Here is a 137,755-nt window from a genome sequence, read left to right on the forward strand (position 1 = left end):
TTGTTCCAAGACATGATGCTGTATTTAGAGCACTTATATATGACTATTTTTATGCAATTTTGTCTCCCCAAAATGAAAATCAGAGTTATTTGAATTTCAAATAGTATGAAAATCTAAGAAAAATTTAAATGGAGAACTGGAGATACTTTAAATGGAGCCAGCGTGGTGTAGTGGTTAGAGTGCTGGACTAGGACCGGGGAGACCCCAGTTCAAATCCCCATTCAGCCATGAAACTAGCTGGGTGACTCTGGGCCAGTCAATTCTCTCTCAGCCTAACCTACTTCACAGGGTTGTTGTGAAAGAGAAACTCAAGTATGTAGTACACCGTTCTGGGCTCCTTGGGGGAAGAGCGGGATATAAATGTAATAATAATAATTACTCATGGCTTGACTGATACTTTAAATTTGCAAACTCAGTTTTTAGGGCAATGAATGTTGTTCTGTTATACAGTCTGGCATTGCAGAAGTAACAACTAAGAATACAATGATTATGTTCATTTAGTTCAGCATCATGTTTCCTACAGCACAGGGGTTCTTAAACTTGAGTCCCCAGATGTTGTTGGACTACAACTCCCATAATTCCCAAAGGGCACTAAGCTCAGGGATGTTGGAAATTGTTGTCCAACAATCTGTCCCAAGCCTTTGAGGACCTGTAGGCAGGTTCACTTTTAACATGAACGCAGGTACAATAATGCACACAATCACGTGCATGAGCCTACAGACATCTGTTCATTTGTACCACATAATATCTGAACAGGGCTGCTTTGTGAGATGCAAAAATCTACATTCTTACTCGCGGGATTTCAGGTGACATCACCAACACAACCACCTCATGTGGATTTGCACATGTTTATACTTTCCTTTTTAAAAGCTTTTCCTTAAATTTTTTTTGTTTATACTTTCCTTTCATACAAGCTGGCCAAACTGTATTCTGCACAGTGGGTGGGTGGCACTAAAATAAAATATGAGGGAAGCTCAGAAGGGGCAAACACACATGTATGGCTTGGCGAGTTATGTCCTAGTCCCACATATTATTATTTTTATTTATTTATTCATTCATTCATTTGATTTCTATACCGCCCTTCCAAAAATGGCTCTGGGCTGTTTACACAGAGAAATAACAAATAAATAAGATAAGATGGATCCCTGTCCCCAAAGGGCTCACAATCTAAAAAGAAACACAAGAGAGACACCAGCCACAGTCACTGGAGGTACGGTGCTGGGGGTGGATCGGGCCAGTTACTCTCCCCCTGCTAAAATAAAGAGAATCACCATGTTAAAAGGTGCCTCTTTGCCAAGTTAACAAGGATTAGATTTCTGAAACAGAAAAAGGGGGCAGTTGGAGAGCAAGCTGCATGCCTCCCCGCCAGCCGCCCCTCGAAAAATTTCTCCACCCCACTTCCTTCCTTCCTAAACCACCATCTCCCCCATTCTCCATCCAAACGTTCCAGCACCCCACGGCTGTGCTTCAAAATTGCGCAACCACACGCGCTTCCTTACGAGAGCCCGTCGATTGGCTGCTCCCGTCCGCCGATTAGCATATCCAGTCGTTTCCCGTCTTCCTTTCACATCTATCGCCGCTCGCAAGAATTGCAAAGCCGAGCTGGGAAGCACCATTGGCTGAAGGCCGCTATCGGTCGACTTCCTCGCTCTGCTCTTTATTGGCCAAGAGCGCTTGTCAGTCAACTGCGAAAGCCCGCCTCTAGGAGTGTGCCTCTCCGGCTCCGCTTGGTGGGCTGCATTGACTGCGGGGCTTTGAAGGGGAAGGAGGGCTGTGGTGCTCCTCGGGCTGGAGCGGCTCGGGTCCTGAAATAGCATCACATAGTTACCCGCAGGGTCACAACAGAACAGGCAGAGGCTGGAGGTAATATTTTCAAACCTACATTCGAATTATAAACCGCGTTTCTTCTTATTGCCCTTTATAACATTCTTGTATTTATGTTCTTTTTTCTTCCTGGTTATCTGCCTCTTCAGCATCTCTTTTTAACCTCTAAGGCCTTTCTTCTGGTCCCAAATATATATGCGGAGTCTGGTGGAGAGAGGGTAGACTCTTTGTTCCATGCTCTTGGCAAATATGTAATTTAACTATGAACCAAGCTGTATATTGATAATTATTGTTGTAGCTGTAAGCACTGACTGTCACCTGTTTAAGTGACACTCGGATTATATGAAACCTGCTTTATCTTTATGAATCCTGTGATTCTTTCTCTGTAGGCCTTCCTTCATTGCAACAGTATGATTCTAGCGAGGTTTTTGTGTCTTAGATAAATATTGTCACCATGCTTAAGAATGATTAGATTTCTCTTGCCTTACAAATAAGTCTTTACAAAATAATCGGTTCTAAAATTAGACTGGAGTGAAGCTGAAGTACTCTTTAAGAATCTTTCCTCCTGCTCAGACTTCTATGCATTTCTCTTTCTGCCCTCTAATTAAAATTATTGCTTCATGGATGGAAACAATTTTCATTGTTGAAAGTTATTGTTGGGTATCTGATGTACTTATGTGGCAAAACAGGAAGTGCTTTCAAAAGTCTCTAATTTTTTGTTTTGCATGCCAAGCTCTGTGTGTGTAGAGAGAGTACTATTAAGTTTAGGTGAGATTATATTTGTGATTATTGTTCTCATGTAGGACTGTAAATAAAAAGGTAGGGTTGTGAGCAGCACGTAATATTGCAGATGCTCAACCATCAGGCAAAACTAGTTGATTTCTTAAATTTATATAGTGGTGTTGTATGAAGCTGATTCTTTATTTCTGTACATCTTGTGCCAGCTCTTGACCTGAAGTGAACTTTTGTCTTTAGCCATAAAAGGCAAGACGTGAATGTTTCAAACTAGTAAACCAGCGTTTTGACTTGTCAGTGCTGGGCTTGTCAAGAATTTTCTTTTGCAGTAACTTTATTGACAATTTGTAGAGTCATGATATCAAAGTCTTGCTTGTAACAGCAAAAAATCGCATGGGACTAATTCATGAACTCTCTCGTAAATGTTTCTAAATCCTACAGAAATGTATGAGTGATCATGACTTTCATTCTAGTTCTTTCCTTGAGGCCCATTAGGATCTGGTTTTGTTTTTCCTAATTGCTGCATACACAGACAGATTGTTGGCTGGGGATGATTTGCTTGTGTGTCTGCCGATAACAATATCTGTACATCTGGGATGGGTTTTGTATCTTGCTCAAGGTTGCTTTTTTAAGGGCAAGAAGAATTTTATCCCCAGATCAGGTAGAGAATTACCAAAAATGGTGTCAAGTCTTTATATGTTGTTTGGCTGACTTGCTGAAGCAATCTACCATACTTTGCAAAAAAAAACAAAAAAAAAACTTTTTTGGGGGGGGGGCATGGCTGTTCTTTGGGTTTGCAACCCATTTGTCAGGGTTGGCCTGTGTGGAAGATCCTGCAGTGTATTTAGAACCTGTCAACCTTGATGCAATGCTGAACACTTTGTGATTTATCTGCTGAGCAAAGAAGCACCTTTTTTAAAGTGGTGATGCTCTTATATTTAGTAGGGGAAAGCAAAGCTACTGTCCCTATCCAGTTTGCACACAATGTCCCTCCAGTGGCTGTTGCTGGTGTTTATCTCATGGGTTTTTGTTTTTTAAATTGTGAGTCCTTTGGACAAAGGGTACCATTTTATTTTTGTATTTTCTGTATGAGCTGCTTTGAGCACTTTTGTTAAAAAGTGGTATATGATAATTGTAGAGTGTGTGTGTATTTATTTTGGTTATATCTGGTAGGTTCTCTAACTTTTTATAATTTTCAGTTTTAATTTGAACCTAATAACTGTGGTTTTTAATCTGACAACTTTTGTGTTTGTTTTTGTTTAATTTAGTTAATTTTATTACTCTTATTGTATCTTGTGTCTGTCTTATTGTTGTGAGCCTCCCTGAGCAATAGTGCACTGGAGGGGCAGGGTACAAATATTTTAAATAAATAAATATAGGAAGCTGCTTTATACTTCTGTTGAAAAGTGGTACATAAATATTTATTGTTGTTGCTGGCAGTGGCTCTCCACTATTTCAGGCAGGAGTCGCTCTCAGCCCTTCCTGAAGATGCCAGGGAGTGAGCCTGGGACCTTCTGCACGCAAAGCAGATGCTCTAACACTGAGCTGCAGCCCTACTCGAGGTAATAGTGGATCATTGCCCATGTTTGGTGGTTCACCAGGCTTGATAAAGCACCTGGTTTTGCTGCTTGCTTGGGACCATCAAAAGAGGAGAGTTGTCAAGAATTTGGCAAGCCATAGTTACAGGACCAGTGGGCTACATTCGTCATTGTGAGTCCCAAGTTGTACAGGTCTGCCTTATGGTCTTTGTGAGCCCTGAGAGAGACTTAGTGTACCTGTGTGTTTGTGGGAGGCATGAAATGCAGCTCTCTCATGCACCCAGATGCTGATTTCCAAAGCTGATTACATATGGTATGAAATTGTGAACCCTAAAGGGCTCACAATCATAGAAGAAAAGCATATACAAACAAAACACTTGCAATAGCCCCTAGGGTCAGTTGCTCTCCTGAAAAGTGCCTTTTTGCCCAGTTAAGTAAGGTCAAGTGTGCCGTTGAGTCGATTTTGACTCCTGGAGCCCACAGAGCCCTGTGGTTTTCTTTGGTAGAATACAGGAGGGTTTTACCATTGCCTTCTCCCATGTAGTCTGAGATGATGCCTTTCAGCATCTTCCTATATTGCTGCTGCCCGATTATAGTACCACTGGGGATTTGAACCGGCAACTTTCTGCTTGTTAGTCAAGCATTTCCCTGCTGCATCACTTAAGGTCTTTGTCCAGTTAGCAGGGGTGAAAGTCAGGGGCAGGCATTTGCAACTGTCCCATGTGGTATGGCCCTTAAATTCCCCTATGTTGGGGATGGGATGTTATTCTCCTTTTTCCTTTGCACCATGAAATCCTAAGACTAGAGAACAGAATAAGCTACTAGGCCACATGTGGGAGTTCCTGGGTGATTGCACCAGTGAGAGGAGAAAGGTGTTGGGATGGGAAAGACATGGGAAAGGACTTCCTTGGTTATAGTACTATGCTAGAGTGTATTGAGCCCAATTATTAACCAAGTCCCAAATTGTATGTTAAATAATCAAAATGATGAAAACAAAATAATAGCTCCCTGACCTGCTAATTTGTGTGTTTCAAGGACTTAAAAACATGTTGGAGATGGTGATTTAATAAATTTCTATCCTAATTTTTTTTAACAGTGTTTTTAATAGTCTCACCCACCTTCTTACAAATACTTGTGGTAGTCATTTGTGATACGTTGCAACCTGAAAAGGGGAGAAGAATCCAGCTTCCTTCCAATTCACACAAGCTTTGCTCCCTGGTCACCTGTAGATTTTGCTCATCACTGGTGATGAGACAAGTGTTTGACAAGCCAGAACTAAAGATGGTTTCTTTGCATGTGCACCTGGGTTTCTTTGTGTGTGTGTGTGTACTTTGCTGCACATGCAAGCAAAGCAGTTAATCCTGACTGCTCTTTCAAACAGACAGTATCCAATATTCAACCAGTGCAGTATCCAGAGATACAAAAGATGGGCTTAACTCTTTTCAGGCTTGCATGTCAGTGTGGTAGAGAGCACTGCATGCACAGGGAGCCTGAACTAGATCATGTAGCACTAGTGTTCCCTCTAGCAAAAGCCACTGCAGCTGGGGGTTCTGGGAGTTGTAGTCAACAACATCTGGGAATCCCTGTTAGAGGGAACACTTTGTGGCACCTCTCAAAATATGTAGCTGCTTATTGTGCTCTGGGTTATGAGATATTTCTGATGTGGTCATTCCTGCACTGTTGTATTGTATTAAAATCGCATTGAAATGTCTTCATCCCTCTTCTGCTGTGGAATTTGAAGTATTAGCTGAGTTGAAATCTAACATGCAGAGGAAAACTGTGTGTTTTGAAACAGAGCCATAATGCACCAATCCATTTATAACTGGCACTTGCCCAGTTCAATAAATTATGGCCTTTGTTATCTCTGCTGAAGTGATGAACCAATCTTAAGCGTGTCTGTTATGTTTCAAGTTTATGAAGGGTGCTTGGTGCTGTGATTCAGGTTGATGGTTGCAAGGAGCTTAAAATTGTTCCTGCCTGTTGCTGAAGTCTTTGGTTTATGGAACACACAAATGCAGTGGAAAAATAAATACTAAATAAATGGTATAATCAATCCATAGAGTCATATATTCATATATTGCTGTCAAACATAATGTGCACAAAGGAGGAGCCAAGCTCCTATATGGACCCAGAGAGTATAGTTTCTAATGTTTCTTTAATGTATCCTTAATGTCTTTGATAATAAACCTCATGGGTCACTGGACCCATGGACCCTCATGGACCCATGAGGGTTAATTATCAAAGACATTAAGGATACATTAAAGAAACATTAGAAACTATACTCTCTGGGTCCATATAGGAGCTTGGCTCCTCCTTTGTGCACATTATGTTTGACAGCAATATATGAATATATGGATTGATTATACCATTTATTTAGTATTTATTTTTCCACTGCATTTGTGTGTTCCATTAACACGGTATTCTGACTGAGATTTCTTGATTTCACATGTTCTCCCTTTTGTATTGTGAAGTCTTTGGTTTAGGCATCATCCTCTCTACCTCTTCAGATTGAGGTGGAGATTCATGTGGAGAAGAGCTGAGCATGAATCGTCCCCTTTTGCTTAACAGGGTCCACCTTGGTTTGCATGTGGTTGGGTGACTTACTTGTGAACAAAGGAAGATAGGGCCATAGCTCAGTGGAAGAGCACCCGCAGGCTTGCATTCAGAAGGTCCCAGGTTCAATTCCCTGGCATCTCTAGGTAGGACTGGGAGAGGCCCCTGTCTGTAACCTTGGAGAGCCATTGCCAGTCAGTGTAGACCAGGGCTGCCCAACTTTGGCCCTCCTGCAGATGTTGGACTACAATTCCCATCTTCCCTGACTATTGGCCATGGTGACTGGGGATCATGGGAGTTGTAGCCCCAAAATATCTGGAGGGCCGAAGTTGTGCAGGCCTAGTGTAGACAATACTCAGCTAGGTGCACCCGTCTTCTGACTCCGTATATGACAGCTTTCTGTGATCCTCCATACAAAAAAAATTATTCCTCTTGCATAGAAAACTAGTGAGGCTGAGAACACCTTTCCCACCAACCTGCTAGCTTTCTATATGCAGAGAAGTTTCAGTTTTTCAGGGAAAGGCGTTTGCCTTCTCCCTGACAACTTATTTTCTCCATGCAGGGAATTATTTGTGTGGGAAAGCAACCAGTCATATGAGCTGTTACAGTCTGAAATGGTACAGCTTTGGGCACAAGTTTATCCCTTGAATGAGGTCACGTGTATTTATTTACACGCCTTTCTCATTTACCTAGAAACTGTGTGCATCTTTTTTTTACACAGGAGTATGGCGTGAGGAGGAGCTGAAGTCTCCCCTCTTCTGGCAGCTTACCTCACTGAACTCCATTGATTGAAGCAATGGAGCAGGAAAGAGTTTAGATCCTCTCACCCATGTGCTTCTTGTCATGCCCATCCAGCCAGCCAAGGATGTTTTTATACATGAATGGGGCTGCCCTTCTCATGTCTAGTTTGGCTGAGAGAACTTCCTAGTCTGGTGGGAGAAGTAACCTACAAAGCCCTTGCGCTTTCAGCCTCAGCATGCTCCGATGGGCAACCTTCCCTCTATCTCTTTGGGGTACCATAGCTGACCTGGGCTCCAGCCACATGGCACAGCAGGTTGAGGTGTATGGTGAGAATGCGGGTGGGAATTAGCTGCTTTCCTATACAGTACAAATAAATCCCTGCATATAGAAAACTAGCATGTTGGCGGGAGGGAGAGGTGTTTCCTGGCATGCTAGTTTTCTATATTTAGGGAATGGTGTTATGCATTTGTGAAGGATCCTATGAGCCCTGACCTCAGTTTGAAGTGGTAGAGAGAACTAGGCCGTGGTCATTGATAACACCAGTGGGGATAAGAAGGCCTCATATTTCACATGCCTTGGGCAGAGTGTGTCTCCTACCTTTCTCTGTGCAGTCTGCACTTTCAAGCAGTATCCAGCCCAGCCAATCGGAAATAGTGTCCACCCCTGACTCTTCCACATCCTGCCCAAGAATATTATCAGGGTTCAAGAGATCTTGGCTCAGTTCAGCAGCCAGACAAAATGTTTTTACTCATCGGATGGTTCCTCAAGCTTTGTTTGTATATTTTTATACTAGACAGAAGATATTTTAATACTAGGCAGTATATAAATTCAATAATTGATGGTGATAATGATAATGATAATAATAATAATAATAATATCTCATCCCAGGTCCTTGGGAAGGACTCGATGTCTGGATAAAACAAACCAGTCAATAACACCTGTCTGACTGTGTAAACAAGATGATAATCTCTCATCACAGCCTTTTTCACTCATCAGTCATCATTTTTCACTTGTCACAGACTAGTAGACTAGTGGATTTGTTGAGCCCTGGATATTATAATCCCAAGTTGCTCTCTGGGGGTTTGTTTGTACATGGATCAGAATCGGATATGTCTGATTTACCCTGCCCACTGCCTGACAAGGGGCATGAACATATTTGTTCTGCTCCTCTCATGGCACACTCCCACAGACGCATAATGATATGAGGTGGGCAGTTCATCTAAATAGCTTCTCCCATGTGACTTTAACTACATTAGTATTCACATGAGACTGCCCCCTGCCCCGACCTGCGATTATGAGGCTGCAGAATGGCAGGCCAGGAGCGGGCAGGATCTTTACAGTTGTATCCTGAATTACATGATGTAGAGGCCATTTTGTTGTCCAAAACAGCCTGTTCAGAAGTGCCCCTGAATGCTAGAATTCCCTCCCGCTCTCAGTATTTCAGATTTGCATCCGTAGTATTCATTGATGATCAGTGTTCCCTCTAAGGCATGCACATGTGCCTGCGCTCACAAGTGTTTTTTTTAATGTCCGCTCAGTTGATTGTAGATCCTCTCAGGTTGAATCAGGAAGGCCCCATTCTGAATGCTTATGCGCACACACTGCCTTGATATTCCTGGCCAGAACAAAACTCATTTCGCACACAGATGAAAATGAGAGAGAACACTTTTGATGATGTAAGACAGGGATGGCTGAGGCTCTCCAACTGAAGTTAGACTGTCCCCAGCAGCGATAAATTGCAGATGAGGTTGGTGACAATTGTCATACAGCAACAGCTGGTGAACTTCAGGTTGGCTCCCCAGTGTAGGCATTGCTATAATTCATATGGTTCAGAATCCCAAATGTTCTGTATAATTCACTTAACATTTGCGTTCCTAAGGAAGGTTTGTTCCTAGCTGCAGCTCCTAAAGTGCAGTATGCACAGAGTCCCGCTCATGGAAAATGTTTGCTGCTTGATAAGTGCCTGTGTACAGTGCTAGTGATTAGTTTGAACTGGCCAGATGCCCTGCCTGATAAGAGGTTTTGCCTCAGAAAAAACCCCACAGCTCTCATCTGTGTTCCAAGAGTCAGACAGACACAATCTTGCAGGTTGCAAAAGAATTACTGGCTGCAGGAAGTCAAGATGGGCTGTCTAGGGTGCCTGGCAGAGAGAAGTTGCTTATACAGTACCTCTGATCTAATTGAAACTAAGTGATGTTCGGGGAGCCAGAAATGAGTGTAATAACTGTTCCCAGTATGAATGACACTTCAGAGCAGAGGTGGCCAACCTGAGGCTCTCCAGCTGTTGTTGGACTGCAACTCCGATCATCTCCTGCAGCGGTGTATGATGGGAGTTGTAGTCAAACGACATCTGGAGAGCCTCAGGTTGGCCACCCTTACTTTAGAGGTCTTGTTTTTATACCTGTTTCATATGTTTTTAGCTTGATGTTTTTATTGCTTTTATTGTATGTTTTAATTTTTGTAAACCGCTTTGGGGTTTTCTTTTAACGAAAGGCGGTATAGAAATGTAAAAATAAATAAATAAATAAATAAATTTAGAGCCAGTTTGCACTTGAATATTTGTTTTTTCTTAAACAATTCCAAACGTTTTGATTAAGTGCTGTCAAGTCAGTGTCAACTCTTCATGACCACATAGATAGATTCTCTCCAAGATGATCTGTCTTCAACTAGGCCTTTAAGGTCTCTCAGTGATGCATTCATTGCTGTTGTAATTGAGTCCATCCACCTTGCTGCTGGTCATCCTCTTCTTCTTTCCTTCAACTTTTCCCAGCATTATTGACTTCTCAAGGGAGCTGGGTTTTCGCATAATGTGTCCCAAGTATGATAGTTTGAGCCTGCTAATCTGGGCTTCGAGTGAAAATCCTGAATTGATTTGTTCTATGATCCATTTGTTTTTTTTCCTGGCTGTTCATGGTATCCTCAAAAGTCTTCTCCAGCACCAAATTCAAAAGCGTCAATACCTTTTCTATCTTGCTTCTTCAAAGTCCAGCTTTCACATCCTTAGAGTGTCATGGGAGAAACCATTGTCTGAACAATTCTAATCTTTGTAGGTATAGACACGGGTCAGCATCTAAATATCCTTTCACCTTCATTGCAACACTACTAAGTGCTAGTCTGCAGTGTATTTCTTGACTGCTGGATGCTTTACAGTTGATGGTCAATCCTAAAAGGCAGAAACTATCCACCACTTCAATGTCTTCATTATCAATTCTGAGGCTGCTTGCTGTACCTGTTGTCATTAGTTTAGTCTTCTTTACATTTAGTCGTAGTCCTATTTTTTCACTGTGCTCCTTGACTTTCATTACTAGAGCTTGCAGATCATCTGCATTCTCAGCTGTCAGAGTGGTGTCATCAGCGTAGCGCAATTTATTGATGTTTCTTTCAACTTTAAAACCACGCTCATCTTCTTCCAATCCAGCTTCTCTCAATATATGTTCAGTTGAATAATATAAGTTGAATAAACAAGGAGAAAGTATACAGCCTTGTCTTACTCCTTTGCCGATCTGGAACCAGTTTGTTTCACCTGGACTGTGGCTTCCCGTCCTGTGTATAGGTTTCTCATGAGAACAATGAGATTTTCTGGGACACCCATTTTCCTAAGGATATTCCACAACTTGACATGGTCAATGTAATCGAAGGCTTTTCTGTAGTCAATAAAGCACATATTGACTTCCTTTTGGTATTCTTTGGCTTTCTCAATCAATTTCTCATCCAGCGTGCATCAGCAATGATGTCTCAAATGTTTGGGGTGACTTAAACTTGACCTCTGCATGTTGCTGGCTGGCTACAGACTACTTTTGCTTTGCTCTCCTTGTGCCTTGTCCCTCTCTAAACAAGAATTGGGTCTGGCACCAGCAGCAGTCAGGCCATGGCATAGTAACTGACGCATGCCTGGTTTAAGTGGTTGGCTCTTCCCACAAGAAGCACGGAAATGAGGGCAGGATCCTGATCACTGTTGTTCCTGTGTTTACTGCAGGGAAACTAGACCAGTCTGAGCTCTGTGCACGTTTCACAATTAACAAATATGTGCATGTCTTTCCACTTTCTCTCAGAAGGGGTTTTTGTACCCAAGGTCAAAAAGTATAAATTGACTTTTGGGTAGAATGCTCTTTCTACCATGTTCTTTCTCTCTTGATGCATCTTGGGCCAACTCCAGCCATGCTTTCACCTCTGTTTTCTCTTCCTCACATGCTTTCCTGTTGTGGGTGAGGGGATATGCTTCTTTTGAGGTCTAATGCCTTTGCTACCCTCTTAGATAATACTTCTATTAGTCTATATTTAAAAAACATATAGTGATCAGTCATGAGTAGAAATTGCTGTCCCAGAACCTTTTCCTACCTTGCTGGAGATTGCATTTCCAAGAAAGCTGTGTTCTGTACAGGAGTAGACTCATTGGTCATAGCCATGCCTGGAATTCATTAGAAGATAATCCTCCTTGGCCTAACTGCTGTGGTAGAAGTTAAGCTGGTATTGGGCGGGGGGAAGGAAAGATCGTGCTGTCAAGTCGATGTCAATTCCTGGCAACCACAGAGTCATGTGGTTTTCTTGGTGGAATACAGGACGGGTTTACCATTGCCATCTCCCACTCAGTAACAGATTATGCCTTTCAGCACCTTCCTATATTGCTGCTGCCCGATATAGGAGTTTCGCATATTCTGGGAAACACAGCAGCGGGGATTCGAACCAGCAGCCTCCTGCTCTCTAGGCAGCTGCTTCCTGCTGCACAGTTAGGTGGAAGCTGGTATTGGGGAGGCTTTAATCAGTCATGCCAGATGCTGTTCTCCTGGGGTGAATATCTGTAAGCTGATAGATGAATAGCAGCGTGGCAAATATACCCACTTGCCCATGCCTCTATCAGTTGCTTACAATTTACATCATCGTCCAGGCCTTGATAAATTTTCTTTGACTCTAAGAGACAGCCCAAAGACTTAAGAGCCAGACAAGGGACACATGACAAAATTACCAAACTTAGTGATGGACACTGTGGAGGGGAAGGGGAAATGGGGTTCCTTCTATCCCCCTTCTAAGCACCATACTTAGAACAGAAACAGGGTTGCCAGGGACAAATTTTTATTAAACTACTGTATATAGACACTATGGCTCCTGGCACCTGGGATTTGTCAATTCTAGGTTGTCATAGTTTAAAACAGGGCTGCGGAACGTCTACCCTCCTGCAGGTGTTGGACTACAACTCCCATAAGTCCTGACTATTGGCCACTGTGGCCGGGGATGATGGGAGCTGTGTTCCAAAAACAGCTGAACATCCAAAGTTGTGCAGCCCTGGTCTAAAGTGGAACATAGTAAGCTGCCATATACTGAGTTGGACCCTTGGTCTGTCTAGCTCAGTATTGTCTACACAGATTGGCAGCAGCTTCTCCAAAGTTGCAGGCAGGAATCTCTCTCGGCCCTACCTTGGAGAAACCAGAGAGGGAACTTGAAACCTTCTGCTCTTCCCTAAGGGGAATATCTTAGTGATCACACAGTGTAGTATCCTGTTCAAATGCAACCAGGGCGGACCCTGCTTAGCTAGAGGGACAAGTCATGCTTGCTACCACAAGAGCAGCTCTTTTCAAGTGAAAGCGGAAATTAACATTCTCTGACATGCAGTGGGTTTTTTTTTTAAAGTAGTATAATGCAATTGTTTTCCATGAACGTGTTGGAAGAACAAAATTAAAAATGAAACTGGAGGACACGTTTAAAAAAAAACACAAGTCCAGGTTCATTATTGTGTGTAAGAAGCATCATTTAAATCACAAGTTCAAAGGTTGGGGGGGGGGATATAACTAATTAGATCATACTTGGGCTGTTAATTGCTTGGATCACATACCCTTTTTTCCTTCCTCCAAGGAATAGGAGAGCGATCCTGTTTCACAGGTTTACTCGTTAACTAGAGATAGGTAAATTAATTATTTGCTGGGTGGTAATGAAAGGAGTGCTTTCTTGCCATGTCTTCATTTTATATCTTTGCTAAATCTATCTTAAGGTGTTTAGCCTCCACTAATTGAAGCTGGCCAACAGTCAAACAAGGATATATCAATAACAGCTTTCAAATTGGGATAGAAAAATCAGCATTCCTTGGACTGTGATCTCAACTCCCTGGGTGTTTAGGGAGGTATCTCCCCCCTCCCAGTTCTATTGTAACACCATTAGCAATCTCTGAATCCCTGCAGGCTTGCTTTTCAGCTTGTATCCAGGGAAACACATCTCAGAAGGCCCTGTTGGTGAACCCCTGCTGATCCACAGCATCCTTATTGAGACTTTTTGCAACACGGGCATCTTAATCTCTAGACAAGTTCTAAAAAACTTAAACCTTGGTCAGGTTCCCCTGTTCTAAATTTTCATCTACAGCTAGCATATCTTTTAAGATGGATCTACCATTTTTTGTAAGATCCTTCCTGTGCAATAGCTCGTTCTTTCTGAACCACTTAATTCTGACAGGCCAGCTGCATTCTGTCCACAGGGACCTACTTTAGCAGAGAATCATTCTGTGAAAAGCAGCTTGTGTTTCTAATACCAACAAAGTTTCCATTGCCTCTGTTACCGAGTAGTTAACGAGTAAACTTGGCCACAGGGCAAGCCACTCTAACGAATGTGATTAAAATAACTTTCTTTCTTTGGTTGTATTTTATTTAGGAGTGCATACAGAACAGTTTGCAATCATGAGTCAAATCCAGAATTCAGGAAACAAGATTATGTCTCCCCCACTTTCATGATAAAGTGGGCAGCCTCCAGATCAGGACTCGGGGAGGACTAAAAATAAAAAGATAGCCACAATAACTTCCCACATTCTTGTCACAACTTTCCAAAGGACCTTTGGAGGTTTCTAAATTGCTGGCAACGGTTGGAAAAAATAATTTATGTCAATCTCCTTGTCATGTATCACACGGACCTGAATTTGATTCCAAAGCAATGCCTTACAACCACTACCCCAGCTCTTTAGTTTGTAATGCATAATATCACTTCTAGAATGTTCATTCTGTCATCCGCAAGTTAATTAATAACCCAAACCGTGGAACATTGCGGTATTCAAAAGCAGCCTGTATACCAGTTAATTTCAGTTAATCTGTTTTCAAGTGTTTGGGTGATAGGTCTTTGCATTTCATCCCAGAGTTTTTGCAGGAAACATTTAATATGTTGTTGGAAAGCATCAGGGAACACCACTTGAGACTGGGTGCCATTGAACTGGAGAGTGCAAATCTGGCCTATGGAAAGCCATAGGAACATACGAAGCAGCCTTATATGAAGTCAGACCGTTGATTCATCTAACTCGGTATTATCTACGCAGACTGGCAGAGGCTTTTCCAATGTTTCAGGCAGGAATCTCTCCCAAACATACCTGGAGATGCCAGGAAGTGACCTGAGACCTTCTGCATGCAAATGTGCAGATGCTCTTCCATTGACCTATAGCCCTATCCCCTAAGGGGAATATCTTGCAGCACTCACATGTAGTCAACCATTTAAATGCAAACCAAGGCAGACCCTGCTTAGCAAAGGGGAGAAATCATGCTTGCTACTGCAAGACTAGCACTCTTCCCCAATTGGCTATTGCTGATGTATTAATCAAAGATTTGATCTTGTCTTCAGTAAACTAGTCTAGCATTCGTTGGTACTGCCTCTACTTCAGACACAAAGCAAGTTAAGTAACTGGGCCATTCCAAATGATAATTGTGGACATTTTCCCATTAACTTTATAAATGGTAACTAGGGATGTGCATGAACTGGTTTGTGCACTCCTGGGAAGCAGGGTGGTTCCTTTAAGGGCAGGAAGGGTGCCCTTACCTGTCCTGCTGTCCCACCCACCGCCGACTCTCCCCAAAACCACTGGTTCGGGGCTGCAGCATATCTCCTTGCAGCCCCAGTCATTGTTGTACCAGAAGTGGTTGACTCGTGTGCCGACCCACTTCCAGTACAATGCTGACTGGGGCAGCCACCCTGCCCTTAAAGGAAACCCCTGCCTCTGAACTGGCTCATTCGATGGACTTTCGAACTGGTTTGGCGCTCCATAAATGGAGCGCCAAACCGGTTTGTGCACATTTCTAATGGTAGCCTGGTTCACCCAGTCATTCAAATCTACGTTTAATGTAGATTAATATTAAATACTAATATTAGTGTGACTGTGTGAATCCATGCTAAGGTGGGAATTTTTTATTCATCTTGGACTACAAACCGCCTTGACACAATCAAACTTATGTCAGTAATCCACATTAAAGCTAGATTTGATTGATTGTGTGAACTGGGCCATTGAATATCAAAATATGTCTAAACCCACACCAGGCAATAAACTGTGGTTTATTTCAGGTAGTTAAGCCACAATCTGAACCCAAGATTTGAAGTTGATTTGTTTGTGCTAACCATGGTCTTGCATGATGTCTGAACCTACAATGATGGTTTAAGCTTGGTTTGTTTTGGTAGCTTTTCCCTTACAAGGCTCTTGTATAAAGGCAAGTCTAGATCATGGGAGGTTAGGAGAATTGCTGGGACCTGAGCAAATTATGATATTGGAAAACAAACCAAAGTTTGATGATTGTCTGTAATGCCAACCCTGGTTTGTTAAATAAGCCTTAGTTAAAATAAATGGCGCTCCTGTGACTCCCCCCCATTATATGTGGTTGCCCCAATCACATCCCTCTTCCTAGACTCATGGGAGGGGAAATAGCAAACTATTGCTCCATGTTGAACTTTACAGATGCCTGGAACAGTATTCTCTCTATTTCAGTTCATCTGTGTGAGGAATGAGTTTTGTTCTGGGCAGCCGTATCAAGGCAGTGTGTGTACACACGTGCATTCAGAGTGGGGCCTTCCTGATTCAACCTGAGAGGGATTTAAAATTAACCGAGTGGACATTTAGAAATGTGCGAGTGCACACACACATGTACGCCTTAGAGGGAACACCGTCCTAAAAGTAGGAAGAGAGATTCTTGCTGCTTCTGAGTATCTGAATGGGCTGGTGTGAAGAGAGTAGATGAAGCCATGCCTTCCCTGAGTTTTAGGGAGTAGTGAGACAATTCCCTCCACTTTTTCCAGCATTTGGGCGGCCAGAAAAAGTAATTTCTATCTTGCCACTTTATGCCTGGCACAAATGAGAAAGTCAGGCACTAGGGAAGGTTAGAATTGGTGTGAGAGAGACTTTCGTTCTGCTTCTCACAACCACCGAAGCCCCACACAAAGTGAAAGAACAACCATCCCTCCCTTGAATTATCTCAGACTCCTACTCAGGGAAGGGAAAATTTCATTTCCTCACTTTGCACTGGGCCGTACAGTCAAACTTGAATCTGCTCATATCTCTGTGTGCTATCAGCGTGAAACAAGTATGTCTGCATATTAGCATGTAATACAGTTCTCTCTCTCTCTTTCCCCCCTTTTCTTAGACAAACTTTAAGAAATGTTCTCCCGATTAAGAATAGCTACTGCATCCTGCATGCTGGCATGCCGTGGTATGCATACAAAAGAAAAAGGCAAGCTATTGATGCTGAACCCCAGAACAAATAAGGTTAGTTGCTTGGATGTATTGTATGCTTTATCTTATTAATAATGGTGCCTTAGGCCTTTAACACAGGGCTGATGACTGCATACTGCCCCAGTTCAGGCCTGTTCATGTTCCGACTCAAAGCAATGCCGAAAAAGATGATGTGAGGTTGATGTCTTTACACTGTGTAAGGTCAGAATGAAAAACATTATGTTGTACGAGTGTACACGTGTTTGTACTTGTGAATGACCTTATCTGCATTCATGTTAAAAGTGAACCTGGGTACAGGCCCCTCTAAAGCATGGTACAGACAGGAAGTGAACTGCTGTACCTGTGTTAACGTGAATAACGGTAACTGTATACAGATCTATATCTGTGCACATTGTACTCTCACTGTACAAGTGTTCAACATAATGTCTGAATAGGGCTTTTGTCATGGAGGATCATTAAATTGTGGGTATCTCTATTAGTTTAATTTGAAGTACGAAATGTAGAGAATTGATACCAATCCCCCATTGTCATATGAATATATCAGCTTGTTAGTAGGGGTAGTAATCTGTGTTGTGTTGTGGTAGTGAAGCCTCTGACACTGGCTAAGCTGGTATGGTGTCATGGAATGTTTAGCTTTTCAGACAACAAAGTGGTTCTCAGTCCAGCCTCTGTGGGGAAAGGGAAAGTTCGCAGTTTGGCTGGGATTAAAATTTCACACTGGGATGGGCTAAGGACCAGGAAAAAGTCGCAGCATGTAGGAAAGCTAACGAACAGGGAGCCCCAAGGTGGGGAGACTAAAGGAATGGATCAACATAGGCAATGGATTGAGAAAGAAGAACCTATAGGAGGGGTGAGTGGAGAATGAGGCATGAGGGGAAGGGTGAAGGAGGCAGGAACATTTATGTATTTATGCAGTTGGCCCTCGTCACTGTGGTTTTGCCTTTCCACAGATGGGTCTTAGAGACCTGGTTCATTTATCCACTGTGTGAAAATAGGCTAAATTTGCCTGCTTGCCGTTGCAGAATGGCTGGTAATGACTTCTGGTGTCACTTCTGGCCACCGTTTTAGAGCACAGAGCCATTTTGAGGCTTTCTTTTTCTTTTTTTCTTTTAAAAAAAATTATTATTATTTTGCTGAAAATTCAGCTGGTTTGGGAGGGCATTTCTGGAGAGCAAGGTACACTGTATTTCTACTCTTATTTCTCCCTGCTTTTTAGGCATTTTTTTCCTGTTTGAAACCTAACCCCTCAATTCTCATAGAGCTAAGGTTTTGTTGTTCAGTTTCCATATTTGTGCCTATATGCAAGAACAGAATCCCCGTGAATAATGAGGGCCATGTGTAGTTCAATTTCTGTACTGCCTTTCATAAAACTTATCCCAAGGTAGTTTTAAAAATTACAGTGCTATAGAACTCCATAAAAATCACATGTAAAACATTAAAATCCCTAAAAACAATAAAAACCGTAAAACCCTTTTTTTTTTTTTAACCACCATAAAAAGATAAATAGAAGCAGCAGAGCTGAGAAACCAGGCATCCCTAAGGGGTAAAAACAAAATAAAAAGGTCCTTAGTTACTTTAAAGCAAACAGATTTCAAAGAGTGGCTACTCTTTGGGATTGTCATTCACTGGGAGAGCATTCCAGAGCCTGGGAGCAACAACAGAGAAGGCCTTGCCATGTGTGCATGAATTAAAGTGAGAAGAGATGCTGAAAAAACATCATAGTATTTAAGATCAGGGTGAGCTATGGTGAGGGGATGAAGTGAAGTGCTTGGGTGGTAGCTCCAGAAATGGGATGTGTAATTTGTTTAAACTAGTAACTAGGCTGCTAGTTAGCTTTGTATTTTCTTGTTTGCAAGCTCTTTCAGAGTTGTTACTTCATTCATCATTACAACGACTGGAGCACAAGTGGAGGAAGACCCTACTCGAATCCGACAGTTTACAACATAGAGCACATTTGAGGATCTATTATTTGGCAATACGGGCAGCAAAGAAGAGATTCTTTTCAGCCCGAATTGTGTCTACAAGTTCACGTCCAGCAGAGTTGTTCAGGGTTGTGAGAGGGCTAGTAAGTGCCCCTCCTCCCTTGAATCAGAACTTGGAACCATCTGTTATCCGCTGTGACCAGTTTAATGAGTTTTTGTGTGGATGTAATCTCTTGTATTCAAGCTGAGTTGGATTTAGACCCCACAATTACTGCAGTATCTGAATCAGAGGTGTCCGGCGACTCCTCTTATGTGGTCAGGCTGGATCAGTTCCAGTTAGTGATTCATGAGGATGTGGACAAGCTGGCTGGAGCGGTGCGGCCTACCACCTTTTCTCTTGACCCTTGCCTGACATGGCTTATACTGTCTGGCAGGGAAGTTGTAGAAGGCCTAGTTGAGATCATAAATGCTTCTCTGAGGGAGGGCAGGATGCCTCCTTGCCTTAAGGAGGCAATTATTAGACCTCTTTGAAGACTCCTGCATTGGATCCCTCAGAGTTAAGCAACTATAGGCCTGTCTCCAACCTTCCGTGGTTGGGCAAGGTAATTGAGAGGGTGGTAGCTTCCCAACAGGCAGTCTTGAATGAAACTGATTATCTAGACCCATTTCAGACTGGCTTTCGGGTGGGCTATGTGGTGGAGACTGCCTAGGTTGGCCTGATGGATGATCTCCAATTGGGAATTGACAGAGAAAGTATGACTATGTTGGTCTTTTTGTACCTCTCAGCGGCTTTGGATACTATGGACAATAGTATTCTTCCGGAGCGTCTGAGGGGGTTGGGGGTGGGAGGAACTGCTTTGCAGTGGTTCCACTACTACCACACAGGCAGATTCCAGATGGTGTCCCTCGGTGACTGTTGTTCTTCAAAATCTGAACTTTAGAGCCCTCAGGGGTCTAAAGTTTAGAGCCCGTATTGTCTCCGATGTTTAATATCTACATGAAACCTCTGGAAGAGATCATCAGGAGATTTGGTGCAGGGTGTTATAAGTATGCAGATGACCCCCAAATCTGTTTCTTCATGTCAACATCCTCAGGAGAAGGCATAACCTCCCTAAAATGCTTGCCTGGAGGTGGTTATGGGCTGGATGAGAAATAGCAAACTGAGACTGAATCCAGATAAGAAGGAGGTACTCATTGTGCAGGGTTGGAACTTGGGAGATGATTTTGATCTGCCTGTTCTGGATGGGGTCACACTTCCCCAGAAGGAACAGGTATGCAGTCTAGGGGTGCTTCTGGACACAAGCCTCTCCCTGGTGTCCCAGGTTGAGGCAGTGGCCAGAAGTGCCTTCTATCAGCTTTGGTTGATATGCTAGCTGTGTTCATTTTTTGAGATAAATGACATCAGAACAGTAGTACATCTGCTGGTCACCTCCAGACTTGACTACTGCAATGCACTTTATGTGGGGCTGCCTTTGTATGTAGTCCAGAAACTGCAGTTGGTCCAGAATGCAGCAGCTGGGTTGATCTCTGGGTCATCATGGAGAGATCATATCACTCCTATCTTAAAAGGTCTACACTGGTTGCTGTTATAACCAGTGTAGGTCTTGATTATAACCTGTAAAGCCCTAAACAGCTTGGGCCCTGGGTATATAAGAGAACATCTTCGCTATGAACCACACCACCCATTGAGATCATCAGGAGAGGTTCGTCCGCAGTTGCCACCGGCTCGTCTGGTGGCTACTCGGGGATGTGCCTTCTCCGTTGCTGCCCTGAGGCTTTGGAATACGCTCCCTGCTGAAATAAGAGCCTCGCCATCTCTTAAAACTTTTAAAAAGGCAGTCAAGACACATTTGTTCACCCAGGCTTTTAAATAGATATTGTTTTAATGGTTTGATGGTTTTTAATAGTGTTAATGTTTTACATTTTAAATTATGTTTTAACCTTTTTGTTTGATTTGTTGTGTTGTTGTAAATCACCCAGAGGCTTGCGTTTTGGGTGGTATAAAAAGTTTGTATAAATAAATAAAATAAAATAAAATATATAGAATAAAATAAAATAAACAGTACAATGAGTTGGTCATTTCAGTTTTCTCTTCCGTTTGGAGAGTGTGGCTAAGAGACCAGCACAAAGCCATGTAGCAGGGACCATTTCACGTGTTACAAAATTACAATGCAAAAGGCACTCTGGTGCAAGAAGTCACTTGCGACCCTCTTGTCTTTGATCTTGCATGTAAATGCTTTGAAAAACTGGGCTGGCAATGTTGTCCCAGAGAATGTATATGCACAAAAGCTGGTATGGGTGGTTGTGAGAGATGACAGACTAAGTGTAGTTTTCTTGTCATTGCTGTTTACATGTAAGGGCCATTCAGCGTAAGAATTTTGTACTCTGTGAAACGGACTCAAGGCTATGCCTGATCAAGAATCTGCAGCCAGGAGATCTTAAAGTTCAACTCCAATATCTTATCAGTTTTGGATCACATTATTGCTGCAGTGTTGCTTCTAAGGTTACTATTCCTCTGTAAGTCCTCTGCCAGGGGAGAAAGGTCCTAGGAGTCAGACTTGGTTGGGTGTGGTGAGGTAGAGGCAAAGGAGAAGCAAGGCACGTTTGGGGCAAGGTACAAGAGCCATAAGGTCCTCCTGTTCCTCAGATCAAAATCAGCCTGACCTTAGTGGTTTTATGACAGACAGGCATTACCCCTGTGTCCTGTTGCTCTACAAGGGCCTTCTTTGTTGGTCTGGGTGCTTATTATGTAGTTCCATTCTTTGACGTTGACCCTTGCAGTTCCTTGAGTTGTGCTAATTCCAGAGAAAGGGAAGAAAGCATAATGAAGTTTCCTTACTGTTGGACAGCTCAGGAGGGGGAATTTCTTTATCAGCTACAGCAGAAGTGCACAGGTAAGGAAGTGCACTGCTAATTAATATTGTCTGGAGATGGGGAGTTAGAGTTCCAAATAAAGTAGTTTGTTTAGGAAATCCATCAGGGAGATAGATTAAGACCTACATGTCTCATTGCTAGCTACATATAGGAGGAAGGGAAGGGAGAAGGAAGTCTGTGTCTCCAGGTGAGAGAATGAAATGTGAGATTATCACTCTGACAAAAGGGAATCAGAGTAGAAAAAGCATGGCCAGAAGGGGAAGGCCCTTACTGGCCATCTCTACCCCTAATGCCCGTAGTGGTCAGTAGGGTTGCTGGTGCTAAAAGTCGATGCCATCGGGTTGCATCTCCAACACTCATAATTGCAGGATACATTTTGAAACGTTAAAAACTATAATTATGATTGTGGTTTTTAGCTTAGATTTTTAATTTGTTTAACTTAATTTGGTTGATTTTATAAGACTTATTTTACATTGTATCTATTTTATAAATATTGTGAGCTGCCCCGAGCGATAGGATTGTCATCTCCTTCAGGAGAGCCTTAAAAGATTCATCTTTTTAGCCTGGCTTTTAATGATAAAAACCACCTAATGGCGCAGCGGATAATCAACCTGCCTAGAGAGCAGAAGGCTGTTGTTTGAATCCTTGCTAGTGTATTTCCCAGAATATGGGAATCTCCTGTATCAGGCAGCAGTGATATAGGAAGATGCTGAAAGGCATCATCTCATACTGTATGGGAGGAGGCAATGGTAAACCCCTCCTGTATTCTACCAAGAAAACCACATGGCTCTGTGGTCGCCAGGAGTCGACACCTGCAACAGCACATCCTTTCCTCCCCCACCTTTTAATGATATTTAGTGTTAATTGTAATTTTAATCTCTTTTAATTGGTTTTTTATTTTAATGTAAATCTCCCTGAGCCACCTTTGGAAGGGAGGTGCAAACAAACAAACAAACAGATAGATAGATAGATAGATAGATAGATAGATAGTGTGCTGGTGGGGCGGGGTATGAATATTTCACACAAATAAATAAACTCACCTCACAGTTTTGGACTACTGGTTAAAGTAGGCCAGTAATTGCAGCAGGGGCGGAGCCACCATTGGGCGAAAGCGTTCAAAGAGCCCAGGCCGCCAATGGCGAAAAGCTGCCGAGAGAGCCCCGCCCAGTGGCTTGGGCTCCATAGGAGCCCAGAGCGAACTCCCTCCTCCCACGCCCAGGCCGCTGAGAGCCTGGGCAAACTCTCTGCCAATTAGTTCAAGCAGCTCCGACTGCCCTATAGAACGTTTTTCCCTTCCTCTCTCTCTCTGGAGGGAGAGAAAGGGGAAAATGTCCTATTAGGCAGCTGACCCTGCCTGAAATGACGAGCTGAGAGCTCGTTCGCGCTCTCGGCAGCCCAGGCCACACCCCCTAGTCATGTGCCTTGGCCGATTATCTCCTAAAATTGGCAATATTTATGGCTGGTGAATGGAATATAAGGATTAGATGGTGGAGGGAACCTGGCAGTACAGGTGAAACTCGGAAAATTAGTTTATCGTGCAAAAGTCCATTAATTTCAGCAATGCAAATTAAAAGGTGAAACTGATATATGAGACAGACGCATTACATGCAAAACGAGATAAGTCCAGCCTTAATTTGTTATAATTGTGATGATCATGGCGTACAGCTCATGAAAACCCCAAATCCACAATCTCAGAAAATTAGAATATTACATGGAACCAAGAAGACAAGGATTGTAGAATAGAACAATATCAGGAAAAGAGCTTGTAATTCGGTGAAAGAGCACATGTGTTGCATGCTGAAGGTTCAGCTCCTAACACATTCTGCTAGGATTAGGAAAGGCCCCTGCCTGAAACCAGGTGAGCCCCTGCCACTCAGCATAGACAGTATTGAGCAAGATGGACCAATGGTGTGACTTGGTATAAGGCAGCTTCCTGTGTTCATTCTTGGTGACAAAAGGATTGTGGCTATGAACCATAAGGTCACTGTCGGGTTCATTGTACAATCAGGCACTTTTTTTTATTGGAGCTGAGTCATAAGAGGATTAAGGACGCTAAGTGAAAGTCGGGGCAGAGAGATGTAAGAGAAGGCAGCTGGAGACTCGAGAGGCTGGTGTCTGATGAATCTGATCTATAGGGCAATGTAATAATATTTGAATATTTATTGCTAAGTGTATGTACAACACTGATCATTCGGATGAGCCCTAGGTCAGCCGTTTTGAAGGTTAAATCTTCTAAAAAAGAGGAGACTTGAATCTCTGAAGAAACTGAAAGAGATAAGAGCTGGGATTAGCGCAACCGATCCCCTTATTCCTTCAGAAGCCTAGTATACTTCATGAAGGCTCAAGCATTACTTTCGCTCTCCCCTCCCATCCTCACCAACGTCTTGGACTGTGCTGCAATTGAGGAGATTAAGGGTTCTGTTTTGTTAACTAAAAAGATGCCAGGCTCACAGACTTCTAATTCTGGGGCTGGTGGGCGGGGGTAGTTATATGAGAATTTTAGGGTATTAAAACATCTGAGTATCGGGAAGCAACAAGGGAACATTTTGAGCATTATGAAGGGTGAACCTTCTGAGCTGGTTTGAATGAGATATTTGCACCAGCACGACCCAAGTGGAATTTGGGATGTAAATGAGCACATCCCATTACCCCTTCTGGCATTCCATTCCCCTCTCCTAATCTCACATGGGAGTGTGATTAGTCCAAGCTTCCTTGGTCATGTGTGGAGGAGTGGTCGTCATAAAATGTGAGTGAAGCTTGCTGCCCAAGCTGGGTATGGCCAAGTTAAAAGGAATCATGCTCCTCCTCTTTGTAGGAAGCTCCTCCAACTTAACCGCTCATGAAATATGGGTGGGGTGGGGTGCTTGCTTGCTATGCAAAGTATGGGATGGTTCCTTTTAACGTAGTCATGCCCAGTTTGGGCAGCAAGCTCTACTCTCATTGTGTGATGCAAACTGCCTGTGAGCCTGTGGCATACGCACGAATCGCGTGGCCTTGGCTAAGAGACTTCTTCTCTGGAGTGGTTCATAGCCCTTGTACGTGTGATTTGAGGACCAGAAGCATCTCCGTCCGATTTCAGTCAGAATGTTCCACTCAAATCTTAAAACATTTTTAAAAATATCTGTGCACCCTTTTTCCAACCCTCAAAAGTTCTCAATTTACTCAGCTAAATAAATAAATAAATAAATGGTTCTCTGTTCTGAATGGGCTCATAATCTACTGCTGCCTTTATTGCCCACTAGATTCTGTAAGCTCCCCAAGAAATATTTATATGGAAGCGTGGCATGAAAATGAACGAATCAAATTTATTTTATAAATGCCCAGGCACAGTGTGTTTCCAGTGGCTGTCGCTGGAGACTACTTTGTAGGGTAGTTTTTTGTGGGTTTTTTTTTTTTTTAAGGATTGTGAGCCCTTTTGGGACAGGCAGTCATCTTACTCTTATTTCTTTTTGTACGTTAAGTATTTTGTGGACTTTTTGTTGAAAAGTGGGAAATAATAATTAATTTTTCCTCTTCCACCTGAACTGCAAGGGAGGTATAGCCTATCTACATCATGCTCTGCACCCCCGCAGCGATGTAGATAGACTATACCTTCTTCACAGGTGGAAGAGGAATGTTGCAAGTCCATCAAACAGTAGAGGAAGAGAAAAGAGGCCTTGCAGAATATATAAAGGACAGTGAAGAAGATGCACTTAAAATGGTCAGTAATGAGAAACTATTCAACACCAATGAAAGAAAGCAGTCCTACAAGAAAGAACAAGTCAAGAACCGAGCAGAAAAATAAGCCACAGCATGGACAATATTTGCACAACATAAGTGGAAAATCAAACATCACCAAGACCAGGCAATGGCTTAAGAATGGTAACTTGAAGAAAGAAACAGAGGGTTTAATACTGGCTGCACAAGAACAGGCACTAAGAACAAATGCAATAAGAGCAAAAGTAGAAAAGTCAACAACAAACAGCAAGTGCCGTCTTTGTAGAGAAGCAGATGAAACAGTGGACCATCTAATCAGCTGTTGTAAAAAGATCGCACAGACTGACTACAAACAAAGGCATGACAAGGTAGCAGGGATGATACACTGGAACATCTGCAAAAAATACAAGCTACCTGTAGCCAAAAATTGGTGGGACCATAAAACTGAAAAAGTTGTAGAAAATGAAGATGCAAAAATATTATGGGACTTCCGACTACAAACAGACAAACATCTGCCACACAATACACCAGATATAACTGCAGTCAAGAAGAAAGAAAAACAAGTTAAAATAATTGACATAGCAATACCAGGGGATAGCAGAATAGAAGAAAAAGAAATAGAAAAAATCACCAAATACAAAGATCTACAAATTGAAATTGAAAGGCTGTGGCAGAAAAAGACCAAAATAATCCCAGTGGTAATTGGCGCTGTAGGTGCAATTCTAAAAGACCTTGAAGAGCACCTCAACACCATAGGGGCCACAGAAATCACCACCAGCCAATTACAAAAAGCAACTTTACCGGGAACAGCCTATATTCTGTGACGATATCTATAATAATAACAGCAACAACATTGATAATAAAATTATGGCATCCCAGGTCCTTGGGAAGGACTCGATGTCTGGATTAAACAAACCAGTCAATAACACCTGTCTGACTGTGTAAACAAGAAATAATAATAATAAAATTGTATACCAGTGTGGCCATGGCAAGAAAACTGTAGTACTTGGCAACAACTTAGTTCCTTGCTAACTGAGTAAAGAGGCACCTTTTTAAAAGTGGTGATTCCCTTTTTGAGCAGGGGGAGAGCAACTGGCCCTATCCAACCCCAGCACAGCATCCCTCCTGTGGCTGTTGCTCGTGTCTATCTTATGTATGTTTGGTTTTTTTTACATTGTGAGCCCTTTGGGGACAGGGAACAATCTTTATTTATTTATATCTATGTAAACCGCTCTGGGATTTCTTGTTGAAAAGCGGTATATAAATATTAGTCATCGTAGTAAAGTCTTGCTTATGAGATATATAGTGAGTAATGCAATCTTTTGCTGTCTCCCCAACACCCCCAAATTTATTGATTTTGGGTGTCATTCTCTGTAATCAACATTTTTAAAAAAATTTACATTTATATCCTGCTCTTCCTCCAAGGAGCCCAGAGCGGTGTACTACATACTTGAGTTTCTCCTCACAACAACCCTGTGAAGTAGGTTAGGCTGAGAGAGAAGTGACTGGCCCAGAGTCACCCAGCTAGTATCATGGCTGAAGGGGGATTTGAACTCGGGTCTCCCCGGTCCTAGTCCAGCACTCTAACCACTATACCATGCTGGCTGCACTACACCACACATGGTAACAGCTTTTCCTAAAATAATTTTTTATTTTTATTTTTATTTTTATTTTTAATCCCACCCAAACATACGTCTCTGGGTGGCTAACAATTAAAACAAATATAAAAATTAAAACAATGCAACATAAAACACATATATAAAAGTTAAAACTATACAATAATTTAAAAACCATAAAATTAACAAACAATATTTTTTAATTAAAAACCTCAGGCGGCTTGGGTAAAAAAAAAAAAAGTCTTCAAATGTTTTTTAAAAATAGCCAGAGATGGGGACAATCATAACTCAGCAGGGAGCGCATTCCACAATCTTGGGGCAGCAGCCGAGAAGGCCCGTCTCTGTGTAACCACCAAACGAGTTGGCGGGAACTGGTGTCGGACCTCCTCAGATGACCTCAATGGGCGGTGGGGTTCGTAGCGAAGAAGACGCTCTCTTAAATACCCAGGACCAAACCGTTTAGGGCTTTATAAGTTATGACTAGCACTTTGTATTTTGCCCGGAAACCTATTGGCAGCCAGTGTAACTCCATCAGCAAAGGAGTAACATGATCTCTCTGAGATGACCCAGAGACCAACCTGGCTGCCGCATTCTGAACCAACTGAAGTTTCTGGACTACATACAAAGGCAGCCCCACATAGAGCACATTACAGAAGTCAAGTCTGGAGGTTACCAACAAATGTACCACTGTTATTTATTATTTAACCACTGTTAAATAATAATAATTATTATTATTATTATAAAGATCCATGATACTCACTGGGTGACTCTGGACCAGTCACATAACTCTCAGCCTAATCTACTTCACAGGGTTGTTGTGAGGATAAAAAATAACCATGTACTCTGGGCTCCTTGGAGAAAGAGCAGGATATAAATGTAAAAATATAAAGTAGTATATTGTTGGCTAAATTAAGATACAGAAATGTCAATTTTACAGCTTCCTTGGTCTAACATTTGGCTTTCCTGTCTGTTTCCAGGGCATGGCCTTTACGTTAAGAGAGCGGCAGATGCTTGGGCTCCAAGGACTTCTACCTCCAAAGATAGAAACACAAGACATCCAAGCCTTACGTTTCCATAAGAACCTGGCAAAAATGACTGACCCTTTGGAAAAGTAAGAGTCTATTGGCATGCCTTGCGGTGTGTGTTGTTCAGTCTCAAGATTTTGACAACATTATAGTCATATTCAGTTATACGTGTACTCAAATCTTTTTGAATGACTGTACCTGTGTTCATTTTCAAAGTGAACCTGTGTACAGGTCCCAGGTAAGCAGTGTCCTGCTGTATATGTGTGCAAGATAATGTAAATAAACATACGTGTGTGCAAATCTGTAACTGTATACAATTATTAAAGAGTTCAACATAATGTTTGAACAGGGCTTACAGTATATCTCGATTGTGATTTGCATATAGGACAATCACAAGACCGGTTCAAGATGCCCCAAATCTACTGGAAAAAGTCAGTTTTTGTTAAATTGGTTGAGTCTATGCTTTAAAAAGCAGCTGAAAAGAGAATAATACACAACATAATAATGCAGTCTGGGGCATGCTGGTACCACTGGAGCACCGTTTGCTGAATATAATTCCTCTGCTTGCTGTTCGGTTCAAATACTATGCATGCACTGCTAACTATATACTATGCATTCAATACCTCTCTGAACTAATTCACATTTTCCAGATATTCTCAACATTATTTCTTGCTCTGATAACTGGGAAAACTTTGTACCACTCAGAGCAACCTGATGACTGATTGTTTGTTTCCTTTTCTCATTAACTGGGTGGAATATGATAATTAGCATTGCATATTAATAAACAGTCATTTTGGATCTAGGCTCTACAGAAAGATAGATAACATGCTCATAAACCACCATTCTACGCTAGAAAGAAATTCCTATTAAGGGAGTGATGTATCTGATGGGCAACATGTGACTAACCAGAATCTCATTGACTTTTTCCTGCGAAAAGATTTGTGCAGCCCAATCCAATACATGTTCTTGGAAGCAAGTTCCATGGAGTTCATAGGGCTTACACCCAAGTCATGGTGTGCAGGACTGAAGCTGCAGACTGGAGTTGTTTTTGCAACTGTATTGTATTGATCAGAGTGGAATGGGCAGACTTCAGACTTATGGAATTTCCTTTGTTCTTTGCTAGAACCTCAAGAGGACCATCAACCAGAGTCGGATGCAAAATAGTGGTTGGGGTCAGATGCAAAAATGGTGGTTCAGTCGGGAAAAGCCATTTACCCATTGTATCCATGAGCCATAACTGAGATGACCTTGTAGATACAAGTACAAATCTACATCTGAGTTGCTGTAGATCAGGAGATCTATTAACTCTGACACTGGCCAGCACAGTAGTACAAAGACCTATCAAAACTATGGAACCCAGAGTCCCACAATGGGGAATGGAGCAGAGAGTTTGGGAGAGGAGTCAGATTGGGAAGCACCATCAACGCAGACACCTAGTGCCCTCATGCCATTAGGAACCCCTGTGCAGTGTTCCCTGTAACGGGTTCCCAGATGTTGACTACAACTCACATAATCCCCAGCTGCAAAGACCTTTGGCTGGGGATGTTGGGAGTTGAAGTGAACAACATCTGGGATTCCCTGTTACAGGGTACACTGCCCCCACACCAGATGATCTGGGGTGGGGGCATCGGTACACCCTCAGAGATTTGAGGACATAACTCTGTCAATGTACTCGGACTTGGAGGCCCTGCAGTGCCGTCAGAGGAGGCACCTGCAAAATCTGGCAATGCTCCTTTAAAAAGCAAAGGCTGCTCCTGGAAGGGGTAGGGCAGCTACAACAGTTCTCCAGCCGGAGCAACTTGCTCTTTGGTTGCAGTATTAGGTAGGGATTGCAATTCGATTCACCGTTGATTCGGGTCGAATTGGAGGCAATTTGGTGATCCGGCCTCAAATATAATTGTCCTCATAATAAAGAGTCCAGTTGGGAGTCCAAGAGAATAATCTCTGATTTGACCTGAATCAATCTGGGTGATTAGAGTGCCATTTTGAGGCCCATCTTGCTGGAAAAATGGGCCTCAAAATGGTCCCCCCCCCCCGGGAGAGCTGGTCTACCAATTTGGGTCTGCAGGCAGACCAGCCCTCCTCTCCAGGTGTAATACATCTGCCCGCCTCGGAGGACTGGTCTACCTGGTAGGTGGCTTCCGGGTAGTGCGCTTGTAAATTTTTGCTTGCAAAAGGGAATCCTCACCTGACTCGCCTTTACAAGCATAGCCCTTCAGACCATCGAACTGGTCTGCAATGGACTGGGCTTGGTCTGGTTTGATCGCAGGCCTGTCTCTCCTGGATGCTGGTTTGGTTCACGATGGAACCGTCAAACCAACCGGGTTTGTTGCAGACCGGTTCCTGCACACCCCTAATAATAAGATGTAACTTACACAACAGGTAGCAGAGAGTAGAAAGAAGGCTGGTTATGTTGTTGTAATGTCTGGTGTCTTTATAGTGAATTTATTATACTGGTTATAGACCTAATAAAATGCACAATATTCAACTCTGAGGAAACTGAGAGCATGGGAGAACTACAAATAAAGTTCAAAGCATTTTATTTTTGTTCCTGCCTCTCTGATTTTGCTTAAAAATATACTTCTCAGAGGCCTCTGGTGGGGCACTGTGGGAAACAAGATGCTGGACTAGATAGGCCTTGGGTCTGAACCAGCAGGGCTGTTCTTACATTATTCAACAGTGGGCGATTATCAAAAACCTAACATTGTTTCCCCCCTGCTCCATTTACAGATACATCTACATAATGGGTATCCAGGAAAGAAATGAGAAGTTATTCTACAGGATATTGCAAGATGATATTGAACGGTTAATGCCGATTGTTTATACTCCAACCGTAGGCCTAGCATGCTCCCAGTATGGGCATATCTTTAGGAGGCCAAAGTAAGGGCATTTTTACATTATATTTTGGGTAAATATCCGTGAAGTGTATTTGAATTACAGCTACCTCATGCTTGAGATTCAAGGGCAGATAAGTTATCTTTGTTTTTGTCTATTACGTTACTGAATTGCATAAACCAACAAAAACAAAGAGAACAATTTTTCTGTCGTTGAATCTCAAGCATGAGGTAGCTGCACTATGTATGTTGATGGCATTTTATAAATAAACAAAACATTGTGGCTAGTTTGTCCTAATCACCATGAAATTCAGGCTCTGCTGTCTTGTTCTTGCCTCAGTTCCCAGTCTGCTTTGGTCTCCCCATTAAGTTTGCTTCTCCTGCCCTTCTTTTAGGTTTCTGTTTCTCAGTCTGTCGCACCCTTCTTTCAGCCCCTTTCAACATGGAATCCTTGCTGTCCAGCTTCTCTACCACCTGTACTCTTTCCATTTCACAAAACTTCTCCTGTCTGAGTGAGCTTTTCAACCAAGCAAAACTGACCACTCTACCTTCCCTCGCAAAAGACAAACTATACACATGATACCCTTGTTTCCTGAGTGGTTAGAATGTTCATAAACATTCCATGTCATCACCTTGGTTGAGACTGTGCTGGTGCTATGGGGGAGGAATGATTTTCATTTACTTCCTCTTCCTTTTGAAGCTGGTCATGATTCCTGGAAATAGATCCTTGAGAGCTGCATGACCTTCGGGCATGTTTTAAAGTTTGCTTCATAGGGAAGGTGAGGACACTGTAAATCACTCCTAACCCATAGCACCAGCTCTTCATTAGCCTGGATTTTGGCCAACATTCCTAGGCTTCGACATTATTTTCTACTGTGGTATTGCTTAACATGTGGTATTGCTCAACAGGAGAGCTGGTCTTGTGGTAACAAGCATAAACTGTCTCCTTGGTTATGCAAGGTCCACCCTGTTCATGTGTGAACACTGTAAGATATTCACCTTAGGGGAGGAGACCACTCTGGGAAGAGTGCCTGCATGCAGAAGGTTCCAGGTACTCTCCCTGGCATCAAGATAGGGCTGAGAGAGACTCCTGTCTGCAACTTTGCAGAAGCCGCTGGATGGACCAATGGTCTGACTCAGTAGAAGGCAGCTTCCTATGTTCCTTTTTTAAAAAAAAAACAAAACCCAGGAGCTTCCTAAAACTGAATTTCTGTTCATAGTGAATATTAGGAACTCCTGTTGGGGCAGGAGTTGCTTCCTCTCTCATCTCCTCCAGCCTCTTGCTGAATATCTTCATCCAAACTTGAAATACCAATGTCAACATTGGTTTGGGGTTTCCCCCCCAGCTTTAGTCTAACTTTGCCTATTCTAACTTCATTATTTATTTATTTTGCTTATGGACCTTTTTCAGAAATCCAGTCTCATATTATCATTCCTTTTTTAAAAACAGAAGTAACTTTTATCATGTAGAAATGATCTATATGAGAGAGGATGCAATGTGTTCTTGTTTGCAAAGAAAGATGGCTAACATTTTACCAATGGTCAAAATATTTCCATTCTGATTTTCTTACAGAGGATTGTTCATTGCCATAACAGACAGGGGCCATATTAGATCGATTGTGAACAACTGGCCGGAAAACGACGTCAAGGTACTGCCTCCATGCATATCCTCTTCTGCATGTGTGTCTGTGTTTTCCTCTGTCACTTTAGGTATTTTAGGGCAGAATAACAGACAGAAAAATACTGAGGTTTCATCCTTGCATGTGTACCATAAAGGAACCATGAAAATTTTGTGAAGTCCACACAAGCACTCCATCTCATGCCCTGCCCAACTAAAAAGAAAGGGATCAGGTAGCAGGCAATGAGAGAGACAACTGCTTGAGACTCTGGTGAACTATTGCCGGTTAGTGTTGGGTTATAGAAACCGGCGGTCTGACTTGGGGTAAGGCAGCTTCATGGGTTCATCATGTTGACCATTTAAAAGAGCTTTTGCATTAGGGATGTGAACAAACCACAGTTCGAACCTCAGTTGGAGCACATTTAGGGAAACTGGACTGGGAACTTTAAGAAAAAAGGAGAGCAGGTCCTTACCTGTTTGCCGCCTCCCCATGCAGCTTCATGCTTGGGGAAGCATGCATCCCAATAACCTCCAGCATGGCACCAGTGCATGGCATCTGTACAATGTACACATGGCGTCTGTACAATGTGCCAGCACCTTTTGCATGGTCAGCATGGTGTTGCTGACCATGCAAATGGGACCTGTGCAGATGCTGTGTGCATTCCAGTGCCATCTAGGGGTTATTGGGCTACATACCCCAGCAGCAGGAAGTCTCATGTGGCGGCGGCAAACTGGTAAGGACCTGCTCTCCTTTTTTCTTAAAGTTCCCGGTCCAATTTCCCTTAAAGTGCTAGAACTGCGGTTCATGCACATTTCTATTTTGCATAACAGCAGCTCTACCTGGCAGGGGCGGCCCTTCTGTGAGGCAGGATAAAGCAGTTGCTTCAGGCTCAGTTATGAGGAGGGGCACGGGGCAGCAAATGCTGGCCCCTGGCACCATGGGTGCCTCTCCCCAGGCCTTCATGCCAGCTGGTGTCACTGCCCTTTGAGGCATGCCGTTCATCTCCCCTTCGTCATTCTGCTGGGGTGTCCCTCTTTCTCCCATCTGCAAGGCCCACATTTTTAACTCCCATCAAAATTAACTGGAAGGTGCCCCCACACTGTCTGATTTCCTTCCGGCCCTACACCCCGGCAGGGCTCTCAGACAGACCTGCCCATCTGATGCAAGCTAGGTGTGCCCCTGTGTTGCTACTACCTGGCTTGGAACAGAAGAACAGCCTTGTTGGATCAGGCCCATGGCCTGTCTAATCCAGCATTCTGGGTGGCACAGACTGAGTGTGTTCACGGGCTGCTGCTACCTCTGCAGCATGCCCTGAGAATGTTGAGCACCCACTGATGCATGGGAGGAGTCAAATTGCCTTTCATCTCAGGCAGCAGAATGCCTTGGACCACCTGGCATTCATAACAGAAGCACCTTGCTTCAGTGAAGCTTTGACCTCATTGAATACAGAAAATTTTCTCTTCCAGAGCTAGCATCCTCAGGACGTTACTGCAGGAGATAGGGGTCCTTTATATGGCAGCACAGAAACATTGTTTTTAAGTGGAAATCCCACCATTAGCATAATATATGAAGTGGCCCATGCTTAATAAGGAAGAGATTGTTTCTTCAGTTCAGCTTTGCCAGTGCAACTGAATTATAGCTGCTACAAGAAGAGTTTTATGCAATCCTGCTTTAACTTTTAACTCATTACTGTATCTACCCAAATAGAAGATGACTCTGAATTTAAGATGACCCCCTTAAAAAGTAGAGGTTAAACACAGGCCATTTACTCCATTTACTCGAAAGGAACTCTGAATTTAAGACAAGCTCCTTATTGCTAATATTAAAAAACTTGGTGGGGGAACATCTTGGATTCGGTTAAATACAGTACTACTAATGTAGTTAAATCTCTCCTTGTACTTCCAAGGCTGTCGTCGTCACTGATGGAGAGAGGATATTGGGTCTCGGTGATCTGGGTGTGTATGGAATGGGAATTCCTGTTGGCAAGCTCTGTTTGTACACGGCGTGTGCTGGAATACGACCTGATAAGTGCCTCCCTGTGTGCATTGATGTTGGCACTGACAACCAGGTAAGATAAAATATTGTTTTCTCCAAAATACTATTTGGCCAACTCATAGCAATCATGGTTTTCTTCAGCGGAACTGTCCCAGGTGACCCAAGAAACATTGTTAACGGTTCTAATATTCATGCTTGGTCAAGGTAGTCACTGGCTCTTTGCTTTATAAACGTTGAAAAGGAAGGCGCAGTCTGGATCTCTAGCACCCTTAACTCCATTGTTTCAGATGGTTGATACATGCAGACCTGACACCAAAAGTGTTCTGTGGCACTGTTTCCCAACTAGTGTACCACACCTACTCTCTCCCTAAAGCACAGAATTCAAGTTCCTGGCCTTTGCAGCTGACTCACTACTTTATGCATTGGGAAAGGGGCTCTTTCTTCCCCGGGCGTAAAGGAGCAAGTTACTGGCAAATGCTGGGGGGTTTAAACATCCCACATCTGGAACTGAGGTACCCCTCTTGCCATAATGGACCACTACAAAAAGCTGGTCTTTAAACTCCCAGGCATTTGCAGCTGAGTTGCTGCAAATGAATAAATACATAAGCAAACATGTGGCAGCTTGATCACTACAAAAAAAACCCCCCAATTTGGGGGAGTGGTCCTAGGTGGGTCTTGGGCACAAAAAGGTCGGGAAACACTGTTCTAGGGCATGGTGGTGGTGGGGGCTCATATTTGCCCACATGATTAGGGTGGAAGTGAGCCAGGAGAATCATGGGTACTTAGCACTCTCAGTTGCACTGATCTCCATGTTTGTGGCAGTTTGCTTAAAAGGCTGTTACAGCTGGGGAAATACCTTTAGTAACTGATAACTGGGTGTCTTCGCCAGCGTGTGCATTGCATTATGTATAGTAAACACTTGGTGCTTGAGGGAAAGTCATGGGGATGACTTTCGGCAGCAGGGCTGCATCTGTGAATTGGATTTTAGACCTGGAGAAGACACTTATTGGAGTACATCTCAGGACTGCTTGGCCGGCTGCTGTCCTTTCCCACAGTATTGTTTAACTGTGGTGCCCTTAAGTCTGGAGTGGGTGCGTGGGTTGGTTGGGAAGTTGTGGGGTGGGAAAGAGTAACTGGCGGCTGGTTCTGCCTTTGAGCAGGGAGCCTGGATATAGTTAGCTTTAGATTCCTCCCAAGTCTGAGGACTGATGGAGTTTTAACATGGTCCGTCCCTGAATACTTCCCCTCTTCAATGCAGACACACCCCTGTCCCTTCCCAGAAATATTCTATGATGATGATTTAAGTGCTTAATATCCTATAAGATGAAAGGCTCTTTAATATCTGCTGCAAATACGCTTTTTCCCCCCTGGGAACAGCAAGAAACAAACGGTCCATTTATAGCTTAACATACTCTCTCTTGCTATAACAGTGTGCTTTTGCGGCTTCCGTTCTTTTTTGCTAGATGCTTCTGCAAGACCCATTTTATATGGGACTCTACCAGAAACGAGACCGTTCACAGCTTTATGACGACCTCATCGATGAGTTCATGGAAGCCGTTGTAGACAGGTATATAGTCTGAATTAACTGCCGTGAAAAACATACAAAGAATTTATGAGCCGTCTCAAGCAGTGTTGTGCTGAAGGGGTGGGATGAAAATATTTTAAATACAGCAATTTGTAGAAGGTACCACCTAATGGCGCAGTGGGGAATTGACTTGGACATAGGAAGCTGCCATATACTGAGTCAGACGATTGGCCCATCTAGCTCAGTATTGACTACACAGACTGGCAGCGGGTTCTCCAAGGTTGCAGGCAGGAATCTCTCTCAGCCCTATCTTGGAGATGCTGCCAGGGAGAAAACTTGGAACCTTCTGCTCTTCCCAGAGTGGCTCCATCCCCTGAGGGGAATATCTTACAGTGCTCACACTTCTAGTCTCCCATTCACATGCAACCGGGGCAGACCCTGCTTAGCTAAGGAGATAAGCCATGCCTGCTACCACAAGACCAGCTCTCCTCTCTTCCTCCTTGATTAGCAAGCCAGAGGTTGCCGGTTCGAATCCCCGCTGGTATGTTTCCCAGACTATGGGAAACCCCTATTTCGGGCAACAGCAATACAGGAAGATGCTGAAGGGCATCATCTCGTACTGCACGGGAAGAGGCAATGGTAAACCCCTCCTATATTCTACCAAATGAAAACCACAGGGCTCTGTGGGGGCCAGGAGTGAACACCAACGCGACGGCACACCTTACCTTTTATATGTAGAAGTAAAAAAAGATTTTCTACATGGGAAGCTGCCTTATGCCGAGTCAGACCATTGGTCCATCTAGCTTAGTGTTGTCTACACTGATGGAGAGCAGCTCCCCATGGTTCAGACAGTGGTCCTTCCCAGCACTTCCTGGGACCTTCTGCACGCAGAGCCAGAAGCGCTACCACTGAGCTATGGTCCCCAATTTATATGTGACTGAGCAGGTTAGTGGATAAAAGTGCTGCCTTCAGAGTAATATAATAGTGAAACTTAGATTGTATATAGCACTTCATGTAATTGTACTCTCAAGCCTATCTCAGCAGCTATAAGAACTAGACACTTAACTTTAAAAAAGAAAATAAAAGACTGAAAACTGAGCTGCTCAGGAATCTGAATTCTGTGGCCAGTACCAGATCATATGGTACAACTTGTAGTAGAAAGGAAGTGGCTTCTCCAAGGCTGCAGGCAGGAATCCCTCTCAGCCCTTTCTGGAGATGCCAGGGAGGGAACCTTGGGCCTTCTATGTGCAAGCATGTAGATGCTCTTCCACTGAGCTCCCCTAAGGGGAATATCTTACCATGCTCATATATATTTACTCATCAAAATGCAAACCAGGGCAGATCATGCTTAGCAAAGGGGGCATTTCATATTCTATTCCACAAGACTAGCTCTCCTTCTTTCACAATTCACAGATAGATTCACTATCTGCATTATAAAGCTGCTTCAGTTGTATCCTCTAAAACAAGGGTTGCCAACCTTGTGTCTCCAGCAGTGTTCCCTGTAACAAGGGCTCACAAATGTTAGGAACATAGGAAGCTGCCATATACTGAGTCAGGCCATTGATCCATCTAGCTCAGTATTGCCTACACAGACTGGCAGCAGCTTCTCCAAGGCTGCAGGCAGGAGTCTCTCTCAGCCCTATCTGGAGATGCCAAGAAGGGAACTTGGAACCTTCTGCATGCAGATGCTCTTCCCAGAGTGGCCCCGTCACCAAGGAGAATATCTGACAGTGCTCACATGTAGTCTCCCATTCAAATGCAACCAGGGCAGGCCCTGCTTAGCTAAGGGGACAAGTCATGCTTGCTACCACAAGACCAGCTCTCCTCCCCATTGTTGTTGACTACAACACCCATAATCCCTAGCCAAAGGCCATTGCAGCGAGGAATGCTGGAAATTGTAATCAACAGCATCTGGAAATCCCTGTTAGAGGGAGCACTGGACTCTAGAGGCTGTTGGAGTACAACTTGATCATCCCCAGCCACGGTGGCCTTTGGCTGGGGCTGATGGGATCATAGTCCAACAGCATCTGGAGATCCATAGCTGGGACCCCTTGCTTTAAAACAATCTGTTCTCATGAGCCTGGTCACCTGCAGAAAGTTCTTGCTTGGCACAGGTGACCCGACAAGTTCTATTTCAAGCCTGCCTTTGTAATGTGCAAATGGCATTAGTGCAGGGCTGCTAAACTTTGGCCCTCCTGCAGACGTTGGCCTACAACTCCTCTAATCCCTGGCTATTGGCCACTGTGGCTGTGGATTATGGGAGTTGTAGTCCAAAAACAGCTGGGGGGCTAAAGCTGAGCAGGCCTGCATTAGTGCCACTTCTGCTTTTGGTACTTGTGTCAAGGCTATCAAAGCAGCTATGTCCCTGTGCTGCAGTGTTCCCTCTAATTTTTTTTCATCTATGTGCGGAATGGGTTTTGATCTGGGTGGCAGTATCGAGGCTGTGTGTGTGCCTGTGCGTGCACATGCATTCAGAGTGGGACGTTCCCGATTCAGCCTGAGCGGCAGCTAAAATTATCCAAGCAGACATCTTAAAAACTTGTGCGTGAACACCTTGGAGGGAACACTGCAGTAATTTAAAATATATAGAAACGCGAGGTCCTATGCCACATCTGACAGTTTGCTTTTGTATTTCTTGCTGTGCCCTCTAGGTATGGCCAGAACACACTCATTCAGTTTGAAGACTTCGGGAACCACAATGCTTTCCGCTTTTTGAGGAAATACAGAGAAAAATATTGCACCTTCAATGACGATATCCAGGGTAGATTCCTGTCAATACTTGTAGTGCCAGCCTGCCACGGGCTTCTGGTTCTGTTTTATTTATTTATCTATCACTAGTAATTTGAAGCCCGTTATAATAACGGGCGCTAGCCCATGTATTTCCCCCCGCGGCCGCCGCCGCCGACCGGCCACGCGCCCTCCCAGCTGCTTTTTCATCCAAACCGCCGCCCCCCCCCCATGTTTAAGGGCCAAATCGGCCCATGCACTTACCCCTGCCCTCCGCAGTGCAGAGAAAAGGGGCCTGACGGGGCCAGAGCGCCGCCGCTTCGCCCCTACTTCCGCGGCGGCGGCCACCGCCATCGGGGCCAGTCGGCCCACCACGGCCGCCGCTGCCTCACCCGCACTCATTGTCACCATGGCGGCGGTGGCCGCCATCGGGGCCAGTCGCCCCGCCGCAGCCACCATCACTTCTGTCTGAGGCCGCGGCTCTGCCGCCGCCTCGCCAGCATTCTGCTCCCGTTGGCGGCGGCCGCTTCTCCTAGGCCACCGCTTCTCGGGCTCCAACATGGCCGCCGGAGTCTGGGCGGCCGTGTCTTTTAGGGCCGATCTGGGCATGCGCTCTGCGCATGCCCAGAATGGCCCAAAAAGACACGGGCAGCACGGCTGCACGCTTAAGGCTTTTATGGTATAGGATATTTCTGTGCCGTCTGATTTGTAGATCTCTGCAAAGATATGTATATCTTTGCATTCTTCTTGCAGGAGGCTCCTTTCAGCCCTTCTCAGAGAGGTTTCTTTCTTTCCATAGGGACAGCATCGGTTGCTCTAGCTGGGTTGCTGGCAGCGGAGAAGGTGACCGGTAAGCCAATCACAGAACACCGGATATTGTTCCTGGGTGCGGGAGAGGTGAGTGGTGCAAGTGAGGGAGGGATTGTTTTTGATTCAGTGCTGTGACAGCCCATTGGCTGCTTCAGTTGATTAACCTGTGTCAGTGGCACAGCTGCCATTGGGTGAGGAGGGACAAATGTCCCTGGGCCAGGGGGCTGCCCGCCCCACCCCCCCAACAGAATTGGAGTGGTAGCAACAGGCAGGCGAGGTGCCACCTGTGATAGGGCTGGGATCCACAGTTGCCGCCCAAGGCGGTCACCTCATGAGGGTGTTTCCCCTGCATTTGTTGCTGTTGCTGGAGGCAAAAGGCATTTCAGGGCTGGGAGCTAAGACCCACCTACCTCCTGGTCAGCGATGCTGTCACCACCACATGGGGGTCTGAGCTCTGCTCCTCATCCAGCTAACTCAGCAGCAGCTTTTCAGCAAATAGCTTTTCAGCAATCAACTGCCTAGAGAAAGCACTATCTTTTGATGGCTGTTGGGGCTGGTAATGTATAACACATTGGAGGTGTCAATTAACCAAGACAGGTTTTTTTTAATGCCCAGAAAATGTCCCTTTTTGTTTCATTCAGCCCTCTTTTATCCCCCTGAGTCACTTCGTTGCTTCGTTTTGTGGGCCCTTTGAGGACAAAAATACTTGCATTTAGGTAAACTGCTATGAACCCATGGGATAGAGCAGGATAGAAATCTGTTAAATGAGGGTGGTGTGTGTGCATTTGAGGCCATTATGGTCCTGGTGTCACTTTATGTGGCGGAGTGGGGAAATGCTTGACTAACAAGCAGAAGGTTGCCGGTTTGAATCCCTGCTGATATTATATCGGGCAGCAGCGATAAAGGAAGATGCTGAAAGGCATCATCTCATACTGTGCGGGAGGAGGCAATGGTAAACCCCTCCTGTACTCCACCAAAGAAAACCACAGGGCTCTATGGGTGCCAGGAGTTGGAATCGACTTGATGGCACACTTTACCTTTACCATGGTCCTGGTATATAAGGAATTAGAAAAGTAAAGGCATGCTTTCTAACAACAGGCAATAGTTCTTGCTTGTTAAATTTTATTGTAAACCACCCAGAGACGTGTGTTGGGCGGTATAGAAATTTGTTAAATAAAATAAATACATCGTACACTTTTTCACTTCCTTCAGTGTCTCCCAAAGGCACCTAAAATTGAGATTCTTGAAATGTGCAGAACGTCTTTTATTTGTACTAGTTCAGTTTGCTTTTAAGCTTAGCTGACTGTTGGAACTTTTTCCACAAAGGTTTGTCCGCAGCAGAACCTCTGGGGAAGCGTTCAAGAATGCATCCTTCGTTCACTTGTGGTCCAGGCCCAATCTCTTTCTCCACCTCAGCCCCAAACTGACAATGAGCTATAGAGTAGGGGTGGGCAGAATTCAGGCTTCTGGTAGTTAGTTTTCTATTGTGCTTTTATTTTGCCAGAGCCTTGGGAACTACTAGCATGAAATAGCAACTTGGGGAGACAGTCAGACACAAAATGGCAGCTTGAGGAGGTGGAACCAATCACAGTGGCACCTTTGGCAACATTTACATCAAAGGGATGATGTAATTTTAACATTAAAATCCCTGAATATCTGTAGAGTTTTGTTGCAGGACAGGAGGGGAGCAAGAAACCAGAGAAAAATAAATGAGAGAGAAAGTAAAAGCCATGTTGATCACTGAGAGAGAATGTGAGTGAAAATAGTATGGCTATAACCCTACTCATTCAGCCAATCAGGTTTTCAATATTGGCTGGAACGGATGGGAGGGAGAAACAAGAACAAATGCCTGGATAGCTACTTCAGATAGAACATTCTTCGGACTCCACTGTGGCTTTGGATTGCAGGAGATAATAGCATCTTTCAGCAATATAGTGTTAGAGTTATTGATTACTAACATTCCCCAGTAGCCACATTCTAGCTATGGGGCTATTGGATACTGAGCAGCTGCTTGCCCACTGTCCAAGAAATTAAGTGCACACACCAGAAATCAGGTTAACATTTTATTTGAGTTACATTAGAAATTGGTTAGAGGAGTTGACCTTAAGAGGCCTAAACATATTAAGGAACTCAGTAGTATCAGTAGTCAGGCGATCTGCAAATCAGTCTCAGCAGTATAAAGGATATAACCTGGAACAGGGGGCCCAATGAAAAATCAGAAGCAGAAGAAGAAGAAAGCTATAGCCAGAGCTTAAAGTTCAAAGCAAAGAAAACTGGAGAAAAGGGGAAATTCCAAAAGTCAACCCCATGGCCTAAACCTTTATAATCCCCCCCGGGATTATAATTTAATTATAATTTAATTATAATTTAATTTGGGGATAGTTTTGGGGTACTTGTTGAGTTTTGATAGGTCACTTCTAATTAGAAGATATCACCATCTTAATCTGAAATATGTCATTTTAGAATATAATTAAAAATTGATTACGATTGTCTCACTTGAATTGCTGATTGTTGCATCATTTGCAAAAATATATCTAGTGACTTCACCAGTCTGTTGACCAGGACCAGAGAGCAAACTCTTAGCAGGGGGGAAAAAACCCTGTCTGTGTTCTTTTTCCCTATCTATGGTATCTAATTTACCTAATTTACCTGTACCTATCTAAACTCATCTATCTGACACATAGCCAGCTGAATTTCCTTTTTCTTGCAAAGAGCTTCTCTTGCATAAAGCTTGCAGAATGATTTTTGAAATCACTTATCGGCAATAGTCCTGTATGAACAAACTTAAACTAGAGATATGCAGAACTTTCCAGGCTCTGAATGTTCTGATTTGAAATGGGCAGTTACGAGTGTTCCGAGCTCGGAACAGAAAGCCCTTCAAATGAAGGGCCTGTTCCTTCCAAGCTCGGAACAGAATGACCCTGTTCTGAGTCAGAACATTCAGAGTGCCATTTTGGACTCCAAAATGGTGCTCTTTTGGCCTCTGCATACTGTCTGTTGCCAGATTTGGCTTTTTAAAAGCCAAATTTTGGGTTACGGCCCATTTGACTCACGAGTATACCCCTTAGGTTCTGGCCACCCTCAGCACCACCATGCAGATGGCTGCCACGTGTGTGCAGAAGCCAGAAGAGCACAATTTTGGAGTCCAAAATGGCGCTCTGAATGTTTCAAGTGTTGAGCTCATTCCATCAGAACCACTGGCTCTGGCTCTACTGGTTGTTCCGGGCATTTGCGTTCCGTTCTGAGCTTGGAATGGAATGCAAATATTGTTCTGTGCACATCCTTAACTTAAACCAAAGTCTTCATATATGGATTCTTGATTAAACACATAGAAGCCCCTTATGTGATATGATTAAAATGTGAAAAAGTGATTACATAATGAGATAATATGACCATGTGGAATATATGAGATATATATGCAAACCCCATTCATCTTCAGTAGGAATATAGGAAGCTGCCTTATTCTGAGTCAGACCATTGATCCATTTAGCACAGTATTGTTTACACTGGCTCTCCATAGTTTCAGTAGGCAGGAGTCTCTCCCAGCCCTACCTGGAGATGCCAGAGATTGAACCTGGGACCTTCTGCAGGCCTAGCAGAAACTCAGCTGAGCTGTGCCACCATCCCCAAAGCATATTCACCATTATTGATCTTCTTGAAGAACCTCCCGATGTTCCTTGGAACACAGTCTTGTAAATCAGGATTCTGGCTGCTTAAAAGGGAGATGTGGCAACTGCAACTCCTTGATTGACTGTTTGATGAAACTGATATATTTTCAAATCTTGTGTCCTCTCTGTCAGGCCGCCCTTGGAATTGCAAATCTCATCGTCATGGCGATGGTGGAAAGTGGCCTTTCCGAAGAAGCGGCTTATAAGAAAATATGGATGTTTGACAAATTTGGCTTGTTGGTTGAGGTGAAGCTACATTGGGTATAATTTCTTCCTTTCCCCTTTCAGCTTTGCTTCTGATCTTCACGAATCCTTTGTTTTCACATTTCTAGGATCGGGATCAAAAGGTAGATGCCAACCAAGAACCTTTTACACACCCAGCCCCAAAACAAGTGCCAGATACTTTCCTGGATGCAGTGAAGGTGCTTCAACCCTCGGCTATCATTGGTGAGTGTTCTGGGCTGTTTAACCTGTGCCAAGGTGGTAATCCAGGACTGATGCTGCAAGAGCAAAGAGTGCTTTTAATGTGGGGGCCTTCTGTAGCAGGCTGTCTAGTTCTTGAGCCTCGGAGCTGCAATAACCTTGCTCATGTCTGCTTGCAGTGCCAGTGGATCTGGATGCAGAGTGGAATATTGTGGGAACACTCAGGAGTGGGTGCGTTGGCACAGGGAGACCCTGCGCCATGCCATTCCTGTTAAAGTAGCACTGTTGGCCGCTCTCCCACTACAGGAGGAAATGCACATATGGCCGTGGGGTAACTGAAGACTGATTTCTGCATGCGTGCACCATATATAGTGGTGTGTGTCACTTGGACCTGGTCTGTCCAGGCTGGGGGGTTGGCAGAGGCAGCAGAATGAGGTAATGGAATGGACAGTGCCTCTTCCAGTTGCAGCGGAGGGATGCCAGTTTTGCAGCCTCCTAACGCCTTGCATATAGAAAACTAGCCTGTCAGGGCTCTAACCCCAGACCTCTGTTTGCTGTGCTATGCCTTGGTTTGCAGAGAAATCTTTACACAGGGAAGCACAAAAAATGTGACTTTCCCATCCCCACCTGTCAACCTGAAGTGCTGCATGTATAGATCAGGCCTCTCCTCCATGGTTTGATGAGTGTAAATCAAATGATGACTTGCGCCTGTGAATAGACCTTTGCGCCGATATAAAATCACAGATGCGGCTTTCGAATTGCCTCTCTCTGTGTCAGTGGTCTTCAACAAACCCAGCTTGCTTAGTCGACTGGCAGTGCTGGTGTTGGTGCAGAAGGTTCCCAAACCTGGGTCCAGTGTTCCCTCTAAGAGGGATTCCCAGATGTTGTTGATTACAACTCCCACAATCCCCAAGCAAAAGCCATTGTAGCTGGGGATGCTGGGAGTTGTCGTCAACAACATCTGGGAATCCCTCTTAGAGAGAACACTGCTTGGGTCTCCAGATGCTGTGGGACTACAACTCTCATCATCCCCAGCCATTATGGATAGGGATGATAGGAGTTGTAGTTCAGCATCATCTGGGGACTTGAGGTTGGGAAGCCCTAGTGCAGAAAAACAGAGCAGAGGGCATGCACGTACGAAGCAGGCATGGACCACTTGCTTCTGGATGTGTGAACCCCCCAACAGTGTTGTTTAAAAGTCTGCTCCCTGTTTTTAATCAACGTTGGCTTCCTCTTGGTGTTGCTGTCATTCTGTTGATACTTTGTTCATTTCATGTACAGCCTGTCTTTGTTCCATCATGGAACCCAAGCCAGGTTACGTGAGATTCCCAGGTGGTCACCCATCTAGGCACTGACCAGACATAGTGGTACAAGTGCCATCAAACCATGCTCAGTCAGAAGAAGCCTTGCAAGAAGAAACCAAAGCTCTGACGGCGTAGGAACTCAGGAAACTGCCTTCTGCCGTGTCAGACTATTGGTCTATCTAGCTCAGTACTGTCTACACAGACTGGCTGCTGCTTCTCCAGAGTTGCAGGCAGGAGTCTTTCTCAGCCCTGCCTTAAAGATGCTAGGGTTGCGGGGGGAGGGGGCTTGGAACCTTCTCTATGCAAACATGCACGTTCTCTCTCCAGAGCAGCCCCATCCCCTCAGGGGAATATCTCGCAGTGCTCACACTTCTAGTCTCCCCTTCATATGCAACTGGGGTGGACCCTTCTTAGCAAAGGGGTCAAGTCATGCTTGCTACCACAAGACCAGCTCTCCTCTTTTATAGGAGCAGGTCTAGCATCTGGTTTCCCACAGTGGCTGCTTTGGCACGTCTGGGAAGCCCATAAGCAGATTATGAAGGCTTCAATCTCAGATGCTGAACAGCTGTGTATAAACTTGCTGTGAGATAGGAGTATGTTGAATATAAGTACAGATGTCTTTGGAATTGTACAGTTTATGTACACTTATCATACATTCAAGGCTTCTCCTTTCCTCTAGTACTGAAGCAAGTGGGAGGATGGCACACAGGTCTGTTTTAATAGGGGTGTTTGCGGGGACGTCCTTAAAAATTCCTGTCATGGCCATGCTGTGCCCAGGCCAACTCACAATGCAGGTGAACATGTTTCAGGCGCAAAGAGATGCGCTTTTTATCTTTTGGGAAGCAATTATGGCCCTTTCCTTTTAATTTTATATATCATATTTATATGCTGCCAGGCATGTGTATCCCTGGACGGTGTACGTAAGTTAAAATACAACAAATATAAAACAAGTTAAAACATTGATTAAAACAATTTTATGATATGAAGCAAACCATTTCAAATTAAGTAATTAAAAGCCTGAGAAGACAGGTGTGACTTAAGGGTCCTTTTAAAAACAGCCAGAGATGGAAATCCCCCCCCTTAAAAAAAGGATGTCTTATTCTTGTATCTTGCAATTAATTCCAGGTGTGGCAGGTGCTGGCAGACTCTTTACTCATGATGTGATCAAAACCATGGGCTCCATCAATGAGAGGCCAGTAATATTTGCACTGAGTAACCCCACCATGAAAGCTGAATGTACTGCTGAGGAGGCGTACACATTAACAGAGGTAAGTGAAGGTGTTTAAAATGTTGGTAGTCGTCATGATCTTTCTCCTGGTTTGTGCAGCTTGGCTCACTTGGTTGATCTGCCTGAAACTGATCCTAAGGTACCTTCTATGCAGCTGCTTTCGGCTCATGATGCATTTTGCTGTGGCTCACCAGCTGATCTGTAGAGAGCTGGTGGTATGGGATTTGTGGTTCTCTCTTCCCTGGAGGAAGAAGGTTCAGTTTGATGGTGTGTGTGTGTGTGTTTTGGAAAGGGTGGGGACTCCCTTCACTGGGATTTGACTGTTTTAGAAGCTGTTAGATTCTCTTAAGCCTACTTTAGGCATTTGGAGGAAGGCGGTCCAGTAGGAAGTCTGACTTGGAAACAGGGGTCTGGTTTAGGCAAATGAATAAGCTGTGGTTTGCTTGATGGTGAATGCAACCTGAAGCCTTTTGAGCCTGTGCACTCCCCTCTCCCCCTGCCTCCTCAGTTCTGGTACAGGGCACTGGTGCTGACATCCTAATTTGGCTAAACAGCAACTCTTCAGGTGATCTGAAGCTGGGAGTTGTTGTTTTAACTGTGGTTTACAAACCCGAGTCAGGAACATAGGAAGCTGTCTTGCATAAGAACAGCCCTGCTGGATCAGGCTCAAGGCCCATCTAGTCCAGCATCCTGTTTGACACAGTGGCCCACCAGATGCCCCTGAGAAGCCCACAGGCAAGAGCTTAGGCCATGCCCCCTCTCCTGCTGTTGCTCTCCTGCAAGTGGTATTTAGAGGCATCATGCCTCTGAGGCTGGAGATGGCCCACAGCCACCAGACTAGTAGCCATTGATAGACCTGTCCACCATGAATCTGTCTAAGCCCCTTTTAAAGCCATCCAAGCTGGTGGCCATCACCACATCCCATGGCAAATAATTCCATAGATTAATTATGTGCTGTATGGAAAAAGTACTTCCTCTTGTCAGTCTTGAATTTCCCGACCTTCAGTTTCATGGGGAGACCCCTGATTCCAGTTTTGTGAGAGAGGGGGAAAAGGGAGAAAAAGTCTTCTACCGAGTCAGACGATTGATCCTTCTAGCTCGATGTTGTCTCCATTCAGGGTTCTTAAACTTGGGACGCAAGATATGGTTGGACTTCGTCTTACATAATCCCCAGCCACAGTGGCCTTTGGCTGGGGATTATGGGAGTTGAAGTTGATCATCTGGGGATCCAGGTTTGAGAACCCCCTGGTCTACACTGACTGGCAGCAGTTCTCCAAGGTTTCAGGCAGGAATCTCCCCCGGCCCTACCTGGAGATGCTGCCAGGGGCTGTCTGCATGTCTCCTGAGCTACCCCAAAGTGAACGAGAGAGATGATAGTAGGCCTGATGTGTGGATGCTCTCCTTCAGGGGCACTGATAAAGCAAAGCAGCCTTTGGTATTTCATACCTTCTGAGAAATACCTTGGGGCTTTTCCTGTTTCTACATGGGTGCCCTCCCTTTCTTCTCTCCTTCAGATTCTGCTTTTGCACTGTTTGTAAGTCTATCCACTAAGCATTTTGTCTGGATCTCCTCTTGGTGCAGGAAAAATGCAGCAGCTGCCCAGTGTACAGATAATGGCAAGTCTAGGCTTGCAGTGGAACTTGGCCATCATTTCCCCATGACTGGTGATTTTGTTTACTACTTTCAGAACTGGCTTCCAGAGGTATCATTTCCCTTTTTCTTTTCTGTTGCACAGGGGAGTTGTCTGTTTGCAAGCGGCAGTCCGTTTGAGCCAGTGACGCTGAGTGACGGGCGATCCTTCAAACCAGGCCAGGGAAACAATGCTTACATATTTCCAGGTAAACCCTTGGAATCAGTCTGTTGTTCTTAATGCTTTAAGATCAGCACAGAGGTTCCCAAGCTTGGGTCTGCAGGTGCTGTTGGACTACAACTCCCATCATCCCTGAAGGCTGTTGTGGCTGGGTATAATGGGCATTGTAGTCAAACAATATCTGGGGACCCAGCTTTGGGGACCCCTGGATCAGCAGGCTGAAAGATTAGCAGGTGTGTGTAAGAATCCAGAGGCCTCACTTATTAGAAATGTATGTAGTCTGGAGTGTCTCTTACTGCAATAGTGTCTTGACAGCATCAAATAATTTTGTATTATTGTATAAAAAGAATTTTTGTATTTTGTGTTCCATCTTCTATTGATTGATTAAATGTTTAAACTACATTACAAAAACACCCCTAGGCAGTGTCCAAATTAAAATGAAGAAAAGCCATTAAAATACCAAAACTAAGACAACCAGTTGAAATGGTTGAAAACAATTAAAAGTAATTAAACATTACTCGTTCTTCCTGAAAGAAAGACAACATACTATAAATAGCAGCAGCATGAGATCTTGAGCAGGGAAGGCCCAAGGAATATTTGGTGAAGGGCCAAATGCTGCCTTGCCACATGGCCCTGCTGGAGGCCAGCCTCCTTTCAGAAAGGGGCATGGGGGAGGGGGCAAGGAGGAGGGAAGGTTGCCAGCAGTGTTTCTTGTGTTTCTCTCCCAGCCCTACCTGGAGATGCTGCCAGGAAGTGAACCTGTTCTTGTGTTTCTCTTGAGTTTCTTGCATGCTTTGCAAGGAGAACGGCCTTGTTTCTTCCCTACAAAGCTTGCAGGGCTCAGATCAGTCCTAAATGCATTCTCCAGTGGTGGAGGTGGCGGATGCATCTTTCTGCCACAATGCCCTGCATCTTCCAGTGCCACAATGACCCGCTGCTTGAGGCGACGGCCTCACCTTGCCTCATGAAAGGTCCGCCCCTGGTTTAGAACCAGCCTGGGAGGCTTCTGCTCAGATCTTGGGCCATTAGGATACTTTTTATAACTGATGTTAGGCTAGGCCTACACAACTTCTGACCTACCAAGCCTGATGCAGCCCACTTGCCATGTGTGGCAATCCACCAGGAGCTCAATACACCTCCCATGTTTGGGGGCTGAGACAGCAAAATGGCAGGAAGTGGGGTGTCACGTGCTTAGGAAACCACAATGCATGTGTCTGGTCTGGCAGATCACAAGTTGTGCAGGCCTGCATTAAGGACGCTTCTGCTGGAACTTTGAACATGCCTACCGTGGTATATGATCTGAGTCCTGTTCCGCAGAACAGATGGAATGTTCAGGCAGCCTGCTGAGTCACCATTTGCCATTGAAAAAGAGAGCATACCTTGGGAAGGGGCCATCGCTCAGCACGTTTACCACAAAGAAAGAACAGGTTGCTTACCTGTAACGCCTGATCCGTGAGTGAGCCTCGTGTATTCACACTAATGGGTATTGCACCTCCGCTGTGCGAGGTGGCAGCGTACCCTCTTGCTGCCCCGGTCAGTGTCAGGTGCATGTGTGCACATTGCACACACTGGCCACTTCCAGTCTGACATTGACCAGGGTGGCAAGAGGGTACGCTGCTGCCCTGTGCAGCATTTTCGGACACAAGCAGTGGGTGGGGGGAGAGCACCCTCCCTGCTCCTTAAAGTTAACCTCTTGCGCCATTGAACTGGCCCAGCGCCAGTTCATGCACATATGTAATAGCCATTAGTGTGGATACAATGTGGACCACAACAAGGAGCCTCGGGTTCAGTCCCAGTATCGGCTGGGAAAGGTTCTTGTCTAAAACCTCTGAGAACCACGGCCAGTCCATGTAGACAGTACTGAACTAGGTGGACCAATGGTCTCGCTCTGTATAGCTTCATATGTTCACCTGGGTTCTGCTCCCAGGAGCATAGTGCTTCCTGGAAACAGAGGGAGTGACCTTTCTCCAAAATAGTGGTATGTGAACATACATAAAGTGGTGTGACACCATGGCACATAAGCGAGGAACCTGAAAATAGCCTCCTTGTGCCAGTGACTCAGAAGTGCCTTTTGAAAAAGGACCTCATAGTGACCTACCAAGCAGGACTTGTGGGAGGATGAATAAGAGAAGGAAATTCTCTTATTCCTCCTGTGGTCAGTGTTCCTTCTAACAGGAATTTCCATATGTTGTTGACTACAACTCCCATAATCCCCAAGCAAAAGCCATTGCAGCGGGAGTTCTGGGAGTTGTAGTTGACAACGTCTGAGAATCCCTGTTAGTGGGGACACGGCCAGTGTGTCCCCTAATTTTTCTCATCTTTATGCAGAATGAGTTTTGTCCTGGGCGGCAGTATGAAGGCAGTGTGTGCGCACATGAATTCAGAGTAGGGTTTTCCTGATTCGATCTGAGCGGGAGCTAAAATTAACAGAGCGGACATAAAAAAGAAAGTGTGGGTGTGCATGCCTTAGAGGGAACACTGCCTGGGGCTAAGGGATAATGTGAGTGTCTGCATCTAAATGTAATGAACAAGGATGCCCTGGAGGAGCAGGCCTGTGGCTTGTGTATACCCCTAGCACCTGACCAACTGGCAGAGAGGTGCCCATCAAAATGGGGTTGCTGTAATCTGTTGAAAGCATAATTTTGTGTTTTAGGGGTTGCGCTTGCTGTTGTCCTTAGTGGTGTTCGGCATATTAGTGATAAAGTCTTCTTGGAGGCTGCAAAGGTAAGTGACCTTAAGCGAGGTGAGATAACAGTGTGTGTATTGTAGCTTCTGCTTATGTTCAAAGTTTTAAAATTGAGAAAGTAGCATGTTGGTGTTCCAGGCAACTGGCGTGTGCATGTGTGTGTGTTCTTAAGAGATTAGGTGGACGGCTGCATTTCCCCTAAAATTCCTGCCCCCAGCTGATCTTGCTCCCCTAGGTTCCAGACCTTACCGTATTTACCTGAATCCAAGATCAGTTCCCCCCAAACACCACCAGTTCTTTCCTGTTAAATAGAGTGTGTGTGTGTCACTTTAAATTCAGAGTCTGCTTTCTTTTGGCTATAACATGTATTTAACCTCTCAAGGCATCGTCTTAAATTCAGAGTCCCCTGCTACTCTGGTAGATATGGTATTTGCGAGTACAGCTTAGGTCTAGAACACCAGTGGACTAAAAGCAACTGGAGTTTGGGGAGGAAATCTGTGGACTGGAAAAAGGTTAAGCATTGTCTCTTTGATGTTCTCAACTGCAAATCTTTCTCTTCTGAGGATGCTTTGAAACAGAGAATCAGCCCTCAGACATCTGCAGTTTGGCTTTTATTAATCCTGTGCAGAATGTTTTGGTGAAGACTCCCTCCCCCCCCCATATTTTTATACTGCCCAAAACTTGTGTCTCTATGTGTGATATTTCTCTTGTGTTAAAAGACTTTGACAGAGCAGCTGACTGAGGAAGATCTTGCCCAGGGAAGGCTGTATCCTGCACTCTCCAACATAAGAGAGGTTTCCATTAACATTGCTGTTAAAGTAAGTGTCTACTTTAGGGAGAGCATGGGTTCTAAAGATAAGATAGCCCCTCTGAATTTTGAATAGGAACAGAAGTTGTGGGGGCAGTTCAATATTCCATTAATTGGAAATGTCTACACAGAGTGAACAGAAGACTCCACTCTAGTTGTTGCGGGGTGGGGAATGGATAATGACTATGATAACCACATGGGAATGTCATTGATTCTCTGGGCCTGGGACAAAATGGTAACAAAGCCTTGGGATAATTTTATGAAAGGCGGGATATAAATTTAACAAGAAATTCAAAACAAAAAACAAGGACCTGCTTCCCACTCCTTCATCCCAATCCCCATGGCGTTTTTCACATAGAGCTTTAGTTCTTATCTCTTCCAGGATGGAGGGTGTGCATTCACATATCGGAGAGATTTACCCCAAAGTCCCTACAAGCTATCAAGGAGCACCTCACACACAATTCGGGTGTAGCCTGATTGATTGATTGATTGTTAAATTTATATACTGCCTTTCATTAAAAATCTCAAGGCGATTTACAGCAAAAATTTAAACACAAGGTGGTAAGAAAGACAAAATTAAAATATTAAGTGAAAAATATTAAACAAATCTGATTAAGAATTTAAAACAAAAGCATAAAAGCAATATAGAGTACAAAGAGCAGCAGCAGAGAATCAAATAAATGCCTGAGCAAAAAGCCAAGATTTTACACTTTTTCTAAAAATTGTGATGGAGTCCGAGGAGCGAATAGCCACCGGGAGAGCATTCCAGAGTCTGGGGGCAGCCACAGAGAAGGCCCTGTCCCGCGTGCACAACAACTGAGCCTCCCTCATTGTCGGCACCTGGAGCCCCCTCAGATGACCTCGTCAAGCAGGCAGTAACCCTTGGGAGCAGGCAGTCCCTCAGGTATCCTGGGCCCAAACCGATTTATATCTGGGTTTTAAAAATCCACTCTTTGTGTCAAGTTTTTTGGGACTAATCGCAGTAAAGCCTGCTGTGTGAAGAATGCCCATGAAAGACCTTGTCTGTTTTCAAAAACTATAGGATCGCTTGGTCCATTATCTTTATTTTGTTTATTTATCATATTTATATACCACCTAATATATACATCTGTAGCCACCCAGGGCTTGAAAGCTAATAACCAGCACTTTGTACCATGCAGAGAAACATTTTGGCTGCCAGTGCAAATGTTTAAGAACAGGCATCATGTGGTCTCTCCAGGATACCCTAGAGACCAATCTGGCTGCCACATTTTGAACTAACAGAAGTTTCCACACTACGTACAAAGGCAGCCCTACATTGCAGTAATCCAACCTGGAGGTTAGCAGCTGGTTTCCCCACTGTTTTCAGGTCATTCTCCTCAAGGGCAAAGTTGTCAAATCAGGTTCACAGCTTGGGGGGTGTTCATTGATCCAGCACTGTCACTAGAGGCTCAAGTGGCCTCTGTGGCTCAGAGCGCCTTTTATCGGCTTCGGCTGATAGGCCAGCTATGACCTTACCTGGAGAGAGAGAGAGAGCTTGGCCACAGTTACTCACGCTCTGGTAACCCCTCACTTAGATTACAGCAATGCATTGTACGTGGGGCTGCAACTGGTACAAAATAAGGCTGCAAGATTATTAACTGGGACTGGAAGTTTTGAGCATATTATGCCAGTGCTTTGTCAGCTGCACTGGCTTCCAGTCTGTTTCTGGGCACAATTCAAGGTGCTGGTTTTAACCTTTAAAGCCCTAAATGCCTTGAGACCGGATTACTTGAGAGAGCGCCTTGCCCCCATATGTCCTGACTCAGACCTTAAGATCTTCTTCGGAGGCCCTCCTCCAGGTGCCCCTGCCAAACGACGTGAGGCGGATGGCTACTAGGGAGAGGGCCTTCTCAGTGGTTGCAATCCGTTTATGGAATAGCCTCCCCAGTGAAGTTCACCTGGCTTCGTCACTTTGTTCTTTTAGACGCCAGGTAAAGACCTTTATGTTCACTCAGGCCTTCTTAAATTTTTAATTTTGATCTGATTTTTAAAAGATGTCATTTAAATATTGTGTTTTTTAAATTCCCTCCACCCTTTTTTGGGGTGTGTTGTGTATTTTTATCTCGTGTTTTAATGTTGTGTTGTAAGCTGCCCAGAGAACAACTTGTTATGGGGCAGCTAAATTTTTTTTTAAAAAAAAAATCTCAATCATGCTGGTAAAAAGCTCTCCTTGCCATAGCCTCAGTCTGAGGCACCAGGGTGAGATCCAGGTCCAAGAGCACTCCCAAACTACGAACCTGTTCTTTCTGGGGGAGTGTAAGCTTGTACAGAACAGGAAGTCCTATCCCATTCTGCAGATTACGACCCCCAACAATGAGCACCTCCATCTTGCTTGGATTCAGCTTCAGTTTATTATCCCTCATCCAGCCCATCACTGCCTGTAGTCAGGCATCTAAGAGGTTACCGCCATTTCCTTCTATCGATGACAAGGAGAAATAGATTTGGGTGTCATCAGCATATTGATAACACCCAGCACCAAATCCCCTGATGACCTCACCCAGCAGTTTCATGTAGATGTTAAAAAGCATTTGTGACAGAATGGATCCTGAGGGACTCCATATAGCAGCTCTCATTATGAAGAGCAACTGTCACCAAGCATCACCATCTGGAATCTACCCAAGACATAGGAGTGGAACCACTGTGAAACAGTGCCTCCTATCCCCAAATCCCTCAGGTGATCCAGAAGGATACCATGGTCGATGGTATCAAAAGCTGTGGAGAGATCCAAAAGAACATAGGGAGCTGCCATATCCTGAATCAGACCATTGGTCCATCTCACTCACTTTTGTCTAGATTGGCAGTGGCTTCTCCAAGATTGCAGGCAGCAATCTCTCTCAGCCCTATCTTGGAGGTGCCAAGGAGGGAACTTGGAACCTAGATTCTCTTCAAGAGCGCCTCTATCTCCTAAGGGATGGAACAGCAGAGTTGCACCCTCTGTCAGTTCCATGGTGAAGGTCATCTGTCAGGCCAACCAAGGCCATCGGAACCCCATAGCCTGCCCTAAAGCCAGTTTGAAATGGGTCTGGATAATCAGTTTACTCCAAGACCGCTTGGAGCTGGTCAGCCACCACCCTCTCAATCATCTTACCCAACCATGGGAGGTTGGCCTATAATTATCCATCTCCAGGGGATCGAGTGGGCTTCTTAAGAAGGGGTCTAACTACTGTCTCCGTCAAACAAGTTGGCATCGTGCCCTCTCTGTGAGGTAGTAATGATCTCAACTAGGCCAGCTCGAACAACCTCCCTGCAAGATTAAATCAGCCATGTTGGGCAATGATCCAAAGTATAGGTGGTAGGCCATACCACTCCAAGCAACTTGTCCACCTCCTTGGGAGTTACGAACTGAAACTGATCCTATCTAATCTCTTAAGAGGGATTGCTGGACGTCTCCCTAATTGGCCCTGCAGAAATATTGGAGTCCAGATTAGCCCAACTGAAAGATTTTATCTGTAAAGAACTCACTGAATGCATCCCATTGAGACATTCTTTCCAGGGACAGATTTGAAATGGAAGGGGCTTGAGTAAAACCCCTTACAATCTGGAACAGCTCTGCTGGATGAGAACTTGCAGGCACAATATGTGCAGAATAAAACCGCTTCCTCACTGCACGTATTGCCACAGCATAGGCCTTCAATTGGGCTACTCTATTGGTATTTATAGCCAGTCATAATTTTATGGTACATACAGGAGGTCCTTTAATATTGCTGGGGTTTCATTCCACAATACCACCACGTATGCTGAACTTGTGATACTTGAATACAAAACCTAACCCCCAAAATGGAATTAGGTTCTGTTCTGCATGGGCTGTTCCTGGGGGTTTAAAGTCCAAATAGACCCCCATAACCAGCCTGTGCTGCTCTCTGCTCCTAATGATGTTGCCTTTCTGCAGCTGCCACATTCATTCCTCCATCTCTTCACTTCTCAGCCTCTGCCGCCGCTGCCTCTGCTGCTGCCTTCATTTCTCCGCTGGTGTTCTCAGAGCAGGCTCTGGCCCAGGCTTTGCCAATAATATGGGGGAAACAGCTTCCCGTATGGGACAAGAGATTTTTGCCTCCAATATGGGACTTCCCGCATGATACGGGACTGTTGGGAACGCTACCTGGACACCCCACAAAGATACAAAGGAATAAATTGGCAGAAGTGTCCTCAAGCTTAAGCTACAATTTGGCCTCAGTTTTTTCATGTTAATAATCTTGCAGCCCAGATAAAGTGTCCCCTACTTGCACCTCGCCCCCATGATTAAACTTTGAACATGAACCTTGTGTAAAGAAGCAGTGTATCTCTGAATACTGGATGCCAGAGACACACAGAAAAGGGAACACCTTCATGTGCTGCTTGTGAATTTCTAGATGCACCTGGTTGGCTGCCATTTATTTATTTAATACATTTATATACTGCCCAAAACTTGTCTCCGTGCTGCTTACAATAAAAACACTGCAAATTAAAACATTAAAACAATTTAAAATTTGACACAATGTTAAAACTGTTGACAAACATTAAAAACTGTAAATTTAATTAAAAGCTGGGGTGAACAAATGTGTTTTTAACTGCCTTTTTAAAAGTTGTCAGATGGAGAGGCTCTTATTTCAACAGGGAGTGCATTCCTAATGCCTGCCTGGAGGCAGTGATGGGCTGGATGAGGGATAACAAACTGAGATTGAATCCAGATAAGACGGAGGTGCTCATTGTGCAGGGTTGGAAGTGGAACTCAGGAGATTATTTTGATCTGCCGGTTCTGGATGGGGCCACACTTCCCCAGAAGGAACAGGTACGCAGTCTGGGGGTCCTTCTGGATACAAGCCTCTCCCTGGTCTCCCAGGTTGAGGCAGTGGCCCAAGGTGCCTTCTATCGGCTTCAGCTGATACGGCAACTACATCCGTTTCTTGAGATAAACGACCTCAAGACAGTGATACATATGCTGGTAACCGCCAGACTGGATTACTGCAATGTGCTCTATGTGGGGCTGCTTTTGTATGTACTCCGGAAACTACAGTTGATCCAGAATGCTGCAGCGGAGAAGGCCCGTCCCTGAGTAGCCACTAGACGAGCCGGTGGCAACTGTAGACGAACCTCTCCAGGTGATCTCAAAGGCAGTGGGAGTCATGGCAAAGAAGATGTTCTCTTAAGTACCTAAGGCCTACGCTGTTTACAGCTTTATAGGTTATAACTAGCACCTTGTATTTTGCCCAGAAACTTATTGGCAGACAGTGTAGCTCTACAGAATGTTGGAGTAGATGGACATTTGCTCTGATTTTGCAAAGCATTCTCCCCCACCCCACTCCCGCCCGCTTTCACCATTTTGGTGGAGTTTTTGCAAGAACAAAGTTGATGGGCATGTTTTACCAAAGTTTAGCCTTTGGGGGGGGGTAGTATTTCCCCACCCCCAAAGGCATTGAAAGGCATCAACTACACAATAACTATATTCTCTTTCCCCCTGCCCAGGTTATGGAATTTTTGTACGCCAACCACATGGCTTTCCTTTACCCTGAGCCTTCGGACAAGAACAAGTACATACGATCAAGGATCTGGACGAACAATTATGATTCCTTCTTGCCAGATTTGTATGACTGGCCAGAAACAATGGTATACCCACCAAAACCGCACTGACTTTCCTGAAGGACACATTCCTCAGATGATATTTGAATTCTGCAGGGAGCCCCTTTCCAGGTGGATCTTCAGTTCAGGACATTTTGAGACTCTCCTCCCCCCCCCCCATTTTTTAACCTTCTCCCTTAACCATTGCTTGGATTTGTCATGATGTAGGTTTTCTCTAATGGCCTGCATTTTCAAGAGTGAAGTGGTAATCCAGAATTAATGCAAAAAGTTACCCTGATATTTTAAGTTCCCTTTTTACAAATCCCATTGTAAAAGTAATTCAGCTACATAAAAGAAATCTTTAATTTCCCTCTAGTCATCCTGATATGAGTTCAGTTTGTACATGGAGCTGATTCACATCATAAAGCATTTTCTGGACTGTACCACTTTTGGGCTGCATATCTGCTCTCTTATGGGGGGGGGACCTACATTACATGTAGAAAATTAGGGAGAAGGGTTCACTCTAGCCTCTGACATGCTATTTTTCTACTTGCGAGGTGCTTATTTTTCAGGGGGAAGTGCTCAAATACAAAACTCTCCACCTCCAGCCTGAAGTCCAGAAAATGTTTTAATGCTAGTTTCTGTTGAATGTATAAACTGGATCTAAGCTGACCACCAAATTGCTCTCTTTTAAATATGGGCCCCTGTCTGTAGTCTGATGGCCCTTCCTGTTATCACAACGTTCAGCACATCTGACAACTTTGCCGAAAGTACATCCTTCCTGTTTCTCCTGCCGGACAACATGCAAAGCTGCATGTCCAAGTATCTGAGTTTCAGGTGAACTGCTTTGATCTTGTTGGCACGTTTGATGGAACCTCTCTATAAGGAAAAACCTAATATTGCCAGCAAGTATGACTTAGATCTCCAGAATCCATCTGCTACGGTTGGCTCTACAGTGTCTCAAGGGATAAGTGTTGCCCTGCGTGATGGTGGCACTGCCTTACCTCAAATCCAGGAGCTCCACCGCATGAACAGTGCTGTCCCATCCGCATCCGCATTGGGGGACATCTTCTCATACATGCACTTCAGTATCCCCAATATTGCCACGAGTGGGACAGCCCCTGCTCGTGTAGAGTTCTGAACTGGAGTCCTCTAAGCTTTGGGTTGGGGCATATACTTAAATTAGTTTGAGTTCTTTGTTTTACAAGGTTTATTTGAAAGAATTACTCTCCAGGCCTTTCAGAAAACACAAATATTAGTAGGAGTCTGTTTAATATGTTTATGTTGACCTCTTGAAGAAGTAAATCATAAATGTGTTTTTTTAAAGAGAGAAAGATAAGATTTCCCACTCTGTCCAAATAAGTTCTGAATGTAAGATTGGCTTGAAAGGATTATGTATGTATTGCTTTCAGTTGAATTTGGAGGTACAGTATAGCACAGTCTGATTTGCTAGTAGCTGAAAAGGAGGGCTCAGTCCATTATTGATTTTTATTTATCCCTGAATTCGTAACTCACTGCCTTTATATAAATTCCAAAGGGAAACTCAAAAACCGTCAACAGTCTTGTTCAATAAGATATTCAGCATGTAACAGTTCCTTTAAAACATAGCTTGTATCCTTCCACCAACTCCAAGTAACGCCAGTTTGAGCAAAAATGTTTTTCACATGACCTTTTGAGGAAGGGCGTTGCAGTTTTCATACCCTTTGCTGCCACAACTCCATTGTAATTGAAAGAACTCTCTGGTGCAGGGTTTCTTAACCTTGGGCCCCCAGATGTTGTTGGACTACAACTCCCTTCATCCTCAGCCACAAAGGCGATGTCTGGGGATGATGGGAGTTGTAAGCCAACAGCATCTGGGGGCCCAAGGTTAAGAAACCCTGATCTGGTGCATTGTACGTCTAAACCAGGAGTCAAACTGCGGTCCTCCAAGCTGTTGTTGGGCTACAACTCCCATCATCCTCAGCCACAAAGGCCAATTGCCAGAGATGGTGGGAGTTGTAGGCCAACATCTGCAGGAAGGCTGTAGCCTGAGACCCATGAACTGAACAAAGGAATAATGCAGTGTGAGCTGCTCCAGTGCCAAGACAAATCTTGATATGACAATACTCAGTGCAGAGGTCACACTTGATATGCAATAGGTTGGTGAGCATCTTGTATACAAGATGCTCACCTGTGTCGTAGTGCAGAATAGACTACCCAGGTCAGTTATATGTTGCAATTCAGTGGCTGTGATGTTGATTTTTTGCCTGTGGCAAGATGCACCCAGCGGTTTGCAGCACTGCAGAATAATATTTTGTTAGTGGCCCAACCAGAGCCCAATTTTTTTAAAGATTTGGAGGGGCCATCCACCCAATTGAGATACTTTTGCAGAATGAGAGTGGGGATCATTCCCCTGTTTACTTCCACTTAACAAAAATCAGGCAACAGTTACTTATTTTCTAATCAAACTTGGGAGACTGATAGGTGCGGCAAAGAGGTTTTTCTTGGCTTTTCTCCTCTCATTTGTGTAGAAGTAGCAGAAGAGTTTATAATGGCACACCAGACACACCAGAGAAATAAAACCATACAAACACACAGGGACCAATTGTTTGACCAGAATGAATTCTCATCCTCAAAAATCTGAAAGCTGCTGAGAAGGATCATCTAGTATTCAGCTTCAGATTGGCGGCGCACTGCTTTATTGTCCTCCTGCCCTACACTTTTTTAATGTTAATGTTCTTATTCAAGACAGTTGCAGTCAAGAGATGACTGTTTGTGCTGGCCAAAGCGTTGAAAAGAAAAGGCATGACTGAATAGGGACTTCTGTGTGAGTTCCAGTATATCGATCAGAGCTGTGCAAGAGAGCTTCCATTCTTTGGAGGAAGTCTCATTGATTTTTCAGTAGGTTTTGTGGAGGAGGAATTCTTGGTGGGTTGTGTCCAGTGGCATTTCATCTACTACACTCTTCTATGTAGAATAGACTTCTTTGCCCTGTGTATACCTGCAAAGTCATAGGGCTAGATCACACATGCAGTATACAAACCTTCCCACAATGTCTTGCGCATATGGAGGATTTTAAGGGTTATTTCCAAGATCAGAGTTTTCAGATCCAGGAGCACTTCCGTAGTCCGAAGAAGTCTAACTTACACTTAAGAGGCATGACTAGCTTTACACAATTGGACACACAACTTACAAGATGCTGGAAGTAGCTTATGTGTCTGACTTGTCGCCAAGTATACATCTAAAGGTTTGACAAGATGTAGGCCAGGTTTGCTCACCCATTGGTGAGGAATGTGAACTCATCCTGTACACACTCCCTGCCCCTTTCCTCCTTGTCTCATGTATTGCTGGGTATCCTCATGTCAAACTGGGTTGTGGGCAGCCAGGAGCTGTGGCTTAACTCTGGCTTACAACCCAGGATGTGAAACCAGCTTCAAACTGAGGTTTCCTATCCTGGTTTGAAAGCCAAAATTCAGCTGCAGCTCCTGGCTTGCACAAGATGTGAACCCATAGTTTAATGAACCCAGATTGAACAGTCACCACACTAGAACAGCTGAGGAGGTATGGGGAGGCACATCTGGACTTGGGCTTGTGTTTCCTCATGTGAACCAGCCCACGCCCGGACAGGGGATTGCTCCTGTGACTAATCCCCCACTCCCCCGTTGTTGCACTTCTTTAAAACTGAGTCTGTATGACCAGCAGATCATTGTGATGTATCGGTTGCTGGATTTATAATGCATTCAGACTGCAGGTGGTTATCCCAGGTTAAATGCAAAAAAACTGCACATGTAAAATAGCATGGCGGGAGAAAACTGGCCTTGAACCAATTTTCCTCTTCTGCTAGTTTCGTATGCTCAGTGAGGGTTTGGGGTGGGTGGGTGGAGGGTAGTCCAAGAATCAGTCCCTCACCTGCAGTCTGAAGTTGTACAGTCCAGAAACATATAATCACATCTGTTTAGCTCTGCTCTTAACCATTAGGTCATCTTTCTCCAGGGATGTGTATTTAGCCGGTCTTCTATTTATGACCATTGTAACACGATCCTTGGCAACCGAATAGCAAAAGCATAATTTTGATAGAATACAGTATATCATTTTGGGGGAAAGTGTATTATTGCACTATGTTTTATTGTTGACTAAAGAGCCTTTGGGGTCTCTGTGCCTCTGTACTCTTTGCAGACAATTGAGTGTTGCAGATGCTAATATGGTTTAGTCTAAAAAGTGTCCCTTGCAATGTATTTTTCAGATGCATAGTAGTGTCACCTGAAACTATCAATGTTGAGAAGGGAAATTCTTTTCTTTGTTTGCCTTATGACATGTCTTTACTTGTTGCACTTTCCCGTTCTCCTGCCCTATTTTAATCTTTCTTTTCAAGAACATTAATTTATTCTGTAAGTAGTTTTCAACAGGTGTGTGTGTTTAATTATACCTCTTATGGCTTGTGTGTGAAATCTCTGTGATTATCTCTTTTCATGTTGAGATGATGATGCCGTTTTGGTGGGGTGAACAAAAGGAATAGTGCTTCAAAAGAAGATCAGAACTGTTTTATGTATCTTATCTTAGATTTGTGGGGCTTGTTTCACTGAGTTGAGACTTGGACATTTTATGTGGAATTCTTCCTTGTTTGGAGAACTTGTCCCAAACCTTGCTCCTTTGCAGTTACATTCCATGTCACTGGACCTTGCAGAGGACTTGTTCACACAACCACCTGCACCTGTGCAGTGCCAGTCAGCTGTGTGTCAAATTCAACCCAGATCAGCTCTAGGCATGCCATGGCACATGCTTCCAAAGCTACATTTTCAGAGGTGTGCTGAAAACCGATGCACTCTGGGTTCAACACTGGGTTCAACATTAACAGATGCATTTATGTCCAGTAGTCAACACTGTCTGCAGCAGTGGAATTCAGTATGGGCAATTTCTCCTGTATGCAGATAAGAGACCCTTGTTGCCCTGTATCCAAGTAAAAAACACAAAGCCACAGCTCTTCCATTCTCCTGCCCCTATTCTTGAGAGGTCTCAGTGGAAACTGAGGAAGCCTATCTCTGTCTTGTAGAACCAAAATCACAACAGAGGGCAAGGGCCACAAAATGAAGATAAATATCAATCACACTGTAATTTCATTGATGTACGAAAGCTGGGGGAGCAATTCAATGAAAACAAAAACACCTTTGTGGGAACTGTGCTCACATCTTCAAAATACAAACCCTCAGGATGCAACTCCCCCCCCGAACGTTTTATTCCAAAATGGTCTATGGGGGGCTTAAAACTAATGTTATGACTTAAAAACAAATGTGCATTTATTTCCTTTTGAAATATTGTAATTGTACTGAGATGTGTTATGGTCTTCTATTTTCATAGTAAAAGTCTTTCCTTTTGACAGTGCTGTGATTGTGAGTTACTGTGCCAAGTTGAGCAATTCTTTGGCCTGTATGCCAGAAAAAATGTTGGATTGGACCCAAAAAGACAGAAAAATTATTGGGATGTGCCCCACCCCCAATTGTTGGATCAGAAATTCGACAATCCCCCACATTCCTGTTGGACCAGAGCAAAATGGCCCATGCGTAATTTTAAATCTGTCATCTAAACCTGTCAGATCCCAATTAAATGGCTCTCTGGCCACTTAACTTGGGTCCAGCAGGGATGCTGGCACTTCAGTGGTGTTCAGGCACAACAGCGAGGAGCTCAGTTGTAGGTTCCAAGTGCTAGGGTGCCTTGCTGTTGTGCCTGAATTAATTCAGACTAGCTGGATTGGGTGCAGAGCATCTGCCCCTCTAGTTCTCCCGCTTGCTGGCCTGCCATGTGGCCGGCAGGCGGGCCTAGAGAGGGAGGCTGTGCTGCCCTCTCCGCTGCCTGCCCGCCTTTCACATTCAGCCCCAGTGCTGGCCATGCTTCCTTTGGGCTGGCAGGCAGGCCTCTCGTTCACCACCGGCTGCTTCCCTGCCACCCGCCCGCTGGCCACTGTTTTCTTCCCAGCCCGCCGTCTTTTCCCCGCTAGCCTGGCTGCCGCTGCCATTTTCTTCCCTTGTGCCTGTCACTAATCTGGGCAGCTGCTCACGAACTCTCGCGAGAGTTGCCACACATGGGATTAGCGACGGGGGCACCAGGAGTCGAAATCGACTTGAGGGCACACTTTACGCCTAAGAGAATTATACAGCTAGTGCCTGACAGTGAGCATATTGGGTCTGACATGACTGCACAGCCCTAGTCAATCTTCTGCTCTCCCACGCAACAGTGTCTTGCCTGCTCTTCTGGTCATTGATGTAGCTTTCCTACATGTATTCCGTTTTCTTTTTTCGTTACTAGTTTTTGCCCACCATGTGCTAGGCACTGTACAAAACAAGCAGGTACTGTCTCTGCCTGGAGGACTTACACGTGCTCACTAAATGGACAAGCGGTGTACATGTCTCCCCTCCCTGCCTGAAAGAACACTCTGCTCCAACTCCCAGTTGTTCTGGGACTGCAGAACAGCAGTCTGAGGACTAAGGGCCGAAGACAGGGGCTGTAGCTCAGTGGTGGGGCAGTTGCTTTGCATGCAGAAGGCCCCACCTTCAATCCCTGACATCATCTCCAGGGAGGGCTGGGAGAGACTCCTGCCTGAAACCCTGGAGAGCCGCTGCCAGTCAGAGTGGACAATACTGAGCTAGACGGACCTCAGTATAAGGAAGCTTCCTTGGTACTGCAAGCTGTACCATATGATCCGATCCTGGGCACAGAATCCAGCTTCCTGTGCAGCTCAGTTTTCAATAATAATAATAATAATAATAATAAAGTTTCTGGTCCTTATGGCTGCTGAGATAGGCTTGAGAGTAAAATTAGATGAAGTCTTAAGTTTCATTATTATTTTCATTATTATATTATTCATTATTTATTATTATTCATTATTATATTATTCATTATTTTATTTATCATTATTATTATTTTCATTATCAAAAAATCCACAATAAACAGCAAGTGCAACCTTTGTAAAGAAGCAGATGAAACAGTGGACCACCTAATCAGCTGTTGTAAGAAGATCGCACAGACTGACTACAAACAAAGGCATGACAAAGTAGCAGGGATGATACACTGGAACATCTGCAAAAAATACAAGCTACCTGTAGCCAAAGATTGGTGGGACCATAAAATTGAAAAAGTGGAAGAAAATGAAGATGTAAAAATATTATGGGACTTCTGACTACAAACAGACAAACATCTGCCACACAATACACCAGATATAACTGTAGTCAAGAAGAAAGAAAAACAAGTTAAAATAATTGACATAGCAATACCAGGGGATAGCAGAATAGAAGAAAAAGAAATAGAAAAAATCACCAAATACAAAGATCTACAAATTGAAATGGAAAGGCTGTGGCAGAAAAAGACCCAAATAATCCTAGTGGTAACTGGCGCCCTGGGTGCAGTTCCAGAAGACCTTGAAGAGCACCTCAAAACCATAGGGGCCACAGAAATCACCATCAGCCAATTACAAAAAGCAGCTTTACTGGGAACAGCCTATATTCTGCAACGATATCTATAACAATTGACAATAAAATTCAGCCATCCCAGGTCCTTGGGAAGGACTCGATGTCTGGATAAAATAAGGTCCTTGGGAAGGACTCGATGTCTGGATAAAACAAACCAGTCAATAACACCTGTCTGTGTAAACAAGAAATAATAATAATAATTGCATGGGCCAGGAAAGCACTAATCCCCTGTCAATCCCTGACATTTATTTACTATTTTAGCAGATTTATACCTTGCTTTTCCATCAAATGATCCATACACACAAAAACCCCAGACTATCCCACATATACACAACACTACCCAGCAGGAACATAGGCAACTGCCCTATACTGAGTCAGACAATTGATCCAACTCTCTCAGTATCGTCTACACTGGCTGGCAGTGGCTTCTCCAAGACTTCAGGCAGGAGTCTTTCCCAACCCTACCTGGATATGCCAGGGATTGAACCCGGGAGGCTGAGTAGGTAAAAATACTTACTTCAGAGTTCTAGAATAATGGAATTTAGAGTAATAATGAAACTTAAGACCATCTAATTTTACTCTCAAGCCTATCTCAGCAGCCATAAGGACCAGAAACTTTATTTATTATTATTATTTCTTGTTTACACAGTCAGACAGGTGTTATTGACTGGTTTGTTTTATCCAGACATAGAGTCCTTCCCAAGGACCTGGGATGGCTGAATTTTAGTATCAGTATTGTTATTATTATAGATATCATCTCCAAATATAGGCTGTTCCCAGTAAAGCTGCTTTTTATAATTGGCTGATGGTGATTACTGTGGCCCCTATGGTGTTGAGGTGCTCTTCAGGGTCTTTTAGAATTGCACCTACGGCGCCAATTACCACTGGGATTATTTTGGTCTTTTTCTGCCACAGCCTTTCAATTTCAATTTGTAGATCTTTGTATTTGGTGATTTTTTCTATTTCTTTTTTTTCTATTCTGCTATCCCCTGGTATTGCTATGTCAATTATTTTAACTTGTTTTTCTCTCTTCTCGACTACAGGTATATCTGGTGTATTGTGTGGCAGATGTTTGTCTGTTTGCAGTCGGAAGTCCCATAATATGTTTGCATCTTCATATTCTCTCTCTCTCTCTCTTTTTATCAAATTAGTACACCGCCCCAAACTTTCATCTCTGGGCAGTTAACAATAGCATAAAACAAGTTAAAAACATATACAAAAAACTTAAAACAATTTAACAATAAATAAACCAGAGATTGAAACCTAAGAAAATTAAGGAAGCTGAGAAAGCTTGGATGAAGAGATGGGTTTTCAGGTGTTTTTTGAAAATTGCCAGAGATGGGGAGGATTGTATCTCAGCAAGGAGCGCATTCCACAATCTTGGGGCAGCGACCGAGAAGGCCCGTCTCTGTGTGACCACCAAACAAGTTGGCGGGAACTGGAGACAGACCTCCTCAGATGACCTCAATGGGCGGTGGGGCTTGTAGTGAAGAAGACGTTCTCTTAAATACCCAGGGCCTAAGCCGTTTAGGGCTTTATAAGTTATAACTAGCACTTCATATTTTGCCCGGAAACCTATTGGCAGACAGTTTTGTTTTGTTATTTTGCTATATTTATTCAATTTCTATATCGCCCTTCCAAAAATGGCTCAGGGTGGTTTACACAGAGAAATAATAAATAAATAAGATGGAGCCCTTTCCCCAAAGGGCTCACAATCTAAAAAGAAACATAAGATAGACACCAGCAACTGTCACTGGAGGTACTGTGCTGGGGGTGGATAGGGCCAGTTACTCTCCCTTTGCTAAATAAAAGGAATCACCACGTTAAAAGGTGCCTCTTTGCCAAGTTAGCAGGGGTTAATTACAATTAAAACTAGGAATGTGCAAAACTTTTTGATGTCGGAATGTTTTTACTCAGAATTAGCCGTTTCAAATGTTTTGAGCTCAAAACAAAACACCCTTAAAATAAAGGGCCTGCTTCGAGCTTGGAACAAAACAACCCCATTTCGATTGACACAGGCAGAACTTGAGTGCCTTCCTTCCTTGAGATGTGGTTTGTTTTGTTTGTGTTGTGTTGAGAAATGGACAGTGGTAACTCTGTGTCTGTGCATATGTTTATAATATTCCTTGGTGATTGCTGTGATGAGCTCCATGTCTGGCCTTGAGACTAACTTGTGCTTCACTCTCTGTTCTGGTCTGCTCTGCAATCTGCATTTGAAGGTTTACTCGTCAAAGTGTGGCTGAAGTTGCTCTAGTTGAGCTGATGGCTGTGCTTGCTGATCAGGGTGCTGCTGTGGCAGCTGTTGCAATGCTAGGAAGTAGAGAGTCATAACTGTGTGAGAGCAACTTGTGTCAATAATGCAGCGCAGGCGCTGTGGCTGGCAGATTCTGGGTCAGTGAGTCTTTTTTCACCATTTTTGGACTGTGTGTTCTGTGATGCCTGTTTACTGTGTGCTTCTGCAGTGTTTTCAAGACAGGGTTACAAAAGGCATTGTGAATTGCAATGCAAAACTTCTGTGCGCTCTGTGAGTGCAGCTTCTTCTGGCCATAGGGAACAATGGGGAAACTTGAAACGCCCCATTGTTGGGCATGGGTAGCTCCTAGAGATACCGAAGTGGGTTGTGTGGTAAGGCATGGTGGGTGCTACCTACCACCCAACCCACAAAAGAAATGGGCAAGTGGGCAATCTTAAAGTTTTAACCTTTCTCCTATCCTATGTGTGTTTGGAGAAAAGGTTAAATTAAAATTGCCCACTTGCCCATTTATTTTGTGGGTTGGGTAGTAGGTAGCACCCATCTTGACCTACCACACAACCCACCTTGAAGACCCTAGGAGCTACCCATGGGGAGCAATGGGGTGTTTCAAGTTTCCCGATTGTTCCCTATGCCTGGGTTGCCATATTCTGGCTTTCCAAATCCGGGTGCCAAATTTGCATATTATGTAAATTGACTTGAAAATAATTTTGCATATGCAAACTAGCAGCTGTACCTTCCAGTTGACTTGTATTTGCTCTGGATATCTACCAGCAATAGTTGGGGAAGATATCTGTGCCTGACCATTCCCCTGACATATTAACAGCAGCAATAGAACTAATAATAAGTAAATGCATGGCTTTTTAATTAAGGCTGCAATTCTGTACATACCTATTTGAGAGAAGATCTGCTTGAAACCAACTGTGCTTACTTCTAAGTAGGCATGCATTGAACGTAAAGCCAAGAAAGTCCTTAATCATTACAATACACAGCCTTATAGGCAGGTAGTGATTCACATCAAAAGCAAGCTTATACTTTCAACTGCCCGAAGGAGATCCCCTGCTGATAACAAACAAGGCAACATTCCTCAGGGAATAACTGTACTTGTAAAAGTGAAACCCTCCCAGCTAGCATCCTGTGCTCTTCCTCTCTTAATCCAAGTCCAGTGGTGGAATAGAATAGTGACTGCACATTTTGCTCCATAACTCCGCTTCTACAAGGGCTAGAGTTAGCTTCTTCTTCTTCTTTTTTAAATGAAAGCTGAAATCTTGGCAAATCCTGGTGGGCTAAGCAATCGGGGTGAGATGCTTGAAGTCTGGGTGAAACCCGGAATTCCAGGGGCATGGCAACTCTATCAATGGCCAAAACACTCAAAATGTTTTGAGTTTTAGTCAAAACAGCCAGTTTGCTTGCTGTTTTGAGAAAACATTTTGGCCTTCTGCGTTTTGTTTCGCGCTCGAAACAAAATGCAAAATCTGTTTCATGCACATCCCTAATTAAAAAGACAAGAAGTCGAGGGTGCATAATCCTAATGTCTTTGTCCTTATGGCAGATTCAGGGGCCTGTTGGTCTGAATCATCCACGACCCAAATACTATGAGTCTTTCCCTGCCCCTATTCAATAAAGAACACACCAAGAGGGCATTGTGATCCCTGTGGGAGGCGGTAGGATCATTTTATTCTCAGTACAATAAATTGTGGCTGGGGATGATGGGAGTTGTAGTTGAACAACATCTGGAGAACCACAGGTTGGGAACCCCTGATCTAGGGCAAAAAAAGCAGCCTGCACATTTAGATATAAGCCAGGCTTCCTGAGGAGAAAAAATTGGAGATCATTTCAGGATTCTTTGCAAGAAATATATTCGGAGAAGTTTCTCAGATGGTTTCTTCACATCCCTGCCTGCCACCCCATTTTCTGCCCACCATGCTTCTATTAATGGCACAGGCATTCTTCCAGGAAATAAAAGCTGGCAGCTTTACCTCCTCCCTCCTTTCCTTTCTCTGGCTACCCTTTGCAACAGTGATGAGAAGATCATCTGTGCCTTCAGCTGCTGAACTGACTAATGCACCAGGCACAGCTTCCACCATCAGTACACCTCCACATGGGGGACAGCTACTACTACATATATTATATACCACTTTTCAAAAGAAGTTCTCAAAGCAGTTAAGAACACAAGAACAATCCTGTTGGATCAGGACCATGGCCTAACTAGGTAAAGGTAAAGTGTGCAGTCAAGTTGATTTCGACTCCTGGCACCCACAGAGCCCTGTGGTTGTCTTTGGTAGAATACAGGAGGGGTTTACCATTGCCTCCTCCCACGCAGTGTGAGACAATGCCTTTCAGCATTTTCCTATATTGCTGCCCGATATAGTATCAGCGGGGATTTGAACCGGCAACCTTCTGCTTGTTAGTCAAGCATTTCCCTGCTGTGCCTCTTAAGGTGACAAGGCCTATCTAACCCCTGCTAACTGAGCAAAGAGACATATTTAAAAGTGATTCTCTTATATTTAACAGGGGGAGAGCAACTGGCCCTATCCAACCCCAGCACAGCATCCCCCCAGTGGCTGTTGCTGGTGTGTACCTTATGTTTCTTTTTAGATTGTGAGTCCTCTGGGGACAGGGGACCATCTTATTTATGTATTTTTCTATGTAAATTGCTTGGGGAATTTTGTTGAAGAGCGGTATATAAGTCGGCGTCATATCTAGTCCAGCATCCTGTTTCACACAGTGGCCCACCAGATGCCTCTAAGGTATCCACAGGCAAGAGGTGAGGGCATGTCCTCTCTACTGCTGTTGCTCCCTTGCAACTGGTATTTAGAGGCATCTTCCTCTGAGGCTGGAGGTGGCCTATTAGTAGTCGCCAATTAGCAGTAGCCACTGATAGACTTGTCCTCTAGTTCACATAGAAATAAATAAGATGGTTCCGGGTCTCAAAACGGCTCTCAGTCTAAAAAGAAACGCAAGGGAGACACCAGCGACTGCCACTGCAAGGATGTTGTGCTGCTGGGGCTGGATAAGGAAAGTTGCTCTCCCCATGCTAAAAGCAAAAGAATCCCCACTTTTAAAGGTGCCTCTTTGCTACTTGCAGCTGCACCTGTTAACTTTTATACGTGTCTTGCAGCCAGTAAAGGCAGAAGAGCCCTGCCGGGGAGAAAACGTGGCAACCCTTTCCCCATTTCCAGTTACTTTCTCTCCAAATTCTAATCTTGCTCCTGATGGCGGGGGGCGGGCGCTCGCTCGCTCCTCCCACTGAAAGATGAACCCTGGATCCTTTTTCTTAAAAATAAAAAATAAAAAATCCCCAAAGGTCACTTCCTGCGCCTGCGAAGTCACGCAAAAGGACGACGTCGCCCGTGAGAGTTAGCAGTAGCGCCTCTTATCCTTGCTGCAGCGTGGAAGATTAAGTTAGGGTCAAGGAAACTCGGCTTCCAGGTCGCTAGGTTGACTGCCGAGCAGGAGAGAGGTATTATTTTTGTAATTCTTAACCCCTGGTAGCTGGGACATGACGACACAAAGCTGCCGCGGGAGATCCCGCTAAGTAGCAAAGAGGATACAATCGCACGGCTCCGCTCCCTTGTTGTTACAGTCTACAGTAGAATCACATGTTGATGGATTGTACCACGCTGCAAGGGGGTGTGTGTGTTGCATCTTGGAAAGTTTCCATATGGAGGGGGAATCCAAACGGCAAAATGAGCATGACATTGATTGCATAATACTGCGAAATAAGCACGCCCGGGAGAAAGTGAAGGCAGCCCTTGTCCCCTGCAATGCTGATTTTTGACAAGCGAGTCTTCCCCGCCCCCCCCCCCGGGGAACGCATTCAGAACTCCAAGCCTCGCCCTGCAGCACCAAGAGGTACAATCCAAGGAAAGGTTGCTCACCGGGTCCACAGGACTTCAGTATCAACTGAGGTGGGGGGACCACGCGTGCTTGCCGTGGAGGGAAGTTGTGGCTTGGATCGCTTCAGGCTACAAGAGGAGGAGTAGGAGGAACAGGAACACAGGAAGCTGCCATATACTGAGTCAGACCATTGGTCCATCAAGCTCAGTACTGTCCACACAGACTGGCAGCGGCTTCTCCAAGGTTGCAGGCAGGAATCCCTCTCAGCCCTATCTTGGAGAAGCTGGGGGGGCGGCGGAGTTGGAACCTTCTGCATGCAAGCATGCAGTTGCTCTTCCCAGAGCGGCCCCATCCCCACCTTACAGGGCTCACATGTAGTCTCCCATTCAAATGCAAACCAGGGCAGACCCTGCTTATCAAAGGGGACAATTCATGTTTGCTACCACAAGATCAGCTCTCCCTTATCGGCTTTGCATGCCACCCCATGTTCCCTGCAAATAGCCAGCTAACCCCCCACTTGTTGGGGAGGAGTTTTGAACATGTATTTAAATTAAATTGCGATTCTCTCACTTGCGATGTTAAGTAGTGCCGCCTGTTCTACCATCTTATTTGGCTGAATGTGAGAGAAAGGAAGGTCTTAAGACAGGAGTTCTCAAACCGGGTTCCCCAGATGATGTTGAACTACAATTGCCGTCATCCCCAGTCATGATGGGAGACGGTAGTCCAACATCCGGGTAACCAAATTTGAGACCCTCTGACTTCAAGAACGGTATTTTGCCTAGATCAGGGGTTTCCAAACTTGGGCCCCTAGATGTTGGGCTACAGCTTATCACACTGGCTTTTTGCTGGGGATGATGGGAGTTGTAGTCCAACAACATCTGGGGATCCAGTGTTGGAAAGCCCTGGCTGAGAGCTGGTCTTGTGGTAGCAAACATGACTTCTCCCCTTAGCTAAGCAGGGTCTGCCCTTGTTACATATGAATGGGAGACTAGAAGTGTGAGCACTGTAAGGAACGCTGTAAGATATTCCCCTCAGGGGATGGAGCTGCTCTGGGAAGAACATCTAGGTACCAAGTTCCCTCCCTGGCATCTCCAAGATAGAGCTGAGAGAGAGACTCCTACCTGCAACCTTAGAGAAGCTACTGCCAGTCTGTGTAGAGTAGACAATACTGAGTGAGATGGACCTATGGTCTGACTCGGTATACGGCAACTTTCTAGGTTCCTAAACTCCAACTCGTTCATGAGACAGAAATTGGTTCTTGGCTCTGCGAACAAGGAGGAGTTGGGAACCCACTTCTAAGCCTTAATGAGAAGTCTACAATCTTAGTTTGGGAAGTAATTGTGCAGTGTGAAAACTTAACTAAGTCTTTGCTTACAGACTGTGTGTGTGAGAGAAGTGCACCGGCAAAGAATATCCGAAGACAAATAAGTGTGGAACTCCAAGTAACAGTTTTGATCTGAATCCTGTTAAACTAGAAATGGGAGGAGAGATGGTCTTGTGGTAGCAAGCATGGATTATCCTCTTTACGGTGAATATGAATAGAAGAATATTGATATGCCACCTAATAGTGCAGTGGGGAAATGCTTGACTAACAAGCAGAAGGTTGCTGGTTCGAATCCCCACTGCTACTATATTGGGCAGCAACGATGTAGGAAGATGCTGAAAGGCATCATCTCATGCTGCACGGGAGGAGGCAATGGTAAACCCCTCCTGTATTCTACCAAGAAAACCACAGGGCTCTGTGGGTGCCAGGAGTCGAAATCGACTTGATGGAACACTTTATCTTTACCTTTTCAACAAAAGTTCCCAAAGTGGTTTACAGAGAGAGAGAGAGAGAGAGAGAGAGAGAGAGAGGTTTCCTGTCCCCAAAGGGCTCACAGTCAAAAAAAGAAAATTAAGATAGACACCAGCAACAGCCACTGGAGGAATGCTGTGTTGGGGATCGATAGGGCCAGTTGCTCTCCCGCTGCTAAATAAAGATAATCACTACTCTTAAAAGTGGTGAGTTAGCTCAGTTAGCAGGGGATTTTGCCCCTTGCTTAGCAGAGTCCGCCTTTGTTTGCATTTGAATGGGAGACTATATGTGAGTAGGGTAAGATATTTCCTTCAGGAAATGGGGCGGCTCTGGGAAGAGCAGAAGGCTGCAAGTTTCCTCCAAGATAGGACAAGGTTTTTTTTTTTTATAGGACAAGATTTTTTTATTGAACCAACAAACTACCAAAGCATACAGTACGTTGCCAAAGCACAATTTATATACAAAGTGATTGTTTGTACATCATATATCTACAAAGATTTACACACAAGGATTTGGAAACCCACAAGGTTATGAAGTATATACAGGTAGTACTGTAACTCGGGGGTGGGGGATTTCAAGGCACATCAGGTAATTGGGGGGGTTACGTCCGACGTCCATTTCCACAATTTGTCCCATTGCTGTTTAGAAGAGATACTCTTGTCTTTTTGCACATAACCATACAAACTTTTCCAGAAGAGATTTACGGTCTCATCTGCGCGAACCTCTTGGTCGTGTCTTCCCTCCTTATTCCTATGCAGGAGTATTGCATACATGACATACAGGTTTACTAATCTGATTACGAGAAGGGGAACTTTCCAATTCCCTAGTATGAGGGCACCCGTTCCATCCCGTTTCCTTGAAGGTTTCTTTCTGGGACCTCGAAAGGAGGTTCTATCGCTCAAACCCAAGGTTAGTTATTCCCAAGTTAGTTCTTCTTCTGTTTTTCCAAATCAGGCCACTCTAACAGCTTGCTTACTCCCTGCCACACTCTTTTGGCTACCACACACTCTTTTAAGAAATGTGAGTGGGTTTCCCTGAATGTTTTACCTAGCTCACTAGCTTTCTGTTTGCAGGTGATTTTAGGGCACTCTTGCTGGTCCTCTGGGAGCCATGGCTTAGCCGCATTAAGTGGTAGTACTTGGTGGTATAAGCGCCACCTTGTTTCCCATAAATGGAAAGGGACTTTTTCTCCTTAAAGAGAGCGATAAGGTGATCTGGTTGCAACAAGTACTGTGAAGTGCAGTGAGAGAGACTCCTGCCTGTCACCTTGGAAAAGCCACTGCCAGTCTGTGTAGACAGTACTGAGCTAGATGGACCAGTGGGTCTGCCTTGGTAGAAGGTAGCTTCCTATGTTCCTAGAAATGCCTATCTTCTGGATGTTATTGATGCTCAGGGGGAAGAAAAGGAGTACTCTGAAATTGAAGATTGTCAATTTCTTAATTGGCTACTGTAGCTGTGCCTTCAAGAGCAGCTTGATGTGTGGAAATCGGAAGGGGAAAGCTTTTCACTACACAGAGGTAAACATTCTTGTCTGGTAATGCCAGTCCATCAAGCTTTCCCAGAAGGCGCAATTAACAGTGCCTGGTTGAAAATTTGGTACCTGTACTGAAATGAAAAATATGCTCTAGCCGTTGTAGCATGGAATGCATAATAAATAAATGTAAGCACTACTTGTGAAGACTGCTGAAGTGAAAGTGGTTAGGGAAGACCTTTTTTAATTTCCATTTTTTCTATGCTGCCTTTCCGTCGCTCCCAATACCTTACAACCGAATAACAAACATTGGCCCAGGGACATTGTCTTAAAGTGTGATTTGGTCTTGCCAGTACATCTTGCCAGTAATTTAGTCTTGCCAGATTCGTGAGTTTGGGGTGGTAAATAAATATGTCAAATAAATAAATCAATCAATCAATCAATCAATCAATCAATCAATCAATCAATCTTGATGTCCAAATACACACACACACACACACACACACACACACACACCGTTTGACAGTTGGTGAGAGAGGGCACCCTATAAATCAACTTGCACATGTTCTTGTCTCTCTTAGTTGATGCATTGATTTGAGGGGAGATGTCGATGGATGTAACTTTTCTGGGAACGGGTGCTGCATATCCCTCTCCAACCAGAGGAGCCTCTGCTACAGTGGTCCGGTTTGAAGGAGAATGCTGGCTGTTTGATTGTGGCGAGGGGACACAGACCCAGTTCATGAAAAGCCATCTGAAAGCAGGTCAGTCTTGACATCCCTTTTCCCCTGCTGCCTTTTGTCCTATCTCTCTATCCTCTAATGCAGGCGTTCCCAACCTGTGCTATTCCAGATGCTGGTGAACTACAACTACTATGAATATCTACATCCTGCTCTTCAGCCAAAGTTCTCAGAGATTTACATAGAACAATGAATAATAAATAAGATTGTCCCCTGTCCCCAAAGGGCTCACAATCTAAACTGCAACGCCCGTCATCCCCAGTTACAATTTATTGTGGCTGGGGATGATGGGAGTTGTAGTTCACCAACATCTGGAGTACCACAGGTTGGGAAACCCTCCTCTCATGAAGCGTTTCCCAACCAGTATGCCATGGCATCAGCATGGCACACTGGCCAATGAGCTGTGCCACAGACCAAGTGGGCCACAGCACACTGGCCAGTGTACCATGCTGATGCTCGGAGTCACCGCCAAAAGTGGGAAGTTTCAATTCCCCATTTTTTAGGTCACTCACCCCATAATGCATCTGGAGGGACCCATCTGTCCTAGTGCATAAGGGGAGTGAGTCAGCTCAAAAAGTGGGGAATTTAAACTTCCTGGCTTTGCAGATAACTTGCCCAGTGATGCACTGGGAGGGACCCGTCTCTCCTAGTGCATAACAAATAGATTTTTAAAAAATTGTGCCGTGACGTTGCCAGTGTGCAAAAAACAGAAAAAGTGTGTTGTGTTTTGGGAGGCAAAAGGGTGGGTGTGTCTGGCAAAAGGGTAGTGTGCCTCAAGCTTTTTTCTTTCTTAAATTGTGCCTCAAGCAAAAATAAAAGGCTGGGAAATAGTACTCTAATGCCGGGGTGGGTAGAAGGTAAATCTGGATCTACTAGTAGATCTCTGGGTGTTTTGCAGTAGATCTTCAAGAGCAGCCCGATTCAGACTTTATGCTGTACGAGTGCACAGATGTCTGTACACACATACACATGTTTGTGTGAATGACTGTACCTTTGTTCATTTTAAAAGTGAACTTGGATACAGACCCTTCACATGCATGGTATCGATAGGAAGTATACTGTTCCTGCATTCCGCACAACATGTTAATGACTGTACCTGTGTACATGGTACATTTGTTGTATGAGTGTTGAACATAACATGTGAATAGGCCTTCTGTCTTCTTGTTGCTTAACAATTACAACAAAAAGGATCCCCCCAACTTCTATGCATTTGTTTAGATCTGGAAGATGATGTGGTGGGACTGTTTATCCCTCCCTCTGCTGCCAGTGTTGCCACTCTGGTTTCTTTCTTTTTAATTAAAGGGAGTCCCACCCAAACTGCTTTAAAATATTTTTATAAAATGTTTGATCCAATCGAAGATTTCCCACTTAGGTTAATTTCAGCTCCTTTTGGTCATTACTATAACCTTTTTGGTGTGCCATATGCTTTGCAACATTTAAATCATGTACTCTTTCAACAAATCTGTAAGGGAAGTTCAGATGAAAGATAAGCGAATTGCTCTCCCAAATGAACTTTGTGGTTTTACTGGAATTTGAATGTGAGTTTTTGTCTAGCTGTTTTTTCCTTTGGTGTGAATCTGCATTTTCTTTAAATGCAGCTTGTATTCTGAAATCCTTCAGCTCAAGTATATTTTATCCCTGTCTTAGGTAGAATTACCAAAATCTTCATAACTCATCTTCACGGGGACCATTTCTTTGGCCTCCCGGGGCTTCTGTGCACAATCAGTCTTCAGAGTAGTCCTGCTACAAACAAGCCACCAGTTGAAATTTACGGACCACTTGGCCTCAGGAGCTTCCTCTGGAGAACTATGGAGCTCTCCCACTCGCAGCTTCTTTTCCCTTACGTTGTCCATGAGCTGGTGCCGACGCTGGATCAGTGCCCTGACGAAGAACGGAAAGAACAGTCTTTTGTGGACAGAGATGAGGTCTCGCCTGAAAAGCTGCAAGGAAATACTATTTGTCTGGACCCTGTAGAAGACTCCTACACCTTGGTGGACAATGAACAGTTTGTGATGAAGGCATTCAGATTATTTCACCGCATACCTTCCTTTGGATTTCTAGTGGAGGAGAAGCCACGAGCTGGCAGACTGAATGTCCAGAAGCTGAAAGAACTTGGTAATAAGTCAGAACTAGGGGAAGAGTCAGTACCTATTCGACATTTATGAAAACTGTCCTGTCGCTACGCTGAATTTTGTTGAATGTGCCATATCAGCAGTTCCCAATTTCCTTTAACAAGTGTATTCAGTGAGGCGAGTCTCGCGATCAGTGAGACTCACCTGAAAAGGGTTAGCGGGAAGAGCGGGCTTAGCCTGCTCTCCCTGCAGATTGGCCGCCCACACGACTGCTGGCTCCGTCACGGAGCCGGCGGGGGCTGTGGGGATTGGGGGCTGCATGGCCTCCAGAGGTTCCAGGAGGCCCGGCCCAAGTGCAAGCGCACGGGGCATCCCGAAGAGACCCCCAGGACCAGGAGGATTGTTTCAGCCTCCCGGCGGGGGTCTCCTTGTATGTTGCCGCGATGCGGAGCCACACTGTGCAATACACGATCAGAAAGCCGAGGTTAATGGAGCAGGGTACTTGGGGAGGGGTTAAGGGGAGGGGTACTTTGGGAGGTTTGCCTGCCGGGAGCCGTGCAGCTCCCATGGCAGAAGACGATCGGCAAAAAGCGGGCTAGGCTCCCTTCACCCGCTTCTTGCCGATCGTGAGACCTCCTTCAACACCTCCTCCTTGTGTTGCAAACCTTCAACTCACATACCCCAGAGAGAGAGAGAGAGAGTGTGTGTGTGTGTGTGTGTGTGTGCGTGTGCGCGCGTACACGCATGCATGCATACATGCACAAATTTAAATGTTACAGTGATGATTTCAGGCTACTTCAGTCAGTGGCTTACATCCAGACGAGGTTGCTCATGAGTACTCCCTTTGAAATTAATAGGACAGATACATTTGGCCCATTTATTTCAGTAAGACTGCTCATGAGTCACCTAATCTGGATGTAAGCTAGTGATGTTTCTCATAACTAACATTTTGTGTGTGTGTGTTTGTGTACGCACACAGACACGTGTTGCAGTTAGGGAGACAGGCTACTACAGTCATTGGCTCACATCCACGCTAGGTTTTCTCAAAATAAATCTATTTGGATTAATAGGACAAGTCTACCTGTCCTGTTGATGTTATCGAGAGTAAAGGTAAAGTATGCCATCAAGTTGATTTCGACTCAGGGCGCCCACAGAGCCCTTTGGTTTTCTTTGGTAGAATACAGGAGGGGTTTACCATTGCCTCCTCCCGTGCAGTATGAGATGATGCCTTTTCAGCATCTTCCTATATCGCTGCTGCCCAATATAGTACCAGCGGGGATTTTAACCGGTAACCTGCTCTTTGTTAGCCACTTCTTCCCTACTGCACCACTTAAGGTGACTCTGTGTTCATTTCCTGAAACCTGTCAGTCAGGCTGAGGGGAGGGTGTGCTGATCTGCAGTGGGCGGAGGCAGGTGGGCTCTGAGTACCCACTGGGAGCCTATCAAGTACCCCAGGGGTACTTCCTGTTGGGAAACTTGTACATTATCATAGATTTATTTATGTACCATTTATTAGATGTATATGCACTATGGCCTTTTTTTCTAAAACTAGGAACTCAAAGTGATGTATTTAATGAGAACATTCTCTAGGAAATATTTCTAAAACAATATTGAAATGTAGCTTTCAAACATTAAGAGCAACACGCATGTCTTTTGCCTTGGTTGTTCAGGAAGTACCACAGTTCCGTAACAGAACTATTCAGGCACTATGTTGTACAACTGTACATATGTTTGCACACTCGTATATTTGTTTGTGTGAATTACTACCTGTGTTCATTTTAAAAGTGAACCTGGGTACAGGCTCTCAAATGCATGGTACAGAAATGTACTGCTGTATCGGTGTTCAACATAGTATGCGAATAACTGTGCCTGTGTACAGATGTATCCTGTGTCAATTGTACACTCATACGACTGTTGAACATGTGAATTGGGTTCCATAGGCACTACATTTGGTCGTCCCCTCCAACTTGTAAAGGACAGTAATGCGTATCTTCAGTAATCAAATTTGTATTTTTAAATTAATAATAATTTAAAAGATATCTAGCATTTGTATGGTGCTGTAGACCAGGGTTTCTTAACCTTGGGCCCCCAGATGTTGTTGGACTAAAACTCCCAGAATCCCCAGACATGACCTTTGTGGCTGGGGATTCTGGGAGTTGTAGTCAAACAACATCTGGGGGCCCAAGGTTAAGAAATCCTGATCTAGACTGATCCAAATGTCTTGCAACATTCAGTAAATCCTTACAACGATCCTGTAATTGTATTACGGATTGTGGGTCTGATTAAAAAATGACTTGCCTAAGGCCACCTAGTTGATTCATAGCAGAGAGAGATTTGATCTGAAGGCTCACTGCACTGAATGAATTGGGATTAATCTGAGGGTTCTCAAATGTGGGTCCCCAGAGCTCGTTGGACTCCAACGCCGATCATCTCTAGCCACAGTGGTCTTTGGCCATCATGGCTGGGGTTGTTGGGTGCTATAATCCAGCCACCCCTGGGGATCCAAGCTTGTCAACCCTTAGAATAAAATTCTCACAGCACCTTGATGATGTCATGAGTACTGATGTCACACTTGAGTGAACCAATGACTAATATCTTTCCGAGCATGTGGTGCTTCCTTTTCTCAATAAAAGAGAGTACCGTGGCATTTTAGCAATGAGCTGATTTTATTGGCGCAAATGTTTTTGAATCATCTGCCTCTTTTGTGCAATAAAGTAGACAGTTGGCTATCCAAGCACATGCTCGTTAAACCAATTAGTCCTTAAGTTGGCTATATACTTCCTGTCCTTTTGCAATTACAGACATCTGCAGCTATTCTTCCTTGAAAGATTAGGGTGACCTAATCTGAAACCCCATGAATTGCTCATGGAAGTTAAGAGCAGTGTTCCTTTTTCTAAACCATTTCAAAGCAGAACACACCTCTTTTGATGGAAAAAGGAAGATCAATAACTGACACCATGGCAAATGGAACATCAGTGCGATGGGAGAAGCACTGGTACTTCTGAAACGTTTAACTAACTCTGCTCCATTGCTGGCTCAGTGGTGAGGGGAAATTTCAGCAATCTTTCCTTCCCCAAGGAAGCCCTCTGTACAACCTGAAAACATGTCCCTGAGGATCACACAGCCCCCGGGGACATGTTTTCAGCTGACACAGAGGGTTCCTGGAGGAAGTGGAGGTTGTTGAGATTCAACACATGCTAGCACCACACACATTAGACTTGGAACTCTCCTGCCACATTGGGGCTTTGTTAGTCAGAAAGTTAGCCAGTGTTTTTATGACACTAACCACTATACCAGGCTGAGGGCCTGATTATTGGTTCAATAATCTGTTGAACTGGTTACTACTTGTGTTTAGGCATTCAGTTCAGACTCAAGGCAACCAAGAGATTTTACCTTCAGTTCTGGTTCTCTCAAGAAACCTCATTGACTGGTTTTTGGGTCTGCATTCAGTTTCAGCATGGCTACCTATTGAAAAGTAATTTGTACCTGTGCTTTAACTTCTAGGAGTTCAACCAGGCCCTTTATATGGTCAACTGAAAGATGGCTCTACAATTGTTCTAGAAAACGGGACCACAATTTCTCCATCGGATGTCCTAGAAAACCCTCTCCCTGGAAGGAAAATTTGCATTTTAGGAGATTGTTCTGGTGTTGTTGGTGGAGGAGCAGCGATGCTTTGTCACGAAGCAGATTTGTTGGTTCATGAAGCCACATTGGATGACACTCAAGCAGACAAAGCCAAGGAGCATGGTCACAGCACTCCAAAAATGGCCGCAGAGTTCGCGAAGTTGTGTAAAGCTAAGAAGCTGGTTTTGTCTCACTTCAGTCAGAGGTATAAGCCAGCTACTCAGATCGGTGAAGGAGATGTGGATGTAATGGAACTGAAGAGGCAAGCAGAGTTGGTGTTGGACGGGCAAGAAGTAGTATTAGCGGAGGATTTTATGACAATAGATATTCCAATTAAAAAACAAAGATAATGCTACCTGCCTACATATGGAAGAAGTTAACTTGTTGGATATATTAAATCTACAGCCGTAGCAAGCTTTCAGATTAGTTTCATAAGGCCCAGTTGAAGTGGGTTGGTTAAGGACCCTTTGGTCTTAATGGGCTTTGAACTTCCTTTCTTAGCATCCAGTTCTGCACAACACAATACACCTTTAATTCCTTAATAATGTCAACAATGATTGAAGGTGTTCCCTAGACATCAAAAGAAGAGGTACCTTTTAAGCTTAACCCTCAAATCAACTTCAAGTGCACATTAATCAATCAGATTGGAATTAAGGCTGTAGTTTTTTATTCACTTACGTGGGAGAAAGCCCCACTGAAACCAGGATGACTAACTTTTGAGTAAACATGTTTAGAATTGGGATGCGTTTGTTTAGCTGAGGGTTTTGGCCTCTTAAAGTTAAGGGTGTGCCAAGGGTGTTAAAAGAGGTATTATCATAACTGAGTTTGAACAGTCAGCATTTTCTAGGTGGATGTAATGGCTTTATGTTAAAAATGCAAACTAATAAAGGATTTATATTTATGCCAGAGAGCTTGTGGGTTACTTCTGTTGTTGATACAATTTATTTTATATGTATACTGTTTTATTTTATAGTATACATATTTTATATGTATACTAAAAAAAAAATAAAAGCCCCTCTTTGGCTTATATGAATATTCTGCACATATTATTCAGTAAAAGGCCACAAGATAGGTACAACTATGTTTTTTGAGGTCTACGAAGTTTTTCAGCAATGGAAGAAATAATTGATCATCAGACCAGCCAACTGCACAAGTAGCCCATGCAATTATTTGGGGTGGCCATATTTTGAAGTGAAGCATAGGATATTAGAGTTGGAAGGAACCTTAGAGATCTTCTAATCCAACCCTCTGCTCAGTGTAAGAAACTTGCTACCGCATCCCTGACAGCCTCTTTTTGAAAACTTCTAGTGAAGGAGAGCCCACCATGCATGTGGCAGACTGTTCCATTGTCTAACACAGGGATGTCCAGCCTCAGTCTTCCTGAAGTTGTTGACCTACAACTCCCATCATCCCTGATTATTGGCCTCTGTGGCTATGAATGATGAGAGTTGTGGTTCAACAACAATTGGAGGGCCGAGGTTGGACACCCCAGCTCTAACAGGAAATTCATCCTAATATGGCCTGAAGCCGATTCCTTGACATTTCAACCGATTGGTTCTAGTTTTGCCCTCAGAAGCAACAGTGAACAAATCTGCTCCTCCTCTAGAACATCCCTTCTGATTTTTGAAGCTGGCTCTCATATCTCCCCTTAGTCTTCTCTTCTCTCAACTAAACCTATCCAGCTCCTTCCATTGTTCATCATAGAACTATGATAGAACTCTGTTTCCAGATCCCTCAACATCTTTGTTGCCATCTTTCCAGGGGTGAAGCCGCCTTTGGGTGACCAGGTTCAAATAACCAGGGCCACCGCCCCTCAGGGGCTGCACCTCGCAGCCCCAACACACACACATCCCCGCGTCTGTTATGGATCCAAGCTTTTTAACTACAATTGTGGTTTTACATTGTTAATATTTTGATTTTTGTTTTAATTTCTTTTATATTGTAGTAAAGTGCCCAGGAATACAAATTTGGGGCGGCATATGGGAAACACCTATATTGGGCAGCAGTGATATAGGAAAGTGCTGAAAGGCATCATCCAACACTGCACAGGAGGCGGTAATGGTAAAGCCCTCTTGTATTCTACCAAAGACAACCACAGGGCTCTCTGGTTGCCAGGAGTCAACACTGACTCAAGGGCACAACTTTACCTTTATAAAAATATAATAAATAATAAATACATACCTTACAATGTAGTGCCCAGAACAATATTCCCAGGGAGGTTTGACCAGTGCAGAATAGAGCGGAACAATGATCGCAACACTATGCCATAGCTCAGTGGTGGAGCATCTACTTAGCCTGCAGAAAGTCCCAGGTTCAATCCCTGGCAGCATCTCCAGGTAGGGCTTAGAAGAACTCCTGCCTGAAACCTTGGAGAGCTGTTGCCAGTCAGTGTAGAGATAACACGGAGCTAGATGGGCCAAGGATCTGACTTGGCATAAGGCGGCTTCTTATGTTCTTATGTGCACTCAGTGATAAGTGTTAGAAATTTGGAGGGGAGATCATGTATCTACACCACCCTCAGTGGAAGTGCACATATAAGGAGAGCACTGCTAATTAGTATTGTCTGGAGACTTGGAGTTCTCACTATTTAGGAAATACATCAGGGAGATAGGAAAGGCCTACATGCCTAGCTGCTTGCTACATCAGGAAGGGAAGGAGGAAGAGGAAGTCTGTCGGGTGAGAGAGTGAAACCTGAGATTATCAGTCTATCAAAGGAGACGCAGAGTAGAGAAAGTGTGGTTGAAGAGGGGATTCCCTTGCTCACTGTCTCTAACCCTAGTGGTCAATTGGGTTGCTGGTGTTACAAATTGATGCTATCAGGAGCTGCATCTCTAATCTGATGCCTGGTTAGCAGTAAGGATTCCATCTAAGACTTGCGCAATGAAAGATGACCTTGTTCTGAAGTGGCTGAGCATAGTCTCTGTTCCACCACTGAATAATATGACTTAATTGATTCAACTCCAGTTGGGAGATTGTTTCTGGAGACAATCAAACAGTATTGCACAAGAGCCAATGATAAAGCAGGATGGAGGGCGGTTCTGAAGTTTACTTGGGGTAGTCATAGGGTCTGTAAGGCACCCCTGGACAACTCTGTCGGTTACCAAGCATAGATGTTTTACTGTTCCATCATGGGCAATGCAGTCTTGGTGCTGCCACAGCGAAAACTTTGGGATCTGAATGCTTGTGAAATGTTATGTATTCTTCTCTGTAGCTTCTATGATACCATGAAATGAGACCACTCATTTCCCCCTTTGGTTTTTTTTGTGTGTGTGTGCATCCAAATGTATCCAGAGTTTAAAAATACTTCTGCCTCTCCCAAGATCCCATCCCTGCTCAGATGTCCTTGATCTAATTTTAAACTTGGCACACACAGTAAGTATGAAGGCGGCATCGTTCCCGTGTCCAACAAAACAGGGTGTGTTTGGATTGCAAATTCCAGCTGCATGCATTCCACCTTAAATAGCATCGACTGACTCAAGTCACCCTGGGTTTCCTCTGGTTCAATGTCCTCCTGAGCCAAGGAAGATTTCCTGTAACTAAGCATGAAGAGTTCCACACTTTCTCCTTGCAATCTGGCTCCTGGTTTATTTTCAAGCAATTGACAAGGAAGTGCTTTTATGCTTGGCGGGTCTGGAATTCTGGGCTGAGAAATCCAAATTTCTCAGCAATTAGAAAACCCCTTATCTGCAATGAGGCCCTCTATTTTCTGACCCACTGGAGGCAGGATTTGAGACTGGACTGGGTGGCAAGGAACATGCTTTACCTCTAGAAAGTAGCTGTATTTTTGTAGGGAGGCTCCACCCTTCGGCTGTATTCAAAGAGATTCCACACAAAGTGGGAAGTGCAGGGAGCAGAAAGGTGAATTATTTGAAAAAGCACAACCTTCTCTTTGCCGGAGTTGTCTAATCTACTTTAGTGGTATTCATATTGAAAACTTTGCTGGGGCGGGGGGCGGGCATGGCATTACTCCAAATCTTCTCTGGGATTCCTCTGTGAGAAAGTGAGGAGTGCTGAACAAGCTTTTCTACCACAGCCAGTGCTCTACAATATGTAGCAGCAGAGAAGAATTGGAAGTATTTTGAGTATACTCTTGGGGTTTAATTAGGCATTCTGGTGGCCAGGGGCGTAGCAAGGTTGGAGGGGGCCCAGAGACAAGATTTTAAAATGGGCCCCTCATTGATATACACACACAAACACACTTCACAATAAATAGTGCACTCACACTCACATCCCCGTTATGGATACGCTGAGTATCCAGTTCACATTGAATCTAGTTTTTTTACTCTCTGCTCCTGCCGATCTCCAAGAGACTCAACATAATTCATAGGGGTTGCAACATGGGCGGGTGGGGAGTCATGTGATGTGCCTCTGGCGGGCCCCTCGAGGCAGTGGGGCCCCAAGAGGCAGTGGGGCCCCAAGACGACTGCCTCCCCTAATGGTAGTTACGCCCCCGCCGGTGGCTGTGTGGCTGCCATTAACCTACAACATAGTGGGTAGTAGTGTTAGTAGAAGAAATGCATGCTGTGACATCATGGCATTCAGTGTTTCTCCACTGCTGCTACAATTCCTGGGCAAGACTCCTGCCTGAAAGTTTCTCTGGAGAACTGCTGCCAGTCCGAGGAGACAATACTCAGCTAGATGGACCAATAGCTTGACTTGGTGTAAGGTCAACCTCTACCAAGGCCAACCCATTCTGATGAAAGGTAACCTGATCACCTTTCCATCAGCCTGCATGGCCCCTTTCCAATAACTCTGCAAGTTGGTGGAGAGAACGGGAGAGGAGAGGGCGAAGGCCTTTTCCAGTGGCCAACCCAAAGGCCCCCCGCCCCTGTCCGCCAGTAGCTCCTTCCTTCTCACATTCCAGCAACAATCAGCCACTCTGCATAGGAGGGAAAGACCTTTCCATGGGCTTGTTTTCAACTGATTGATATTGCATATCTCTTGTTAGCCACCCTGAGTTGTTCTTGTTGGAAAGGAAATGTGGGATATAAACCACTGGGCTTTCAGTTAGCATGGGAAAGCAGTAAGGCCCTGCAAAAAAGTAGACTCCGCCACACCTTTATAGGCAAATGGGGCAAGCATGTGTCTAAGAAACACAAGGTTGCTCTGAGCATCTAGTCTGGCATTCACCACCTCCCGACTGCAGACAGGTGTATGGGGCTGAGTTTCCCTAAGGCCGCTAATGAGTTCATGGCAAGGGCAAAATCTGAACGGTGAACCTTCTCATTCATAGGCCAGGCTCTTAGTCACTACACTATGAAGGTCAAGTTGTGCCTTTGAGTCAGTGTCGAAGGCACAACCCCTCCTGTATTCTAAGAAAACAACATGGCTTAAAACAACATACCAGCAAGGACTCGAACTTGCAGCCTCTTCCTCCCTAGGCTAGTTGCTTCCCCGCTGTGTCATCAGGTGGTTACTGCTATAATTATACTAATGTTTATATGTGTGTGTCAGTGTATAACATAGCATTTGTATAGTCCGAGAAATTTGAATGCATGCAGAGTGTTCTTGCAGTGCAGTCAGCAGTCAGAAAACATGAAGCTGCTCACAGGGGTTCTTGACCTTGGGGTCTCCAGATCATGTTGGAATACAATTCTCGTCAGCCCAAGCGGCTTGGGGACGATGGGAGGTGTGGTCCAACAACTGCAAGAGTGGTTCTGAAAACAAATTTTCAGAAGTGAGGGTGCACTTTACTTCAGGAAAGGACCAACGGACTCAGCGGGACTCGTTTCTGAGTTGACATCTTTAGGTTTGCACTGCAGCAAGGCCATGCAATCAGTAGCAGGAGGAATGTCCATTCATTACCCCTGCTAAAAGAGACACTATTTAAAAGTGGTGATTCTCTTTATTTAGCAGGGGGAGAGCAACTGGCCCTATCTATCCCCAACACAGCATCCCTCCAGTGGCTATTGCTGGCATCTATCTTTGTTTTTTAGATTGTGAGCCCTTTGGAGGACAGGAAGCTATTTTATTCATTCATATATTCATTCATATGAATATATGAATGAATAAAATAGCTTCCTGTCCTCCAAAGGGCTCACAATCTAAAAATATATATATGTAAACTGCTTTGGAGATTTTTGTTGAAAAGTGGTATATGAATATGCATCATATTCATATTCGTTTCTTACTAAAATCCACACTACAGCAGTGCTGTGTGTGTGTGTATGTCTCCATGTGCTTTATCAGAGTGAGCCGCCATAACATCAGGAGAGAGAATAAAACACATCTGAGAACGTAAGAATTGCTCCCGGCTAGATCAGACCAAATGTCTATCTGCTCCAGCTGCCTGTTTCCAGCAATGGTCAGGCAGATGAGGGCAGGAAACCTACAAGCAAGACATACAGGCAACACCCCTCATATGTTTCTGCTCCTTATCTGGTCTTCAGAGGCATGCTGCTTCTGTACATGGAGGTTCCTAACAGCCATTAGTAGATGTAGATTATGATGATGATGATGATGATGGATGATTAGAAAAAGCAGCAGGACATTCTCCAACCAGAGAGGCGATTCTTACGATTGGCCAAAATCAAACTAACTAGGGAGCCTAGCCCGATTTTGGGTGAGCCTGGTTTTTCCAAAGTGTGTGAGCCGCTTTTGTAGCCCTCTCCTTAAACGGGGTTAGCGGAGTAAGTGCTCCACTAACCCTTTTTGCCATGCCGCAGCAACAAAAGAGGAGACTCCTGCCGGGAGGTTGAAACAAGCCTCCAGGCCCTGGGGGGTCTCTCCAGGATGTCCTGCACCCTTGCACGGGGCCTCCTGGACCTTCCGGGGGCCATGCAGCCCCCGATCACCACAGCCCCTGCCAGCTCCGTCATGGAGCCGGCAGTCGTGTGAGCGGCCAATCCAACCACCCAGGGCAGACTGAACGATCATCTGTGGGCTAAGCCTGCGCTCCCAGCAAACCCACTTCCGGTGAGTCTCACTGATCATGAGACTCGCCTCAGAATGTGTTTTGTTGCAGGTATAGTATAGCTTCCTAATGGTGCAGCAGGGAAGTAACTTGCCTAGGGAGCAAGAGGTTGCCAGTTCAAATCCTCATGTGTAAGTTTCCCAGATGATGGGAAATACCTATATTGGGCAGCAGAGATATAGGAAGATGCTGAAAGGCATCGGGGCTATTCTCACGATTAACAAAAACTGGGCTACGCTCTCCTAGCCCGATTTTTGTTAATCATAAGAACCACCTGGCACACAAGTGAGCCTGGTGGTTCTTGAACGGCTAACCCGCTCAAGTAGCCCGCCCCTTAGCCAGGGTTTGCGGAGTGAGTGCTTCGAAAACATGGGCTATCTGCTCATGAGTAGCCGCGGCACGGCTCCGCGCCACAGCTACTCATGAGTAGACCCCCGACCGGGAGGCGAAAAGCCTCCTCCCGGCTCCGGAGGTCTCCCCAGTATGCCCCACGCGCTTGCAGGGGACCCCCCTTCTGGGGGCCGCATGACCCCCGCTCCCCCCAGCCCCCGCCGGCTCCGTCATGGAGCCGGCAACTGTGTGTGCGGCCGATTCGGCTGCCCAGGGCTCCCTGCTCGGTGGTCTGCGGGGAGAGCGGGCTTAGCTTGCTCTCCCTGCAGTTTTGCAGAAAGCGGGTCTCACGGATCGTGAGACCTGCCTCACTGTCTCATACTGCATGGGAAACGGCAGTGGTAAACCCCTCCTGCATTCTACCAAAGACAACCACAGGGCTCTGTGGGCGCCAGAAGTAGACACTGACTCGATGGCCTGGTCTTTCCTTTCCATAATGATAGGAGCAGCAAGGTATCAGGAAATTCTGGATCTTCAAGGGATGCAATCATCAGTCACTAAAATATGTATACATATTTTACAAGCAAGTGAATCAACATCAACATATATTGTTTTTAGCTATATGCATAACATTTATATAATGCCATTTGCTCTTTACTATGCAGCTAATAGTAAAATGCAATCATATGATTATTATATTTATGTCTCCTTAAATTACAAGTAACCAATTCAGCCAACAGCACTCATCCAACACCTCTGCTTAATCTCGGTTCGTGCATTGATGGCAACCTGAGAACTAAACTCTTTAACCTCATTTGTTGATTGAAATTACTGCCAGAGTGTGTGTTATTAAAACTGTGAACCATATGAGCAGGCGATCCACAGAAGAAGTAGGAATAACACTGAGGCTGGCGTCTGTTTTTATTATGCTTTTAACAACATTTAATTTAAACAACGTTTTTATAAGGTTTTATCATGTTTTTACGCAATAGATTTGAAGGTCTTAAAAAAAACCTCTTCACTTTAAAAATATATATATATATGTGCGGCGGGGGTGGGGCGGAGAGGAAGAGGGAGATGTTTAAAGGTGCAAACAGAACTCCATACAAGTATTTTCTGGATCCTAGAAGGATGCAATTAATCAAAAACAACAGTATAAGTTTGTTTATTAACAAATAGGAATATAGTGTGCAGGAAGTTTCGGCTTCCACCTTTAGTTGCTCTGATGTTATATGAAAGGTACAGCAGCAGCTGCAGTAACAGTTCTACACGGTGCCCGGTGCCGGGCTGGTGGAGGCGCATTCAGCAGTCTAGGACTGGCTGCTGCGGGCACGTCCTGCCTTATGTTTGAGGCCCCCCCCCGCCGCGAGTGCAGGGACCCAACCAAGAGCTCTCTCGTCTCTGTCTTGTTCCTAATTGCATTGCATCTGATGGCATCTCTATTGCAGTGATTGACAGGTCAGATTGTGCGCCCGCCCGCGCCTGCTAAGATGTTTGGCTGCTGGTTGGTCTGATTTATTTTGTGGCTCTGCTAACAGAGCATTCTTATATGCCACCTAGTTAGCTGTATGTTTTGGTGGTGCTTTAAAAAAAATATTTTTTTAAATCTATCGGCGGCTGCTGCTGAAGAGGGGGCGTAATCCAGCCGAAAAACGTCCAACTAAAACTTCGGTAAGGTTTCCTCTCTATTGTCAGTCGCACACGCCCGCCCTCCTGCCTTCGACCCAAGAGACAAATGGAAACCTGCGCCTCTTGATTTCGCCCGACTGAGCATGCGCGCTCTCTCGCACGTTCGGGGAGACGGGGATGGCGGTCGCGAGGCGCGCGGGGATGGAGAAGCAGTAGTGGTGGTGGTGGTGGCGCGGGCGGGGGGGGGGTACGGGAACCCGGATGTCGCACATGCGCGAAAGCGCGTAGCTGGATTTGGCGGCGGCGGCGGCGGCGGCTGAAGCTGAAGGAGCGACGGTGTTCTCATCGTCACTCGGTTGGCGCCCTCCTCTCTCCTGGCGGCGCCTGAGGCCCTTGCGCGCGCAGAGCCGCGCCGTCGGCCTCCGCCGCCGCCGCCTCTCCCTCGTTTCGGGCTGCTGAGGGGGCGGGAAGTTGAAGCGAGAGAAGAGGAGCAGAAGGGACGGCGGCGCTCAGGCCCCTCACGGGCAGGCCGCGGTGGGGGCGGCGGCGGCGGCGGCGGAGCTCCAGACGGGGTCCCGGCCGAGGCCCAGGTGACGCCCCCCTCAGCCTGTCTCCCTTCGTTCCCTCTCTGAGCACTGGCGGCCTGTCTCCTCCCACCCCCGCCGTGCTTCGGGACTGTGGCTGGATTAAGCTGCCTTCTTAGTGGGGGGGGGGGAGTTAGTCGTGGTGGGAACCCATCCAGAGTGGGTAGCAGCGTTAGTCGGATGCAGCTGCGGGGAGAAAGCCGTTTTAATGGGCAGGTCTCCTCGGAAGTAAGTCCCGTGGGTTTTGCTCCCTGGGAGCTGCGTCCAGGGTTTCAGCCCTATGGTGGCCCAGCGCTTTTTTCCTGCATCTGGCCAGCTGGGGTCTAATCTGTGGACGGCAAATCGGCTCCTTCTTAAGCAGCGCGAGGTTCCTAGGAAAGGCAACGTCCTAGCTGCTTTAGTTGGTGGCAGCAAATACATACATACATACATACTGAAAGAAAGAAGTTTGTGCCACCTCAAAGGCTTTACTAGTGTTCTTGGATGAGAGTCCCAGTTGGTTAGATGCACGAAAGCTTTTGGCATAATAAAATCTGTTGCAGAGCAACCCTATGAATGTTTGCTTGGAAGTGAGTCTCCTTGTGTTCAGCGGGGCTTTCTCCCGTGGAAGAGTGCACGGTTTTCAGGGGTAGTCTTTCAGAGGCTGGGCCCATAGGACTCTTTGTTCTTTTTGCTGCAACAGGCTAACATGGTTGCCCCTGTGAAATTCATTACTCCTACTACTAACAGTCTTGCGGGATCTTTAACAGATTTATTGTGGCACGGAGTATTTGTGCAGCTGACAAAGTGGGCTCTTATCCATGAAAGCTCACGCTACAGTAAATCTGTTAGTCTTTAAGGTGCTACATGCTGCTTTATGAGTAGTATCCATAGTAATAATGAAGCTTCTCCAGCAGTGTAAGGGGACGGTTAGTTTTGTGCTATTATAATAATATGCTTGGATAGCAGTGGTAGTCTTGTGTTATGGTTTTCAAAGAATGCATTCAGATAACTGATTTTGAATACTGCATAAGCTGTTGTAGGGTTCTATGTCAATTTTTTGCCATCTGAAGTAGTAAATACTTCTGAAGAAGTAGTTTGCAACCTTAACTTATGCTACATTGAAAATAAGTGCTACCAAATTCATGCTTTAAAATTTGATTGAAATGTGCCTCTGGATATATCCACTTTTCCTCTGGAAAGTAAATAATAATAATAATAATTTAAGTGTCCAAAGAAGTGGCATGTTTCATGGGCTAGAGAGGATAACTTTATAAAGTATTTTGTGTTGTGCTGGAAGTAGCATCCTAAACATATTTGTAAATCAGTGCTAGTAAGTGAAAAACATTTTGTTCAATGAAAATGTGTGATATTGTACGTGATACCTGAGAACTGGAAAACATGATGTTGAGGTTAACTTCTGTAGTATGTTTTCATTGACAAAGTAGCTTATAATTATTCACATTGTTAAAGCAATTGTGTGCTATAAAAATACTATAGTTAGGAAGGTCAGTGTTGGACATAGATTGCAAACCCAGATTTAGTTTTATAGTAGTATTAACTATTACCTTTCATTCTCTTGTGCCAAGGAGTGGTTATCTATGGTATTTCTATATCAGTAGTCTTAACAGCTCAGAGTTGTGCACAAAAATGCCACCTGATCCACTGTATTAAAACTAATGACTTGCCTCACTGGCTTGTTGAGAAGGGTTTTTAAAGGTAGCTCAGCAGTCTGCACAAGAAAGGTCAGCTGTCTTTGGTAATTTAAAATCCATTAAATAAGCATTTTTATATGCCTCACAGAGAAATATATTTGCTTCAATTATTTTTTCTTTCACTCTGCTAGGATATTTTTCTAGACACACTCTTTCTTAGAACTACTGGTTTAGTCTGTATTGACAGTAGCTGATGTGGGTTGACATCCTAATACCATTCAGATGCACATGTGATGGAGCTGAAAAACTCCATATGTAAATAAAACTAAATATGTGAAATGTTTTGTGTTCAAAAATTGCATTACAGAAATAGATAATGTTGAGCCTGAACATGTTAAAATATGTGTTGTGACTGTAGTAAGCAATCTTGGATGTTGGTGAGTGTTGGAAGGGGGCTTTTTAAAACACCAATGCATATAGGTTAAAGATGAAACATTCTTGAACAAGCAAGGGAGATAAATAATGCTGCAAACATCTCGCTCCTGATGCACACAGCTACTCTTCTCTGTTATATAGTAATCTGGGAATGAAGGCCAACTTCAGGCATATATTAGTTAGAGACAGCCACCTTGAATGCTCTTAGAATGGCATTTCCCCATATAGAGTGGGGTGGATAAAATGTATGTGAGAAGAGTATTGACTAGGTGGAGCTGGATTGATTATTTCCATTATGTTTTTCTGTCCTGCCTTTCGGCCACAAAAGACCCCCCCCCCGGGCAGTTTACAATAGAGTTAAAACAAAATTAAAATTAAACAGGTATAAAAATTGCATTTTTAAAATAGCTGGACTTTATCTAAATAGATGTACCTGTAAAGAGGTTTTCTTTCAATAAATTATTATTATTATTATTATTTATTCGATAAATAGCTAGTTATGGATTTCTCCCCTCCCCACTGATTGTAGATTGGACTGCTCAGTTCCCCAAAAGCATCGTAGATTAGAAGTAGACAGTATAATGGTTTGGCCATGTGCACTCGACCTTGGTTTAAAGGTTAAGAAATTTGTGGCTCTTTCTTCAACCCCATTCCGAGCACCATTTGGGATTCCAAAATGGCGCTTGGAATGGGGTCTGAATGTTCCATCTTGGAACGGGTCATTCTGTTCTGAGTTTGGAACAGGTCCCCACTTCTAAGGGTGTTCTGTTCCAGACTTGAAACAGCCCATTTCGAGGTGGAATGTTTTGATCCCGGAACGTTCTGCACCCCCCTACTTCTTAGATGTCATTAAATGTGAAAGTCTTGTAGATGCTTATCTGCCTTTCTGACTGTGATTAGATTCTCCTGATACAGGTGCACTTTTAAAAAGGTACCCTTATTGTCCATTAAATCAATAATTTTTTAGGAACTTGTCCTGTTGTTTCCTTCTATATGATAGATGTGGAATGTCCCCCCTCCCCCACAACTTCTTGCTAGGACCAAAACATTTATAGGTTTCTGCTACAACAACTATATTCTGCACTCCATCTCTCTGATAAAAATCTTTCCCCTCCTCTATCGTCCAGATAGATACTTTTTCCTCTTCATTGGCAGATATGTTACCGTCCTGGTTGGTAGCATGCTCAGTGTGGCTCGTTTGCCCCTTGTTTTTCTCTCGTTTGGGGGACATAGCTGACATTACCATCTCAATTTATTCTAAGAAACTGTTAATGCTTTTCTTCTTTTGTAAAGAATTGTATATTTCAAGCCAGACTCACCATTCTTCATTTCAGCTATTCAACACATCCTCTCCCCCAGAAGGGACTCTCTCATTTTGTCTTTAAAACAGTAGTGCCCCATTACTGTTCTAAATTACAGGTGTTACTGGTCAACATTCACAGAACTTAAGGATGTTTCCTTCTGAATTAGACGTGTCCATTTGTATCTTTTAGTCGTTCTTTCTCACTGTGTTTCTGCTTCCCTGATACCTTTCTGTTTGACTGTGCTTCATTTTCATTATTCTCTTGTATTGATGCTAAACCATGCCTGCTTACTAGGTAAAGTGTGCCGTCGAGTCGGTGTCGAGTGCTGGCGACCACAGAGCCCTGTGGTTGTCTTTGGTAGAATACAAGGGCGGTGGGTTACCATCGCTACCTCTTATGCAGTATGAGATGATGCCTTTCATGAGATGATTGCTGCTGCCCGATATAGGTGTTTCCTATAGTCTGGGAAACATACCAATGGGAATTTGAACTGGCAACCTCTGGCTTGCTAATGAAGTCATTTCCCTGCTGCGCCATTAGGTGGCTGCCTGCTTACTATACACAGTATATTTCATGTGGTTTGTTTTTTTAAGGTACCTACCTGGGGCTCTGGGGAAAGTTTGTCTAGTAATTATTCCATATTTTACTACTTTCTGCTTGCTTGTTTGTGATTTTGTGTCTCATGTGGCTTGCTGCTTGATGACAGTGATAACTTTGAATTCCCATCATTTGTTAGGAAACCTGGATTGTGCAGACCAGTGCAAATGGATGAAATTTCTGCTGAGGAATTTAAGCTGATAAAATTCCTGCTGTTTGCCTAAAGTTGGCCTTGATTTCCAGTTGTTATAACTTTTGTATTATATTTTGTCCAATGTAACTTTCTGACCAGGACATGGTAGCATATGCATTGTCTTTCTGAAACAGTGGAGGGGGACAAAAACTCATGGCAAGAAAAAATGCATGTGTGCTCTTGAACCGTGTACATGATAGTAATGACTGTTGATTTAAAAGTGCTTGTCTGAGAAGCAATTCATAACACTACCCCAGAAGAGGAATGTGCTGAAATGCGATGGCGTCTGAATCGCCAGCACAATCCCTTTAAAAATGAGGGTTTCCACAGCCCTTTTCACAAAGAGAGCAGATCCATACCTGCTCCTCCGTCCATTCGCTAACGCTTCCATAATCCCGGTGCTCTTCCCAGATATCTTGGTGCACTGGCAGGGTGTTTCCCAGCTGCCTCTGTGTGTGACTTTGGCACGCACATGGCCTCCGTCCATGTGCGGTGACCATTTGCATGGTCTGCCACACAATTCCCTCTAACAGAGATTCCAGATGTTGTTCACTACAACTCTCAGCATCCCCAGCTGCAATGGCTTTTGGCTGGTGATTATGGGAGTTGTAGTCAACATCTGGGAATCCCTGTTAGAGGGAACACTGGTCAGCCATGGACCTGTTCTCTTCCTTGTTAGAGGGGTTGTGGAAGCCCTCATTTTTAAAGGGATTGTACCAGCAATTCAGATGCCAAATCATGTGGATCCCTATACCAGGGCTGGACAATTCTCAGCATCAGCTTACCATGGCACCTGAGCTAGGTGATGAACTGATATGATGAGAAGGAGGAGGAAGCAACCTGCCTCTGCCTTGATTGTTCAGTCCTCTACCTGGTTATGTTGGTCTATCACCTGCCTGAGCCAGATGAATGCAAACAGGAGGAGGAAGAAGGGGGCCCGGGGCAGGCAAGGCACGAGTCCATCCTATCCTTTCCTGGAGCAGAGGGAATTGCTGGGAGCAAGTCTGCTCCCTCATGGAGCAGAAGGCAGTTTGGTTCATGAATGTTTGGGGTGGTTCCTAGAGTCAAAGAAAACTTGTCAAGACCTGCCCAATCTTATGTATAGCTTGTATATAGTGTATGTCCCAGCACACTTTAAGATCGTGTGGAGAGATGCTTTGGATTTGTCTGAGAAGCAATCAGAGGTAACCTTTATTCAGAGGTAAGGTGTCTGATTACAGGGAACATGACTTTCAGAATAGTTGCCCTGCTTCCTAGGCCTGCTACTTGGTGAGCTTTCATGAGATGGCCAAGACATGGCTTTTTAGGCAGGCTTTTCCTGACTACTGTTTTGTGTGGTGCTTTTAGATAATTGTGATTTTGTTGTAGACTTGTTGTATAAGCTATTTTTGAAAATCTTGGGGAGCTCTAAAGCAGCTTTCAACGAACTCATCCCAGGTTTTAAAAAAGTCTACAAACACCTGCTTACACTTGCTAAGAAAATGGAGAGCGGAGAACACAAATTCACACACAGATCTGATCTGATGAATTGGGGTGCTCAGTCATGGGAGTAGTGTTAGCACAGGCACATGCACACATGGTCACTATTCTTTTTCTGTAACCACATGAAATGTATTCTAAAAACTCCTTGCTATTTCTGCATAGTGAAATGTTTTTAAGTGCTGCCAAGAAGGGAAGGCCTTTTGAGGCTAAAAAGGAGCAATGGGGACCAAACCTAAATCTGCTTCCCGTAGAATTACTTTAACTGAAAGGGATTTAAGTTGTTTGGATTGCTGAGATCAATCAAAGGGTAAACCCCAAGATTGAATTGTGTAAAATAAGAGTTTTAAGAAAAACAAAACAATATAATTATTGGATGTTATCAACAAATCTGTGGGGCTTGCTTCTAAGTAAAAATGGCTAGGATTGCATTGTTCATCTGGACATGTCAGCCTGAAAGAAAAGAACACCAGTATTCCCATTTACAATGGTTTCCTTGCATAGTTCACTGGAGACAGTTTTTACCACATATGACTACGTTTTTACAAGCCTGGGTTAATTGTTTGTTTAAGCACTATCAATTTGTAATCTGGTTATTTTGTTTAGCAGGGTTTACAGAAGCTGTTACATTGTAAAGTTGACGAAAAATCTTAACTTTGATAAATTAATATTGAGGTCTGGATTAGTCTGGATATTTTTGGGACTAATCATGTTATATATTAAACCGTTAGGATAGTACCAGAGAGTTAAATGCACACGGTACAGTACTGTGCTTTGCCCAGTAAGGAAAACCGAGCCCCAGTGCCATCTTGGAAGGTATGCCTAGAGTACTGGGAAGACTAGTCTCCTCAGCACTTTAGGACTACACTTCCCAGCGCTTTGTGTTTATGCCTTCCCAGATTTTCTGGGACTCAGGAGGGTTCCATTTTTCTCAAAGGGGTCCCTGGTGCAGGAAAAAGCACCACTGCGTGGAAGTCAGGGTGGTGGGAAATGGCGCTCTCATTGAAGGTGTTTTTGCCATAGTTACGCCTACTTGAAAAGTAGTTAAGATCGTGGAGCTAAACTTATTTTAACAACATCAGCATGGGAAAATGTACAAATGTACTACTGTGGTTATATCTTAAGTATTGCATTTAAAAGCGAGTTTCTGATTTCGGTGCCTCACTTAACTCTGTGGCTGGTTTTTCTGTGCAAACTTAGTAAATTTCTCACCTTCGGAATACATCCATCGAAAGAAGAACCTGTATCTGTAGAAGAGGCTGCTGCTGCTTCTGTCAAAAAACAGGATTGTCACTTCAGTAGTCTCTAGTAGATAGAAGTGCTTGATTGACCATTAGTCCAGTGGTGTGACTTTCTTAAGCACATTATCACTAGATACACTTCCTGAATGATTCACCCTGAAGTGTATTCTGGTTGGTGTGAGTGATGCTGATTGTTGAAAATATGGTACAAAAAAAATCAGTAGTAGAGCATCAGGCTTGCTAATAGGTTATTGGCAAGGAAAGGAGCTCAGGTTAGGGCTTAGTTCCATTAGCTCATTTTAATATGGTTTTCACTTTGTAATTTGGTATTTTCTTCCCTTAGTTTTTTGTCTAATTTTTCAGTGGTGGCTTTTTTAATACTAAGACATCCATGCTGACTTTGATTGCTTCATCTGCTTTTGTGAGGATTTTTGTGACAAATGGTTAGAAGAGGCCAAAACTTACAGCACCATTTGTATGTATCTGTATATTCACATGTATCTGCCTTGCCTTCTCCTCCTGAACCATTACTGACAAAGGCAGGAGATATTGGAGGATCCAAAAATGTTGCACTGGTTTATAATAAGGAACTTATTAGGCATAGCAGTAGCCTAGGAAAGGAGGTAGAGAGGAGGCAGGAGTCAAGTTGAGCAAAACTGGGGCCTTTGAGGCCAAGTCGGAGGCTAGGAAGGGAGGAAGAGAAGGGTGCAGTAGAAGAGATGTATGGAGCCAGTGGATGCCTGAGGGAAGGAGGTACATAGGAAGCTGCCTTATACTGAGTCAGACTACTGATCCATCTAGCTCAGTATTGTCCACACTAACTGGCAGTGGCTTCTTTAAGGTTGCAGGCAGGACTCTCTCTCAGCCCTATCTTGGAGGAAACTTGGAACCTTCTCCTCTTCCCAGAGTGGCGCCATTTCCTGAAGGAAATATCTTACAGTGCTCACATATAGTCTTCCATTCAAATGGGGCCCTATCGACCCCCAGCACACAACCTCCAGTGACTGCTGCTGGTGTCTATCTTATGTTTCTTTTTAGATTGTGAGCTCTTTGGGGACAGGGATCCATCTTACTTATTTGTTATTTCTCTGTGTAAACTGCCCTGAGCCATTTTTGGAAGGGCAGCATAGAAATTGAATGAATGAATGAATAAATAAATGCAAACAAAGGCAGACTCTGCTAAGCAAGGGGCAAAATCCCCTGCTAACTGAGCTAACTCACCACATTTAAAAGTGGTGATTATCTTTATTTCGTGGGGGAGAGCAACTAGCCCTATCCAGCCCCAGCACAGCATCCCTGTAGTGGCTGTTGCTGGTGTCTTTCTTAAGTTTCTTTTTTAGACTGTGAGCCCTTTTGGGGACAGGAAGCCTCTCTCTCTCTCTCTGTAAACCACTTTGGGAACTTTTGTTGAAAAGGTAAAGTGTGCTGTCAAATCAGTTTAGACTCCTGGCACCCACAGAGCCCTGTGGTTTTCTTTTGGTAGAATACAGGAGCGGTTTACCATTGCCTCCCGCACAGTATGAGATGATGCCTTTCAGCATCTTCCTATATCGCTGCTGCCCGATATAGTAGCAGTGATGATTCAAACCTGCAGCCTTCTTGGAAATGTCAGGAAGGGAACTTGGAACCTTCTGCATGCAAGCATGCAGATGCTCTTGACATCAGAGGGCCCTATCCCCTGAGAGGAATATCTTACAGTGCTCACATTCACTCATTGTAGTGGATGTATCCCATTCAAATGCAAATCAGGCAGACCCTGCTTAGCAAAGGGGATGATTCATGCTTGCTATCACAAGATCTGCTTGTGGTAGCAGATTAGGCAAGGATGCTAAAGGAAGAAAATCTGGAGCAAGGTAACCTGGAAACATGGAAAGCAAGTTTCAACTTGCTCTGCTCTGCCTCCCTACCTCCAAGGTTATAGCACACAGCTTGATTGCAATGTCAGTCTGAAGCCTCTATATAACTGGAGTATTCCCAAAGGCTAGATGTTGGGGCTTGGGGAGCAGATGTCACAAAAACCTAGTATGAAGCAAGATGTGCATGATGGCCATATCCTGAGAAGCCACCTTTAGATTCCCATGTCTATTCTTGTGTTGAATTTAAAATAATCCATGTTTTCTCTAGCCATGGTGCTGCTCTCCTTTGCTGTATAATAGTAGGAGGTTAGAATGACTCTCTCCTGCTACCCCACAGGGCCGCAAAAGCTAAGGATCACACATGTACAGGTGAAACTCGGAAAATTAGAATATCGTGCAAAAGTCCATTAATTTCAGTAATGCAAATTAAAAGGTGAAACTGATATATGAGACAGACACATTACATGCAAAGCGAGATAAGTCAAGCCTTAATTTGTTATAATTGTGATGATCATGGCATACAGCTCATGAAAACCCCAAATCCACAATCCCAGAAAATTAGAATATTACATGGAACCAAGAAGACAAGAAGACAAGGATTGTAGAATAGAACAATATCGGACCTCTGAAAAGTATACAGTGTACTGTGCTTGATTGGCCAGCAAACTCGCCTGACCTGACCCCATAGAGAATCTATGGGGCATTGCCAAGAGGATGAGAGACATGAGACCAAACAATGCAGAAGAGCTGAAGGCCGCTAATGAAACATCCTGGTCTTCCATAATACCTCATCAGTGCCACAGGCTGATAGCATCCATGCCACGCCGCATTGAGGCAGTAATTGCTGCAAAAGGGGCCCAAACCAAGTACTGAATACATATGCATGCTTATACTTTTCAGAGGTCCGATATTGTTCTATTCTTCAATCCTTGTCTTCTTGGTTCCATGTAATATTCTAATTTTCTGAGATTGTGGATTTGGGGTTCTCATGAGCTGTACGCCATGATCATCACAATTATAACAAATTAAGGCTTGACTTATCTCGCTTTGCATGTAATGTGTCTGTCTCATATATCAGTTTCACCTTTTAATTTGCATTACTGAAATTAATGGACTTTTGCACGATATTCTAATTTTCTGAGTTTCACCTGTATACCTGCCAGGGAAAGATGTGCACATAGAAGAAAGGCCCTGCTGGGAGTGAACCAGCATGGCTTCCGCAAAGGTAAATCTTGCCTCAACAAACTTTTGGAGTTCTTTGAGAGTATCAACAAGTGTGTGGATCAAGGTGATCCAGTTGACATAGTATACCTGGACTTGCAAAAAGCTTTTGACAAAGTTCTTCATCAAAGACTCCTGAGGAAACTTAGCAGTCATGGGATAAGGGGACAAGTACATGTGTGGATTGCTAACTGGTTGAAAGACACGAAACAGAGGGTAGGTATAAATGGAGAGTTTCCACAATGGAGGGAAGTAAGAAGTGGGGTCCCCCAGGGATCTGTACTTTTTAATTTATTCATAAATGATCTTGAAGCAGGGGTAAGCAGCGAGGTGGCCAAATTTGCAGATGATACCAAACTCTTTCAGGTAGTGAAATCCAAAACGTATTGTGAAGAGCTCCAAAAGGATCTCTCCAAACTGGGTGAGTGGGCGACAAAGTGACAAATGTGGTTCAGTGTTGGCAAGTATAAGGTGATGCACATTGGGACGAAAAACCCCAACTTCAAGTATACACAGATGGGATCTGAGCTGTCGGTGACTGACCAGGAGACGGATCTTGGGGTCATGGTGGACAGCTTGTTAAAACTGTAAACCCAATGTGCGGCAGCTGTGAAAAAGGCCAATTCCATGCTAGGGATCATTAGGAAGGGGATTGAAAATAAAACGGCTAATATTATAATGCCCTTATACAAAACTATGGTGCGACCACACTTGGAGTACTTCGTACAATTCTGGTTACCGCATCTAAAAAATGACATTGTAGAACTGGAAAAGGTGCAGAAGAGGGCAACCAAGATGATCAGGGGCCTAGAGCACCTTTCTTATGAGGCAAGACTACAACACCTGGGGCTTTTTAGTTTGGAAAAAAGATGACTGCAGGGAGACATGATAGAGGCTTATAAAATCATGCATGGTGTGGAGAAAGTGGATAGAGAGAAATTCTTCTCCCTCTCCCATAACACTAGAACCAGGGGTCATCCCATGAAATTGATTGCCGGGAAATCTAGGATCAACAAACGGAAGTACTTTTTCACACAACGCATAATCGGCTTGTGGAATTCTCTGTCACGAGATGTGACAGCCAACAACCTGGATGGCTTTAAGAAGGGTTTGGATAACCTCATGGAGGAGAGGTCTATCAACGGCTGCTAGTCGGAGGGCTGTGGGCCACCTCCAGCCTCCAAGGCAGGATGCCTCTGAGTACCAGTTGCAGGGGAGTAACAGCAGGAGAGAGGGCATGCTCTCAACTCCTGCCTGTGGCTTCCAGCGGCATCTGGTGGGCCACTGTGCGAAACAGGATGCTGGACTAGATGAGCCTTGGGCCAGATCCAGCAGGGCTATTCTTGTGTTCTTCTTCTTGTGTTCTTCAATCCTGATCCCCTTACAATAGATGGTAGATAACTTTGTCCTTAAAAAAGAAAAGAAAAAAAGGGCATTGGAAAAACTCCTGCTCATTCTTCCCTCTCAACTGTGGTTGGGTTCCATTTACATGCTTCATAAAGCACTTGGAATTCCTAGTGGTAGAGGGCTTTGTGTCGGCATTAGCCTTCATCCAGTGAAGTATAGGTAAGAAAGGGAGATTGGACTCTTCTGGCTCTAAGTACCCAATGTTCCCTCTGAGTCCTTCACTCTGGTGAAGTAGGATTGCCCCATCACTGACCACAGGAATCAGGAGAAGCTGGGCTATTTTAGTTCTTCAAAGGAAGGAGGGGATATTCAACTTTTAATTGACACACTACTACCAATCTCTTGTGAATTTTCATGGATACCTCCTTGTACTGCTTAATGTGATCCTGAATTCTAGGATGTGGAATAAAATAGTTACTGATGGCAGGTTATGCAGAATCCTGTAATGACTTTTAAACCATGTACAGCATAATTGTTGTATTGCATTCTTGCAATGCTTTTGCGTAATTGTTCAAATACCCCTTTGGGACAGAAATATCTCGAGGAATGAAAAGACTGCACAGTGCACCAGCATAACATTTGTTAATTGGAAGAGCTGTCATCTGCTTTGAATTCCATTGCCTCTGTTACATTATAATCTTGTACCAAATCGGTGCAATGGCAGCTCAAACTGGCACTTTGTGGTGACAGGCTTGAGCCACATGTGCAGGAAAAGGTGTTCTGATGATGGCTTGGTGATTTAGCAGGATAGTTCTGTGTTGCTAATGGTTTCTTGGAACTGATTTTGTAACTTCCTGGCTATCTTGAATGTTAAATGTCAGTGGGACATTAGACCTTAATTGGAAAGAGGTACAAAGTAATGCAATTAGAGGGTGCCTATGGTATCTCAGGTTTGTGGAATGGCTTTCATTTGGGGAGAAATGTGCCGCTTCTTGAGTATTGAACAGGGGGAGGAATTTATCAGAAGCAGAGTACTTTCATGCTTTTTCCAGGCAAGGTACTGTATATATATGAAGTTGATGACATGTCACCAAAGGTTAGGGGTATACAGAACTAGTTCAAAATGAACCAGGTTTGATTTGAACGAGATTGTTTTGAACTCAAACCAAATTGGCGCCAAAAAAAAAAGGCAGCTGGTCCGGGTTTGAAATGAACTGGTTTGGGTCTGTTATGGACTGGTTTGGCCCAGTTGGACAGGCTATGCTTGTAAATGGGAATCTGGAATCAAATTTGAACCGAACCACAAAAAGTGTTTCCGTGCACACCCATACCAAACATATGGTTGGCAGCCACCACTGAAAAGGCCATAAAGAGCTTCAAATCATTGCAAACATTTTTTCTAGTGAAAAGTGATTACTGTGCCCAGAGGACTGAAGACCAACCCAGATCTATGGTGATACATAAAGTGTCTTCTGATAGACCTTTAAAAAATCCTCAAAAGTAGTCATGGGGCAGATCTCAGCCCCCGTAAAACACTTTGTGCAATAACACAAATGTTTATCATTCTATAATGTCCTTTTAGGACATTGCCACTGGCACCTCAGTACACAGTATCTTTAAATATGTAGTTTCCATAAGTGGTTTTGTGTCTGTGGATGAAAATGTGTCGGGGGCTTTGTATCCCATACATGAATGGATTTTTTCTCTTTGGATGCAAAGGTAGCCCTGCCCCATTGGTGTAAATGGGCTAGTACTTGCTTACAGGACTTGCCTGGACATATTTGACCAGGGTGCATTCAAAGTTCATTCACACCTGCTCTTGTGTTTTTGGTATGGTTTTTATGGTCCCCTCTTGAATCTCACTTTTGCAAGATGTTCCTTTGAGCTTTCTGCTTTCAGGAGCCTATGCCATTTGGTCTTTGACCTTTGCAAAATTCTTCATTCACATCCATTTTGGTGTCATCTTGATTGCCCCATCATGTTGCTTTGCAACACTTTTGCAAGGTACTGTTTTGGTGACCTTGCTGTTTTCAGGAGGTATGCGAACTCACCTCTACCTCATCTTTGTGACATCCATCCTTGTCCCTCTCTACCTTTTGGCATATAAATATGAGCTTTTGTGGCTCCTTTGGCACAATGCATAAGGAACAGAGAAGGTTCAGTAGCGCAGAAGACTACACTATGTGATGTATGGGATACATAAATACCCCATGATAATCATAGATTCCATTTTATGGCATAATGAGAGTTAAGTGTTACTGAAGTCATGGGGCGCTCCATATTTGATTGAAGCAATGCCAGGTGGGAGAATGCTTGTAGTCCTTTCTCCTTAAGCTGGCTTTCCGATAACAAGTTGCTTTCACATCTATATGTTTTCTCCTCTGTGGAGAAAAGCAGCTTGAGGAGGTCTGTGTTTCGTAGACAAATGGCTCTTGGATGGGGGATGAGTTTAAGCACTACCCTTTCCCACCACTGTTCCAATAAAATCCTGACCCCCTCCCTTGTGGCATCAATAAGGGGGGAAAGGTCCTTTGAGAGATGTTTTTCTCTTGCTTCATGTTCAGTTTGGGAGCAATGAGACATTACCCCCACCCAAAAATAAAAATGGTTACCACTGAAAGTGACAGCCATTGTGGAGCTCTTCCCTCCACCTGCAATGTCTAGTAGAACTCTTTTTGTATCTTGAGCCTGTTCGGTCATTACTTTCCACCCGTATACAGAATGTGTGAATGGGGAAGCGAGACCAAATCTGCAGGCCATGCTCTCATCATCTGTGCACTCGCAAGTTATGCTTCCAACATTGGTGCATTCATCTGAACCCATTAAAAGAAATTTTATATGCATAGAGCCTTCCATACCATTAGGAACTCTGCAGGATCATCTGCTAAATTTGAGGAAGGGAGAGAGGGTGTGTCTCTGCGTGCGGTTAATACCTTAGTGGCAGCTGTGTGTATTTTGTAAGGTCTAGTTTAACCCCCGAAGTAATGGTAAGTCTTATGTCATGATATTACCATTTCCCCTCTTTATCATCTGGCTCCTTGCCTTGGGGGTGGGGACATATTAGGAACATAGGAAGCTGCCATATTCTGAGTCAGACCATTGGTCCATCTTGCTCAGTTTTGTCTACACAGACTGACAGCGGCATCTCCAAGGTTGCAGGCATCTCTCTCAGGTTGCAGGAATCTATCTCAGCCTGTCTTGGAGATGCCAAGGGAAGGAACTTGGAACCTTCTACTTTTCCCGGAGTGGCTCCATCCCTTATGGGGAATATCATACAGTGCTCACACATTTAGTCTCCCATTCATATGCAACCAGGGCAGACCCTGCTTAGCTAAGAGGACAAGTTATGCTTGTTACCACAAGACCAGCTCTCATGTTGCGAGACTTGATGTTCAAAATATATTTTTGGTCCTTTGTACAAGGTATTGTCCCGCCTGTTCCGTTTTTCCATGCAACAATGCCACTTAGTCATTGTATAATTTGATGTGTGCTGCTTTATTTGAAATCATACTTTTACACTAGTACAAATAATATTTGGGTCTATATTAACAATTCAGAGTTCAAATGATGCTAAAATGCTGATCAAATTTCAATAATTTAATCCTGTACTTCCAATTCCTTTCTAATGCCCAGTCTTTATCTTGCTAGCTTTTTCTTTTCCCCCCACCCACTACAATTACTACAAATATTTATATGCTGCTCTTCAACCCAAGTTCTCAAAGTGGTTTACATAGAAAAATAAATACTACATTAATAAGATGGTCCCCAGAGGGCTCACAATCTAATAAGAAACATAAGGCAGATACCAGCAATAGCCACTGGAGGGATGCTGTGCTGGGGTTAGATGGGGCCATGTTTTCTCCTTCACTCCAGCTGTTAGTGGTTTTATGCTAATATTTTGGAGGAAGTGAACGTGTTAGCAGTGCTTTCACACACATCTTACATATTTTGGAATTTGGTAGCTCGTTTCTGCTTCTAACGCAGCAAATTCCATGCCCATACATACTTACAGGGCTGTCCTTAAAGAACCCTGGCAGGATCAGAGCAGGGTCCCCTTCCAGTTAAGTTTAATGGAGGTTAAAAATTAGGCTCTGGAGCAGTCACCCTTCTTGCCCTGCCCTAAGGACAACCCTGCATAAATATTCAGAAAATTTCTGTGAAATGTATTTTTAAAGATAATTTGTCTACTAGATGACTTTTATAATAATTCATTGTTCGCCAATCCAGAGGCTGCTTTTGAATGTGGGCACCCCGGTGTGCATATAGAAGCCTTAAGCTCCAGTAGATGACTACTGTTCTTCATGCTGTCCTCATTACCAAAATTTGAAGCAAATGGTGTATATAACATTTTTCATCAACCACCACTTGGAATAGTAGGGATGTGCATGAAATGGATTTTGTATTCTGTTCTGAGCTCTGAATGGACCGCAAAATTCCTGGGACATTCCGATAGAATGACCTGTGCCAAGCACCATTTGGGGATCCAAAATGGTGCTCTGCTGGCCTCTGTGCACACATGGCATTTGTGTGGTGGTGCCAACCATGCAAGTGGCTGCTGCGTATGTGCAGATGCTAGAAGAGCCCCATTTTAGATCCCAGAATGGAGCTCTGAACACTTGGAATGTTCCAACTTGGAATAGGGTCATTCCATTCTGAACTCAGAACAGGCCAGTGTTCCCTCTAAGGCAGGGATTCTCAACCTTGGGTCCCCAGATGTTATTGGACTTCAACTCCTATAATCCCCAGCCAAAGGCCACAGGGGCTGGGGATGATGGGAGTTGAAGTCCAATAACATCTGGGGACCCAAGGTTGAGAATCCCTGCTCTAAGGTATGTGCACGTGCTCACAAGTTTTTTGATGTCTGCTCAGTAAATTTTAGATCCTGCTCAGGTTGAATCAGGAAGGCCCCACTCTGAATACGTGTGCATGCACACTGCCTTGATACTGCCACCCAGAACAAATTCATTCCGCACACAGATGAAAAAAATTAGAGTCAACACTGGAACAGGCCCTTCATTTGAAAGGCGTCCTGTTCTGAGCTTGGAACACTTGAAACACCCCGTTTGATTTGGTACATTCTGACCATGGAATGTTCTGCACATCCCTATGCAATAGTACCATTTGGTTCTTTCTTGAATAAAATTTGAATTTAAGATAGATGTCCTAAAGCAATTATCACTGCAAACTTCATCTTTGAGATTAATTCACATGTGTGATTTCCCCACCTAACTTTGGTACAGCTATCCTACCCGAGTTATAGCAGTTTTCTTATGGAAACATGGGGTGGCAGAGAGCTACATTATTTGGGGTACTAGGAGGGATAGCAGAATGCAAACATTTGTGCACATGCAAGAGATACATTGATGCTCACTGGTATTAGTTTTTGGTCAACAAGTTGGCTGAAGCAGTAAATATTGTGTTGTTTTTCCTGTAAAGCTTATGATCTTTTCCTTTCTTCTAGGTGTGCCCTAGATCAGATCCCTGGCTCATTAGCTGACAGCTGTATTTGGTCTAGAAGTAAAAACTCTACCAAATGGACAATATGTCTATTACTAACACGCCAACAAGTAATGACGCTTGTCTAAGCATTGTTCACAGTCTGATGTGCCATCGACAAGGAGGAGAGAGTGAAACGTTTGCAAAACGAGCAATTGAAAGCTTAGTGAAAAAACTCAAGGAGAAAAAAGATGAACTAGATTCTTTGATTACAGCTATAACTACAAATGGAGCTCATCCTAGCAAATGTGTTACAATTCAGAGAACATTGGATGGAAGACTTCAGGTTTGTAGAGACACATATATGATAATGTAATGTGTGTGTGCTTTGTGTGCAACATATGGAAGGGAGTGTGTGAGTGTGGAAGGAATAGTAGATACTAGAGTGTGATTCCAGTGGAAATGAATACAAGGTTCCCTTGAATATTGCAGGTTTATTTATTTGACTTATGTACTGCTTTTCATTAAAATCTCAAAGTGGTTCACAATATAATTTTAAAAATGCATAATTAAAATACAGAGGTGCAGATCACAAAGCAGCTTACAATAATTAAAACAATATGTAATTAAAATACAAAAGAAGAGATAAAATAAAAATAAAATCCCTTATCTAATTTTTTTAAAAAGCCAATAAAAATAATACATAAAACACAAAGCAGCAGCTGTAAAAACAATACTTTCATTCAAAAGCCTGAGCGAAGAGCCACTTCGCTGCTTTCCCCCCTAAAAACTATCAAACAGACTGAGGAGCAGATGTCAGCCAGGAGAGCATTCCAAAACCTGGTGGCAATGACTGAGGAGGCCTTGTCCCGCGTGCTCTACAACTGAGCCTTTCTCCCCATCGGCACGTGGAGCACAGCTCCCTCCGATGATCTTGTCAAGCAGGCAGAAACTCTTGGGAGCAGGTGGTCCTTCAGCTATCCAGGGCCCAAACCATTAAGGGCTTTAAAGGTTCATTTCCCTTTAGTTTTGCCCATTCGCAGGCAGCTTCCCTGTATACCATTTAGTTATCAAGTAGGTAGTTTGGGTCATTTGTGGGTTTTCCAGTTAGGGGAAAAAACCCCTTTAACTACCCCCTAATGAAATCGGTATACCTGAAGTAGCCTGTGTGCCAGTTGAGATGCGACATGCAGGCTGCCCCTGGAGGTTTAAAAATCTACTCTCATGCCACTTCTCGGCTGGTGTAGGAGGTCACCCAAGCTTGGGATTACATCCCTGCACATGCTCCAAAAGGCAGGAAGTAGTCATACTTGAAGGTCCTTAACCCAGTGCATGTGGGTGGATCTCCTCAGTTCTACTTTCTGCCTTTGCTCCAGAAGGCTCGCATTACAGCTCGCTGTAAACAGAACTGAGGAGATCCGCCCATTAAGGGAGGATGTACGGGATGATGAGGCAGGTGGTGCTGGGCCTGTGGACGGGGCGTCGGAGCACCCAGAAGGGCATGAACAGCTTCCCCCAGTGAGATCGGGACTTTCTCAGGAGGGTGAGGTGGTGGTTGCAGATGCCCCCTATGTGGCCCCTCCCTCAGGGCCTACTCCTATGCGGAATGTGGGGGTTCCCCCGAAGCTGCCACTGTAAAGTGCTGGATTCAGGAGGCTGTTCAAGTCTCACTGGCAGCGGTGCTTAAAGTGCGGAAGCCTGCAAGGCATTGGTAGCGGCAGGCTGTGATCCATGTGTCGTCCTCAGACTCTCAGGAGACGGTGCCCACTAAGCAGCCCAGGGTGGCTATACGCCAGGACTCTGTGCCCAGGGGTAGGGGTAGGTCTTCAGACGAGTCAGGAGAGGACTCCCCAGATTTATACGACCCGGGGGCAATGGGTCGGAGACATTGCTGGGCGACCCAGACAGGGGGTCGTCTTCCTCGGAAGAGGGGGAGATTATTGTGGACTCTGCAGCAAGCTTACACAGTCAGAGGCTCTTTTATGGAGGATTTCAGTCACTAGTTAACCAGGCTATTGCTGCACATGATCTGAAGCCAATTACAGAGGAACAGGTCTCTCCTGTGTCCAAGGGCTCCTTGGTGCTGCCTAAGGCTAAGGTACCGCAGACTAAATCAGTGATGCCTGAGGGCTTTACTAATACCATCAAGGAGGAATGGACGGCCATTGTGACTCCCAAATGTATGTCGGCATTGGCAAGCAAATTGTACAACTTTGAGGAGGAGATTCTGGACTTGCTGAAGGTGTCACTTATGGATGCTCCCTTCGGGGCCCTACGTAGTAGCGTAGTGGTACCCAAGGTTGAGGACTCCTCTTTTAAGGAGCCAGGAGACAGAAAAGCGGAATCTGCACTGTGCAGGGTCCACGAGGCTTCAGCAATGGCCATCAGAGCTGACACCACTGCGTCCTTGGTGTCTAGAGCATTGGTCTTGTGGGTCGACGAGTTACTCAGTGACCCTCCCACTGATCAGTCTAAGATGCGGCGTAAGCTACTTCGTCGAGGGCGGCTGCCTTTTCAGCAGATGCTACTGTGGACGGTGTTCGATTATCTGCACGTGTGGTCAGTGCAGGTGTCCTAGCAAGACGCAACATATGGCTGAAATATTGGAAAGTTGATAATATGTCTAGGGCTAATTTAGCTGCTGTTCCCTATGTTGGGGGGAAGGTATTTGGGGATGAGGCCATGAAAGAGGTCCTCATTGAAACTAAGGATAAGTGCAGGGCTCTGCCATCAGCCCCTAGGAAGGAGGACAAGAGTTTTAATCGTAGACTGACGCAAACCTTCAGGGCGTTTAGATCTCAGTTTCATCAGAGGGAGCCTTTTAGGCCTTTTTGATCGCAGTGGAACAGATCCAGAGGCCAAGGCAGGCAAGGGTTCAGTCAGCAGAACTGTCAGTCTTTCCGAAACCAGCAGCAGGGCCTCAAGCAGCAGTCCTGACTCCCACTCAGGCAAAGTGGGGGCCCGCCTTTTGGACTTTTGGCTTGCTTGGAAAGAATCCATCAACGACAGGTGGGTTCTTTCCATTATCCTATAGGGATACAAAGTGGAGCTGGCTAGCCCCCCAGGAAACAGATTCTTCCTTATCCCAAGATCCAGGAAACCGGAAAAGCACACGGGGGTGTCCATGGCCATTCAGCATCTGGTGGCTATAGGGGCCATAGAGGAGGTCCCACCTCTTCAGAGAGGCAAGGGCATATTCTGTGGTTTTTACGGTGCCAAAAAAGGACAGATCGGCCAGGGCAGTTCTCAACCTACGCCCTGTCAACTGCTTTGTGATAAAGAGGAGGTTCAGGATGGAAACCCTTTGCATGATCTCAGAGGCATTGCAGATGGGGGACTACATGGCTTCAATAGATCTCCAGGATGCCTATTTGCACATCCCCATTCATCCACTCAGTCGACACATACTCCACTTCTGCTACATGGGGAGGCATTATCAGTACAGAGCCCTTCCTTTCGGGCTCTCATCAGCCCCCAGAGTTTTTATGAAGGTTCTAGTCCGCTAGTGGCCACTCTACGGACTGAGGGGGTCCACCTGTATTGTTACCTTGACAACTTGCTCATCCGTGCGAGTTTGAAAGGGGCAGTTCGGTCGGCTCTGTCCAGAACAATGTCTGTGTTATGTGCCCATGGGTTTTTGATCAATGTGGGCACGAGTCACCTGATGCCCACACAGAACCTTCGTCATCTGGGCATGGTAATGGACACCTCAGTATGCAAACTGTTTCTGCCACAGGATTGGATGGAGGTCTTATCATCACTGGCTCACGTGATTGCTTTGAGACCGTGGGCCAGCCTTCTCAATCTAGCAAGGTTGTTGGGTCTCATGGTGGCGGCTATGGACTCGGTGCCTTGGGCGAGGTTTCATCTACGCCAGTTACAGTGGGATCTCCTCCCTTACCAGCACAGGATTGCTCTCAAGCGCGATAAGAACATTCCTCTCTCGGTGTCTCTTCACTAGTTGATTCGCTGGTGGACGGCCCAGGGAACCTAGACAAGGGCAAGCTATTCATAGAACCCGAGAGAGTGATGGTCACGACGGACGCCAGCCTGTTGGGCTGGGGGGCTCTGGTCGGTGGAGGAGTCACTCCACAGCATAAACTGGCTTGAGCTGCGGGCTGTCTTTCTGGCCCTAAAAGCCTTCACGCCCTTGGTGAAGGGAAGGAACATCTTAGTGTGTACAGACAACATCTCATCCAAGGCACACACAAACAGGCAAGGGGGGACAAGGTCAAGATATCTTTTCCTTCAGTCTGTGGAGTTGTTGGATTGGGCGGAGAACAACTTAATATCCATTATGGGCCATCACATAAGCAGAATTTCCAATGTTTGGGCAGATTGACTAAGTTGACAGGAGATCCAGCCGGCAGAATGGGGTCTGCACCCTCAAGTATTTTGGTGGCTGACAGAGCGGCTGGGGTGTCCCCAGATAGACTTGTTCGCATGTCCTCAGAACATCAAGATTCAGAAGTTTTACTTACATTTTCCGACGTTGAGGGCGGAAGAGACGGATGTGCTATCGGTGCCATGGCCTCCATGTTTGCTGTATACATTTCCTCCAGTGCCACTGCTTTCCCGTTGCCTCAGGAAGCTGCGGGGGTCACGGGCATCCCTGATATTGATTGCACCTTTTTGGCCCAGAGGGCCTTGGTTTTCCGAGATTATCGATTTGGCCGTAGGTCATCCACTCAGATTGCCAGACCATCCAGATCTGCTGTGTCAAGGTCCGATTTACCATCCTTGCATCTAGAAAGTGTTCAGCCAACAAGATCTGCCAATTGACTTGGCGTAGTTTTCTGCATTGGACAGCAAAGCGCTCCCTGTAGCCAGACAAGTGCAGGTTGAGGGAATTACTGGATTTTCTTCAGGACGGCCTTGTGCTTGGTCTGAAACCCAACATGCTTAAACGCCAGGCGGCATGCTTGATCCAGATGTTGTTTCCTCATCAGCGTTCGTTTCAGGCACGTCACCCTCTTCTATGCAAGTTCTTGAGGGGGGCAGCTTTTTTGTCTCCACCGGTCTGCCATTTCCCCCCATCATGGGATTTGCATATTGTTTTGCAGGGTCTGCAGTTTCCACCATTTGAACCACTTTGATCTGTGTCATTGCAGATTTTGTCCTGGAAGTTGGCCATTTTAGTAGCTGTAACATCGGCCAGGAGGGTTTCTGAATTGCAGGCTCTGTCAGTTAAGAGTAATTTGAAATAAAAATAAATTTGTGTATTTTCTCTAAGGACTCTGTGAGACTTATCCCGGATCCTTCGTTTATCCCTAAGGTTAACTCTGTTTCATTGTGAGGTGAACATTTACTTAACTTCTTTTTGTCCAGATGCTCGTCACCCTGCGGAGAATGAGTGGCACCATCTGGATGTCAGGCGGGCGTTGAAAATATATATTGACAGGACGCAGGCTTTTTGTAAGTCAGATGCTCTTTTCATGGCCTTTAAGGCTTCTAAGATGGGATGCAAGGTCTCTACAGCCATTATCGCTCGATGGGTTCATTCATGCATTACGGCGTCCTATGAAGCCCAGAAACTTCCGGTGCCTGGTCAGATTACAGCGCACTCAACTAGATCTGCAGCCACTTCCGCTGCGTTATCTTCACCGGCGTCCCTTGGAGAGATTTGCAAGGCAGCTACTTGGTTGTCACTTTTTACATTTCCAAGGCATTACAAGTTGGATGAACATGAAGCTGCCAGAGCGGCATTTGGTCGAAGGGTCCTACAATGGGTCCTTCCAGGTCAGTAGCTCCAGCTTAGGTATCTTCCCTCCCGTGGTTGGTGCTGTGGTATGTCCCAAGCTTGGGTGACCTCCTACACCAGCTGAGAAAGGTACATTGGTATTCACCGTGAAGGTGTCTTCTGGCTGGTGTAGAAGAGGTCACCCAAGGCCCGCCCGGGTTGTTAGGCTGGAGCTGATGATCTGGTTGCAGGGGGACAGTTTTTCTATCTTTCTCTGCATTAGTGTTCGTATATTGTTGTGTTTTCTCTGTTATGTTCTGTGGCTTTCATTCTGTAGCTTGAGCTGTTTTATGCACTGAGGAGATCCGCCCACATGCACTGGGTTAAGGATCTTCAAGAATGACTTCTTCCTGCCTTTTGGAGCATGTGGGGGGATGTAATCCCAAGCTTGGGTGACCTCTTCTACACCAGCCAGAAGACTCCTTCACTGTGAGTACCAATGTACCTTTCTCAGCTGGTGCGCAGGGTTGGATATTTAAACTTTAAGCAGCCTGCTTGTCAGCTGAGAAGCATGCAGGTTGCTGCAGTGGGTGTTAAAGTTTTTAAATATCCAACCCTGCACACCAGCTGTGCAAGAGTGGATATATTAACTTTACACCCCCTGGCACAGCCTGCTTGCTTCTCAGCTGATTTGCAGGCTGTTCCAGAATGTTCACATAACTGCTCTCACTTCTCAGTTGGTGAACAAGAGTGTATATTTAAACTTAAAACCTCTGGAGCAGCCTGTGTAGTTCTCAGTTGGCATGCAGGATGTTCTTGGAGGTTTAAAGTTTAAAAATGCAACCCTGCGCCAGTTGAGAAGACCTTATCCATTTTGGGGGTTAGCTCTAGTACTCTAATATTGCGGTTTCAGTTTTCATGGAACTTTCTGCAGATGTTGTCCCCACGACACTTGAGGGCCTCCTCTACTAGCAGAAGAGCCACTGGAGGTTGGAAACATGGTTGCATCCTTGCAGTGACAAGGCATAGAGGATTGTGCTGCTACCATGTGGTAGTATTTGACTTGGGTCCTAGTTCTCCTTGGTGATTTTATAGAGGATGCTCTTTGTAATATTCTCAACTCAACTTTTCATTACTTTCAATCGTTTTAGGTGGCTGGTCGCAAAGGATTTCCTCATGTAATTTATGCTCGCCTCTGGAGATGGCCTGATCTTCACAAAAATGAACTCAAACATGTCAAATATTGCCAGTACGCTTTTGACTTGAAGTGTGATAGTGTCTGTGTAAATCCCTATCATTATGAGCGTGTCGTGTCACCTGGCATCGGCAAGTGTATTTATGTTACTATATGAATTGTGGAGCTAATTTTTCATACTTGTTTCATTTTTCTCATTATTCTGAGAGCCCTTCCATGATGGGTGGTCCCCTTATGTGGCTGATAAATTAAATTTCTTGCCAAACATCCTGAATGCTGGGCAAAGAACTGTCCCTCCAAAACTCCGCTGCTACTGCTTTTTTTGCCTTGGGGGGGGCTGGGGCAGTGAGTGGGGGGAGTTTAGCCTGTGCATAGGTTGCTTCCTCAGCAGCTATTCTCTGCCTGTTTCTGCCCCTTGCAAGGCACCCGAGATGCTGTGGTTGGCAAAATAAATGCTGCAGTCCTCAAGTAGCTGAGTGGTTCTCCTCTTTAACCTGGCACTTAAGCTAGCCACTCTTTTTGTGCCTTTACCCTTACACAAATGTTGATTCAGGGAAGAACTGCTGGTGAAGGAACAACCTTTGCTGCCACTTAGACCTTTTCCTCCCACCATAGTAGATGTGATACTGCCGCCCAGAACAAAACACATTCTGTGCACAGATGGAAAAAATTAGAAGGAGCACTGGTAGGGACTCTTCCAGATTCCTCCTCCAGGCATGTGAGCACCTTAGTGAAGCAATAAAAGGGAAAGAAACAGCCAGTTGTGGCAGTGACATGAATAAAGAGTTTCTGCCTCTCCCTTTGGACAGCATTGCCTGAAAGATCATCTTGGCAAGGACCCTGGTATTTCCTTAGCTGCCTCCAAGACTGTGGTATTCTGCCATTCTCTGTCTAGCTAAGTCTTTGTCCTGCAGGGATCAAGAGACCTGCCAGTACATAGTTGTGTACTGTCCTGCTGCATTCTATACTGTTCATGCTCAGATTTGTCCTTCTGACTGAGCTGAGGCTGTGGCTCAGAGATCATATTGATCACATTTATGCTGATTTGGGTAACAATGCATAGTGCAGCCTCGAAGACCTTTGCAACCTGTTGTCTCTTGGGCCATCCTTCCTATGAATGATCTTTATAAAGTTCTTCTAAGATGGGTTGGATAAGATTCAGGAGTTGAACACCAAAGCGGGGTCTTGCTTGTTGGAGAGGAAGGGTTGATCCCTTGTCCAGTCTTGGAGATCTTTAGTTAAAAACAACAAAAAAGGGCCACCCCAATGGTAGCAGAATGAAGTTTACAGGTAAGCTGTTCTGGTATAAAAATTTAGTTGCGGGATAAACCATTTTCTAACAGATTTAAGAATAAAATTTCACCCATTCTGAGAGTGCCAGTATATCTAGGGGGATGTTCATAGTTAAACTTTACAGAAATATATGTAGTGTTGGTGTTTGTCTTGCTTTCTGTTTATAGATATTATGGATGGTATTCACTGATAGTTAAAGCTGAACTAATGACTTAATGTATTCTTTCTTCCTCCTTAAAGATCTTTCAGGATTGACGCTGCAGAGTTCTGGTAAGCTATGCAAAAATTATATGGTGTATAAAACAAAACAGTCATAAGGGCAATGTATTATTCACTTAAAGTATATATGAAATGTTGCTAGGAAAATTACACTTCTGTGTCCAGTAGAGAATATTTAAAGTAGTCCACATGGAATGACATGAGCGAGGTGTGTAAATTATGTATGGAGTGGAGAGGGTGGACAGAGAGGAATTTCTCTCTCTCATACACACAACACTAGAACCAGGGGTCATCCCATGAAACTGAAGGTTGGGAAATATAGGACCGACAAGAGGAAGTACTTTTTCACACAGCACATACACATAATTAATCTATTAATCTTCTGTTTCCTGGGATGTCATGGCCACCAGCTTGGATGGCTTTAAAAGGGGCTTAGACAAATGCATGGAGGACAGATCTATCAATGGCTACTAGTCTGATGGCTGTGGGCCACCTCCAGTCTTAGAGGCACGATGCCTCTCAATACCAGTTGCAGGGGAGCAACAGCAGGAGAGAGGGTGTTCCTGCACCTCTTGCCTGTGGGCTCCCTGTGTGAAACAGGATGCTGGACTAGGTAGGCCTTGGGCCTGATCCAGCAGGGCTGTTCTTATGACATGAGCCACAATAATGTATGCTGTTGCTGACATCAGTCCCTTTTAGATTTGGGGCAAAGACATGATAAAGATACATGAAAGTGGTTAATACTGTTGGTCTGTCTTGAGGAAGGAAAAGTCTGACAATTTATTGAAGTCACATGCATTGCCTTGAACTGGAGCCCATGAACTTGCTTAGCCCCTTCTTTATATCAGTGACTTTAGTACAATTGGATGTAGATAGCTAATGAAAGATCTTCTCTAGAGAAATTGCCTTAAACTAAGTCAGACCATTGCTCTATCTAGTTCAGTATTGCCTACACTGACTGGCAGTGGCTCTCCAAGGTTTTAAGCAGACTCTCCCAGGCCTCCCTGGAGATGCCAGGGATTGAACCTGGGACCTTCTGCATGCAAAGCAAATGCTCTTCCACTGAGCTATGGCCCCATTAGCTTAAAATTAATGTTGCAATTTGGGGCAAGATCCAGATTTATAAAGAATTATGGATTTTCGATTGCATGTGTTTCATGTGTTCACTAATACAATGTAATGGACTAGGCTATTTTGTGTATCTTCAACTGCTTTCTGTGTGAAAGCAAGGTTTGTTGTAAAAAGTTGCTATTTCCATTGCCTGCTGTGGAAGGGAAATTCTGCTCCCCCCCCACCCCCCGGCATATGCTGGGAGACTCTTGTGAGTTCAGGATGGTGGCTCTGGGTATATATATCTGTGACATCAACCTTGTAAGTACTTACAAGTATTATATTATTATTGATTGTTCAGTCCACTTGTGTTTTATCACAGAATTATTTGCACATCTAAATGTATATACATGGATGGTTGTGCAGGCTCGTTGCCCAACAAGTGAAGGGTGTTTTTCATCTCATCTTTGGATCACAGCTACTGTATGTGGGCTTGGTGCTCCAAAGCAGTGTTAACACCCAGGGTTCCAAGCAAGCACTATCGATTTCTGATGTAATTTCAGTAGCAGGGTTCCGTGTAGCCTCTTGGGGTTAGCAGCTGTAATATGGTCTTGGACAGACATAGACAAATAAAGCAGTGAAATTTTAGAACTGGATTTGAAAAGTGAACCACTTTGCCTCTTCCCTACCTCTGCTCAAAATGGAGTATTGTGTACTGATAGGTACTTGTCTGACCTTGTTTTCAAAAATTTCCATATGCAGCTTATTACATTGCTGAACTGTTTGTATAATTGGGAAGCTGTCTCCAATTTATCTTTAATTTAACTTAATGATTGCTGCTCTTCTGTCCTTAATGGATAATGTGAATAACTGATGTCCCTCTTCCAAGTTCTTGGTTTTTAAAAATAAGCCAATAGTTAGTGTATTATTTCACTTTTTATTGCTAACTTGTGCTTTTTATTTTATCACAGCACCACCGAGCATGCTGGTGAAAGATGAATATGTTCATGAATTTGAGGGACAGCCATCACTATCGACTGCTGAAGGCCATTCAGTTCAGACTATCCAGCATCCACCAAGTAACAGGGCCTCCACAGAAACCTACAGCACCCCAGCCATGTTAGCTCCTTCTGAGTCTACCGCTGCCAGCACCACCAACTTTCCCAACATTCCTGTCGCTTCTACAAGTAAATTAACTATGACCATGTGAAATACCACAAAACATACTTTAAAAACTAAGCATGTTTGAACACTGTGCTTCATTTCATTATTGACTTTACTGCAACTTAATTAGTGGAGAAGGTTGATAAGCTCTGTAATTATATGATGTGTGCATTTTAAGTCGCCTGTAAACTCTGCAGTAATGCAGACTATGAATTCTCCTGTTTGACTCTATTGTGTGAATTATGGAATTTTGGAAGTCCTCCAACAAAATCTAAATATAAAAAATTAAAATTGAAGGAGGAAAGATGACCAAGCTATATTATATACACGCATAGGTGTGTGCACATTTATATCTATCTTCTATCTATTTATTTCACTAAGATGGTCCATGCATGAATGAAGGGGAATGCATCACGGAAATCTCACGAGAGCTGTGGAACTCTCGCAAGGAACTCATGGAGAGGCAGGGAGAGAAGCAAACTGGCCCAGAAGGTCTATTGGAGAGGTCTATTGACAACTAATAGTTGGAGGGCTGTAGGCCACCTCCAGCCTCGGGGGTGGGGTGCCTCTGGGTACCAGTTGTGGGGGAGTAACAGCAGGAGAGAGGGCATGCTTTCAACTCCTGCCAGTGGCTTCCAGCAGCATCTGGTGGGCTACCGTGCGAAACGGGATGCTGGACTAGATGAGCCTTGGGCAGGGCTGTTCTTATGTTCTTACGTTGTGGGGCAGGTGGCGAGGGGGTTAGGGTGAGGAGGAAGTAGACGGCCGACGGGTGAATCGGCCGACGGGCTGAGGAGGTGGCGGCGGCAGGCCCTGCCCTGGCCACTGGGAGGAGGAGGGAGGAAGTGGGGGCGGGGGAGAAGTGCTCGGCAGGGAAGGAAAGCGCTACCGGTGGCCAGGGATGGAAAGTTGAGAGGAGGCGGGTGGCGGAGCTGTGCCGCGCCCAGCGGGGAAGGAAATCGCTGCTGGGCTGGCGGGCGGGGAGGGAAAGGTGAGAACAGGTAGGGACCTGTGCCGCACCCAGCGGGGAAGGAAAGCACTGCCAGTGAGTGGAGAGGGAAAGGTGAGAGAAGGTGGGCCGTGGCAGGGGAAGGAAAGTGGGGCCACACACTAGCGGCGCAGATGCTATGTGCTCAGTCTGCTAGTGACTGTATATTATGTGAGTCTGCAAATTTGTTTGCACAAGCATGGAGTCTAATATAGGGTGTGCAGTTTGGCATTCAGATTACAATTTCTATTTAAAAATTATTATGGCTGCACTTTGGAAGTATGTATGCAGTCATTTGAAGATCCCTCTTCTCTGATAATTACTCCTGTGTCTTGTTGGAAAAGGCTGTTCACCTAAAGAATTTATTGCAGAGCATGAGTAAAGGAGGCACTTAAATCTAAGATTTTCAGACTGACATAAAAGACTCACACAGGTCAAGAAAATAAGGTCATCTCCAAATATGTAACTCGGAAGTAGACTGCTAGGCAAACAGGGCTGCTGAGAGTGAGTTCGGGCCCCCACCGCTGCAAGGCTGCTGCCACAAGGCCCCGCTGCCACCGCCACAAGGCCAAACTGCCGATCTTTAAAATAAATCTAGCTGCCATGTGCATGGCCAGTCGGGGTGTGTGTGTGTGTGTGCCGAGCACCCCCCTGTGGCGGCAGCAGGCAAAGCGGGAGCAGCCGCTGAGCCTGATCATCCGGCCCAGTGGCCCTTTGAATCGAGCGTCGATGCCCCAGTAAATAGTGTTAATTCTTGTCTTTGGTCCAGGCGTAGGTGGATCAAAAGGAGCAGGATCATGCAAGGTTTTCTGTTCATTTAAGGTGCCAAAATAATCGACCTACAGAAAAATTGATGGTGCAGCAATTGATCTTTAGCACTGACGTGGTTTGGTGTACAACCTCCCATCCTACCTAACTGATGGGCTGTTTCCCTGGCCCAGGCAAGACAAATTAGGAAGGAACGTGGACTTCCTTGCAGCAGTTGGTGGCTCCCACCCCCCATCCCCACACACACATTACAGCTTCTAGTGGACCCAAGCAGCTCAACTTATTGGTTTATTATGAATAGTCATGTTCCCAATGAAACTTTTACTACTGCAAACATGTTTTCTTTTATATTAAGGTTGTTATTGTGCCAAGATTATAGCAGTAGCATTTCTCCCAAACGGTAGACCTGTGAAGCTTTATTACTCTAAGGGAGTGGTTAATAATAATATTTAAAAAAAGATTATGAAATGTTTTCTCTGTTTTACTAGGTCAACCCACCGGTATGCTGCCAGGTAGCCACAGTGATGGACTCTTGCAGATTGCTTCAGGACCTCAGCCAGGGACACAGCAGAATGGCTTTGCGGCTCAGCCAGCTACTTATCACCACAGTAAGTGAACCACACTGTTGATGTCCTATATCCATGTTTAGGATGCTTGCTTTAAAACTGAACTGAAATTGGGCACGGGGGGAGAAATTCATGTATGGCAAATTGGTCAGACCTCCTTGTATGTGTGTGTGTTTTTAAAGATAGTACAACAACTTGGACTGGGAGTCGAACGGCAGCCTACACACCTACCATCCCTCACCATCAGAATGGACATCTTCAGCATCATCCGCCTATGCCCCATCCTGGACACTATTGTAAGCACTTGCATATAAACCCATCAAACTGTCTTATACTGAGTCAGACCATTGGTGCATCTTGTCCAGTATGATCTACTGTGATGGACAGTGGCTTTCTGGAATCTCAGGTAGAGGTTTGATTGACATTATCAGGAATTGAGCGTGGGACCTTCTGTATGCAAAACATGCTCTATTACTGCTGAAAGATTTCAGAGTTCTTCCCCCCCCTCCCACCCCCAGTCACTGTTTCTTAGCCTAATCCATTCCATAAGGTAGAAAATGGGATGCCCTTATGGCACTATGAGCTTATTGGTCAGGCATACCATATTTTTGTGTATGTACCCTGCAGGCTATACTTTTTTTGTTTGTTTGCTATGAGTGGGGGTGCGGGATCTACGATGAATATTCATATACTGCTTTTCAACAGAAACTGTTGGGTGTGGGTTATACACAGTTATATTCATAACCATGCCAACTCCTCCTTCCATGCCAGTCATAGTACTGGCTTCCTCCCTGCCCTTGCAATTGGGAATGTGCACAAACCAAGGTTCATTTATAAATGAACCGGTTCGTGGTCCTGACAGACTGGTTCGTGCTGGTTCAGCCCAACCACAAACTGGTTCTGTAGTTTGAGTGTGCTGCTGGGTGGCGGCGGCGGGGAGCAGCACCTTTAAAAGAGAGTAGAGCAGGTCCTTACCTGCATGACTGCTGCTCCATGCAGCTTTCTGCCATGGCGATGCTTCCCCTAACAGTGTGGACATGGCAGCGGCACAGTGCTGGGTTGCATATAGCTGCTGCCACACGTGAACTGTTGGGGAGAGCGCCGCTGCAGCAGGAAGCTGCATGGAGTGGCATTCACACAGGTAAGGACCGGCTGTACTCTCTCTTAAAGGTGCTGCTGCCCCCTGCCCCGGCATGGAACTCCAACCGCCCAACCGGTTTGTGCTTGGGCACAAACTAGTTCGTTTATGAACCAGTGCACGAATCTTGGTTCATGAACATCCCTAATCGCAACAGCTGGTGTCCCTCGCTCACCCTATGGCGGGCAGGGCAGAACTGAGAGCAAAGGGAGGCAACTGTGACAGGGTGTGCACATTCTTCCTCTCGGTGGTAGTTACGTCTTAGAAGCTCCAAATTTCCTGTACCAACACCACCCTTGGAGGAAAACAGATGGTTAGGATACTATTCCACAAGCCCTTTCTGTCTTAAATACTTGGGCATATTTCTTACGGAGTCTGAGTTTATCCATAAAGGTTCTACTGTGCATGACACCCTCCCAAAGTAATTTCTAGTTTTGGTAACTTCTAAATCCAAGTTCTTAGTAGTAACTTGTGTTTATTAAATGTAAGAACTTGTGTGGTCAGCAAATAAAGGATAAACAATATGACTACTTTTTTTTTTTTTAAGGGCCAGTTCATAATGAACTTGCATTCCAGCCTCCTATATCAAATCACCCTGGTAAGTGCATGCTAAAATGAATGTTCAGTCTGACTGTTCTTGCACATACTAACAATGTGGGACTGAATACTATTCTGTGCTCATTACAAATCTGTTCCATCACTCATTTTGATTGATATGTGAGCATATTCTAAAAATCAAATGCCGAGTGTTTCAAGGAGCTTGGAAAATATGAATACTCTGAAAACCTCAAAGCAAAGTTGAATACACTTGCTGTTTTTAAGTTCACACAATAGAATTGTGGGGGTGGGTCGGGGTGGGGGGTGGGCTTTGCAGAAACTAGAGCAACTCTAATCTAGAAACCAGGTGCTCTCCATGCTCTTTGTCTGTCATTTTTGGTGCTGATGTTCTCCTGGTGCTCTACATTAAGTTTTGGCTCTCCCCTCCTTTCAGCTCCAGAGTACTGGTGTTCAATTGCTTACTTTGAGATGGATGTGCAAGTTGGAGAAACGTTCAAAGTTCCCTCAAGCTGCCCAGTTGTTACTGTTGATGGATACGTGGACCCTTCAGGAGGGGACCGTTTTTGCCTTGGTCAGCTCTCCAATGTTCATAGAACAGAAGCCATTGAGAGAGCAAGGTATGTTTGTGGATTCTGGAAAAGTAAGCACTTGATTCTTATTTTATCATTGAATTGCTTGTCATTCACCTTTTACACTTTGCAGATTTTAGAGCAGGAGTGGGCCGAACAGAAGAACAGTCATGCTGGATCAGGCCTATCTAATCCAACATCCTCATACAGTGGCCCACCAGATGTCTCTGGGAAGCCCATTGGTGAGGACATGGCCTCTCTCCTACTGCTATTCCCTTGCAACTGATATTTAGAGGCATCTTGCCTCTGAGGCTGAAGGTGGCCTATAGCCCTCAGATTAGTAGCTCTTGATAGACCTGTCTTCCATGAATTTATCTAAACTCCTCTTAAAGCCATCCAGGCTGTTGGCTGTCACCACATCTTGTGGCAGAGAATTCCATAGGTTGATAATGCGTTGTGTGAAAAAGTACTTCCTTTTGTTGGTCCTAAATTTCTTGGCAATCAATTTCATGGGATGACTCCTGGTTCTAGTGTTATATGAGAGGGAGAAAAATGTCTTAAGTTTCTCCACACCGTGCATGATTTTATAGACCTCTGTCATGTCTCTTCTTAGTCGTCTTTTTTTCTAAAGTATAAAGCCCTACGTGTTTTAGCCTTGCCTCGTGAGGAAAGTGATCCAGGCCCTGATCATCTTGGTTGCCCTCTTCTGCACCTTTTCCAGTTCTACAATGTCCTTAAGATATGGTGACCAGAACTGCACGCAGTACACCAAATGTCGTTGCACCATACCTTTCTATAAGGGCATTATAATATTAGCCATTTTATTTTTAAACCCTTTTCTAATGATCTCTAGATTTGAAACCTACTCTGTTGACCAGGGTTCACTGGCAGACCATCTAGTGTCTCTAGACAGAGAGAACCCTATGGATTTTATTGGCTTTGTGCTTTTAACACTTTTCAGTACAAACAGGAATGCAGACTAAATTGAACTTAGATAAAGTAACTCTTTCAGTTTCATTAAAATTCCAAAGTTGTTTGGATTGTGGAAATTTTATCCTTTAAAAAAAAAAAAGATTAGTCCAGTCTTCATGACACCTAGCTGTGATTTCAGAAAGAAAGGTTTGTTAATTTTTTTTTACCTCGAACCAGAGGTAGTTCTTTACATTCTGGAATAAAACACTTCCAGTTCTCGCATGCATGGCCATCACTTGATGATTTGCATGTGTGAATTGGCTATGAATAGAATTTATTTATTGCCTTAAACATAATGTGTTTCAAAAGACCCAATTCACACGTTTAGTTGCCAGTCATCAAGCACCGAGAAATCAAGTGATGTACAGGCCTCTTTATTAGAAAAGCAGCTATTGGTTGTAACACGTTCTTGATTAAACTTCCTCTAGTACTTCTATAGGCCACAAAGCAAGCCTCAGAAATCTACTTTAGCATGTAGGCCCTTTTGCATTCCTGTGATTTATGGAATTAGAATTGAGACAGTTTTGTATGCTGCTGCGGCGGCTATTATTATAATCATCATCATTATTATTTACACATTCAGACAGGTGTTATTAACTGGTTTGTTTTATCCAGACATCAAGTCCTTCCCAAGGACCTGGGATGGCTGAATTTTATTATTAATATTGTTACTGTTGTTGTTATACATATAGTCACAGAATACAGGCTGTTCCCAGTAAAGTTGTTGTTGTTGTTTCGATTTCTATACCGTCCTTCCAAAAATGGCTCAGGACGGTTTACACAGAGAAATAATAAATAAATAAGATGACTCCCTGTCCCCAAAGGGCTCACACAGTAGCATCAGCTTCCATAGAAGCTATTGAATGCAGCTATAAAATTCATCCAGTGAGAAGGGTATTGCAAATTTCTTTTAAAATTTATATTACTAATTTACTGATATTGCTGAAATTCATAATCACATGGCTCAGGAGTACAAACCTGTCCGGCCTGTGAGCCATGGCTTGAAATGTTACTTTCTAATTCATGCTGTGATACAGGAGTACTTGCAAAATGATGATCAGGCTGCAATGATCAATGAAAAGATTTCTTGCACTGAAGATCCAGGCTTCACTTTGAGTCTTCCTTTTTTGTCCTTTTTGAGTTTTTCTGGAAACTAGTTGTAGCTGAGACAGAAGACCTAATCAGACGTTATACAAAAGGCCGTCTACATGACCAGAATGTCTAAAATGGGGCTGGAAGATAACGCCATTGGTTATCTCTGTCAGTGCCCCACTCATGGTTAGAGCGGCGTTCATCTGAAGAGGTGAACGCTGCATCTGTGATGGGTGCTCCTGTGATTGGAAGGTGTGGACCCGCTCTCACCGTGAGCAGGGCACTGACAGGAATGATGGATGGGCCTGGGGCGGGACTTCTGGCCCTGTTTTAGATGCTCCACCCATGTAGAGCATCTTTTGCACAACATGTGATTAGGGCTAGAGCTTTGCAGATGCCCTAAAAGAGTGACTTTTAAGGCTTCAGGGAACTGTGGGCAAGCCCAAGTATTTTTCCTACTTTAGTATTTCCGCCCAGAAACTTGTGTTTTGGGCGGTATACAAATATGTTAAAGAAATATTTTCTTTTTATTACTATCCTGTATGTGTGTACTGACTTGTTTTGGCTTTTTAAAAACCTTATGGTGGTGCCAAAAACTATAATTGTCCGTTACATCATCATCATCATCCTTATTGAACCAAGGAAATAAACTTGCACAAAACGTATAGTCTTTTAAAATACAAATGCTGATTTGTTTGGACTTTCCCCAAAAGCCTCTGTATTCAATGCATTAGTAGTAGCATCTAATTTTATTTTAACATTGAGGCCTTTGGGAGGAACATTCCTGGTTTTTGTGCCCATCACTCATTTCCCCTGTGTTTTGAGTCCCTTGAACTGTTCTGTCTCTTTCAGGTTGCATATAGGGAAGGGTGTGCAGCTTGAATGTAAAGGCGAAGGTGACGTCTGGGTTCGGTGCCTCAGTGACCACGCCGTCTTTGTCCAGAGTTACTACTTGGATCGAGAAGCAGGACGTGCGCCAGGCGATGCAGTTCACAAAATTTATCCAAGTGCATATATAAAGGTTGGTGTACGCGTGCTGGGTGACCGTTAATAACATTAATACATGTATTTTTAAAATAGTTGGCATTTGGTTCATGCAAATCTGTCAAATGAATAGTTTACAAACCAGCATTCATCTTCTAGAATATTTGATCCACATATTCTAAAATATATTTTGTACTCCTGACTAGGCTTTTAAAAGGCACAATTTCAGTGTATTCCAGTAGTGAAGTGAATTTTTCTCTTGGCCTGTAGCAAATTCAAAATTAAAATATTTTCATTTGAAAACTAAGCCTGTTTGGGACAGGGAGAGAGATCATGGGGGTGGGGGGTGGACTTAACAAAAAACAGACATTCAGATCTATTCTCTCTGGAAACCCATAGCATCCATTATGCCATCTATGTGCCTTTTCGAGGAGTTCTATGGATCACTAAGCGAAGATTTCTTCTGGCTATGTACTACAAAATACTGATATTGACTTCTGCAAAGGCTGACTATTAGAGAAGTCTTTCCACAAAGAAATTGGGATTATTATGTTACTGCCACTGAGGAAGACCAACAGTTGGTCAATACGCATATAGCAATAGCAATAGCACTTACATTTATATACCGCTCTATAGCTGGAAGCTCTCTAAGCGGTTTACAATGATTTAGCATATTGCCCCCCAACATTCTGGGTACAGCATATGGAGCTGAAGGATAGTCTTGGCTTTTTTCTCTGGCCTTAGGAAGACTTCTTGGAACCGTCTGGCAACTACAAGATATTCTCGGCTTTTTTCTCTCTTGAGGAAGAACTTAACTCTTGGCGAATTTGGAATTATCCACTCTAAGGACTTTAAGAGACTAAAATTATGTGTAGCCATACATTTTAACTTTTCTAATGTTTGGATGATTTTGTGTCATTCATATTTTAAACTTTAAATACATTAGTATATAATGTTTGGATTCTTTTGGGGCTACTCATATTAGGTGTGAATCCAGTATAAATAGTTTTTTGGTATTTATCATTTATCTTTTCAATTTGCATATTTGTATGGCCATGGCTGCCTTCTGCTCTTAAAGTTAGGGCTGTTGGGTGTTCTGTGGTCAAAACAGAGACTTGTTAAATAAAATAAAAAACAGGAAAACCTTTTGCCCAAAATAAACAGTGGAAAACAAATTGGCATGCATCTCTTTGGTGCAATTCTCTAATAGCTTTGCTCTCAAGATTAAGGTTTGCAAATAACTTGGAATCCTACCAGAAAAGAGCTCTGTTAGCCTTTCAGTTTCTTTTACCACTCTTGTAAATAACCATGAGTGCTAGAAACTCAGAGTGAAAGCTGAACTCCTCTGTGCACCAAATACTGCACCAGTTACCATATTATGTGAATACCATAAATTGATGAGTGCAGAGGGTAACAGCATGGCCAGGAACCACATGGTAGTTGCATCAACTGGAACAGTGGAGAGAGGTGGACATCTGTAATCTTGGCTCATACCGTAATCGTGGTATGTTACGTGTACAGTTGTTTATTTTATTTATTTAATAAGTTGCTCATAAATCTAGGCAAACCCGTGGTAGCCCTTGGCTTGCCATGTAGCCAGAGCCTACAAACCACCACTGTTGGTGCAATTAAAGCCACCACATAACAAGTGACTTCTGCTTCTTCCTGGTCCAACCTCACACACCCGTTCACACACCCCTGTTCCACTTTACAGAATTCATAGAATGAATAGCACCTCTCAGAAGGTGCTTTAAAAAAAGTGAGGGGGAGGAGCAGACAGCTTTCTGTAGAAGAAATAAACCCATCCCAGCAAAGTTTCACTAAGCTGTTGAATCTTTTTGAGCTGTGTTCTTGATCATAGGAGTATTCCTGGGTTATGAAGATCTTGTTGGCTTTTCTCTTATTCTGGTGATGGGGTTTTGCCTTGACTACTAGAACTCTGCAATGAATCCTGCTTCTCTCTCCCCTCCCCCCCCGCCCCATTTTAAAAAGGTGTTTGACTTACGTCAGTGCCATCGTCAGATGCAACAGCAGGCTGCTACGGCACAGGCTGCAGCTGCTGCACAAGCTGCTGCAGTTGCAGGAAACATCCCCGGGCCAGGATCGGTAGGGGGAATTGCTCCAGCCATAAGTAAGTGGTGCATAAAGTTTGAACTTCTGCTTACCCACTCCATCTCACCACACCCCACCCCTGTCTTTTTTCCAAAAGTATTCTTGGTAGGGGAAAAAAGAAATTTAGCTAAATGGAAAAATTTTGGCTAAATTCTGAGACCATGACAAACATTGGCTTGTACTAATAGGTTAGAATCACAATTCTGGTTTGAACTGCCACACGTACGGGAAACCATGGCTTAGAACTGCTTCTCTGCTTTCACTTTCTATCTGCTCAGCACGCCAAGCAGCAACCATTTCAGCTTTCTGTTGGTTCAAACATCACACCAAACCATGGTTAGGTTTTCTTAACCATGGTTTTGCCTGGTGTCGGAAGCCATTGCATGTGTCCTCTGTCTTGCATCAGAGGGTTGATTTAGTCGCACTTCAACATTCCTTGCCCTTGAGGTGAAGTTGCCAGGAGTGCTGGGTGTGAAAACATATACAGAATTCTTTACCCATTGGAACTCAGAGGGTGCAGCAGTTCTTCATGCATGCTTCAAATATTTTGAAGTAGGAAATCGGATGCTTCAAGTTCAGATGAAGCAGCTGTATTGCTTGCTGGTTTTATCAGCATTACATTTTCTTGTCAGAAGATGCTTCAAAACAAACAAACTCTGTAGGGCAGGAGCAGAGACTGCCAAAATCAGATGATCCTTGAATTCTGAAGGGTGCTGTGCTTGGACCTCCCCCTTGAAATGCCTCCTAAATGCCAGGCTTAGTCTGGTGAAGGTTAGGTTATCAGAACTTGGTCCTTGAGGTTTGTATAAGGGGACCATGGCTACTCTGCACATTCTCCCAGAGAATGGCAGAATGACTATGAGAATACAGGGAACTACTAGAATAAACACTGCAAACTAACTTGGCAAAAGCACTTGATGAGATTTTGTGAAAATCTGGAAGTATTAACGATAAACATTGGTTGGAGGACCAAAGCTGTTTAGATTCAGGCAAATGAACTTTTGGAATTAGAAGCTAAATTTAATTTCCTTCTGTTTCAGGTTTGTCAGCTGCTGCTGGAATTGGTGTGGATGACCTTCGGCGGTTGTGCATACTCAGGATGAGTTTTGTCAAAGGTTGGGGACCTGATTACCCAAGACAGAGCATTAAAGAGACACCATGTTGGATTGAGATTCACCTGCATCGTGCCCTCCAGCTCCTAGACGAAGTACTTCACACCATGCCGATTGCAGATCCCCAGCCACTAGACTGAGACGTTGCTGCTGCTGCTGTTAGCCATTATAGAGCGCAGATGGTGGATTGTAACATACAACTTTGTTTATTACTGGAAGATATATTTTACTTCCATTCTGCTTAATCTCTTAACCAGGTTTTAAACAGAAAATGTCTTTGCCACCTTGCTCTCAGCAGAAAGAATCTGAACCTGCAGTGACTTTGAATTAGTTCACACTCTCAGACTCTGTTGTTGTTGTTAGAGGAGGCTGATGCCAGTAAGCAAACTTATGATTGTGGTCCCAGCGTATTCACTGCTATGCCTTTTCCTTGGACATGGAACGTGGCGTGGCAGAGCTGTCCAAAATTCTCATCAATTTTGGACGACCCTTTGTATGTCTGGGAGCTTGGAGATGGAGCTTCATGTAGGCAGTCATTCAGGCTGGCCCTAGTTGCATCCACTCCAAATGAGCAAAATCAAACCACGTTGATTATTCTGAAGGGGTGGATTCTAGCGATATTGTCTACCACTGCACTGAGGAACAAGTCTCATTATGGGAGACTCTAGTGTGTGTGTAAAATACCTGTGTAAGCGTGCTCCTTTAAAATACAGGGGCTGGCATGAGAGGCTGCCCCAATGGTGTGGTCAGGGAAGGGGCTTCTGCAGAATGACTTGAAACTGCTTCCGGGCAGTCCCTTGGAAGTAGCGCTGCCATGCTACAGGGCCAGGGTGGCCTTTGAAATCGATGCAGGGCTGCCTGTCATGCTGGCCATGAAAAGTGGACAGTCTTCAAAGCTCTAGAACTAGATTTAAATGCAAGATGAAATATTGAACAAAGAGAATTGCCAGTTAAATGTTATTTAGCAAATGCCTAATATGCAGGAGCATGTTTTCATGACACTTCCCAAATGATTCTAGATGCAACGAAGAGCCTCTTTTAGGTGGTATGGATGCGTTACTGAACCTGGAGTGCCATCTTCAGCCTTGAAATGATGATTGCATCACCGAGAATTCAGATTTTGCATCTGCTTCAGCATTTCTACTCAGGGCAAGATGGCAAACTTGTTTTTATACTTCTTGGTTATTTTAAGCTCTTTAGCCCATCAGCAATCTTTATCGATTTGCATTGATGTTGTATAGAGAATTTCAAGTAGAAGTTGCAAATGAATCTGCTGTATGACAGATGCAATATTATGCTTTCTCTAGTTAATAAAAATCAGTAAAATTCTCCAAACTCAGATATAAATTTATCTATTTTGGTTTTATTAAATATTTTTCTACACTTTTAATCCCTTAATCTAGAATTCTGGGTGAATTTGCTCCTGGAAACGCTGCAGTAATCAATAGGAGGGCTTCTCGTGCAGTTTCTGGCTATTTCTCAAGTGTCAGCTGTCTCTGCTCTGTACAGGCACAGTATTAGGAGAGAGCATCGTGCTGAGATGGCAGCCACTGTGCCCAGGAGAGGGTGTGGCTGGTTTGCTCTGCAACTTGAGCAGAACTGTCAGATGCTGCCTACCCCCACCCCCCAGCTCTTGGGCTGTGACATCCCCTTACCTCTTCCCACAAGCAATTTGAAGGAGGGGGTGATAGTTCAGTAGTAGAGCTCCTGCTTTGCAAGCAGAAGGTTCAGCTTCAGTCCCTGGTATTTCCATTTAAAAGATGATGTAGCAGGGATGGAGACCTCTTCTGAGGCCTCAGAGAGCTGCTGCCTGTCAGAGCAGGCAATGGTCTGGTTTAACAGGAAGCAGCTTCACATGTTCCGTTGACTACTTCTGCTTTATCTTCTAGTTGTGCAAAACCCAGATGACTTGATTGACTAAGGTGGTGCCTCTGATTTAATCAGGCAACAGTTTTTATATTTAAGTACTTACAAAATCTGTAGATGGCAGCCTCCGTCTTAGATGAGAAACCCCCCGCCCCTTCTCACACACTGGAGGGAATGCGTCCTTTGTGGTTCTTACTGTGACCCATTCATGTATTATCTAAAAAACAGTTTGCTTTCTCTTCAAAACTGTTGTATGAATATGCAAATTTGATTGAATTAAAACTTATAATATTAAGTATGATTTCTTTAATTGAATGACTTCTGGTAGACACTAATTTTATGTACATTGTGTTCATCATTCCTAATGCAGATTTGTTTCGCTCGGCACAAAATATGGCTGTGTGTGTGCCATGGTACTGTGGCAATACTCTGCGGTTCCTGTGAGTGAAATACTTGCTCTTATCTTGGTGATATCTGAAGGAGAGGTGCTATTCTAAAGTAGAACGGTTAATGCAGAAGCCCTTTAATAACCTCTGCATACCTGTAAGTCCTGAGGGCCACCCTAAGGCATGAGCATGGAGTTCTGCACGGGAACCTTGTAGGACTCTTTGCATGCGAAAACTGCTGAACAGCTTTTTCTCTAGGCAAGTTGCCTTAGCCAGAGGAGGCCTGGTGCCATGTCCTGCTTCCCTGCCTGCTCTATTTTCAGCTGCAGTCGTGTGCTACATGACTAGACATCCAAAGGTAACTCCACGCAGTACTGCCTCCCCTGTGTACCTTAACTGAAAGCTGCCTCCCACACAAGAGGCACACATGTGCTCAGCCCAAAATGAGTCAAAATCTGAATGCTGCAGCCTATATCCATTGTAAAATGTATTAATGTATAGTTGCCTATACATTCAGTGGCTTCTCGTCACGAGCAAGCACATATCCAGGCAAGAGTTACTGATGCTCTAGATACCTAGCTTAGGCCGCACCCTGCTCCTTGTTTCTGTCCCTGCAGCCTTATGGGCTTGGCCCTCCAGCTGTTTTTGGACTACAACTACCACAGTCCCCAGCCACCATAGCCAATAGTCAGGGATTATAGCTGCAGGAGGCCAACATGTGCAGGAGCTGACTGGGCTAGAAACTTCTAAAAAAAAATCTGTTCCCTGGACTAGCTGCTATATTTGCATAAGTACTTGCAGCCCTGCCTCCCAGCTGTGAATCTCCTAAGAAATAAGTATGTGCTAGTGGTTAGAGTGAGCAAGAAAACTCACTGATCTTTGAGGTGATCCATGTTCCCTCACAACATAAGTTCTTTACTTGCATAGTAGCCCTGATGGAAGATTATCAAGCTCCTAGGAGGCACTCTTCAGCTCCACTGAATAACATGTGTGGTGTGTCTTAATTTAGGTGGGAGAGCACCTCTCTCGGTTCCTTTTTGACCACTGTGCTGCTCAGTTCAGAAGGTTTTCGCTTCGTTTTCTCCGCATTTTTTTGACTTGTTTTTCGGCTTTGACCTGGACTATTTTCAGCTATCCCTCTCTAACATTTTGGCTTTGTTTACCTCATAATTTTTTGATTGACTCTTGACTGGTTTCTGGCATACTCTTCAGCACATGTTTGGACTTCTTCTCGCTCTATGATTCTTTGGCTTCAATCTGGTCTGTACTTGGTTCCTCTTTTCTCTTTGCCCCTTCCACAATACCTGTGAACAATAGAAAGACTTAAAGTGCTCCATCTGTGGCACTGCACTTCCCTCCTTGAGACAAGCAGCTGCCCTTGGCCTTGAATTAAAAACAGCAAGGACAGAGATAATTACAATTTTATGGCAAGTTCTTCCAATGTGAAACCTGCAGCCCCCTGGCCCCCAATTGCATCCTCTGACATCTAAGAGGTTTTAAAATCTGTATGGGGGTACAAATCTGTCCCTTTCTATTCAAACACCCACCCACCTCTGAATTCCTTAGTAGTAGACTGTGCAGCCAGAGTTAAGTCTAATAATTCATTCTGCCCCGTAGATAGCGGACCCAAAATTGGACCGTATGGGACGTAAATTTTACTCCACTGCATGCCTTTTGCTGAAAATCTTGAATTACATGGCGTGTATGTCTAAACATCAATCTGGGACTCGCTTTGATATTTGATATCTGGGACTCGCTAAAGGACAACTTGAAATAAGCTTTTTGAAGGACAACCTACCAACAAGCTTTCAGGAAAAAATTAAATCCACCCTTCAAAATTCAGCTATTACCCAGCAGTTGCTAAGTAGTGCAACACACCTAATGGAAACAGTCCTGCTCCCTGGTGGGCTCCATCACTCAGATGCCATGCCTGGCTCCATTCCACTCTGCTCCGGAGTGACATGAAGGAGAAGATTAAAAATATAAGAATAGCCCTGCTGGATCAGGCCCAAGGCTCATCTAGTGCAGCATCCTGTTTCAGTGGCCCACCAGATGGCTGCTGGGAAGCCCCCGGGCAGGAGCTGAGGGCATGCCCTCTCTCCTGCTGTTACTCCCCTGCAACTGGTATTCAGAGGCATCCCGTCTGAGGCTAGAGGTGGCCTATAGCCCTCTGACTAGTAGCCGTTGATAGATCTCTCCATGAAATAAACCTGTCCTCCATGAAGATCGAGACTCTCCTGTTCGGGGAGACTTCTTTAATTCCCATGCTGATGAAACAATAGAGAAGCTTAAAAGGTTTAAGTATACAACCAAGACTTTCACGACTACATCACAATAATCTTCTTACTAACACAATTAAGTCCTTTAAAAAACAAAAATATCAGACAGTCAGACCCATCAGCAGGACTCTTCCAAGCAGTCTGTTTGATGTTCCGGGCTTGGAAGTATCTCACCATCACCACCCTCCCTCTCCAATCCTGCTAGCTTCCTATTCCACCGAGTGGCATGATATAACATCAGATGCCTGGGTGTTATCCATCATCAGCACTGGCTATGCTACTGAATTCTCGGGCCCATTTACACGGGAATCAGATATACTGTGGAAGAAGTACTTGCCCTTCTACAGAAAGGGGCTATAGAACCAGTCCCTCTGGAGGATTGGTGCAAGGGATTTTACTTGAGATAATTCCAGGTGCCCAAAAATGATGGGTGCATTTGTCCCATCCTTGACCTACATCAGATAAATTTATAAAGACCTTCCGAACTGAGGGAATGGTTTGTGATGCTCGATCTAAAGGATGCCTATTTCCACATAGGAATTCACCTCCAGCACCGAAAATTTCTGTCTCTTACGGTGGGTCAGGACTGCTACCAGCACACCGTACTGCCCTTTGGCCTCTCCACTGCCCCCCACATCTTCACAAAGTGTTTCAGCACCATCATAGCACACCTGAGGATTTGGGGCATCGCCATTTATCTAGATGACTGGTTCCTGACCTCAAATTGCAAGCAATTTCTTCTGTCATGACTGGGGGTTACTGTAAACCAGAAGACAGCAGTACTCAACCCCCAAACCAAGATTCAATTTATCGGTGCCATCTTGGACTCTCATTCAAAAAGGGCCTATCTGCCACAGGAAACGATACCATCATGGCTGACGAACACATTCCTACACAACCCAAACCAACGTACTTGGTCAGTTCAGAGGCTGCTGGGCCTCATGGCATCATGCATTTCCACAGTTCCATGCTCCTTTGAATGAGGAAATTGCAACTGTGGTTTTTGTCAGTGTTCAGACCAGCCTTTGACAATCAAAACAAATGGCTGTCCTTACCGCCTGTCATTCTCAGGTCACTTTGTTGCTGGACCAACCCATCCTCCCTGGAATGAGGCATGCCCTTTCCCCTGCCAGTTCCCTCCATCACTCTGATGACAGACGCCTCCCTGGAAGGCTGGGACACCCATTGCAAGGGATTACACATTCAAGGTGCTTGGACTGCTCAGCAGAAGCTGCTTCATATAAACTACCTTGAACAACTGGCTGTCTTCAAGCTCTGAGATAGTTCCTACCTGCCTTGAGACACTGCACAGTTCAGGTCCTACTGGACACCACCACAGCAATAGCGTACCTGAACTGCTAGGGCAGGATAGTGTCCTGATCACTGTGAAATCTCTCATCAGCTGTGGTGCTGCACATCAAGGGGTCAGAGAATGTACTTGTAGATGCACTGAGCAGATCACTCCCTGAATCAACACCATGAGTGGGAAATGAACAAGGATGTCCTCAATTATCTCTTTCGTTCTTGAGGGACTCCAAGGATAGACCGTCATGCCAGAGAACAAAAACTGTCTGTATTGCTCTTGGGTGGGTATAGGGGGCTGCTCCCTAGGGGATGCCTTCCAGATGCCCTGGTCCAGTCACCTCTATTACGTATTTCCTCTTCTTTACAAGGTATTCAAGTTCCTGCAGTATCACACTCAATGCATACTGATCACGCCTTGGGGGCCATGACAACCATGGTTCACCTCACTACTATGCCTATCTCGAGGGGACCACTGTCACCTGCCACAATGTCAGGGCCTGCTGCCCTGAGAATGGACTGCTTGATCCATCCAAGCTTAGAAAATGCTGATCCTGACAGCGTGGAAAAAGCTACTAGATTATTATTTTAAATGAGCGAAAAGCATATACTCGCAAAAATTATGTCTAAATGGACACGGTTTACCTATTCCGCTGCTTCCAAGGGCTTCGGCTGCTTCTCAGCCAGAATTCACCAGATTCTTGTGTATGTCACTGGCCTGAAGCAGTCGGACCTCTCTGAAGGTCCATCTGCCCATCACCCAAGGTGGGATAGGTGTATTGTCTTCTCCCACTCAGACTCTAAATGTTTTCTAAAAGGCATAAATATTTCCACTTGTTTGTGAACCTATACAGCCATGGAGTCTATTGCTGGTTCTCTTCTCACTCACCAAGGCTCCATTTGAGCCACTACTTGTTCCTTTGAAACATCTGGCATTGAAAGTGGCCTTCCTGGTAGCCATAACCTCTGCCCAGAGGGTCAGTGAGTTGACAGTGCTCCAAGCTGACTCCCCGTACACAAGATTGTACCCCACTAAGGTGCTGCTGCTATGGACTGACCCTTCACCCCCAAAGTGGTCAGACTTCCATTTAAACCAAGATATTGTTCTACCTACCATTTTTCTGGATCAATTGACACCACTGGAAAAAATATACAGGTGAAACTCGGAAAATTAGAATATCGTGCAAAAGTCCGTTAATTTCAGTAATGCAAATTAAAAGGTGAAACTGATATGAGACAGATGCATTATATGCAAAGCGAGATAAGTCAAGCCTTAATTTGTTATAATTGTGATGATCATGGTGTACAGTTCATGAAAACCCCAAATCCACAACCCCAGAAAATTAGAATATTACATGGAACCAAGAAGACAAGGATTGTAGAATAGAACAATATCGGACCTCTGAAAAGTATACAGTGTACTGTGCTTGATTGGCCAGCAAACTCGCCTGACCTGACCCCATAGAGAATCTATGGGGCATTGCCAAGAGAAGGATGAGAGACATGAGACCAAACAATGAAGAAGAGCTGAAGGCCGCTAATGAAGCATCCTGGTCTTCCATAACACCTCATCAGTGCCACAGGCTGATAGCATCCATGCCACGCCGCATTGAGGCAGTAATTGCTGCAAAAGGGGCCCAAACCAAGTACTGAATACATATGCATGCTTATACTTTTCAGAGGTCCGATATTGTTCTATTCTACAATCCTTGTCTTGGTTCCATGTAATATTCTAATTTTCTGGGATTGTGGATTTGGGGTTTTCATGAGCTGTATGCCATGATCATCACAATTATAACAAATTAAGGCTTGACTTATCTCGCTTTGCATATAATGCATCTGTCTCATATCAGTTTCACCTTTTAATTTGCATTACTGAAATTAATGGACTTTTGCACGATATTCTAATTTTCCGAGTTTCACCTGTAATGCACTCTCTTGATGGAAGAAAGTCGCTGCTTTATTATCTAGAAAACAAAAAAAATTAGGAAATCCAAACAGCTATTTGAGGGACCTAATAAGGGTCTTCCTATATCCAGGCAAATGCTCTCGCACTGGCTTAGGAACATAGAAAGCTACCATATACTGAGTCAGACCGTTGGTCTATCTAGCTCAGTATTGTCTTCACAGACTGGCAGCAGCTTCTCCAAGGTTGCAGGCAGGAATCTCTTTCAGCCCTATCTTGGAGATGCTGCCAGGGAGGGAACTTGAAACCTTCTGTGCTTCCCAGAGCAGCTCTGTCCCCTGAGGGGAGTATCCTACAGTGCTCACGCTTCTAGTCTCCCATTCATATGCAGCCAGGACAGACCCTGCTTAGCTAAGGGGACAAGTCATGCTTGCTCCCACAAGACTAGCTCTCCTTAGAATCAGCTTGTTGAGTTGATTTACACATGCTATAAAAGAAGGGTTTTAAGCCTCCACCTAGAGTAAGAGCTCGCTCTGCTAGAGCCATTTCAGCATCTGCTGCCCATATGTTGGGTATAAGCATGAAGGGCATTTGTAAGGTGGCCACCTGGTTGACTGACTTACCATTCGTCGAGCACTGGACAGTGGATTTAAGATCTGTGGCAGAGGCCAACTTTGGTTGGGTGATTCTCCAAAAAAAAGGTTCTCTAACACTACATCCTAGCACCCACCTCCCTCCGTGAGAGTTCACCAGTCACCCATGTTGTGAGGGAACATGGATCACCTCAAAGAAACAGTTTGCTTACTTGTAACAGGTGATCTTTCTGGTGATTCATGTTCACTCACAACACCCAACTTGGCCATCCCTGCTGCTAGGAAGGCAGTAACTATCACATGGACTTACCTGACTCTGTCTCAACTTCAGCCTTACCATCGCTGTGACTGATCAGGCCTGTTGCAAAATCAAGGGGCTCCTCGTGCCACAGAAGGCTAGGAAGAGTACTCTCCTGATCTGGCCACGAAGCAGAATGCCTCGCCGTACATGTGGCAACCTGCTTTTTTGTATCAAGCAAGCCAAGGTGTTACTCTGCAATAAATATGTTCCTCTACTGCAGCATTTATTGTGGCTTGTGTTTTTGAAAGCTTGTACCACCAGCCTTTTTAAGGTGTGCAGCTATAACTCACCACTGTTCTTTGCACAAGGTCTTGTAGTGAGAAGGCCTCGTGTCCTGAAGTCACACGCAGGCTTGCTCGTAACCAGAAAGTCTGTTTAACTAGCAATGAAAACAAATACTTGTTAAAAATAAAATGCTACTTGTTTTCTACACTGGAGCTTAAAACAGTCTACACAGGAGCCCCTGGTGGCGCAGTGGTAAAACTGCCGCCCTGTAACCAGAAGGTTACAAGTTCGATCCTGACCAGGGGCTCAAGGTTGACTCAGCCTTCCATCCTTCCGAGGTCGGTAAAATGAGTACCCAGAATGTTGGGGGCAATATGCTAAATCATTGTAAACCGCTTAGAGAGCTCCGGCTATAGAGCGGTATATAAATGTAAGTGCTATTGCTATTGCTATTGCTACACAGGGAGATCACAGGCAGTCTTCCCTCCAGGCTGGGCATCGGGCCTCTGTCTCTTAACCAGCCAAGGCAAGTTTAAACTCCATTTGTGACTTGGAACATTTGCAGCATCACGCAAGTAGCCACTAGGTGTCCTCACTACTCCAGCTCTTGAGAAGAAAAGCTGGCTTGCCCTTTGTAATGAAGACGGAACCTGTTTTATTGAGCAATAATCTAGCTTGACTTCAAACAAGACATTAAGGTACCAGGAGGAATGTCCCCATCCAGCTTCTAGAAACTAGGCTGATAGGACTTGCTGCAACTCCACAAAAATGTGAATGAAAGATGCACTTTAGACACATTCAGGCCTGTGGATAGAAACAGAAATATAAGCATGCTTTTGGTTCTGATTTTACTGGGATTGAGACTCCCCTAATTCTTAGTGGGGCCACCTTAAGTGGTGCAGTGGGGAAATGCTTGACTAACAAGCAGAAGGTTGCCGGTTTGAATCCCCACGGGTATGTTTCCCAGACCACGGAAAATACATATACCGGGCAGCAGCAATATCGGAAGATGCTAAAAGGCATCATCTCATCCTG

General features: G+C 44.4%; 3 protein-coding genes across 12 annotated transcripts; all 3 read left to right on the top strand.

The window, feature by feature from the left end:
- Window positions 1-1,731: 1,731 nt before the first annotated feature.
- Window positions 1,732-62,327, top strand: ME2 (malic enzyme 2). Of its 3 annotated transcripts, XR_008316953.1 has the most exons (17): window positions 1,732-1,863; window positions 16,760-16,881; window positions 27,934-28,067; window positions 30,712-30,861; window positions 32,389-32,464; window positions 34,341-34,502; window positions 35,893-35,996; window positions 38,606-38,715; window positions 39,481-39,578; window positions 43,292-43,405; window positions 43,492-43,606; window positions 46,012-46,154; window positions 47,850-47,952; window positions 50,578-50,648; window positions 51,330-51,428; window positions 56,882-58,723; window positions 58,841-62,327. XR_008316953.1 is itself a non-coding variant. In XM_053299718.1 (16 exons), the coding sequence occupies exons 2-16, from the start codon at window positions 16,774-16,776 to the stop codon at window positions 57,044-57,046; spliced, it is 1,752 nt and encodes a 583-aa protein (XP_053155693.1). In that variant the 5' UTR covers window positions 1,732-1,863; window positions 16,760-16,773; the 3' UTR covers window positions 57,047-62,327. The 3 variants fall into 3 exon arrangements, 2 of the variants coding, with proteins under 2 accessions (XP_053155693.1, XP_053155694.1); XM_053299718.1 differs by having other exon boundaries at window positions 56,882-62,327; XM_053299719.1 differs by lacking the exon at window positions 16,760-16,881 and having other exon boundaries at window positions 1,740-1,863; window positions 56,882-62,327.
- Window positions 62,328-69,983: 7,656 nt separating this feature from the next.
- Window positions 69,984-81,109, top strand: ELAC1 (elaC ribonuclease Z 1). Of its 7 annotated transcripts, XM_053289205.1 has the most exons (6): window positions 69,984-70,127; window positions 71,882-72,032; window positions 73,693-73,816; window positions 74,352-74,531; window positions 76,155-76,622; window positions 80,084-81,109. In XM_053289205.1, the coding sequence occupies exons 4-6, from the start codon at window positions 74,375-74,377 to the stop codon at window positions 80,551-80,553; spliced, it is 1,095 nt and encodes a 364-aa protein (XP_053145180.1). In that variant the 5' UTR covers window positions 69,984-70,127; window positions 71,882-72,032; window positions 73,693-73,816; window positions 74,352-74,374; the 3' UTR covers window positions 80,554-81,109. The 7 variants fall into 7 exon arrangements, with proteins under 7 accessions (XP_053145180.1, XP_053145175.1, XP_053145178.1 ...); XM_053289200.1 differs by lacking the exon at window positions 73,693-73,816; XM_053289201.1 differs by lacking the exons at window positions 69,984-70,127; window positions 73,693-73,816 and adding an exon at window positions 70,318-70,519.
- Window positions 81,110-89,329: 8,220 nt separating this feature from the next.
- SMAD4 (SMAD family member 4) lies at window positions 89,330-130,023 on the top strand. 2 transcript variants are annotated; one of them, XM_053292725.1, is made up of 12 exons: window positions 89,330-89,665; window positions 106,428-106,748; window positions 113,234-113,408; window positions 114,811-114,840; window positions 116,811-117,026; window positions 119,248-119,367; window positions 119,490-119,621; window positions 121,011-121,061; window positions 121,455-121,638; window positions 124,507-124,675; window positions 126,631-126,769; window positions 127,791-130,023. In XM_053292725.1, the coding sequence occupies exons 2-12, from the start codon at window positions 106,500-106,502 to the stop codon at window positions 128,000-128,002; spliced, it is 1,677 nt and encodes a 558-aa protein (XP_053148700.1). In that variant the 5' UTR covers window positions 89,330-89,665; window positions 106,428-106,499; the 3' UTR covers window positions 128,003-130,023. The 2 variants fall into 2 exon arrangements, with proteins under 2 accessions (XP_053148700.1, XP_053148701.1); XM_053292726.1 differs by having other exon boundaries at window positions 89,332-89,665; window positions 119,508-119,621.
- Window positions 130,024-137,755: the final 7,732 nt, after the last annotated feature.

This window comes from Hemicordylus capensis, chromosome 2 (assembly GCF_027244095.1).
Source record: "Hemicordylus capensis ecotype Gifberg chromosome 2, rHemCap1.1.pri, whole genome shotgun sequence".
Taxonomy (NCBI): Eukaryota; Metazoa; Chordata; class Lepidosauria; order Squamata; family Cordylidae; genus Hemicordylus; species Hemicordylus capensis.

What these genes read in the sequence shown, in the direction of transcription:
- SMAD4 (XM_053292725.1), top strand. Translation starts at nt 106,500, where the DNA reads ATGGACAATATGTCTATTACTAACACGCCAACAAGTAATGACGCTTGT. An exon ending in CATTCCTGTCGCTTCTACAA is followed by an intron (nt 117,027 to 119,247) that starts GTAAATTAACTA and finishes CTGTTTTACTAG; the next exon opens with GTCAACCCACCGGTATGCTG. An exon ending in GCCAGCTACTTATCACCACA is followed by an intron (nt 119,368 to 119,489) that starts GTAAGTGAACCA and finishes ACCTCCTTGTAT; the next exon opens with GTGTGTGTGTTTTTAAAGAT.
- ELAC1 (XM_053289203.1), top strand. Translation starts at nt 74,375, where the DNA reads ATGTCGATGGATGTAACTTTTCTGGGAACGGGTGCTGCATATCCCTCT. An exon ending in GAAAAGCCATCTGAAAGCAG is followed by an intron (nt 74,532 to 76,154) that starts GTCAGTCTTGAC and finishes TCCCTGTCTTAG; the next exon opens with GTAGAATTACCAAAATCTTC. An exon ending in CCAGAAGCTGAAAGAACTTG is followed by an intron (nt 76,623 to 80,083) that starts GTAATAAGTCAG and finishes TTTAACTTCTAG; the next exon opens with GAGTTCAACCAGGCCCTTTA.
- ME2 (XM_053299718.1), top strand. Translation starts at nt 16,774, where the DNA reads ATGTTCTCCCGATTAAGAATAGCTACTGCATCCTGCATGCTGGCATGC. An exon ending in CAATGCTTACATATTTCCAG is followed by an intron (nt 47,953 to 50,577) that starts GTAAACCCTTGG and finishes TTTGTGTTTTAG; the next exon opens with GGGTTGCGCTTGCTGTTGTC. An exon ending in CCATTAACATTGCTGTTAAA is followed by an intron (nt 51,429 to 56,881) that starts GTAAGTGTCTAC and finishes CCCCCTGCCCAG; the next exon opens with GTTATGGAATTTTTGTACGC.